Raw genomic sequence first — 130,854 nt, 5'->3', positions numbered from 1 at the left:
AATGATAGACAATGATAGACAATCTGACACTATCAAACACAAAAGGGAACATCTTGATTTGATCCGAAAGTGTAATTCATTCAACAAAGAAAAATGTGATTACTTTGAAGTATCTAAGATAAGATATCACATTAGTTTGTTTTTAGTTCTTTCTACATACAACAATTATTAGCTTATTTTGTCCTTGAATGGAGGAGAAAGGCTCAATGAATGCCTATGTCTGTGCCGAATCATTTCAACAATAGTAAATGCAACTTTATTAGTCATAATACATTTCAGGACATTTACTTTTGATACTTAAGTACATTTGAAGGCAAGTACTTTTGTACTTCCACTCAAGTGGAAATGTAAAAGGAGGACTTCTACTTTTACTGGAGTAACATTTGAACATGTTGAGAGAAAATGGAATTGAACATTATGTCCAATACTTTAATATGTTGGTTTAATGTGCAGCATTGGGCCCAATATTCAGTATGTGGTTTAATGTTCTGCATTTCTCACTAGGGGGTCACTTTGACACTAAAAGTATGATTCTACGTCTGCACCATGACCCTGTGTGATATCTGTTCTTTTAAACATGATAATGTAAGGCGCCAGAGTGGATATCACTTGCTGTTGTCTATTCTGCGTCAACAGTCATTTTCGTCATTGATTAAGGTAGACTGAATGTCTCCTGGCGTTGCCACAGTCACTGTATGATTATCTATTTCTTACTGTCGGGTACTTAAACCCTGGATGATTCTGTGTCAAGTCAGAGACGCATATTCTGGAGTACACTGTGCTACGGGTGTGCCTCTCTCCTGTATACAGCCTAATAAACCTTGCATCTTGATTTGTACTTTTTCGTGACTGGATCTCATATTTCACTTTGGTATATAATATTTTTACCAACAATGTGTATCTCTACTTTCACTCAAGTACAGGATTTGTGTAATTCATCCACCACTGTAGATGTGTCTGTGCTCCTTTCAAATGACCCCTCTTGGATTCTCTGGTCGTTGTGTTTCAAATGACACCTGTTGGATTCTCTGGTCGTTGCGATGTGTTTTAGTTCTAATGTCTGTATTGAAGATGGTCAATAAAGCTTGACGGCTGGTTCAGGATCAGTGATCAAATGATTTATTGTAGATGATAAAACAATAAATAACAGAACACAGGCTAAATCTCGAACAGTAAAACGGAGCAGTCTAACAGTCAAGGTTGTTATTAGAAGTGGGCTTCTCGAGCTTCCTGACAGAAGATGCTCCTTGAGTCGCTTTCTCAATACGTCTCAGAGTCAAAACCTAAGACAAAGCCTGTTATACTACATGAACGTAAATCATGCCAACGCAACGTGGTTGGTGCCAACTAGTGTACAAAACCGGCTCTGACCAGATGGAAATAACTAGCCCGAACAGAACAACGAGCTATCTCCCTCGGCCCTCGTACATCTGATATAATTATTCTCATAAGAGGAGAAAAAAAGAGTAGGAGATTTGTTCCAGTTAAGTCCCTTTCTCACAGATATGTGGACCTTAAGTCTGTTACAATCACTCACCCATTCATCATTTCATGCACACATTCATTCTTCTCAACATTCAATCCTTTTTTATAAATTTTCATCTAATTAATTTGCTTAATCATACAATACAATAGTGGATGGGCACCTCGCTCATCCTAATCCTATTATTAAGCCTCACTCCTATTCTTTAACACACAGAATCATTTAGAGCCATGCTCTATTAAATTGAGAAGGGAAAGGCGGCCGGAGGATTAACCACTGTAGCGTGTCTCCCTAGGCCCTGGAGTGGGGGAGCGGCCGGGGAATAGGGAATATCACACAACGCCTGCAGGCCATATCAAATGGAAGTTTAAAACTGGTAATATCCAATAGAACATAAGTTGATACAAAGGTCTATCAAATCACAACATTAGCAAGTCAGAAAGGGGAAGATATTGGGAAAAGGTTCCAGTAGGGGCTGGCATAGAAGCAAAGAGGGGGAGTGAGGGTGTGTTTGTGTTTGTGTGAGTGTTTAATGTATAGAAGCACATATACAGTCCATCTGATCAATAGGTTTGTGCCTGGACTCAATTTTATACACTGACCATTTTCTCACCCATTCATTTGTAATGGCCGGTCATTTTTGACCGGGAATACACGATTGTTATGAAAATGATAAAAAAAAAATGTTTTGTGTGTTCAGATGCCCTGTGTTAACAAAGTCATAGAGCCTCATGGCTGTCAGAATAAGTTAACAATATTTTTGAGAGAAAAGAATGGGGGGGGGGGGGGGGGGGGGCGCTGAGGAGGGTGGTTGCCCAGGGCATCATACAAGGTAGGACCGCCACTGAATACACAGATAAGTGTGTGCAATCACAATGAGCCCTTTGTGTTCAACACTGAGCACTCACAAGCAGATCACAAGGAACCCAGAGGATGACAGGGAGCACCCTGAGGCATAATATGGTTCACTTCTGTGTGTGAGACCTTCTCAGTAGCAAGCATAGGCGCTTGCAAAGTAGGCCTATAGAGGGCGCCCACTCCCCACATAGTGATTGATGTGCAAATGAGCGTTATAAAAATGATTATCGCAAGTGAAAGATTAAAAAAAAAACTCCCGAATTCTTTTTTTTTTTACGAGTGCTCGTGCCGCCCTCGGCAAGATGGGGCAGCCGAGGCCTACTGGTTAGGGGTTCGGGCTTGTAACTGAAGGGTTGCGGTTCGATCCTGACCAGTAGCAGTAGGAACAGCTGAAGGGCCCTTAAGCAAGGCACCTAACCCCTCACTGCTCCCCGAGCGCCGCTGTAGCAAGGCAGCTCACTGCTCTGGGTTAGTGTGTGCTTCACCTCACTGTGTGTTCACTAGTTCACGGATGGGATAAATGCAGAGACCAAATTCCTTGTATATGCAACTATTCTTGGCCTATAGACCTGGGGCCATATTCACAAAGCCTTTTATCTTACCACTAGGAGTACTCCTAAATCGCACTAAAAGATTTTAGCTAGGAGTTTTCTCTTAAAAGTTATTCACAAAGCCTTTCAGACCTACTCTTAGTAAGGAAAAATGACAACTCCTAAACTAAGAGTGAGTCTTCGTTGCTATGGATGACGTCATTACTCATGCACGAGCTTGACTGAAGTGACCACCTTGATTGGCTGATGATTGTAACGCGGGAATGATTCAAGGATACAAGGATACAAGGAAGTTTATTGTCACATGCATATAGTTACTGGAAGTAAGAAATGCAGTGAAACTATGTCTGGTGTCAGCCTATTTGTAAATTAATGGGGGGGGGATTCCAAACACCTCCCTTACGATGATGAGTGACAGGTGACAGGTCTGAGAATGCGTGCGCTACACAAGTAGTGCGAAGGACGGAAGATGATGAATAACTGAATAAAAAGGCCTAGCCTAAATGAATAAAGAGTAAGGCAAAACAAATAGCCTAGTAGCCTAATAAAACATAGGCCTACGGATTGATGCAGTAGGCTAGGCTATCTTTGCAACATTATTAAATTAATCTGTCACCATATGCCTACGTTTGCAAAGAGGAGAACATTTTAATTTGATTCACAATGAAACGTTACATTTAATTTACATGTTGACAATGAGTAGTTTTGGTTGTTGTTGGTGGCGTTATAGCATCCCTTTTATGCCTACAATGCAAAATTGTTCCCTCGCGATTGGAAGCTCCTGTTGCGCATACCCATTTCAAAACATCGCAACGTGAAATGACACAAAAAGCTGTTTGTGAATAGGTCTTAGTGAGTTAGGAGTCCTCTCGACTTCTTTTAGGCTGTCCCAGACTTAGGTGCTACTTTTAGGTCTAAAATGCTTCGTGAATTACTTTTAGTGAAAGAGTCCTAAAGTTAGGAGTGACACACCCATTATTTTTAGGAGTTGCTCCTAAATTCGCCACTTAGGAGCTATTTTTAGCCTTAAAATTCTTTGTGAATACGGCCCCTGATTTACATTTTTCATTTACAAGATGCCGCCAAAAACTGCTACTGTGTATATTTTTATTAAACAGATGTTATGTACAATTCCTGACATTATGTTATATTACCTAGATCACATACAACAAAATTAAATCCTAATTTATCAGATAGCTTCTGTCCCATAGGCTAAAGCCTATAAAACTACACTCCTACCTATCGATGATCGCATCAGTTCGATAGCCTATAAAAACTACACTTCTACTTTTATTGAAGATCGCATTCATTCGATAAAACCTTTTCTACTCTATTTACTTGTTGTCTAGTCAGTGAGATATCTGTTTACTTGTTGTCTAGTGAGATATCAGTGTTGTTGTCTAGTGAGATATCTGTTTACTTGTTGTCTAGTGAGATATCTGTGTTGTTGTCAAAGTCAAAGTCAAAGTCAGCTTTATTGTCAATTTCTTCACATGTTCCAGACATACAAAGAGATCGAAATTACGTTTCTCACTATCCCACGGTGAAGACAAGACATGTTTTACCAATTTAAGTCCACAGACAAACATAACATTCAAGTAAACAAAAAAGTAAGTAAATAAGTAAATAAGAGGGCACATATAATAATGAAAAAAAATAAGAGCAGCAAAATTTGGTTGAAATTGTGCATAGACAGTCAATAAAATACTAGTACAAAGTCAGGCCAATAAAAGGCTTGGGTAGTTCTGTTTGATCTAAGTAAGAAAGAAAGTGGCATAGTGGTGCAAGTTATGTAAGAGCAGCAGAAGTGTTGTGTTTTCAGGACAACAACACCAAGTTGTAAAGTGTGCAAGTGTGCAAGTGGAGTAGTGCAGGCGGCCATTGTGGGTCCAATGTCCAGGATGTTATGTAGCTGAGGGTGGAGGGGGGAGAGGAGGGAGAGAGTTCAGCATCCTTACAGCTTGGTGTATGAAGCTGTTGGTGAGTCTGGTAGTGCGGGAGCGCAGGCTTCTGTACCTCTTCCCAGAGGGCAGTAGATCAAACAGATTGTGAGCGGGGTGACTTGCATCACTCACAATTTTGGTCGCCTTGCGGGTGAGGTGGGTGGTGTCAATGTCCTTCAGGGAGGGGAGTGAAGCACCAATAATCCTTCCAGCTGTGTTCACTATGCGCTGCAGGGCTTTCCTGTTGTATTCAGTGCAGCTTCCGCCCCACACAGCGATACAGCTGGAGAGGATGCTCTCAATGGTGCCTCAGTAGAATGTGGTCATGATGGCTGGTGGAGCACTTGCTCGCCTGAGTTTCCGCAGGAAGTACAGGCGGCGCTGAGCTCTCTTCGCCAGTGATGCAGTGTTGGTGGTATCTGAGATATCTGGTGGTGATATATGAGATATCTGTTTACTTGTTGTCTAGTGAGATATCTGTGTTGTTGTCTAGTGTTGCTGTTTACTTGTTGTCTAGTGAGATATCTGTGTTGTTGCCTAGTGATATCTGTGTTGATGTCTAGTGAGATATCTGTTTACTTGTTGTCTAGTGAGATATCTGTGTTGTTGTCTAGTGATATCTGTGTTGATGTCTAATGAGATATCTGTTTACTTGTTGTCTAGTGAGATATCTGTGTTGTTGTCTAGTGATATCTGTGTTGTTGTCTAGTGAGATATCTGTGTTGTTGTCTAGTGATATCTGTGTTGTTGTCTAGTGAGATATCTGTTTACTTGTTGTCTAGTGAGATATCTGTTTACTTGTTGTGCAGTAGAAGCGGAAGAGTGAACTGAGGAAAGGGGCAAGGTGGCGGAGTTGCCATGACAACTGAGGAGGAACAAGGCACTGAGAGCGACAGAGAAACGGATTTGGCTTCACTTCCTGTGCAGAGATGCAGATGAGTTTCACTGTCTGAATTGTCAGTTGTGACGGTCAAAACAGTGAGAGACCATTTTTTATGGTCTTTGATAATGGTCGGAATCTTGCAAATGCATGTGATACAAAAAAGTCCAAAAGTACCTCACTCTTTTCAGCCACTGACTGACAGGCTCCAAATATCATGGCACTTGTGCTGCTACTGAGTGGGGCCATGCAGACCAACCAAAGTATTTTGCTTCATATTTGTAAAGAGAGAGTTTTAAACGAGTGTGCCGTCAATTAACTGTATATATATATATATATATATATATATATATAACTGTATATATAACTATATACAGTATACAGTCTAGGGTTCAGTCAATGCAGTATCTTACTCTTTTTCTGGTCACCGACATCTTGCAAGGGGAAATTCCCTACAAGCTTTTTAACCGAATGCTGTCATTGGATACAAAAGGAGAGATTGATGATCAACTTGAACAGACTTTTTCCTCGTAAGATAAACACTGGGTCATTCTGAGCTCAGGGCATGTAGCCTGATATTTAATAGGCTACTCATAGGCCATACATCAGCTGGAGGCAGAGAGTGAGGGAATGAATGAATGAGGGGGCTGATGCTGATAGTATAATAATGGGGGTGGGGGGGGCAGGCTGGTAATTTAGTACTGGGGTGGGGGGGCAGGCTGATAGTTTAGTAGTAGGGGGGGGGGGGGGGCTGACAGTTTAATAAGGGGGCTGATGAGGGGGGTAAGGCTGATAGTTTAATAATGGGGAGGGCATGCTGATAGTTTAATAATGGGGGGGGGGGGGGGGCAGGCTGGTAATTTAATAGTAATTTTTAGTCCCATGGGCCTCAGTGTCAGAGTGTGCTGACTCAGACTCCTCGAACATGTTGGGCACAATCGTCACTGTTGAGAGCAGGACGTCCTTATCTGGTCAGCTGAGAGCTCTAATCTGAGGCAGTAGATGTCCTCCCTACCGGCGCATCCTGTCTCGCCTGCTGGCACCACTCAAATGTAGCCGGGCGGGAGACCTTGAGCTTATCTCACTCAAGAGGCCCAAGAATGTGTGTTTGTGTCTCGTAATGTGTTTTTGTGTGCAGAATGTTCACTTTGTGTCTCGTAATGTTACACAGACTCCTCGATTACAGCAGGCCAGTTAATAAATGATGAGTATGAATAATGGTTGAGTTGGTTACATTGTTTGCAGCTTTCAATGAAACTTGTCATATACAGTACATGCAATTCTCAGTGCATGTATATTTTGCTTCAAACTAAATACAATTCATCAGCCTGTCAAGTCTCATATTTATGAGTTTATGATATTTATGATATGTGTGTGTGTGTTTATTCAGACATCATAACATAAACATAATGGAATTCTTCTTACATCCTATAATGGAGTTCTTCTTACATTCCATAATGGAGGGGAGTTCTTCTTACATTCCATAATGGAGTTCTTCTTTTACACTCCCAAACTTGTGTGTGAAGCCCTGCACCTGCACCTGGAAAGTAACCATGTCAGCATAAACCAGCTCCAGACAAAGAGCTAGTGTGCTGGGGAACCTCCTCAGCCCATTTCTCACAAGCAAAGATATTAAAGGTAGACTTGGCAGTTTCATGTATTTTGAAACTGTCCCCCCCCCCCAGAGTTGCAATATGTTATATATTTATATTTAAGGGTCCAAACTGTGAAACTGCGGGAATCCGTTTGTTTTTGTTCTTTTTTTTTTCTCCACCTAAATGTGTTTGTGCAGCAAAATCCGTAAGGCTCAGAAATGTGAAATGTGACACTCAGACCGACAGACAGACAGACACTCAGACAAACATTCCAACAGACTCTCACTCAGACAAATAGACACTGAGACATAGTGCACCTTTAAATGTGAGACCATCACTCATAAAGGGGAGGCGCGTGCTGACCATCTAAAAGATGATGCCGCTAATCAAAGCGTCAGGAACAGGGAGACCCTTTTTGGACATGGGTATCTGGAAGCCCAGAAAGGCTTTTCGTAAGAGTTAGTAAGGCAACACCTGTAGGTGGAGTCATTTGAGAGGTTCTAATGACAGTATATCTGTAGGTGAAGTCATTTGAGAGGTTCTAATGACAGTATATCTGTAGGTGGAGTCATTTGAGAGGTTCTAATGACAGTATATCTGTAGGTAGACTGGTAGGGGTCAAAGAGAGGCTGGGATGTGCTGCTGGACCAACCGCTCAAAGCACTTGGTGGTCTGGTGGAAGTGCCACAGGGTGATTGTGATCACTCATGTGAATAGTTGATAATGACCATCTGATCCTTCTAGAAGGTTCCGCAGGCCTCTGCTGTATCTAAGAGGCTGATAACCACTGATTACGCCCATACAATCGGGTGATAACCACTGATAACGCCCATAAAATTGGGTGATAAGGTTGGAAGCGAGCTATGCGACCCCAAGATACATTCTGGTTCATGCTGTTGGTGTTTTACTGGCAACAATAAAACAATTTTGCACCAAACTCCGCCTGTTTAAAGATTGGACTTTGTTCTCAACACAGTTTATTCACAGTGAGTTTTGTCAGAAGTCATGAACTCAATGTTTTATTTATCAACTAACCTTTGTGCTATTTTTACCCTGGCACTATAGCCAGTAGAGGCCAGGATAGCAATAATGTTCTATGGTGTGGGGTCGTCTACGCTCATTACACATCATGGGGAGAGACAGATGGTTATAGTAACACAATAGAGGAGAAAAGATGCCATGAGCTGAGAGGAGAGGAGAAAAGAAGAAAACAGAAGAGAAGAGAGAGGAGAAGAGGAGAGAGGAGAGAAGAGAGGAGAGAAGAGAAGAGAGAGGAGAGGAGAAGGCAGATGTTATAGTGACACAATAGAGGAATTAAATGTTAAATGAGAAGAATTTCGTTTGTGTTGTGATGCTTCCTCGTTATTATTCACCAAAATGTTTTAGAATAATAAAACTCTTACCGGCTAGCCTAGAAACATTCGGATGTTATTCACTACTACTAATTTACCAGTTGGAATAATAAAACGTTTATTTCCTACATACTGTATACACTGTACTATACCATATACTACTTTGATTTTGCAGCCAAAGGAGGGAGTTGGGTTAAGTTATCCAATTCGGGAGGGAAAAACGTCCTCTTTATCGAACGACCAGACAAGAAAAACCCTTTTAACACTTCCTTAGTGGAAGTAGTTTTTTTTACAAGAATAAAAAATAATACAAAAATATAAGATACAAAACACCATATGTGATTGAGAAAAATGAAAAATAAGAAATAAAAGTGAATTACAGGCAGGTTATAAGATAAAGTAAAAGAAAATGATCAAATATTCAAATTCACATGGGGAAAATCCCTATTCTGTCTCCCTATGTAGGTCTACACCCATATCTATAGATGCCACATGCTTATGTCTACACCCATATCTATATATGCCATGTTACCACATGCTTATGTCTACACCCATATCTATATATGCCACATGCTTATGTCTACACCCATATCTATATATGCCACATGCTTATGTCTACACCCATATCTATATATGCCATGTTACCACATGCTTATGTCTAATTGGCAGTTTTATTACCTTTTTTTCACACAGCTTTCAGACACAGCCAGGTGATCTGACCATGCTATGACCTCCATGTCTGCAACAGTAGCGCTTGTTTCCTGTGTATCGTTGCCCTAATAATGCGCATGCTTTCCTATCGTTGCCCTAATAATGCGCATGCTTTCCTATCGTTGCCCTAATAATGCTTTCCTATCGTTGCCCTAATAATGCGCATGCTTTCCTATCGTTGCCCTAATAATGCACATGCTTTCCTATCGTTGCCCTAATAATGCACATGCTTTCCTGTCGTTGCCCTAATAATGCTTTCCTATCGTTGCCCTAATAATGCTTTCCTATCGTTGCCCTAATAATGCTTTCCTATCGTTGCCCTAATAATGCGCATGCTTTCCTATCGTTGCCCTAATAATGCTTTCCTATCGTTGCCCTAATAATGCGCATGCTTTCCTATCGTTGCCCTAATAATGCTTTCCTATCGTTGCCCTAATAATGCGCATGCTTTCCTATCGTTGCCCTAATAATGCGCATGCTTTCCTATCGTTGCCCTAATAATGCTTTCCTATCGTTGCCCTAATAATGCGCATGCTTTCCTATCGTTGCCCTAATAATGCTTTCCTATCGTTGCCCTAATAATGCGCATGCTTTCCTATCGTTGCCCTAATAATGCGCATGCTTTCCTATCGTTGCCCTAATAATGCGCATGCTTTCCTATCGTTGCCCTAATAATGCACATGCTTTCCTGTCGTCCTGTAGCGACTACGCTAAGATAAAGCTAACCGGGCCGTTTCTAGATTAGGACAATGGCTGGGTCGGCTATAAAACACTTTGGCTCACTCATCCAACTCTAGGGACTGCGGCGAGTGACCCAATTTCACCTAGGGGTGGCGTATTCCTTTAAGCAGAGTTACACTTTAAGCATGATTACACTTTGCACAGAGTTACACTTTAAGCAGTTTACTGTTTGTGTATTACTGGTCAAATTGAGTTCTAAAAGGTACAAACTTTATTTCCTTCATAACTTTGCTATTATCCCTTTTACTTCAAATTGTTTATTTATTCATTCATTCAAACAAAGTATGGTATATAAAAACACAATCTTGTTTTCAAGGCCTCTTGTAGCGTTGGCAGATAAATTTTTCGCCAAATGCTTTAACAGTGATGGTAAGAATGCCAGGGTATATAAGAACTAGCAAGGGCCAAAGGCTGAAATTTAACCCAGCTACAATTTGTAAGGTATCAACAATATCAAGTTAATGGTACAGATGTATGGTCTACAATTAAATATTCATTAAAAATGTCTCAATAGAGGATGTTTTACAGCGTGATCTGCAGGCGACTTGTCCACCTCATAGGCATGCACCCTGCGGGCTCCGTGTTGAAGAGCCTGTCTTAGACTGATTCAAAAAAGTGATGTTGATTAGGCCTATTATGACATTGAATTAAAGCATTATGAACATGAGAAGAAAGCTGGCGACTACACCGCTCCGTCCGGCATCTTTTGTCCTGTGTTTGTTATTTTTTAAATGTATTTGTCATGTCTTGTTGTCACGGGTACGCTGGCGACTACGCCGCTCCGTCCGACATCTTTATTTTTTAAGCGACCTTGGGTGTCTTGAAAGGCGCTTTTTAAATAAAATGTATTATTATTATTATTATTATTAATTACAGAGTATTTTGGGCTGTGATGATTGCTATACACACCTACAGTATAGTAAAGTATAGTGTGGGAAGCATCCATGGTGGGGTGATCAATGTAAAGAGGCAGATAAGAATGTGGAAGAAATGTACCCACACCAATGAATGGGCCTAACTGGAGTCTGAGATAAAGTGTGTCTTTATAGTTTGTAGGTTTAATACATATCTGCAGAGAGGTCACATATGCATCAGAAAAAATTGTGCACCACAAGACAACCTTTCATTCACAGAGATATTTATATCAAAGAGAAGCAGAACAAAGTGGGGTGAGGATCTGATCACCTTAGTTTCAATTCTGTATGTCTGGAACATATGCAGATTTCTGAAAATAATTATCAGCAAACTGATTTGATGAAATATTATGAATATTTAAACCAATACAGGCTGTAGTGGGGAGTCATAGGACAGGTAGATACTGGAGGGAGGGGTTCCATCGGTAATATAACTTCTAGATGAAATAAGAGGATGATTAAAAGAGAGTGGAGTTGAAATAAGGGGATGATTAAAAGAGTGGAGTTGTCCAATGACAGTGGAGTTGTCCAATGAGAGTGGAGAGTGGAGTTGTCCAATGAGACTGGAGTTGTCCAATGAGAGTGGAGAGTGGAGTTGTCAAATACGTCGTCATATGTCAAATGTATTGAGATCAGAAATGGACATATTAGGTAAAAGTAGGCCTATGTTAGAAGTTGAGGTCAAGAGTAAGAGAAATGTTATCTTTAAAAAAAAAAGGATACCGATACCTGAAATATGTCAGCCTAATATTCATGATTTAGCCTAATACTAGTAGGCCTAATAAAGCGCTCCAGACGATGGCAGCATTGTAACCACAAGGATACCAACTGACTGCTACAAAACACCAGAAAAGAGGAAGTGCCTCACGTGTTAGGCATTCTTGACATCGGTGTATTTTTAGAGTCTACAAGGTTGATAGGTTTACATTTCCAGTTTATTGCAGTCTACTAGTTTAACGATATAGGCTACTACTAGTTTAATATTCTGCTGCTGATATGGCGTGATATTCGTATGATAACGTTAAAAACACGACTTTTAATCGTCGGCCCAGCCCACTTTGCCCCACTGATCTCAGCACCACCACCACTCGAGGGAGCAAAAGTTTGCTCTGTTTCCAGACCTGCTGACGAGCATGGCTGGTGAGCGCGGAGTCAACACTGGACAAACCGCGGAACGTGGATCTTTTGGACCTGTGCAACGGCTTAATTATGTCGAGCGTGATCTTTCCCAGGCAAGTAGATATTCTATTTAATTTGAATGTTAAAGTAATATCTTTTGGTGTCATAATAACTCGCTTTGGTTAAAAGCGTCTACCAAGAACCGACATAAACAGCCTAGGCTACTCGATCCTGAACCAGCATGAGTTTTCGACAGTCAGTAGTAGACAGGGGGGTCGGTTTGTTACACTTTAAATACTTGTAAAATAAAACTTTTGAAATACTGGTTCCAAAGATTTTGGGCAGACACACAAAAGGCCCAGTCTCTAAAGATCTTAAGTCTGGTGTCAGTCTCTAAAGATCTTAAGTCTACAGCCTCTGGTCCAGGTCATGACTCTGCAGAGAAGTTACCAGGATGTGATCTTTGTGCAAAAGGCATAGCCCACAGCACAGTCTTTTAGTGCAGGCCCATTGGGAGACACATGAGGCTCATAGTCTAAAACATGTGTTAGCTGTTAAACCAGGTAAATTTAAGGGTTTCCCCAGTGCCATTTATAGAGATGATGCAGATGGATACAACTGTAATTCAATACAATTATAATTATGTACAGCAGTGTTTCTAAACCTTTTTTTCTGTCGCGCCACCCTTTATCATTAGGCCTAGAATACACACACTGTCTCTGAAGACCAACAAATATAGACAGTACAGACAGTAGAAGACAAAAAAATACTAAATGCTAAATATACTAAATAAACTAAATCAAATATCCCCATAGTGTGCTTAAGGATGATCAAGCATGAGGCGCTTGCAGTGACAGCGCAGGGACTGAGCCTGTAGTTCCGTATGCATGGTAAGGTGCTCTATGAGAGTGTGCATGGTAAGGTGCTCTATGAGAGTGAGTGTCATGGTGATGGTGCATAATAAGTAAGTCAAACAGTGCAAGAATAAAGTTTAGAGACCACCATAAAATAAATATGGACATATTAGAGAATATTGTAGACAAAGTAATATAAAAAAAATGATGTTAGTGCAAGAATAGGTTAAGGTAATAGGGTTACAGCCACTGGTCAAGTATTAAGTATAAAGTATTAAGTACGGCCACAATCCAGGCTGTTGGAGGGAGGGAGGGAGGGAGGGGTTATGCATATGTGCTAATATAGCATGTAAACAGTGTAGCAGTAAAACAGTAGGGTAGTGGACAGTCAGTACACAAACATGGCGAAGGTGGAGAGGCAGACAGACTATGCAGAGAAGTCTCTCCTCTTCCCTTGGATGACACGGGTGACAGACACACACGTCGCTCCTGGTCCACAGCTCTCATATTGCAGTAGTAGTGTAGTAGGCTACAGCATGGTCAGACCAGTCATTACTTATAATCGCGGGGCAACGTAGCGATGCATTCTGAAGCCCTGTTTCTTTTCTCCTACACCACTGTGCATCGAGGGAGAGGTGCACTTTTCTCCTTCGAGATACTTTCTCCTCCGATAATAAACTTGTACTCGTGACGATAGGCAATTGAAAAGGTAGCAGAGTAAAGAGTAGATTACTTGCTCAAAAATGTACTTGAGTAAGAGTAGAGTTTTGAAAAAAGGAATATGGAAAGTTGCCGTTCCTCGAAAAAAATACTTTTTTACTCATGTGTGTTACTACCCACCCTTGGAAGATGAATCTGAATATGAGGTAATTGTCATCATACTATCGTTTCATTAATCCACAAAGAGGCGAAAAGTATCCCACAGGCAAGCCGACCATACAAAGCTTTATTCACGACGCCGGAGACAGGTTACAAACACACAAGCATGCCAGGCAAGCGTGAGAGCAACAAGTCTGTCATAGGCAAAGTCTTACCATTATTTATAGGACTAAACAGGGAATTCTTGATAGATTACGTAGAATAAAGAAAAAAGAGCTGTCATCATAAAGAAAGTTAATTAAAAGAAAGCTGGTATTACTCCAAATTCTCTAAGGCGGTTACAAGAGACAAGAGTATCACTCCAGACTCCCATGAGAGGTTGACCTTGGAGAACACAGCCAAGAGAAAACCAAAACAGCTGAGATCATCCTTGTAATGTCTCTATTTCTTTAAAGTGTAGCCAATTGGACAACAACCACCCCAGGAGACATTTAACAGCTAAAGCGTTAAGTCTAATTACTGGAAATTTCCCCACAGGGCTCAAAAATACAGCATTATAGAAATACAGAAAGGAAATAGAATGGAATGAGAGAGAGAGAGCACAGTGAGAGAACTAAACATGAGAGTAATATTCTTCCTGAATTGGCCACAATTTGGTGGGTTTTTTTTAGGTGGCTGTCATCTGAGTCATTCCGTGTCAAACCAGATAAAGTTGTTGCTGCACTGTCTTAGATTTTGTTTAAACCTTGTCTACATTATCAATGGGTCCTAAAACCAAGGCCTATCAAATATTTCTGTGCAAATCTTCTGTCTTCGTATCTTTTTAAGACCTTGACATTCTTTCATTTTTACAGCTTGAAAAACACGTGCCATGTTTTGGTATTAATATCTTGACAAATATTCAAAATGTAAGCAATTGTTGCAAGTGTAAGCAAAGTCTGTACTAAATGTATACTGGCTTTCAAAAGGGCGATAGATTTCGGAAAAATGTGTATTAAAGGGACACCAGGCAAGCCTGAGTGCTTTTTCTCCAGGAAGCTCCCCCTAGCGTCTGTACGTGTCGATACACGTGCGAGCCCTTGCTCGGTCTGAAGCTCTTTTCTTTTCTTTGCATCTCCTGTCAAGGGTTTTCTCTGCCGGCTCTGCCATTATACACACGTTTGCAATAATCGCTAGCCGGGTTTCGTTAGCCTGCTTCTGTGCTGGGGATGCAGGATGTCACCTGATCCTGCTTCTTGTGATGTCTGAGACTTTGTGAGACTGAAGGTTGCAGGTAGGATACACCGAACTTGCAAGCGGGATATTCTTTCTATAGGCAGTAGGGGCGGGCGAGAGAGTTTTCATTCGCCCTGTAATGAGTCATGAGTCATTTAACCATAACCACAACCAAACACGAAAACGTTGCCTGGTGTCCTTAAGTGTGATATTGAAGGTATTAAAATACAGTTTTTTTTGTATCAGTCACTATTTCCTCTTCAAATACATCAGTTTATTAATGTTTTCCAACAATTTGAAGTCTCCAAATGCTAATGACAATAATAAGGATGAAACAAGGAGTGTTTGTATTTTTGTGTGTCATTTTCAAGCAACTGAAATGGTATGTGGGGTAGCTAGTAGGACCATACAAATCTATGTTGAAATAGTTAAGTAGATGGACATTTAGTGTGTAAAGTACCAATATTGTACCAAGTCCCATTCACAGAATAAATGCATGTAGTTACAGATGTTTTGGGAACACCAAAATTTACCAGCATTTACAATAAACAATAGACTTTAGCGCCCCCTCAGGTGAAACACAGCATAGCATTTTGCTTTTATAATGGTGTTATGTTCCCAAACACCTGTAACTACATGCATTCATTCTGTGAATGGGACTACTGGATATTATAGTTGTATCTTGTAGGAACAGAAATTGTCTAGGGATTGTTCCAGAAATGAGGTCTCAGTCAGCCAGGAGTGAAGTCAGAAATCTCAGAGAGCTTTATTCACGAATCCGGAGACTTGCGTTGTGTTGCTACATGTTACAAACAAGGAAACACTTTTTATACCCTACTGACAGTTCAGACAAGACATGACATCTCCATTAATGGTACGCAAACGTGTTTACGACATAGTTACCCCAGAGTCAACCATATCTTTAAGGCTGTATCCCATAACAACCATGGCCCATGGAATCCAGTCAAGATTGACCCCAAGGCAGTAAATAAGGTCTTAGGGGCGCCAGCCCGTCGAACTGGGCCTACCCAGCCTCCTTGGACACATACAGTATGGCACACACACACAGCATGGCTGCGCAAACACCTTGAACATGGAATTCCACAGTTGTTACCTCATAAATCTCTCCTTCACGTTCTTCTTACAGCAGCGTATCTTTCTTTAACATGAGCACAGACCAGACCAAAAGGGTACATGGTTGAATATAGCTCACACTTATATGGTGAGACACCTTTAAGGCCAAAATTTCTTACTATAATCTAAATACTTCTTATGTGTCTTGCACCATTTTACCAAGTCAAATTCCTTGTCTCTTCTTTTTCCCTGTGGAAAAGAAAAAAACCTGTCAATAAAATTATTCTTATTCTGATTCTTAAACCTTGTGCTGTCCAGGTACTCCAGGAGCGGGAGAAACTGAGGAAGGATCGAGGTGTTTACCTGCAGAGGATCCAGTACCTGGCCAAGGAGCAGATGTGCTTCCAGCAGGAGCTGCGTAGGTTTCTTGTAGTGTTGATTACGGGAAGATCAGGATCATTTAAAATGACTGGTTGACGAGAATACCATTTGCCCTGTTTGTCTGACCCTCTGTCTGTCCCTGTCTGTCTGCCTGCGTGCCTCTCTTTTTTTCTTCCAGGAGAGCTGACCTCTCCATACAGAGTCACGTTTGACCAGGAGGAGACCCAGCGACAAGTGGAACAGTTCCTGGAGCACATTAATATCCACATGTTGTCCTTGCGGCAGGCTGACGACGCAGCCAGGTACCACCTCCTCAGGCTGCAGCAGGAGGCTGTACTCCTGGGCCTTCCTCCTCCAGCCCACCCCTGGTCCTCAGACGCAGATATTCTGCTGCCAGACGAGGAGGACGAGAGCCAACAGCAGGTGAATTTCCCCCTCTGCTCTTCTGGAGCATTCAGGGCTGGATACACAATAGTACACAAAGCTCTGTATCATGCATACTCAGTAAGTCATGTGGAGCATTCAGGGCTGGATATAAAATAGTGCACATAGCTCTGTTTCATACTCTACATTCCTGTTTCATGTACAGTGCTTAGTATAAGTGAATACATCCATGCTAAAGTTGACCAAAAAGAGGAATTAAAAAAGGTGGAGGTGCTCTGCACTTCATTGGTGCTAAAAGTCTCAGATAGTAAAACACTGACTGTCTCTCGAAGGTCTTGGGCTAGTAAAAAGATGGCTACTGGCAGCAGTCTCTGCATTCTTGCAGGGAACATCATGTGCTTGGGTGTGGATGGTTTTCAGGGGATCCTGGGGAGTTTGATTGGGTGGTGGTGGGGTCATAGGGTGGGGATGGTGATGGGGAAATTAGGGGGGTTTGGGTTTATTATTGGTCCAGAGTAGAGCCCTGCGCGGGACTGTTTTCTTCATCCTGCTCCTGCTGAATTTCTGACCATTACCGCCCGCTCCCGCAATGTGTATGTCCGCTCAATAATAGAGATGCATTGATTTTGTGTCTTCTCCCGTCCCGCAGGAGAAAACATGTCATTATTAATAAAGAGATTCATGGGGATGTTTGTTTCTCTATCCTGTCGCTCGTGTTAACCTTTCCTGATTGCTCCCCAAACCAGGGGAGACTCGTTACCTCCAGGGCCGACGTTATAAAATAAATAACGTTGGGGTAAAATCCCGTTTCTGGTGAGCAAATGAATGAGCTTGATTTTTAGCCTGGGGTTTACTTTGGACACTGCACACACTGTAGCCTACTTAAAGCGATAGTTCGGAGTAAATTTTACTCTAGGGTCCTTTGCACCATGACCCCGAGCCAAACACCCTCCCAGAACCCGTTTTCCCTTGGTCGAACTCTGGTCGAGTAGCGCTGTCAGAAACTAATGACTTTCCATCGCTTTAAGACTTAAACTTATTCCACTAACTCTGCTCCGGTCACATACACACGTCTGCTTCCTCTTCTCTCTATTTTTTTTTTTTAGCCGCCCGTTCTCGCCTGCAGCAAAGTTGAAACCACTCGGTCCCGAGAGATTTGCGTTGGGTCCCGCGGGATTTGCGTTGCCCAATCCCAATGCAGTCCTTTAGTCCAGAGTCTCTATCTGACTGCTGAGCTTCTGGGCAGTTGTTCCAGTAGTGTTCAAGTTGTGTCTTTGTGGCGGCAAGGAGTCGGCGGAGGTGGGGAGGGGTATTGGTAACGGATCAGGCACTGCTGTTGCAACAGGACTCTGATTTCTGATAGCCTCTCAGCCTTGATAGGTGCTGCTGTTGCAACGGGACTCTGATTTCTGATAGCCTCTCAGCCTTGATAGGTGCTGCTGTTGCAACAGGACTCTGATTTCTGATAGCCTCTCAGCCTTGATAGGTGCTGTCTCCTCATGGCCATGACAGCCATTTGTTTGCTGAGATTCCGGGGGGTTTGACACCAGTGATTGGTTTTGAGTAATTTCAGCAGCATCCTTCTTATCGTGTCCAGTGGACGTTGAGCAGGTTGTTTATGTGTGTGTGTGTGTGTGTGTGTGTGGGGGGGGGGGGGGGGGGGGGGTGCTTTGGTTTAGCTGAGTTGTTGTCAACTTGTTTCGTCTGTATGGCTACTGAGCGCTTATCAGAGGCTCGGCTGAAGGTTGACAGAAAAAATGTTGGGTGCAAGAGAGAGGCGATAGTTTTCAGTTATGATCTTGACCCTAGTCCAACTCAGTTCTGTGCTGTTTGGTCTGAAATATTCCCTGCAATTCCAAAAAAGATTAAAATTGTCAATAAAATTTATCCCAACTGAAATCTTTTTGGACATGCAGCTTGTTCTTTGTAAATGTAATTTGCTCCAACATGCACAATGATGCGTTTGATAGTTGCATATTTTGACACTATTTCTGCAAGTTTGTTTTTTGTGTCAGACACTGAAACATTTGGGAGACAGCATACAATCATCCTTTCCCCATTTAAAAGTCTCACAGCAGAGTTGCCTAGAACGAGTGTTGTGAGATGAACAGGTGCCGAGTGCTGCTTCTTGTCTGTGCCCATCTTTCTATTGTTGTGGTTTGATCGCTGCCTGCTTTGGGTCTGTTCCCTGGGAAATTCCTCTCTTACGTCCCGGAGGCATTCAAATCTGTTCCATAGTGTTTGGGGCTGTGGGTTTCCCTGAGGACCACAAGCTCTGTAGTAGCTGATCTGTCTGCATTTCCTCCCTCAGCCAAGCCCACCGGAGCCCCCCCACCATGACACCCCCAGACCACAGCCAAGCCCACTGGAGCCCCCCCACCATGACACCCCCAGACCACTGACGGCCACAGTAAGGTAAGATAAGATAAGCCTTTATTGTGTCTGAATGGTTTGAAATTGTCTGAATGGAGAAATTGCCATTGAGATACAGACACTACAGTGGATGTACGAATTAGTGTCTACAATCACACATAGTCACAGTAAAACATGTAAACACACACTTACACGATAAAACATGTAAAAATATAAGTCCCTAAAGACATTTCTAACAACACGGCCTTCATGTACAAATAATGTTACAAAACAAAAATATCTTATCAAATGTGGTACTTAACAGGCTGATAGCATTGTGTGCCGACGTTGCATATGCTGCAAGAGCTGACAGTAGCATTGTGGAGGAGCCGATGTTGCATGTACAGTATGCTGCAAGAGCTGACAGTAGCGTTTAGGACTGGGCGATATGGCTGAAAACTGTATCACGATATAAGTATTTCATGTCAGTCGATATCGATAATCATTTATTTATTATTATTTTTTTTAAATCTATTTCAGATAAGGACCAGAAGGATAAAAAAGTTCAATTTAAACACTTTTATTTTAAACTTAACCTTCCTCTGATTTTTTTTTTGAATCTATTTCAGATAAGGACCAGAAGGATAAAAAAGTTCAATTTAAACACTTTTATTTTAAACTTAACCTTCCTCTGATTTTAATCACCTCAGTTATCAATAAAAGCAACAGGGAAAAGAAATAGCAACACAATCATGAAAAACACTCAAATAAATAAATGTGCACACAAGTCTGAATGAAAAGCAGCACTGGTTGAAGCCTGGACATATTGTAAACAAAGCAGCTTAATTTGCTAGTATATCATAGTCTACTGGTTAGACTGTTCAGTTTCCCCACGTGTGTTTAAGTTTCAAATGAATACCTTTTCTTCTTGGGACAGGCCCGTTTGAGTCTTGGAAAGTAGCCTACTTTTCCATTTGCATCGGGATTGAGATGATTAGAACTTAGCAGTCAATTTGAATGCAACAGTTTTGAACAAATTCGTGCAGCTTGCTAATAATGCTAACCAGATTTAATAGCAATTTAGCCAGTCGTCTTGCACGATTGTGAATGTTTGGATTACGTGCATGCTAAGGAGGGATGCGCCTGTTGGGAGAGGGGGAGAGTGAGTGAGAGAGAGAGAGAGAGAGAACGGAGCAACGACTCATTGAGAGTCTGTGTTGAGGTAGGCCTACTTCTATCGCCTACTCTGGTAGAGTTGCAGCTACAATGCAAGATATATTTAGCCTATTTATTTATGGACAACTTAAGGAGGTGTGTGTTGCTTTAATTATCGAATGTTCTATCGAACGTATTTTTTTTCTTGATATCGATTACATTTATCACCCAGCCCTAGTAGCGTTGTTAGCTGCAGCTAATGGCCAGTACTCCCAGTCCGCTACAATGCTAGGTCTGGGGGCATCATATAAACGTTCCTTTTTTGCCTCTTAATAGACTCAAAATGTCCTTAAAAGGTCATAAAGAGCCAAGTACTACACACTGGAGTCTGTACTATATGCACAGAGTCCTTACGTGACAAAACGATGCATTTTCTACTCATTAGCTGTGAAGGCATCAGGAGGGAGGTTTAGCTAAAGTACTCATTAGCTGTGAAGGCATCGGGTTTAACTAAAGTACTCACTGCACAACTACATATCCAGCTGGCTACTGTTACACGTGTAGTTCACATTACTTTTGTTTTCAAAATCAGAGTGGTTTGTGTTGGAATTAAATGACATTCATAAAGGTTAATGAGAGAATCCATGTTCATAGTGACGATTCGAGGAAGGCTCTAGCCGACAGCTTGATCCAGGCCACAGGAGGTGGACGGAGAGAGCCGATGGAGATCTGTTTAAGGGAAGAGCTGTGTGAGATGCTTCTGCTTCGTGCCCATCACAGTGGTCTTACGCAGGAGGCAACACCTCAATGCTTGAGCCAGGCCAAGGTAAGTGAGGGGCCAATGCAGTTCATGAAAACATAGTGAGCTACATCTTGGGCGTTTCGCCTCCATTATGCTGCCAACATCCTAGCCTTGAGGTAACACACCTTTTAGCGATTTTTCAACATACTAGGTACTCATTTAGTGCTAAGTGGGGAACCCAATGCATTGAGAACATCCTGGGTACTCATTTAGTGCCAAGTGGGGAACCCAATGCATTGAGAACATCCTGGGTACTCATTTAGTGCCAAGTGGGGAACCCAATGCATTGAAAACTGACAAATAGAGTCTGAGAGCAAGGTTCTAGAGTCTGAGCGCAAGGTTCTAGATTCATTGCCACACACACAAGTGGGGGCAGAGTTGGAAATGTGTCATAGAGAGACTGCATTGGTTGATTTGGTTAAAAAGTCACAGGTTAGATTATTGGTTATTATTGTAAATGATGCTATTGATAAATAATGAGCTGTAAAGTAACTCAGACTTTTACAAACAATTTTTTAAAGGTGCCATGTGTAAGAATTGAGGTAAAAATATCCCAAAAATGAGCTACACGCATCAAAAGAATGAGAAGAAATAAGGGCGATGATGTCATTAAAAAAATGACAAGGTATAGTGCTGCAGAGAGATCAACCTAAATTAGCATGCTAAATTACTAGCCACAGCCCGACAGGTGTCATAATACCAGTTTCGGCCATGGGAGGCGGTATGCGGGCAACATAACCGCCAGCCAAACTGCAATACACGTGTCTCAGTTGTTACTCTAGCCCAACTCACTTTCTGAAGGTATACTGCCCCCATCTTTTATGGAATGTGGATTGCGGTGGAATGTGGTTGATTTTTTTGCCGGACATTATACATGGCACCTTTAAAGGATATCGACTAATTATAGTTATCGTCAAAATCACAAAAATATTGATATTATTTTTTGTCTATATCACCCACCCCTAGTGTCTAGATTAATGTATCCATTCCTTTGACTTTATTTACTACAAGATTAATTTATCCATTCCTTTGACTTTATTTACTACAAGATTACTTTATCCATTCATTTGACTTTATTTACTACATTGGTTTTGCATTAGTGTTTTTGCCAGCCCTGATACTATTAATACTACTACTGTACCTGATACTACAGATACTGAAGACTGAGACTTTATTATAAGGTAACTAAGCCAAGTCCATGACAAACTTTGCAGGAAGAGGAACTTCTTAACCAACGACCATCTTGTGCTTAGACTTTGACCTAGATAATTACATTGTTTCAACAGCAAATCCAAAGTTCTCTGGGCCAAGGCCCCATCTTATGCTGAATCAAGTACACAATTACATTGTGTCTAGACAAACACATTACATACAGACATATGACAAAACCTGGGCTCAATGACCATCATGTTGAGACAACAGACCATTCAGGATAATAGACAACCCATATGCATCCCCCAGTCCTCCCTGCTATTGGCTGCTACCTCACATGATATTAATTATGTCAGCGCTAGTCTGTGTGCAGAAGCATAGGCAATGCACGTCATAAAGCCACTGGTCTTCCTCAGGGAAAGCCCACATTATCCTGACAATGGAGGTCACATAGCCACTGGTCTGTGTGGTGACTTTATCTAGACATGATAATAATAATACTTGTGTGTGTACGGGCCTATTAAGGGGACCTTCCATTTAATATGAAAACATTGTTTGTGCAGCTGTTATGCAAACATTTACTGGAAGTCATAAGACTGTGCTTGTGCAGCTGTTATGCAAACATTTACTGGAAGTCATGAGACTGGACGGTCAAAGGCTAAGAGTGGAAATAAACAAAACAGGGCCTGGGGGAGAAAGGTGCTTACCAGAAGGGCAGAAATAGAAGGGGCTAGCAGAAAAGGAGAAGCAGGGACTTCCAGAGAGAGGAAGTGAAACCAAAGTTGAAGTGACACATAGAACCAAATCAAAACGTACCCTGCCTGGCAACAGATTACACATAGAACCTGGACACATGTATTCTGCCTAGCAACACACATTTTTTAATGTTTATATGAGGAGGAGTTTCCACCAATATCTCAAATCCCAAAACGCTCTGATTGGCTAAAAGGGGCCTGGTGACGTTCCTGGGGATAGGAACGCCTCTCAGGTCCCCGAGAGTATAAAGGAGAGAGCTCAGGCACATTCAGATCAGATCTCATCGGGGTAGCAGCTGCCACTCACCACTCTATTGCCTGACGGTCCAGTCCTGACGCTGTTTGGATTGTATTATCACTGCAATACGGTGAATAAAGGATCAACAGTCTTCAGCTTCTCTCGTCTTGGTGTTCTCCTTCGGGTCTTTGACATCAGAGTGCTAGTTGGATTGGAGGTTTTTGGAAGTGGATGATTTCCACGACATCTGCCTCAGGGAAAGCCCACATTATCCTCACAATGGATGTCATAGGACCTTTATTAGAGAGACATTCATGCACAGAGCAAGTTGGATGTACTAAAATGTATGTTGCATTAGTGAGACTCGTATAGTGAAAAGCAAAAATATCAGTTCTTCCCTAAGTTAACATATTGTACGTAAGTCATACAAAAATGTATGGAGAGTCTCAAAATATTTCCCACAGCAGCGTAGATGAAGTTGTGAGTATAACATCTTTCTCAAAGGACTCTAGAGGCTCCAGGGGCCACCACTTTAGCTGATCAACTTCTCTGGTCTCAGGTCTTTAATTATTCACATAATTACTTTGGTAGATGCCAATTATTTTTCTTTGAAAGTTTTTTTTTTTTTTTTGCAGGACCATCATCCCGGCAGTTTAAAGACCACTGTGGAGGGAACGGAGACAATGTCGAGGTTCAGTGTAGACAATATGCTGAGGAAGGCCACCATGCTGGTGGGGGATAAAGTTCAGTATGAAACATCCACCAACCCAAACACACAGGCAAGGGCCGTCACCATGGAGATCCTGGCCGACACCCTCAGGGCCACGGACACAGAGGAGCACCGAAGAACAGTAAGTCTCCATGTTAATATATGTCAGGGCCCATTCAGTTGCTTAATGTACTGTACGCAACTATGGATGTGGCTAGTCTCCACAGTAACGCTTAGAACTCCAGCTATGTCTTGCAGGTTTTTGCATTACTATGTTTTAACGACTTTATAGCTTTCTCAGGAATGTGCTACGAAAAAGTTTTAGGAACATTTCCCTCAGAAATTAAAAGACAGTTTAGAGTTCCTTTTTGTGTTTTTGCCTCCCCTGTGTTGCTGAGAACATCGAACACCTTGTTTGCATTTTTAAAGGTGACTCCATTTTGGTAAGTTGTCCGTTTGAGGGCTTACTTTCTAAGACACTAGTAGCGAACTCAGCTAAGCATTTAAGAAGGAAAGTCTTATGCTCTGGAGCAGACAAAAAACGCAGCTGAACTCTGTTGTCAAATGTATTGTTTGTTTAACAAAGTTTCTAGGCCTGTGCTGGCCTGATGGCACTTAGTGCACACGAGGATACGGAAATCTGTTTAGAGATATAAATCTCTTTAGAGGCCGGACTCATTGGTCCGTGGTCTAACCTCCAAAGGATGAAACATCTCTCTTCAAAACGCTGGTAACAATCAGGAGTCCGCACACCGGACCTCTTGACCTCTTTACAACCTTTAGAAAAGGAGTGACCTGTGCAAATGAGGTTGAGAATTGTCGTGGAAAATTAACCACTTTCTCGAACCTCCAATCTCAATAAGCACTCTGATGTCAGAGGACCCGAAGGAGAACACCAAGACGAGAGATGCTGAAGACTGTTGATTCTTTATTTGCCGTCTTGCAGTGAAGATACAATTCTAACAGCGTCAGGACTGGACCGTCAGGCAAGAGAGCGATGGGTAACAGCTGCTTCCCCGATGAGATCTGATCTGAATGTGCCTGCGCTCTACCTTTTATGCTTCTAGGGGCCTGGGAGATGTCTCTTTCTCCTAAGGCCCCTTTTAGCCAATCAGAACGTTTCTCGAACTTGGGATATTGGTGGAAACTCCTCCTCATTTAGACATTAAAAATATGTATTGGACAGGTTCTATGTGTAATTACTTGTTGCTAGGTAGGGCCTGTATTCGTTTTGGCTTTGTGTGTCACTGTCACCTAATTTTACTTCCTCTTTTTACCTGCCTTGACATCAAGTCAATCTTATGACTTCCAGACAGTCCAGTCTTATGACTTAGTCTCATCAATCTTCAGCAAATGTTGCATGACATTGTACAAACAGTATTACATCAATTTTCTGGTAAATCAAATCAGCATACACACACATGTATATGATCAAATAAAATCACCACACATTGCACAGACAGTATTACATCAATTTTCTGGTGAATCAATCAGCATACACACACATGTATATGATCAAATAAAATCACCACACATTGCACAAACAGTATTACATCAATTTTCTGGTAAATCAATCAGTATACACACACATGTATTTATGATCAAATAAAATCAGCAGAATGCACTTAGCCAGGTTCTATTGTGTAATTACTTGTTGCTAGGTAGGGCCTGTATTCGTTTTGGCTCTGTGTGTCACTTTCACCTAATTTTACTTCCTCTTTTTACCTGCCTTGACATTTCAATCTTATGACTTAATCTCATGATTTCCAGACAGTCCAGCCTTTTGGAACTTGAGATATTGGTGGAAACTCCTCCTTATTTAGACATTAAAAATATGTATTGGCCAGGTTCTATGTGTAATTACTTGTTGCTAGGTAGGGCCTGTATTCGTTTTGGCTCTATGAAGCACTGTCACCTAATTTTACTTCCTCTTTTTACCTGCCTTGACATTTCAATCTTATGACTTCCAGACAGTCCAGTCTTATGACTTAGTCTCATAATCTTCAGCAAATGTTCCCCATGAGCAAGGTCACAATTACATAAAGAAGAAATAAGTAAACATTTAGTCTACTTTCACCATCTCTAAACTCCAGTTCATGTATTTGGGGCAGCTGTGGCCCATGGAGCAGCCGTGGCCCACTGGTTAGCACTCTGGACTTGTAACCGGAGGGTTGCCGGTTCGAGCCCCGACCAGTGGGCCACGGCTGAAGTGCCCTTGAGCAAGGCACCTAATCACTGTGTGCTGTGTGTGTTTCACTAATTCACGGATTGGGATAAATGCAGAGACCAAATTTCCCTCACGGGATCAAAAGAGTATATATACTATATACTATATATATTTCAGTCTACAGAGATTCTCTCTGCCAAATAAACCCTCTTGTATAACAAGGGCACTCACACTAAATACTTATACTGACAAGGTGTTTCCTTTTTGTGTACGGTGAGAGCCTCACGGTCATAAATCAAACATCCCCACACTCACACACACACACACGATCTCAACTGTGTTACGGGAGCCCTGTTTGACACCAGAGTGGACAAAAAATGCAACACGTCTTTGTGTAAATCAAGTTTGAACGGAGAGAATAGAAAAAGTTACGATTGTGCCAGTTCTGCTATACTCTCGCTTAGTAAACAAATGGAATGTTGGAACATTGCGCTCCCCAACACAAAAGCTCGGGTTTGCTTGATCTTTTGATGATAAGTTTTGAAGCTTTGTTTTGATAACCTTGAATCAGATGTCATAAGATGGTTCATAACATTACACATCAGCATAACATTACACACTACGTGCACACGTGTGCAGGCCAATAGCAATAGGGAGATTCGACTTTATGTAGCTGCCTGCAGACATCTTAAGTTAACTGCATAACGTGATTATTTCTGATTCTGATACGTTTTCAACCCGGAATTGTGCATAATATGATTGTTGAAAACGTAGAATCAGAACCTCAGCAATAATCACGTTATGCAGTCAACTTAAGACCTCTTCGGGCGGCTACATGAAGTCGAATCCCCCAAATGTTTGTTTAATGGATTTTTTTTTTTTTTTGCGGTGATGATGGTGACAAGCTCAGACCCACGGTAGGTGTCACGTGACCGCGGTAATGCGATTATCGTCCCAGCCCTACCAGTGTGTAGTACTTGGGTCTTAATGGTCCAGTGTGTAGTACTTGGGTCTTTAATGGTCCTGTGTGTAGTACTTGGGTCTTTAATGGTCCAGTGTGTAGTACAGTGTGTAGTACTTGGGTCTTTAATGGTCCATTGTGTAGTACTTGGGTCTTTAATGGTCCAGTGTGTAATACTTGGGTCTTTAATGGTCCAGTGTGTAGTACTTGGGTCTTTAATGGTCCATTGTGTAGTACTTGGGTCTTTAATGGTCCAGTGTGTAGTACAGTGTGTAGTACTTGGGTCTTTAATGGTCCATTGTGTAGTACTTGGGTCTTTAATGGTCCAGTGTGTAATACTTGGGTCTTTAATGGTCCAGTGTGTAGTACTTGGGTCTTTAATGGTCCTGTGTGTAGTACTTGGGTCTTTAATGGTCCAGTGTGTAGTACTTGGGTCTTTAATGGTCCAGTGTGTAGTACAGTGTGTAGTACTTGGGTCTTTAATGCTCCAGTGTGTAGTACTTGGGTCTTTAATGCTCCAGTGTGTTGTACTTGGGTCTTTAATGGTCCATTGTGTAGTACTTGGGTCTTTAATGGTCCAGTGTGTAGTACAGTGTGTAGTACTTGGGTCTTTAATGCTCCAGTGTGTAGTACTTGGGTCTTTAATGCTCCAGTGTGTAGTACTTGGGTCTTTAACGGTCCAGTGTGTAGTACTTGGGTCTTTAATGCTCCAGTGTGTAGTACTTGGGTCTTTAATGGTCCAGTGTGTAGTACTTGAGTCCATTTAAGCTTAGACAGTAAACAGTAGTAGAGTACCCGAGTGGTGGAGGAGAAGTTAGGCCGGAGAAATCCACTCTGTCGCACCCTACGTAAGGGAAACGAAAATGACAAGCAAACATTTCACATTAAGCTCACAACAGCCCCTCACCGCATCACGAACCTTTGAATCGCCCGCATAGAGAAAAGCCGACGTTTAAATGGTTAATTAACTAATTACCATTGACATCAAACTTAACATACAGTAGAACACCCCCAAAACACACATGATCACATCAGGGTTTCCGCTGTCCGGTAATTACCGGACATTGGCCGGAAAAAAAATGAAATGTCCGAAAAAATTAAATCCGATTGTCCGGTCAAATTGTCCGATTGAAATTGGCTAATAATCCCGTCCCCCTAACGCAATCTGAATTAGAGATTAAGACTTAATATGTAAGCCTATGTCCTCTGGCTATGTTTTTAAATGAATAGGCTCTACCGTTTGAAAAGTAAGCTATTAAACAACACGCATAGCCTATGCTGCATTTCAAATAGGAAGCGCACGCTTAAAACGTCCATGTTAAACAACGAACAAATGAGTGAGGCGGTTCAAACATGGCCAGGCCCAGGCAGACTAGCCTTAAAAGTTTTTTCAGAGGCCAGACGCGATGGATGATAAATTGGTAACGTCTGAAGCCTCAGATGTAAGAAGCGATAATAGGATATTTGACCGTCATATCATCAAAATGTCCGGAAAACGAAACCTCTGCTGGTCACTTTGACCGGCACCATTTTTTTCTAGCGGAAACTCTGGATCACATATTAAGCAACATTCCTCACACTTAAAAGGAACGTGCCCAACACAATGAACACGCACAAATAATAATTCAGGAATTGACATGACCTACATTAGTAATATCATAGAGTCTTAGTATAGTAGATGTGCTGCTGAGGCGCCACATCGTCACACAGGTAACAAACATGCACCACAGCAACAATCACCAAAGTATTCATTTAAAGGTCCCCTGTGTAAAGTTTTCAGTTGTTTGTTAACAAAATCAACATTTCCCATTCATAAATGTTGCCCAATTCATGTTTAATTACCACCACCACCAAATCGAAGCATACCTATTGGCTTAGAAATCCTCATTTTCATTTACATAGCGCAGTGTCGACTCGCCGTGTACGTACAGTACGCCATTTCGAAATAACGGTGGCCTGCAAGGGACATATGCAAAATACAGCTCAGTCTTTGCCGTCTGCATGCATAGAAAAAACATTAGCTTGGATTCATCTGCAGAACTTTCCTACATTCAGCAATGTAAGTTACGAGCCCATTTTCTACAAGTCATATGTCTTCCTAACAATCCGACATTGAAATCGTATTTTCCAACAAAATAAATAAAGAGAAAAATAACTTTGTTCGTGATCTGTCACAGGCTCACTTGATCTCTAGTTTCTAAACCCAGAGACAGTTGACAACCTAACCTAACATAGTTTTGCTAGGACGATTAGACTACCACAAAGTTGCTGATTGTGTGTTATTTCAGGTTATTTTGCAACAATATACAAGTTTAACCAAAGTCCTTAGCTGCTACCTGCAAACATAACTAGCCGTTACCATTCACTTTCCGTTTACTGTGCTAACATAGCTAGCTAGCTCGGTTAACAGGCTAAATGAAACTATTTATTCCGTCTCCGAAAGAGTGTTTCATTGGCATCACACACAAGCAATGACAATAAAATAGTACACAACAGTTTATTAATATGTAGCTATTGCTTATTCAGAGACAAGTTTATGCTTCGATGTGCCTAAAAGTCCATAACTAGTGCCAGTTTTGATGTGTGACGGCCCCCGTAGTTCTAAACGAGGCAGCGCTTGAGACGTTGGTTGCTATATAACTCCTAACCACTAGATGGGAGACTTTCTTTCACAGGGGGGCTTTAAACAAATCTTTACAAAAGTTATTTTTTTAATGTCAATGAACACATCAGACAAGAAAGGAACTCATTGTATGATGTTAATGTCATGTACGTGATGAGTTGCCCTTGCCCTGTGCTTGGTTAAACATTTTCCTTTGGTTATTTCTTCCCTCTAGTGGAGACCGATAGGTGGTGCAGAGCCATCTCTTGAAGAGCCAGACGGGCCTGTGGTTGTAAGGACTGAACACACAAAGGGAACTGTGCTGAGAGTCCCTCCAAAACAGAACACACTCGTCAGTAATCTACCAATTAAGGCAAGTTATATATGGACTTTAATGGACACAGTTTAAGTTCAAGTGTGTATGTTGGTTGTGGGCATAAACACAATCAAACGATGGGTGTTCATATTGTTGGCTCAGTAAATGGAAGGCAAAGGGAAAGCTATGCTTTGCTGGTTTTTAATCATTTATTTTCTCTCATGGGTTTTTGGTTATCACACATTTAATGGACCACTCTGGTCTAAGAACAACCAAGGGTCTATTTATGGATGATAACGAGTGTCTATTTATGGATGATAACGAGTATCTATTTATGGATCTTAACGAGTGTCTATGGATCTTAACGAGTGTAAACTTTTGTTGGGTACCAGAAAAATCTACTGTCAAGGCTTCAAATATCATTACACTTCTGTGGTACTGCAGAGTCTCTTCGTGTAACAGCCAAATATCATAACAGTACCACAGAAGTGTAGAGTCTCTTCGTGTAACGCCATTGTTGGAAGATGTCCGCACCTGTAGTAAATGGGGTAGCAAGTCTGATGTTGGCTGTAGTCATAAACAGTTGGCTATCATTGCTGTTTTGCCTTGTATACTCTCTAATTCCATTTTCATTATTCTTGCCTTTGTTGATATGGTTGACATTACATTTTTGTTCTCTTTTATATATGTAAAGTACTTTTTACTTTGTTTAGAAAACCACTCTATAAATAAAGGTTATTGGGCAATTCCACGCAAAACTGTCACATCCATAACGCCAACACAATGACATAGTATTCAGATGGCGTTATGGACGTGACAGTGTTGCGTGGAGTTGCCCTATTATTATTATTATTATTATTATTATTATTGTTGTTATTATCTGTTTGGTAGAGAACTGGGTAAAGAGAAGACTCCTTTGCACCGAGTGAGCTAATCCAGTTGTTCAGGTACTCCGTAGTTATTGCTGTTGTATTTGTTGCAGGACCTTCCTCTTGGTAGTTTGAAGGCCGTTGTGGAGGGAGTGGAGAAGAAGCTGAGCTTCAGTGCAGACGATGTGCTAACGAAGGCCACCATGCTAGTTGGGGATAAAGTTCAGTTTGAAATATCCACCAACCTCAAGACCAAGGCAGAGAGGGCCGTCAACGTGGAGATCCTGGCCGACACCTTTGAGTGCGATCACACAGAGGCGCAACGCAAAATAGTGAGTCTGGTGAATGCTCAGTTGTCAGCAAAGAGTGTGCCAGAGAAGACTCTTTTTGTGTTAATTAATATTTGGAGAAGTTTAGTGTAGTTACGGATATGTTATTGTGGTTCGTAATGCCAAGTCATTATCAGTATAAAATCATTTGCTTGACGGAGTGCATTCCTTTATCAGGGGGTGGTTCTTGGCTTGAGCAACTCATTTGGATACATCAAGTGCTCTCAGGACCCCAAACTGGTCTTTGACTTCTGTGAGGTCTTGGAAGACAAGAAGCTCTCCCACTCAGAGAATGTGGAGTTCACTATAGTGCCAGTATGTAGCCTTTCACTTAGTGACAAAAATTTCAAAAAGGATTTTTTAGGATAATTCAGAATAATCTTACCTGGTGTCTAGATAGCTTTATATTCAGATACGTTCATATTCCTCTTGATCTGTCCAGAACACGGTGGCTGGAACTGGCTACCAAGCCATCAGGATCAGGAGACAGAAAATGTTCACTCCTGTGCCAACACTGGACAGCCCCACTACAACACATTCAGAGAAGGTGTTCATCTCTGTGCCGCCATTAGAGGGCCCCACTACAACACATTCAGAGAAAGTGTTCACCTCTGTGCCACCATTAGAGGGCCCCACTACAACACAGACACAAAAGGTGCAGTAATTGGTTTTCCACATTTAACCCTCTAGGCGCTACTGTCGAGTTTACTCGACAAGATGCGGTACTGAATAAAACGGCCGATTTAGTCAAATAGGGTGTCATATTTCGTTCGACATCCACTCCACTAGGTGGCAGACATGTCATACGTCATCCCCGAGTCCGAAAAAGGTCATGGTTTAAACAAAAGTTTTGAGCTACAGCGCATTGAATCAGTGCGTGCAATACCGGAGCTAGTGTGCGTGTGAGCCACTTAGTCAGAGCGATATTGTCAACGTTAGCGAGTATTTGCATTAGATTATCGTCTAATGGCATCAAAAAAGTTTACCTGAAATGAAGTGTTGGGTCTTCTATTCGCGGACCCTGATTCTGAAGGGGAATATCTGCCTTCAGGAAATGACGGTGATTTGTTTACTGAGGCTTCAGATGCGTCCCTGCCTTCAATGATGCAGCTGGACAAAGTGAGAGTTTACTCCATAGTTTAGCTTACACCAAGCACAAACGTTGAATCGTTTGCCCAATGTCACTGGTGGGAATAATGTTTCACGGGTTCGGAGTGTTCATCGGGAAGTTAGCAGGGTGTTAGTGGTGTGGCGAACAAGGCTGGAGGTAGCCTAATAGCGCTAGCTTCTGTCTTTTGCCTCTCCACAATCGCGGCGACAGTAACGTGGTGGAGCCTTTGTCTAATGCGACTGGGTATGTTAGACGAGGTCGAAGTGCTCATAGGAGAGTTAGGGGGAAACGTAGTGGCAGTGTGGGGAGTCGCAATGAGAATGACAGTAGGCCTAGTCCGAGCTGCGCAAATTCTCTCCACTCGACGCGCGCGAGGCAGATCTGGCCATGCTGCTCGCATGGTGGAGGTGGTGACACGCTCTCTCCCTCTCCCCCCCACACACACACACACACACATTAGGTCATGCATAGTCTATCACAAGATGATGGGAATGCCGGCCCTGTATGGATAGGGATAGGAAGTCATTATCTCTACAACAAAAGGCCTGCTACATAAAAAAAAAAAAAATGTCAGCCATTTATTAGTAATGATTTACACTGTTGATTTGCTATCTATTTCCCTGATCATTTAGGACATACACTATGTGTTCCTTTTTGTGTGTTCATGTCCTTGTGATGTGTGTGTCTTTGTCAGCTAAGAAAAAAAAACATCAACAAAAAGAAAAAAAATACTAACATTGTCTCTTGTCTTGTCTCGTCATCTCACTCGCAAATGAGCTTTTGAACTAAACAGGTCTTGTCTACTTGTGTTTGTGTGTCATCTGAATAATCTATATGTGCCCCATACATGGAATCAGAGTGCCTACTGTATGTAGTAAATGGAAAATCTCTACAGCAAAAGGCCAGTCTACTGCTACATGCATTTGGTTTGTTTCGGCCATTTATTAGTAATGATTTACACAGTTTGTTCACTACTTACTATTTACCTGAGCATTCAGTATTGTGCAATATAGCATACAGAAGGTGAGGGACATTTTGGGGGGAAAGAAATGGTGCATTTTATCATTCAAACATGCGACTTTTCATGAAAATTCTATAATCCAAGATGGCCGCCACCATATGACGTCATAATATGCAAATTAGATATAAACATTTAATCTCTACATAAACTTTGGGTCATCCTTAATATTTCTCTAATTTACAGAAAGTCTCTATCTCTTATCACTTTTAAGATATAGCCTTTTGAAATGAAGATGTCAAAATTGATCGTTTCGGAAAAAAACCTCTGGCGCCTAAAGGGTTAACTCCCATTTCTAATTTTGTAGTTCTGTTCCTATTTGGAGAATGTTTTTATATCTACTTCATAAGGATGAAACTTATATCTACAGCAATCACGTTTATAACCTCAGTTGACCTGAGTTGACAAAAAAAAATTAAAATGATAAATACCATGTATTTGTTGATAATCCTTGTCTTGTGCACTTCCTGTACACAGAAGATTACCATCCAACCAACAAACACCAAGGAAAGGATGCAGAAAGACACAGGAATCAATACTGATGGCCCCAAAACAGGGTACGTTTTTGGTTCTCTGGGTCCAATGCACAGTAAAAGCACAGGTACCAGTAGAACATTTACAAAAGTTTCACTATGAATAGACATTACAATTGATTTGTTTTTGCCACAGAAAGCATGTCCAAGTTCTGCCCAGCTCAGTCAGTGCAGTAAAACTTGCAATGAAAGAGAATACAGAGGACCCCAACACAAAGACAACAGAAGCATCTGGAAGGAGAAGCAGCATCCACCCAAACTGTGACCATGGCAATCAAAGCAGGAACAGAATCCCAGATAAGGGTGGCAGGATTGATCGACCTCAGAGTTACCGTAGCTCGAGCAGAGAAAGGAGACAAGTAGGAGTAAGCAAAGACGAGAGCGATAGAGAGAGAAGTCGCAGCAGGAGCAGAGAGCGGTCTACCGGGAACAAGCGGAGCAGGAGCAGTGACAGGGTTAGGGACCAAGGCAGAGATCGGAGTCACCGTAGCTCAAGCAGGGAAAGGAGGCGAGAGAGAAGCAAGGAGAGGTGGAACAGAAACAATAGTCGCAGCAGGAGCAGAGATCACTCCCATAGGAGTCACAGTCGGAGTCACAGCAGCAGTCGCAGCAGAAGTAGAAGCCGGGAAAGAGGTGGCAAAATTGGTCAATTTGAGAGGCACCATACAGCAACCAGAGAATGGATAAGAAAAGAAACGAGCAGGGAGAGGGGCAGTAGATATAGGAGGAGTCGCAGCAGGAGCAAAGAACTTTTCCCCAGAAACAGACGTAGCAGGAGCAGGGAAAGAAGCAGAGAACTTTCCCACAGGAATAGACATGGCAGTAGCAGGAGGAGGAGCAAAGAACTTTCCCCCAGGAATAGACGTAGCAGTAGCAGGAAGAGAAGCAGAGAACTTTCCCCCAGGAATAGACGTAGCAGTAGCAGGGAGAGGAGTAGAGATGGGAACAGGGACAGGGGCAGAGACCAGGATAGGAGCAGCAATCAGGGCAGGAACCGAAGCCCTGAGTGTAGAGATGAGAAGCGCAAGAGACAAAGCAACAGTGGTGAGGGTTCCTCCAGGAAACGCAGGCGGAGCAGGAGTCCCAGGATAGACCATGTGACCGCAAAGGTTGAAAAGGACCTGTCCAGTTCTAAGGCCTCTGGTACTACCACCTACGGATCATCCAATCCTGATGCAGTTGAGGATGAGGAGAGTGAGGATTTGGCCAGGAAGAAAATGGAGCTGGAAGAGTTGGAAGCTTTGATTGCTGAAAAGTTGGCTGAAAATGCTGCCTTGGAACTAGAGATGACATCATTACCTTGCCAAACCTCTCTTTCTCCACAACATCAGAGAACTATGCCTCCTCTCAGACAAGCCCACAAAGACAACCCCTTCCAGATGGATGAGGAATATAAAAAACAGCTAAAAGAAGTACGTCTGGGAAGTGCCAATGAAGTACAAAGAGATAACTTGCGACATTATGACCGCGCTGCGAGGTTCAGGAGGGATAGTTTATGTGGTGATGGCGTGGAACCAGTGCTGTGTGTAGAAGTGCAGTTCCTCAGACAGGCTGAGGAGAATGGCGAGGACCGCTGTGTTCATGAAAGAGAGGCCAATGACTGTTTTGAGCACCACATGGAACGGGACAAGAGTATAGTGCCACATGATCAGAAGAGAGAAGACCAAACACCGAGCCTGAGCCAGCATGAACAGAAGATGCATAGGCGGTCAGATGAGGGTAGGCGTTTTCCTGAAGGAGCAACCCTTGGCAAGTCTATTGATCCAGTGGGGACCAAACATGTGCAGCCTCGACATGGTACGTTCTTCCTCGTTTAGTCAGACAAATGTACCCTACTGCTCTAACAATCAGTGTGAATTATTTACTAGCAATCCCAGCTCTTAGTTTCTTTCCCTAGTAAGCACATGAGGTAATTCTGTTCTACTCAGTTCCAAACAAAACTACTTGAATAACCAGAAGGGCCCTTGGCAAGGCCAAATCGTAATGTAAACAAAAGGAAAATTATCTTGGCACCCAATTTAATGAGATCTTCCTTGGTCGATGATTAACTTTTCCACCAAGTTTCATGAAATTTTGGCCCATAGTTTTTGCTTAATTCTGCTAACAAACAACCCAAACAACAACAAACCATTGAGAGAAAACATAATCTCTTTGGTGAATGTAATGAGAACAACACGATCTACAGGTCTGCACTACAGTTGTACTAGAATACATGTTTGTGAGTTGCCCCTCTAACTGCGTTCCTTAGTGCACCACATGATTCTTTATGATATGATAAAGAATGTGAAAAAGGGATTTAAAAAATATGCCTAAAAGTTAAAAAATGTAGGGAAAGAAAAAGTCTTTCATTCTTTCAATTGTCTTTTGGGTCAAAGATGAATGAAAGACTAAGAGCTAGATGTACATTATTTCCTTATAATCAGTGTGATTATACAAATGATCTGTGTCTGTATATTTCCATGATTTGTTACTCAAGAATAACTAAACACCAAACTTATCAAATAACAATTTATTATGTCAGAGAGCCATTTAATAACCAGACAGAAACACTCAAGCAGTGCTTGACTGAAGTACTGTTTTTTCCCCTTTCTTTCAGGTCATGGTACCAACAGAAATGATAAAACGGTCTGGATTTGTGGCCATGGTCTTGTAGCTGTGGCCAGAAGGATGAGCATGTGGCCAGAGTGTGGCGTTCAGCTGGGTAAAATGAAAGGGTTATGGAGTGGAACGCAAGGAATGACCTGGAAAGAGCTTGTGGCCCATTTAAACAGACTCAGAAACAAGTGGCCCCTCCCACACATGCTCATCATCCACCTGGGCGATGACAACCTCAACATGAGGAACACAGAGGACCTGCTGATCACCATCAGGGAGGAACTAACCCACGTACGCAACCTATTCCCCCAGTGCCTGATTGTGTGGTCTGACATCCTACCCACATGCTTCTGGAAACAGTGCATGACTCCTGATGTGGAGGTGGATGAGGCAGCAGGCAGAATTCATGACATGATCAATTGCAGAGCACATGCTATAGTAACTGAATTGGGGGGAAGAGTCATAACCCATGACAACATTGGCCCTGAACATTATTACCCCAATGACATTTGCCTTTCAGACCAAGGCATTCAAAAGTTCAACCAAAACCTCCAACAGTTTGTGGAAAACTGGGAGAAGGAGTTAATCACAACATCAGAACATTTAGAAATCACCTCAAATTCCCCAGAGCCCACTAACAACATCCTAGAACCTGTTGATTCGTTCCACGATTCCCTCTCTCATTCTGTTGACGATTTGGACGTGACTCGAGAAGACTCAGGAAACACCATTATCTCCCTCCAACAGCCCCAGAAGGATGAGAACGCCCCAAAGAACACATCTCTACCCCGAAGCGCTCCAGCCACTTCCACTGCTCCTGATGTTTCGTCCAGCTCATCTCCTGCGGTTTCATCCTCTGGAACACTCAGACCAGAAAACAGCGGTGGTCTACCTCCAGATGCGGATTTGGACATGACTCCAAAAGACTCAGGAAACACCATCATCTCCCTCCAACAGTCACAGAAGGATGTGAACTGCACAAAGAACACAGCTCAGCCCCATAGCTCTCCATCCACCTCAACTCAAAAACGCATGAAACCTGAAACATATAAAACAGTCTGGATGTGTGGATATGCTCTTTCAGGTTTGGCCAGAAGGATGGCAACAGCACAAAAACATGCCAGTAAACTGGGGAATAATAGTCCTAGCATTAGGGTGCACCACTTGGGAGGTCCTGGAATGACCTGGACTAACCTTATGCTCCAGATGCACGAGGTGAAAAGCAACCAACCATATCCGGACATGGTCATCATCCATCTTGGAAGCAATAACATCAACATGACAAAAAAGGAAGACTTGCTGAACACAATCAAGAAAGACTTGACTCTCACACACAACATCTTCCCCCAGTGCCAGATTGTGTGGTCTGACATGCTGTTAATGCGTTTCTACAAACAAGGCATGACCCCTAGTAACAAGGCTGATGAGGCAGGTGACAGAATTCATGAAGTGATCAATCGTACAGCGCATGCTATAGTTAATGACCTGGGGGGAAGAGTCATCACCCATGACAACATTGGCCCTGAACTCTATAGCCCCAGGGGCAATGAAATGGTCATCTCAAACCAAGGCATTAAAAGGTTCAACCTGAATATTCAGCAGTTTGTGGATGAGTGGAAGAGGCAGGTCAACTTTGTGTCGGCGCACACAGAAACTATTCCGAAATCCCCAGAGCCCACTAACAACAACCTAGAACCTGTTGATCCGTTCCACGATTCTCTCTCTCATTCTGTTGACAATTTGGATGTGACTCGAGAAGACTCAGGAAACACCATCATCTCCCCCCAACAGCCCCAGAAGGATGAGAACTCCCCAAAGAACTTATCGCAACCCCATACCCTTCCCCCCACTTCCTTTGTTCCTGACATTTCATCAAGCTCATCTCCTGCAGCGGGTGATGACATGGATGTGACTCCACTAGACACAGCCACCATTTCCCCACAACAGGAGTTAAACCAGAAGGTAAACAGGCCTCTGACTTGTTCATCACCAAATGAATCACATTTAAAATGTTGTTCCATATTAGTGTTCGGACCAATCCCATTTCACCCCTTGCCCTTACTTTGTAGCCTTCTATCCCTATACATTATTATACAGAGCCCATTCTGAGTTATGCACATTGACTGCCCTAGTGTGTACTAGTTTTGAAATAAGTGCTAAAAAGAAAAATAAATATATTTGCCATATGGGATTCATAAGGAAATGTCTATCAATGTCCGTTGCATCAGTTCTGGTAAAAGCCATTCATGAGATGAGGTGTCAGGTTCTTGAAGGGTTGTGCGATTTCATAGGGGAAGATTTGAGCCACTCTCCCTTGTAGCTCAATTGCTAGGAGTAAGAGGGGACATGGTTTTTTGTCTGTTGAGAGGGTCAAAAGTACGGTTGCCTCCATCAATGTGGTTAATCCTGTGGCACAGGGGCAATAGGACCCTGGGAGACCTGCACTGTATAACGACCCAGTGCCCATGGAGAGCCAGGTTCAAGTCCGGCCAAAGGCCACTTCCTGGAACCATCACCCCATCTTTAGAGGCAGTGTAGAGAAAGAATTCTCTGATAGCCGAGGCACTCCTTAATTAAAATGTCTTTATTACAAAAATGACATGTCCTAAAAGGACAACTTTAAAATGCCCACGCGTAGCGGCACATCCCATCAGTGCAGAAGAGACATTGGGTAGGAATTACTACTACATCTGCCAATACTATTACTAGAGGATAGGAATGCTGACATTTTATGTCTTGGCAAATTGTTCCTCAATAAGGGGACTACAAATGAAGATGGCTTGGATTGCCTTGGGTGAAGGGCGGCAGTGCCATTCCTTGGAGGAGCGCAGCGGGCGAGTGCTAACGAGCCTTTACGAGAGCGTCAGTCTGATTACTGATGGCTGCAACTTTATCAGTGAAGCAGTGAGGTTGGTAGCTGGTGGAAGAGGTGGAGGATTGAGTAGAGTTTTGAGGGTGGAAAAGAGTTTCCGGGTGTCAGTGGCACTGTGGATCTTCGAGAAGGAGCGACTGGTAGCTTGAGAGATCGTTGTAATAGTTTTGTGCCATTTCCCCTCAGCAGGAAATGGCACAAAACTATCATTCAATCATCGGTGTGATTGTTTTAGTCGACTGGGTCTGGTGGATAGGGCAGAGTGTAGAGAGCAGAGCAGAGAGTGTCATCGCTCTCCTATTTTATTCCTATCTGCTACCAGCAAATTCTGGAAACGTGGAAAGAACATGCTTAAAAATGGCAGTCGAATCCAATACACACTGCTGTGGACTCTGTAGGAGTAGTAAACTACTTCACTGGTCTGCGTGAGAATGGCTTATAGTAAATGGGGAAATGTCAATGGCAAAAATCTCATTGCATCTGTTTAAAGAAAAGTCCCTGATATGAGGTATTGGTTTCTTGAAGGGTTTTGGCATTTCATATCTTTCGTAACTTTCATATTTTTTGGGTTAAGAAAAAAAAAATGGGATTGGTCCTTTGTGTGGATGTAGCTGAAATATTGTAATGCATTTTATTGAACAATATTTGATGGTATAGTATTGTTTTGCATCATATTGTGTTGTATTTTGTCCATGTTTGTTCCTCTACTGGTTTTTGGGGGTAGTATAATTTGGCTGAATCTCTCTGGGACCCCTAAGGGACTAACGTCCTGAACCCTCACAGACGTAACTGACATCATATGTGAGTGATTCAGTGCAAGAGAATGCTAACCCCATATTTCACATCACATCAATTGTGGGAAATAATCCTTATGCACACAATGCTCTTCAGCTAGCTCATTTATTTCTGGTGGTGTCAGCTGTGTTCTGCTTCTTACATCAGGGCTTAAACTTCATTTTTCAAAATGGGGGGGATTCCTTCCTCACTGCTTCACATGAGGGGGGGGGGGGTGCATACATTTTACAAATTGAAATCGATTAAGAACAAAGTCCACGACGTTCAGCATTTTCCTTATTACAGGCGTCAATGAGAACAATACTTAACATAGTCCTCACTTACATGATTTCGGTTTGGATTTTCTAATAGGAGTAAGTAGCCCCCTTCAGACCGTCGAGCCAAAGCTGAGCTAGCCAGGCCGTGTCGGGGCTAATTGCTTTCACAGCTTCAGCTGCGGGTGCCCTCTGGTGCCACCTGGGGGCTGTCTTGGTGCTACTGACCCCTGATTTCTGGCCCAACCCAAACGTTCAGCCAGTTGGTGCTAGAGAGGGGCTAGAGGTGGTGTCAAGGTGAAGGCGGGGTCAACTCGTTGTTGTCTAAACGTTCGGCCAGTTGGTGCTAGAGTCGCCTATACCGCGAAACCGCGGTAATTTCTTGCTTACCGACCGCGGTAAGAAAACATCCATACCGTCCCAGCCCTAGGAGCATCTACTGCCTTCAAAATCCTATTTTCTTTACTGTACGCTCTGTTTGGTGCTGGGCTGGTGGGTGCACTCACGCAGCATCGTCGTGAAATAAAAATTCCACTGGAGCTCCAAGCAGACTTGACACAGCCTTACAACACTGTTTACAGCTCTTCGAGTCACGGTAAAATGTCATTTATGGTACATAGCTCATTTAGACACGCGTATGTTGTGTTTGCTTGCGTTTCTTTAGCAGTATTGGCTTGTATAGAAATTAATATTAAGTGACATACATGTAAAAGGACAGAAATAAGTGACTGACTTCGATAGCATACAGGATAGGAAAGAGATACGTGACTTTCTGCTTATCCTGTGAGAAGCGAGAACGAGTGAGAAACACAAAATGCTTAACATTCTCTGGACAATCACCAAGGGGGCAGGCGAACGTTTGGAGAGCGTAGACACTATGGCGGATCTGAGGCTAAATAGTAGACCAGTTCACCTAGCCAACCAATTGAAGCCCATTCAATTTTGGCGCCACTTTGACATCAAATAACGTTACAGCTGAAGCGTTTTAAGCCTTTATATGAACTTTTTCTATTTTCGGAGTAATACAACATTGTGTGATTAACGTCATAACCTCATAACTGACTTACAGACTGAGTAATAAACTTTTTTCCGAAATCAATGCTAAAGTAACGTAATAAGCATACAGCCAGAGCGGGTGAAGGGGTCGCACAGGAGCAAAATAACCGCATTCTCTGGATAAGAACGAAAGCATCGGAGCACAACATTTCAGCGAAGTTTTGATGGATTGACAGTAGCCTAGGCTATGAATGTGCCGAGTGCTGTTTATATTAAATCACATTTATCTACGAACAACTAGGACATTTAGAACAGTAATGTAGACATGGTGGTAACGAAGTAAGTGGCTACATACCCAATCTCTCGGTGCAGCTATCACAAGAGTTACACAAGTCAGACTACGTGCCTACGTTACATTTACGTCCCCTGACCCTGCGCAGAAAGCCTCGTCGACCAACAGGAAACGGTTGAAATTTGCTTCACCTGCCTCGATTGACGTCTACGTGATGACTCTGTCCATATCTTTTACTGTCTATGACATTCACACGCCCCTCTCAAGCACCGATTAGCCATGCTGGCTAGCTCAAGCACCGGTTTGCTATGCCGGCTAGCTCAAGCACCGATTAGCCATGCTGGCTTGGCGGCTTTATTTTTTAGATGTTCATCATGGCAGAGCCAGCGAAAAGACACTGACACATACAGTATGCACTCCAAAGCTGTAGAGGGACCTCGTAGAGAAAAATGTGACAACAAAAGTGAGAATTCGGCAAAGAAATAACTGGAGTTACAGAAGGGCCCTTTAAACTCACATTTAGTTGCAAAAAGGACACAGACAACATATCAAATGTTGAAAATGGCAAATTTGATTATGCTGGAAAAGTTGTGTAATGATAAAGAAAACAAAAGGAAGAATGTTTCACAACTAATTAGGGTAACTGACAATTCGATTGGGTATGAAAAAGAGCATCCCAGAGAGGCAGGGTCTCTTAGAAGTAAAGATGTAAGGGTATTCTTCACTCTCTGTAAACCTGTGTGCACAAATGATGAAACTGTAATTGTAATGCTTCTTAACATGAAATTGTGAAGTATTTGGGGAGTTCATCATCTACAGGACGTAATATTATTAAAACATTCAGAGAATCCAGAGAAATCTTTGCAAACAAGGGAAAGAGCTGAAAAACAATATTAGATGGCCGTGGTCTTTTGGACCTCAGATGGCACTGCATCAAAACCAAACCTGTTTCCAGACCTGTCATTTTACAGTTCTGCAAGCAGAGACTAGGATTGCCACTGATGTGAATGATCACACAGTATTCAATGTTACTGATGGCATCAAGGTGGTGGGGGCCCCAAATCAAATCAATACTGTCATTCCCGGTCCATGCTCTGACAACAGCTTAGACACAGAATGTATATAGAGTGATAAAAGGGTGACCTTGAAATTGTGGCGTTAAAGGCGGCGCAATGAAAAATTTGGGTGTACCTACATTTTGTGCTGGTGCACCTTTAATAAAACAGTTAGTGCAACCAATGCAAAACGGAGTCTGGAGCCCTGACTGTGGCTGGAATGACTGGGGTCCACAAGAATCTGCTTGGCCTTTCTCCTGCAGCACTGGCTGTGGCTGGGATGACTGGGGTCCGCAAGAATCTGCTTGGCCTTTCTCCTGCAGCACTGGCTGTGGCTGGGATGACTGGGGTCCGCAAGAATCTGCTTGGCCTTTCTCCTGCAGCACTGGCTGTGGCTGGGATGACTGGGTTCCCAGGAACGCCTCCTCCTTGGGACATCACCAAAACGCTGCTCAGCCAATCACCGTTTTACAATGGTGGAAACCATGTCCCCTTTCTGCATTAAAATTTGTGCTCAGCATGTACATCAACAAGCCTTCATCAAAACCCATCATGGACAGAGGAACAACATAAAAAGATGAAGAACATGTTTTAATCGAAACCCCTGAAAGGAGAAAGAACATGGATAGAGGAAGAACATGGACAGAGGAACAGCATAAAAAGAGGAAGAACATGTTTTTATCGAAACTCATGAACGAGAAAGAACATGAAAAGAGAAACATTATGAAGAGAGAAACATTATGAAAATATCTCAAGCAAGGAAACACTTCATAGGAAAAAAAAACCACATGAGCACACCTGGTGCACAAGATGCACAGCACCCCTGACTGACTATGAAGCTCACCAATCAGATTTGCTGTGCCCCTCACACACTACGAACACTCACCAACCAGCAGTAGCATAGTCAAGGAATTGAAATTGACATAAAAGTCAGAATTTCTGCTCCTTACATGTTCACTCTGATACAGACTTTTCCCTTCAACATCGATGGCTACAACGTCACCGCCTCCACCCACATCCGCAACCTTGGAACCGTCATCGACCTTCGACCCCACCCTCTCCTTTGTACCACATGTCAACCATGTCACCTAAACCGCCTTCTTTCACCTCCGTAACATTGCACGCCTCCGCCCCTCTCTGTCCACCACCACAGCTGAAACACTCATCCATGCCCTCATCACCTCCAGACTGGACTACTGCAACAGCATTCTTTATGGACTACCAAAGAAAATCACCAACAAACTCCAATGCGTCCAGAACTCAGCTGCCCGTTTTCTTACCTCCACCCGCCACCGTGACCACATCACCCCTGTCCTCCACAACCTCCACTGGCTCCCAGTCAAACACAGGATCATCTTCAAAATACTTCTCCTCACATACAAAGCACTTAATAACCTTGCCCCTCCATACCTCTCCGGCCTCCTCATCCACCACACTCTTGCCTGCCGCCTCAGTTTCATCGATGCAAACACACACTCAAGACCATCATGAGCTCCGGACCTGGGGCGACCTGACCTTCTCAGCTACTGCACCCTCCCTCTGGAAAGCCCTTCCCGACCACATCAAACAGTCAAGCACCTTACCATCCTTCAACCAGGCCATCAAAACTCACCTCTTCCAACTTGCTCTTCATTGTTAACAGACTTTCCCAGTTTTCCCACCTAGCTTCACCTTTGCTTTCCATGCACCTATGTGTTTTTTCTTTTGTCTGTTATGTAACCTATGTACCTTGTCGTACTATTACTATTAGAAATGTGATAAAAACAGAGCTGTGCTGTGCAAAACTGTGCAACGATCATTTGAGCTTTTGCGATCAGATAATTGCATTGGTTCATATTGCGATTGTGATAATTGTGTTGGTTCAAATTGCAATTAGGTAATTGCGTTGGCTCATATTGTGGTTGTGATAATTGTGTTGGTTCAAATTGCAATTAGGTAATTACATTGGTTCATATTGCGATTGTGATAATTGTGTTGGTTCAAATTGCAATTAGGTAATTGCGTTGGCTCATATTGTGGTTGCGATTACGATAATTATGCAGCCCTATAACTCAGTCCTTGTGATGCGCTGACTTGACCAACCTTTGCAGAGTAGAAATCATGGGCGGTGCTGTTGCTAAACCATGCTGTGATGCTAGTCATGATACCCTCAATAGTACAGTGGTAGAAGTTGGTCAGTACTTCACCGTCCATATCAAACTTTCGCAGCCACTGAAGAAAGATGAGTCAGCCAGACCAATGGATACCCTATCTTAGCTGAATTACTGAAGCTAAGCAGGTGTGGGCTTGTTTAGTACTTGGATGGGAGACCACCATGGAAAACTAGGTTGCTGCTGGAAGTGGTGTTGGTGGGTGGCCAGTAGGGTGGCACTCTTCCCTCAGGGCAAAAAGATCAATCCCAACGCCCCAGTGCAGTGACGGGGACACTGTACTGTAGGAGATGCCGTCCTTCGGATGAGACGTTAAACCAAGGTCCTGACTCACTGTGGTCATTAAAGTTCCCATGGCACTTATTGTGAGGGGGGGAGTAGGGGGTTCCCCGGTGTCCTGGTTAAATTCCCAACCTGGCTCATTCAATCTGGCCCCCTAATCATCCCGCAGTGTAATTGGCTCTCCATTTCAGGCGAGCGTGGTGAGCGTTCTGGTGTATAATGGCTGCCGTGCCTCACCCAGATGGGGGCTCCACATTGGTGGTGGTTAGTGAGGTCACCCAGATGGGTGCTCCACATTGGTGGTGGTGGTTAGTGAGGTTCTCACTTCCCTGTATATGGTGTGACCAGCTCAGATCCTAGCTGATGTTAGTTCCAAGGAATCTGAAGCAACTGACTCTCTCCTCTGCTGTGCCCCAATGTAGATGGGTGTGTGCTCCTCTTCCTGCAGCCTCCTGTAGTCCGCTATCAGCACCTTGGTTTTGCTGACGTTGAGCAGCAGGTTGTTGTCCTGGCACCAAGATGTCAGGGTTGCCGCCTCTGCTCTGTAAGCAGAGTCATGATCACTTGTGATATAGCCGATTAAGCTGGTGTCAGAAGCAAACTTAATTGTGCTGAGTGTTAGAGTGGAGGAGATGATGTTACCCACCATATTACCTGTGTCCTGTCAGTCAGGAAGTCAAGGATCCAACTGCAAGGGAAGAACTGAGGTTCAGGTCCCTCAGTTGAACCCAGGCTTATCATTGAAACTATGTTGTTAAAAGCGGAGCTGTAGTCAATGAAGAGCATCCGTATATAGGAGTTTTTCTTATCCAGGTGAGAGAGAACAGTGTTCAAAGCAAATGCTATTGCATAATCCGTGGACTTGTCTGGCCTATAGGCAAACTGGGTCTAACGTAGAAGACAGGGAGGATGTAATATGATCTTTAACTAACCGCTCAGAGCACTTCATGACAACAGAGCAAGTTGAGAGCAACAGGTCGGTAATCATTAAGGCAGCTCACTGTTGATGTCTTAGGGACTGGTGTTGGTCCTCTTGAAACATGTGGGTATAACATGAAGCAGGGAGAGATTAAAGATGTCCATGAAAACCTCTGCCAGTTCAGATGCACAAGCCTTGAGAACACAACCTGGGATGTTGTCAGGTCCTGGAGATGTATGTGTATTCACCCTCCTAAAGGATTTATACACATCTCTTACATGAATTGGCAGAGAAGTTGAGAAAACAAAATGACGGGGACAGGGAAAGATCTGTAGTTCTCATGAATACGTTTTTTTTTTTAAATGTGGGTTCTCTTGAGTATGCATATATTCTGTTCTGTTTTAGGCTAAGAGCAAATCCCATGTTAGAAAAACATTGGAGATTGGCTGAGTCTTTTGTGAAAATTGCGTAAGGGAGAGAATAAACATCTTAGGAAATGTGTAGGAACCTTTGGTAAATGATGTCCACAAAACACTTCAGGAATTGAGTAAAAAACTGGATAAACTGTGATGTGTTTCATGCTATGTGCTTGCTCCACTGCATTTTCCTCAAGCAGTGCTGAAGTCTATAGCAGGCCCAGATTTGATCTGCATAGATCTGTCAAATAGGCCCAGACACAGCTCAGCCTGAAGCAGGAGGGTCACTACAACACTGTGGACTCTTGTTACATGTGGTACAGCTGGCAAACTGTAGACTTAGCGATGGAGGACTGCCACAACCGCCCAAGCTACAGTGTCACATGTGCTGATGTAACGGATGCCAGCTAGCTTAGCTGTGCATGTGGAACATTAGTAAACCTCACTCCCCGACGCCTCATGAGTGCTGCTGGCATGCGAGCTAGTAGCCTGGGCTTGTAGCTCAACTGTCAGCACGCTCGCCTCCTGATCCGAGTTGCTGCTGTTCGCGGGTTCGAGTCCGGGCGTGTGCAGGGCTGAATCGTGCAGGTTCATCGCAATGCAGGTTACACTGAATGAGTTCTACGCCTGCTATGAGGACCTCAATACCACCCAAGCTACACTGTCAGATGTGCTGAATGACTTCTACGCCTGCTATGAGGACCTCAATACCACCAATACTTAGTACCAGTTCCAAACCGACAGATAGGTGGCTTGGCCAAAGTGAGCACAAAGAGCACGTAGACGTGTTCACTGTGCCACGGTGTATGTGCGGCAGGGCTCATTTGTAGTCCAGACAACGGATGTTGCGCAACAAAAAAGCATGTAAAGAGACAAAATCTGGATAACTAGCTGTACATAGAAAATTATATAAAAAGAATTGTTAGCGGTGTAGTGGGAGAGGAGGTCAGAAATTCTTACATTTACAGAGATACTTACATTTACATTTATTTATTTAGCAGATGCTTCCAAAGTGACTTACAGCAAGAGAATAACATTTAATCTACAGTGCATGTTAGGTGTACTAGGTTGTTAGGAGAGGATGTACCCTTGGAAAAGTTTGGTCTTCAAGAGTTTTGGTAGTAGTCTGGATTGCCATGGGTGTAGGGACACAGCAGCCAACGGGTTAATAAGAGTACTTAAGTAAGTGGGTGCAGACCCAGCAATCACTTCATACGCAAGCGTTAGTGACTTGAATTTGATGTGGGTGGCTAGGTGGCGCTCTCGTGAGGACAGCACTGTGCAGCTAGGTGGCGTTCTCATGCCTTACGAATTTGATGTGGGTGGCTAGCGGTGCTTACATACTGTTGCGTTTCGTCACCGCATGCCAGTGGGTGTTTCCGACAGTCGAGGGTGTGTAGCCTACTATGCAAATGCCCAGAAGTAGGCCTACAACCGTAATTTGATTGGCTGGTGCCTTCCGTTGCTCACCATTGGTGCAGCAAAAGTTGAACTTGTCAAGCAACGTGACGCAACGGACCCACAATTCAGTTCGGCAACGAATGACTTAAGCCCATGTAAAGTGAACGTAAGGGTAGCCAGTTGGAGCTCAAAGAACAGTGGGGTAACGTGGCCTTTTTCGTTTGTAGGTTCCAGAGAGGTAGATAGGTTCAAGAGAGAGGGTGTCAGTTTTGATGTTGAGATATATGTGGTATAGTTTGTTTGACTGGGAAGACTAGTAGTTCAGTCTTCGAGAGATTTAGTTGGAGGTGGTGTTCCTTCATCCAAGCGGACATGTCAGAGAGACAGTCCGAGATCTGCGCTGAGACCCTGGCATTATCAGGCAGGAAAGATAGATAAAGTTGGGTATTTAAATTGAAGTCAGAACTTAAGCTTATTTTTTCAATTTTTGGTCAAAAAATGGATCTTTTTTAAAGTAAAGGTTGCCGACCCCTGCTATAGCCTTAGAGAGGAATGGAAGGAGTGAAATTGTGCGATAGTTCTCCAGGTGGGAGCAAGGGGAGGCCTCTGAAGCAGCAGAGTGACACGAGGCAGTTGGAAATGTACCAGAAGCCAGTGAAGAATCAATTACATGTGATTGTTCTGTTGTGACAGTAGGAGATATGACTTGGGGGAGGTTGATAGGAATAGGGTCCAGTGGGCATGTAGTGGGGCGGCTACATGTTAGAAGTTTAGACACCTCCCTCTCAGTGAGAGGTCTGGATAAAGGAGATGATTCACCATAATCCAGAGACGCCTGATCGTGTGCAGTCCGATTGCTGCATGTAGGTTTTTTATTGGGGGCTGTGGACCCATTGTAGGACAGAAATATATGAGGGACAAGAAGCACACGGAGTTTGGATTTTCTAAGTGGATGTCCATGTCACCGAGGACAAGCATGGGACAGTCATGCTCAGGGATGGAAGAGAGCAGGGTGTCGAGCTCATCAAGGAAGTCGTCCAGTTGTCCTGGTGGAAAGTATGATAATCACATAGATTTTGACCGAAGCGGTCACAATGATAGCTTTGAGTCTTTGAGAGTGCTAGGCCAATCTTATAACTGATAAGGAGAAAAAAGGCAGCACTTTGCACACAAAAGTGTTATAAGCTGCTTATAAACACTTATAAAGTGATTATAAACATGTATAAACTGCTTATAAACACTAATAAAGTGTTTAAACACTTATAAACTGCTAATAAACATTTTTGTCTGCCTTTTTTGTCCTTGACAAAATTATATTTGAATTAGTCACATTTGCTTGATGGTATTTGAAGTAGTCACATTTGCTTGATGGTAGCAGTGGAGTATATTTTGTTTGTTGGAAATTAATAGATCTTATTCGATGCCTGTACTCAGTGGACATCAGAGCTAGTGAGTCCCTCCAGGAATTTGCGATGCTGCGATTGCAACAATGAACAAATTCAGCAAATCCCCTCCAATTCTGGGAGACCTCGCAATTTTGTCCAAACACCACAACTTTTTCGCAAATTTGACCAATCATCGTAGTTTCCCCGTGAAATTTTACCTACCACAACAGTCCCTTGCGCAGAATATTAAGATGCCACACTCACTTCTGCAGACACCAGAGACTGCCCTTTAACCCTCTAGGTGCCACTGTCGAGTTTACTTGACAAGATGCGGTACTGAATAAAACGGCCGATTTAGTCAAATAGGGTGTCATATTTCGTTCATGTCATACGTCATCCCCGAGTCCGAAAAAGGTCATGGTTTAAACAAAACTTTTGAGCTACAGCGCATTGAATCAGTGCGTGCAATACCGGAGCTAGTGTGCGTGTGAGCCACTTAGTCAGAGCGATATTGTCAACGTTAGCGAGTATTTGCATTAGATTATCGTCTAATGGCATCAAAAAAGTTTACCTGAAATGAAGTGTTGGGTCTTCTACTCGCGGACCCTGATTCTGAAGGGGAATATCTGCCTTCAGGAAATGACGGTGATTCGTTTAGTGAGGCTTCAGATGCGTCCCTGCCTTCAATGATGCAGCTGGACAAAGTGAGAGTTTACTCCATAGTTTAGCTTACACCAAGCACAAACGTTGAATCGTTTGCCCAATGTCACTGGTGGGAATAATGTTTCACGGGTTCGGAGTGTTCATCGGGAAGTTAGCAGGGTGTTAGTGGTGTGGCGAACAAGGCTGGAGGTAGCCTAATGTCCATAGCGCTAGCTTCTGTCTTGTGCCTCTCCACAATCGCGGCGACAGTAACGTGGTGGAGCCTTTGTCTAATGCGACTGGGTATGTTAGACGAGGTCGAAGTGCTCATAAGAGAGTTAGGGGGAAACGTAGTGGCAGTGTGGGGAGTCGCAATGAGAATGACAGTAGGCCTAGTCCGAGCTGCGCAAATTCTCTCCACTCGGCGCGCGCGAGGCAGATCTGGCCATGCTGCTCGCATGGTGGAGGTGGTGACACGCTCTCTCCCTCTCCCTCTCCCACACACACACACACACATTAGGTCATGCATAGTCTATCACAAGATGATGGGAATGCCGGCCCTGTATGGATAGGGATAGGGAGTCATTATCTCTATAGCCTGCTACATAAAAAAAAAAAAATGTCAGCCATTTATTAGTAATGATTTACACTGTTGATTTGCTATCTATTTCCCTGATCATTTAGGACATACACTATGTGTTCCTTTTTGTGTGTTCATGTCCTTGTGATGTGTGTGTCTTTGTCAGCTAAGAAAAAAAACATCAACAAAAACAACAAAAAGAAAAAAAATACTAACATTGTCTCTTGTCTTGTCTCGTCATCTCACTCCTGATCTGTGCCTTGCCGTGGCAAATGAGCTTTTGAACTAAACAGGTCTTGTCTACTTGTGTTTGTGTGTCATCTGAATAATCTATATGTGCCCCATACATGGAATCAGAGTGCCTACTGTATGTAGTAAATGGAAAATCTCTACAGCAAAAGGCCAGTCTACCGCTACATGCATTTGGTTTGTTTCGGCCATTTATTAGTAATGATTTACACAGTTTGTTCACTACTTACTATTTACCTGAGTATTCAGTATTGTGCAATATAGCATACAGAAGGTGAGGGACATTTTGGGGGGAAAGAAGTGGTGCATTTTATCATTCAAACATGCGACTTCATGAAAATTCTATAATCCAAGATGGCCGCCACCATATGACGTCATAATATGCAAATTAGATATAAACATTTAATCTCTACATAAACTTTGGGTCATCCTTAATATTTCTCTAATTTACAGAAAGTCTCTATCTCTTATCACTTTTAAGATATAGCCTTTTGAAATGAAGATGTCAAAATTGATCGTTTCGGAAAAAAACCTCTGGCGCCTAAAGGGTTAACTTGTTCGTTCCTCTGCAGTTTTGATGACAATAAGGCTAACATTAATGATAATCTCTCAACCTCGTGGTAACTCAATTAACTTACTTTCATCAGGTTGAGAGATGCTTACTCTCAACCTGATGAAAGTAAGTTAATTAAGGCCTACTTGGTTTACTGACATTTGAGTAGGCTATGCAACCCATTGGCAAATGTTTACATTTGGAGATGTCCTTTTAGCTCGTTTCATGTTTGCTAGCTTGTGGGCTTAGTTTGTGAAGTACTACCAAAATCATAGAAATTAATAACATTGCAAGACATTTACCTCTTCTGTGATCCAAGAATGATTTCATTCAAGTTATTTTTAAAATGTATTAATGACAAAGAAAATCCCGAATTGCATCCACATATCGTAATACATTATTTCCGCTCATAGCCGAACACAGTGAGATGGAAGCCTTCCAATCCACTCAGAAATGTAAATAGGCTACTCTCATGTCCTTAAAGTGGCAGGCAGTCAATTAGACTTACACACCACCAATGTAATGACAAAGAAAAGTGTAGTCTAATAGTTTAAATCAATAGGAAATTACTAGATGCTTAACTAGTAGTTATTATGCAGGTCACCGAATATGAATTATTAAAAATATATGAACTTAATATGAATTACAAAATATATGAATATTGAAATATATGACATGATGCCATGTCTGTAGGGGGCTGTCTTTTTTGGACAGTTCTACGAAAGTTGATACTGCTTTGTGAATTACCCCAGTCAAAGCATTTACACAAATAAAGTAGGCCACTTTGATTTTCTGTAATCCTTACTATTTATCTTTACTTGTCCTTTTTAATAAGCATTATGATGATCAGTGTGATTTTGGTCTTACTAACCTTAATTGCCCTCAATTTAAAAAAAAAAGAAAGAAAATCGCAATTATTTTTGCAATTTTCACTTCCTCCTACAATTTCAAACAAACAACTAAAAACAGCGCAACTTACATCGCAATTTTTTTAGAAAAGTTGTCGCGAAATCAGGTATTTTAGGTCGCAACAATCTCAAAAAATCCTCACGAAATCCTGGAGAGACTGGCTAGTGAGCGGAGCTGAGCAGTGCGGCCGCTCCTCCGCTCAAATCTGCGTCTGGTCGCTCTGCTCAATTTCGCTCCACGCTCCTCTTAAAAATCCTCCCACTCCAGTAAAATCGCTCCACGCTCGCTCCAGTTTAAAATTTAAAATTGTCACCTGAAACAGAAAACTTAAATCCTAAACAACTAAGATAAAAATGGCAATATATTTCACTCCTAGAACAGTTATTTTAAAACATAGACAAGGATAACAACGTACAAAGTTTTTCTTTGCTCTGCATGTGTTCCCGTAGCAGACTCATGTTTCTGCGAAATGTCTTTAGATTACAAAATTAATCTTTACTCACTGAAACTGTGTCAGCAGTCGTTCTTGCTCTACATTGTTAGTATCTACCGTAAAAATTATGGCCTCAGACTCGTAGTGTGAGTGGTATCGGAGCGGAACAGAGTGGCCGCCGTCCTCTAAATTAACAAGCTCTCCACTCACTAGCTCTGGTGGACAGAGGTCTTCACATTTGAAAAGCTGAACAGAAGGGCTGCTGCTACAGCATATCCTTTGCTGTTGTAGTGTTGAGGTCGTTTTCAGATATCATACCATAAGTCAGTAATGTAATTATTGTGCCAGGCCTACTCATATTGCTACACCAATTTGAAATGTTAATCAGCTTTTGATGATTCCTGTGTTTTCCTTCTCCCCTTCAGCGGAAGCCCTTTGGATCAGAGAAAACAGTGGAAAAGGAAATCGTGGAGGATGTCTGCAGTGACTTCTTCAAGGGAACAGTGCTTCGACTCCCAGCAAAGGACAAACAGGCGGTCAACAATATGCTGTTTAATAGGAACAAGGCAAGTAGTTCAAGGACAGCAACTTTGGAAAGCTGTGAGAAATGTTTGAGTTTAAAATTCAGTCACAGAATTGTTTAAATATAAAGGCATCCTATGCAAGTTGTTTGTACCTTACAGGAGAACTCTGGTAATAACTCTAGCTAGCTCTTTGTTTCTCAAAGTCACGAGTATTGCCGGTATGGAAAAAAACTATGCAGGGTTACCTAGGTCGAGTTATTGCAGTCAATAGCTAGAACATTTTTAAAATCATGCCCCCAGAGTGTAGCACTGTAACTGCCTGGTTTGTAAACAAATCCACTTGTACCATTTTACAGTTTTGTAGAATACAAATCATTTAATTTCACTTATAGAGCACCGAAACATTACACGTCGCATGGCGCTTTACAGAGTGTTAAAACATTCAGAGAGCCCATGAGTAACAGGGGCGAGGAAAAACTCCTTAGAATTGGAGATACACACAGGAAGAAACCTTGAGCAGATCCACGACTCAAGGGCCTGACCGATCTGCCTAGGGTCAGTTACAGAGCAGTAAGGTCTGTATACATGATAAGTGAGAAGTTAGTTAGGTGTAGAGAATAGAACATGGAACTCACCTGAGGTATATGTTACAAAGAGGTAGGATGGTTACATAACCAGTATGATAATAGAATAGAATCCTATTTAGTGTCAGAAAGTTCAAATAGTCCAGAGTATGGAATGAATTGTCCATAGGGATTAGGAGTTGTCGTGGGTCACTAGGCTGTGTAGGCCAGGGGTCCGGGTAAGGGGACAGCAACAGGCGATGGGACTTCAACAACAGCAACAGGCGATGGTAGGGCAGTCATAGGGATTTCCAGTTCCAACACTGTGGAAGACATCATGTCTCACCCCTGTCCCTAAGAAGCCACACCCTAGTGAGCTTAATGACTACGGACCTGTCGCTCTTACATCACATGTGATGAAGACAATGGAGCGATTGGTCTTAGGCATGCTCAGACCCCAGGTACGCCATGCACTAGACCCGTTACAGTTTGCTTACCAGGAGAAAGTGGGCGTGGACAATGCCATCACTTATCTTCTACACAGGACACATTCCCACCTGGACAAGGGGAAAAGTGCTGTGAGAATCATGTTCTTTGATTTCTCAAGTGCTTTTAACACCATCCAGCCCCTCAGATTGGGAGATGAGCTCTTGCAGATGGGTGTGGACGCTCACCTGGTAACCTGGATTACAGATTACCTGACCGAGCGACCACAGTTTGTCAGACTGAAGAACTGTCTCTCTGACACTGTGATCTGCAGCACCGGAGCGCCACAGGGAACTGTGCTCTCTCCAGTCCTGTTCACCCTGTACACATCTGACTTCTGCTACAACACCGAGTCATGCCACATGCAGAAGTTTTCTGATGATACTGCAATTGTGGGGTGTATCAGGAACGGGCAGGAGGAGGAGTACAGGAGCCCGGTGGAGGACTTTGTGCAATGGTGCAAACTCAATCATCTTCAACTTAACACTTCAAAGACCAAGGAGATGGTGGTGGATTTCCGCAGGTCTAAGCCCACTCTGCTACCAGTCCACATTGATGGGGTCAATGTGGAAGTGGTTAGCACCTACAAGTATCTGGGTCTCCACCTGGACAATAAACTGGACTGGTCAGCCAACACTGATGCACTCTACAAGAAAGGGCAGAGCAGGCTGTACTTCCTGAGGAGGCTGCGGTCCTTCAATGTGTGCAGTAAGCTCCTCAGGATGTTCTACCAGTCTGTTGTTGCCAGCGTCCTCTTCTATGCAGTAGTATGCTGGGGAGGAAGCACAAGGAAGAAGGATGTGGGGCGAATTGACAGGCTGGTAAGGAAAGCTGGCTCTGTGGTGGGAGCTGAACTGGAGTGCATCACTTCACTATCTGACAAAAGGACCCTGAACAAACTGATCAACATCTTGGACAATGAGTGTCACCCACTCCACAGCACTATTGTTAAGCAGAAGAGCCTGATCAGCTGGAGACTTCGCTCACTGCCTTGGACAACTGACAGACTGAGAAAGTCATTTGTCCCCAGGGCCATTGAACTGTTCAATGCCTCACTTAAGGGAAGAGGAGAGATAGACTTCTCTGCATAGTCTGTCTGCCTCTTCACCCCCTCCATGTTTGGTACTGTCTGTCCACTAGCCACTTGTACCACTGTCTTTATGCCTCACTGTTTGCGTGCTATATTAGCACATATGCATAACCCCCCCCCCCCCCCCCTCCATGCCACAGCCGAACTGTGGCCACACTTATAAATTTTCTTAAATAGTTAAATATATAGATATATAGACTTTACTTTATTTCTGCATTGTTGCACTGTTGACTTACTCATTTGCACTATCACCATGGCCACTATCACCATTGCACTACCACCATGACACTCATTCACACAGAGCACCTTAGAGAACCTTACCATACCTTACTATGCACAGAGAATCACAGGCTCAGTCCCTGCCTCAGTCATTGCAAGCGCCTCTGATTTATTAATCACCACTATGTGGATACTGTTTTTAGAATTGATTTAGATTAAGTGTTAGTATAATTTGTATTTTTGTAATTTGTATTTTAGTATAATTTATATATTGTATTAAGTGTTAGTATAATTTGTATTTTAGTATATTTAGCATATTCTTTATCTTCTATTGTCCTTACTGCTTAGTTGTGTTTTTATATTATATACTTTAATTACTCTTTCTGCTGTTAAAGAATGTGTTTGTGTTATATGTATGCTGCTGCTGAGACCTTGAATTTCCCCTGGGGATCAATAAAGTATCTATCTATCTATATGACTTCAACAACAGCAACAGGCAATGATAGGGCAGTCATAGGGATGGGACTTCAACAACAGCAACAGGCGATGATGGGGCAGTAGGGATTGGTCTTCAGGTGAGATGAGGGCCAAACACAAGGATGGCTGATGACTGGTGATGGTTTAGCTCACAAGTGAGGTAAGGGGGAAGAAAGAGAGATATAGAGTGGGTTAGTATTATTATAAATCATGATGGTTAGTATTGATAAGTATATCAATAGTACTATATACTATATATAGAGAGCGGGGAAGAAGAGGGAGTTGAACGGCAAGAGAGAGAGAGAGGGAGGAGAGGGGTTGTACGGCAAGAGAGAGAGAGAGAGGGAGGAGAGGGGTTGTACGGCAAGAGAGAGAGAGAGGGAGGAGAGGGGTTGTACGGCAAGAGAGAGAGAGAGAGGGAGGAGAGGGGTTGTACGGCAAGAGAGAGAGAGAGGGAGGAGGGGGTTGTACGGCATCGGCGTGACACATGAAAAGTCCAGTTAGTTGGTCATATGTACGGTCAAATGCGATTAATCAGCGCTAATTTGTTTAACATGTTATTCTCTCTGTAATTAATTAATCAAAATTAATGCATTATTTTGACAGCCCTAATAATTATTGTATTATTAAATTACTAAGGTTTTTATAGACATCGCTAATTTATACTGTTTTACAATGGTACTGCAGGAGCTTCTGCTGGGGACTTTGCAGGCGTTTGTGGAGGGAGTGGAGAAGAAGCTGAGCTTCAGTGCAGACGATGTGCTAACGAAGGCCACCATGCTGGTTGGGGATAAAGTTCAGTTTAAAATATCCACCAACCTCAAGACCAAGGCAGAGAGGGCCGTCAACGTGGAGATCCTGGCCGACACCTTTGAGTGCGATCACACAGAGGAGCAACGCAAAATAGTGAGTCTGGTGAATGCTCAGTTGTCAGCAATGAGTGTGCCAGAGAAGACTGTGTGTGTGTGTGTGTGTGTGTGTGTGTGTGTGTGTGTGTGCGTGTGTGTGTGTGTGATTTGAGGCACTTTGAAGGTCCAGAAGAAGCCCAGATCAGAAGGCACCGTCACAATCAAAGCCAGAAGGGTGATGTCATACCTTGCCTTAAAGGCAAATCGCAGTATTCTAACCTGGGCCAGAAGTGTGATGTCATACCTTGCCTTAAAGGGAAACTGCGGTATTCTAACCTGGGCCCTAGTTTCTATTTGTCTGTTGGTATCCAACTGTTTACTACGGACAAAACTATAGTAAAAAGGTAGTTTAACTGAGGTAAACAAACGATGAAAGCTAGTTCGATTTCGTCTTGTCCCTAGTAAAAAAAAATCAACAACCCCCCCCCCCCAAAAAAATGAGAAAATGTGGTCCAGGTTAAAAAGAATCCTGAAGTTTCACTTTAAGGGGTGTATTTATCTGCTTTCAGGGCGTTGTTGTTGGCCTTAGTAATATCTTTGAGTTTGGATACATCAAGTACCCGCAGGACCCTGAACTGTACTTTAAATTCTGTGAGGTGATGGAGGAGAAGGAGCTCTCCCTCTTAGAGAAGGTGGAGTTCACTGTTGTGCCGGTAAGTGTATGAGAGTGGGAGGGGTTTTACTTTTGGGATGTAACTGTGCTGCTCCCCAGTAGAGGTGGGAATCGGCACTGATCTCCCGATTCCATTCCATTACGATTATCATGTCTTCGATTCGATTCCTCGATGCATCACAATGTGTCAAATACATTTTTCTATCGAAGCCATATAGGATAACTATTTGGCTCCTTTGGCAAAATCCGTCTCCGATACAGAGTCCATACGGTCATTCTAACCCTAGCCCACCTTTGTCACCTCTTTCTTTCTAGAAAAGCACATCTGAAGCTGGCGATCAAGCCATCAGGGTCAGGAGGTTGACCGATCGCGTATTCATCCCTGCTCCAAAGCTAGAGGGTCTGGGGACTGCAGATAAAGAGAAGGTGCAGTAGACTGAGAAATTTGTTTTTATCATGGAGGCAATTTCTGGGTCAACGTCCCCCAAAATAGCAACGCTTCTCTGCTCTGCTATGTACAGACTATGTCATGGAATTTTAAAAAGTCAATTTCATAAAGGTGTATTAGGCTTAAAGGTATGTATATGTAAAGGTGTATGAGGCCTAGAGGTATGTGATCATAATTATGTGGTATGTTTCAAGCAATGCAAACTTTAAGTTGATGACTGAAAATGTCTCTCAAAGTGATGTGTTTAAGATGCTGTGGCTAACTGGTGTTTGCACAGAGCAAGTGATGTCTCAAATGTTGAATGGTAGTGAACCATGTTAACACAGTAGTGTTGTCACGATACCAAAATTATGACTTCGATACGATACCTACCATAAATATCACGATGCTTGATACTAAAACGATACTACAGGGAAATCCTAAGATATCTGGAGAAGAAAGGACTCATACCTCCTCCAAGTGTATGGAGTCATTCGTGTTGAATTCGGTGCACTTTTGTAGTGTGCAGGTCAATTCTGGGTTCTAAACTTCTAAACTTCCTACATAATTATTATTTTTTTTATAGTCAGTAAAATAGTAGGCCTACTTTGTGCGATTAAGTCCTTTATTGTTCATTTACATTGTATTGTGTTTTAGCAATAAAGTAGCTTTAAATAGCCAAATTAGGCTAGATCAAGGTCAGTGTTAAAATTACTGCATGCAAATCACTGAATGCTATGCAGAGGCCTAATCTTTAGGCCTTCTGATGTACAGTAGGCCAAATACAATGTAGCCTACAGGTGTAAGTGACCTTTCATCAATCCAGTTGCAATGGATGAACTGTGATGAACTGCTCTACTTGTGATTGTTTAGAGATTTTAAAGGTTTTATAACAATGCTACATCTTCTTTGGCTATTCTACAATCTATTCACCTTTTCAGCACCAGTAGGCTACTTTCTGTGCAGCCTCACACACACACTCAGACATGCCAAACAAGCATAGGCCTACACAAAAGTTTCAAGAGTGGGGGATGGAGTAAAATATGGAGAGAAATTGAAGTGTGATTTCTTTTCGCGGAACGGATGCACAGGACTGAGCGGTGGTCATATTTTGTACCGCTATGCGGTACATCTAGTTTTAATAAAGTATCGATTATAAAAACTGAAATCGTATCGTTTTTTGCGTGAAGGCATCGTGATACCTTTTTAGTATCGATACACCTTGCAACACTATAACACAGATATCTGATATAGGTCACTCTCAAACGTAAATTAATAGAATAGAATAGAAAGCCTTTATTGTCATTATGAGCATCTCCGTAAAAGTGCACACATAATTAGCACAATATAAAAGACTATACAATAAAAAATCTTAATACACAGTAAAAAACACAAACAGACAAACAGAATATAAGTACAGACTTGAGTCCAAAGAGCGACTGAATGAGAATTGACGATAGAGTTAGTTAGTGGTCAGTGCAAATATTGTCAGTGCAGTTTACATTAGTGCAAATTTGCGTTAAGTATGGTGACCGCTTTGGGGGAGAAGCTATCCCTGAATCTGTTTGTTCTGGCTCGTATGGACCTAAAGCGCCTGCCAGAGGGCAACAGGTTAAAGAGATGGAAGCCGGGGTGGGTGGTGTCCTTCAAGATGTTTCTGGCCCTGCTGAGACAACGAGAGTTATAAATGGCAGTCAAGGACGGCAGAGGGCAGCCGATGATCTTTTGTTCAGCCTCTGCAGTCTCTTCCTAAATGTAAACAGCAGCCCAAAAAATGCATCAAGGCCCACCGGTATAAATGTGAGTGGGAACCCTGTTTATGTGCTCCCTCCCTGTGTTAATGTGACTGGCAGTGGGTACCCTGTTTATGTGCTCCCTCCCTGTGTTAATGTGACTGGCAGTGTGCCCCTCTGCAGTCTCTTCCTAAATGTAAACAGGAGCCCAAAAAATCGGATATAGGCAGAAAATCAGAAGTGTGCATCAAAGCCCATCGGTGTAAACGTGAGTGGGGACCCTGTTTATGTATGTGTGCATAAAGGCCCATCGGTGTAAACGTGAGTGGGGACCCTGTTTATGTGCATAAAGGCCCACCGGACTCCCGGAAGAAGGCATGTAGCCAAAATGCGTTGGAGTTTTTTAGAAGGTTAACTTGACCAAGCCATAATAATAAAGGCTTTTTAACTTTTTCAATAGAGAGTGCCTTGGAATTTTTTGATTCTTGGCTGTTGAGCTTCTTGTTGAGGGATATGCAGTACAGCCAGACTGTTGAGTGTTGAGGGATATGCAGTACAGCCAGACTGCTGAGTGTTGAGGGATATGCAGTACAGCCAGACTGCTGAGTGTTGAGGGATATGCCAGACTGCTGGGTGTTGAGGGATATGCAGTACAGCCAGACTGCTGAGTGTTGAGCTGCTTTTTGCGCCCTTGTCCAGGGGAGACAGAGGAGAATGTGCAGTGGGACAGATGTTGGGTTGTTAGTTGTGTAACCCTTAAAGCTGCAGTTGGCAAGTCTGACAGATTGAGGGGACTTAGCCAAAGTTTTGAACTCTCATGCCCCTCCCCCACTACCACCAAGCACCCTCTCATCAAGTTTGTGCTCGTCAGTGTGCACCAGACTGCACCAGACTGTGACTGACAGTCAGATCTCACTCAGCCCTACTCTGGACCTACTACTTGCAAAGCAAATAACAAGCTCTAGGTGGAGGTAGAAGTGCATTTTTTTTTTTTTTCTAAAACCGGCTGATGTTCTGTCGGAGCATAGTGTCGGTTTCAGTGAATATGATAAAAAAAAATCTTGATTCAAACCCAGAGAAAATTCAGAGAGGCTGGAAATTCTGAACATTGAAAGCTTTATTTGAAGCCCGAACTGCATCTAAAGATTGGAGCAACTTGTTTTTGGCTGGTTGTGTTACGTAAGGAGTAACGGCCGCCGAGGTGTCCTGCTATACGGAATTAATGGACGAGGAAGAGAGGCTAAGAACAGGCAGCATGTAAATCCTGTCATGAGACCATGTTTCTCTGTTCAGCATTTCCGTTCTGTTCTGAAAACTAACGTCTCATCTACATACAGTTTTGTCTGTTAGAACTAACCTGACCCTAGCCAGATGAATTTCGCTCCGCCTAGCTCCACTCATCCATCTGGAACCGATCCATTGAAGTGTTGCTTCAGAAGGCTGGGCCTAATCAAAAAATGCTTGCATATGATTGAATAAAGCCACTTGTCCGTCATCTATTGACGTGCTACTTCAACCACTCACATCGAAGCCAACCCGTGACGCTAATAACAGTGTCACAGTCGCTTCTACGCTATGTCACATCTATGAAACTCCCGCCCTGCGTCCTGATTGGCTGAACCATAAAGTCGGTTGCAGAAATCACTCAATGGAAGAGGTCCTAGATGGATGTGAGTGAAGCTAGGCGGAGCTAAGCGGAGCTAGGCGGAGCTAAGCGGAACAAAATTCATCTGGCTAGGGTCAGGTTATGTTAGAACAGCTTTGCTTAAACTATTTAAACATATATTATCTAAACTAGTTCAACACATATCATCTAGTATTGCAGCATTTGCACATGTGTATTTGTTTTAGAGCAAGCTGCAAAATAGAGTTGAGATGGCTGCAGCAGATGTCATCTTCACTGTATTTTATCTTTGTCTTTATTCTGTTCTTTACTACAGTTGAGGATTAATATCAATGAATTTGTGTTCTTGACCTCCAGCAGCAGCAGGTCAGAGAGAGCAATGAGAGTTCTGTGGAGGTGAACCAGACACATGGGAGCAGTGAGCCCATCACAGGTACCACACACACTCTGAGTGCAGTTTACACACACACACACACACACACACACACACACACACACACACTGAGTGCAGTTTACACACACACTGATCACCAGGGGCCTGTACTACGAAGGGAGCTTAACCTACACAGATATAACCCAGGGTTACTTTGTTAAACCAGGGTTGACAAAACCTGGTTATCTTAAGTGGTGTTAATCGGTACTACGACGCTGATTATGAAGTTGATTTGTTGAGCCGGGGTTAACCTAATTGGAGTTTGTGCGCGTTCACATAAAAGGGGCGTGTTGCAGCGCAAGTCACCACTTTCAATGATGACGCGATCACCTTTTACGAGGAATGCACAATTATTATGCCAAGTTATGAGGAATTAAAACCCACTCTACGACAAAAATCAAATACGTCGGCAGTGAACAAAGCAAGGCTGTTGGCAACGTATTGCAGATCGGGTAGCCTTAATGCCTAAAAGTAAAGTTTTATTTCCACATGTTCTTCAAATATGTGTTACGGAGGATTAATAGCTTGCGGAATGTCTGAAATGAGTTGAAATAATTAAATTGCTTATTTTGAGTTCATAGAAATGCCTACAGATGCAACACAATTTAGAAGTGGGCATATAGATTACAGTAATAGGATATTGAATATTTAAGTAGCCCCCATTGACTGATTTAGTGTATGCCTAATCCAGTGAACATTTCAGATGCAACACCATTGCCAAATGCACATGGCAGCAGGTGAAAATGAAACACAAACACATTATTCAGAATAGTAGGTTTATATAGTTATAGCTTGCATTAATATTTCCTAATTATGGAAACATGTAGGCCTAGTAGGCTATAGCCTTCATTTGGCCTCTGTTTTACAGCTAACAAGAAAAAGGAGTCTTTGAACACTACTGTAAGGCACCAGAGTGTTTTACAGTAGCAGAGGAGTTGGCCATCGTAAATAATAGTGGAAGGCCGATTATGGAGGGGCTTGAGGGAGGTATGCATTCGGTTGGATTCTGGTGCTGTGGAAATGCGTTGCCTTTATGTGCAGGGTACAGTAATATGACATTCAATTCAACAAGTTTGTTAAAATGGTTATTTAAATTTATTAGGCCTACTGTAGGCTATGTCCGATTTATTTCAGGCTATTCTTGCTCAGATGTTCAGCATCACTGATTAGATGGAATACATGAATGTCCACGTAAGGGCATTGCTATGACGGGTGACATTAGAGACTTCTGCCTAGATCATCTGACAAAGATAACGAATTCCCTCGGCTGACAATATCTTCATAGAGAATATCGTCCGGATATATATATAAGGGGCCAGCTAGCACATCAGAAAAACAAACACAATTTTATACCACTGACAATTTTGACAATTACTTGTACAGATAATTTTTACAGTTTCAAAACGTGATACACACAAAACTTTTGAGTCTAATATTCTTCCATACACTTCCAAGTTATCCACTTAAACTTGCCTACTTGCAAGATTTGACCAATCTCCCATAGCCTACCACAAGTAGTTTGAGTAGAACTACTGCTTTTCAATATCTCCCTGCTTGTTGACATCTTATCATGTATTGAATTATTTCGTGATCGCTAAACGTTTGATTTGTTTTAATGCCGTCATCAGCAAACTTCATTCAACTGTGCTTGTGATTGAAGTATGCCGTTCAGTTGTAGACGTCGGTAAATTGTGGTAGAGGGTGGAGAAAGGTTGGTTACACGATATGCTGCTGGTTTGATAAATACTTTGCACAATGAGGAAGCACAGCGCGCACTATTACCGAACTCGCATAAACAGACGCAGCGTAAACTGCGCTAATGTCAGTAAATCTACCCCAGAGAGCGCTGTCAGTTGAGCAGATGGCAGTTGGAACAGGTGCAACTCAGTTTAATTGGCTCTACGATGGCATAATGTCCAATGTAAAGTCTATGTGGGAAAATTAGATTGTTTTTTATTAGTATCTCAAAAACTACAAAGTTTACAAAAATAAAAATGTATTGCTGCCCAGTCCTTTAGAAGACCTACACAACAAAGTTTGAACAAAGTTTCAAAGTTAAATGGTTCAACCTGAATTAGACACAGAAAAATGGTTGAAGGAATAAGAAGTCATTATCCAGCGATAACAGTACAACGGTGACTAAACGCTAATGTAACGCACTGTGTTTTTTCTATCTTGCAGGCCCTGTTACCAAAACATGTGGTGTGAAAGGTCCACCCAAAGTGGTCTGGATGTGTGGTTTTGCTCTTTCAAATTTAGCCAAAAGGATAACATCAGCACAAAATCAGGCTGCTAAACTAGGGAATACATGCGCGAGTATGAGGGTTTACCAGTGGGGGACTCCTCAGATGACCTGGGCGCAACTGGTAATCGAGATGTGCCGGTTCAAAGAGAAGCAGCCCCGCCCAGACATGCTCCTAATTCATTTGGGAGGGAGGAACGTTGACCTGAGAAATCCACACTGTAGTCTGAAAAGCATCAGGAAGGATTTGGGTAAAACGCACAGAATCTTCCCCCAGTGCCTGATTGTGTGGTCCGACATGCTGCCAGGAGGCTCCTGGAAATTCAAAAGCATGACAGTCAAAGCCAAAACAAAAGCCATTAATGTAATCAATCACAGAGCACGTTCTTTAATAACTGACCTGGGGGGGAGAGTTATCACTCACCAGGACATTGGGCCTGAACGCTATCTCTCCAATGGCCTCTCAAAGCAAGTCGTTGTAATGTTTAAAGAGAACATACACAGATTTTTGGATAAGTGGGAGATGGGGGTCAATCCTGAATCGGAGCTCACAGACACCATAGCGCCCCCTGCTGACAGTACAGGGCCTACTTCAGACAGATCACATCTCAGCCAGAACGCATCTGAGCCCCACAGCCTTCCGGCCACCTCCACTGCTCCTGCTGTGTCATCAAGCTCACCTCCTGCAGCCACCTCCACTGCTCCTGCTGTGTCATCAAGCTCACCTCCTGCAGCCACCTCCACTGCTCCTGCTGTGTCATCAAGCTCACCTCCTGCAGCCACCTCCACTGCTCCTGCTGTGTCATCAAGCTCACCTCCTGCAGCCACCTCAACTGCTCCTGCTGTGTCATCAAGCTCACCTCCTGCAGCCACCTCCACTGCTCCTGCTGTGTCATCAAGCGCACCTCCTGCAGCCACCTCCACTGCTCCTGCTGTGTCATCAAGCGCACCTCCTGCAGCCACCTCCACTGCTCCTGCTGTTTCATCAAGCGCACCTTCTGCAGCCACCTCCACTGCTCCTGCTGTTTCATCAACCGCACCTCCTGCAGCAGGTGATGATGTGGATATGACTCCCGAAGACTCGGGAAACACCACCATCTCTCACCAGCTCTCCCAGAAGGTAAACCAGGTCACTTACTTAATCATTATCTCATTAAGGTCATTAATGAAAACCTGTAGATCTAGAGAGCTTCTTGGAATTGGTGATATTGAAACCAAGAAGTCACTTACTTAATCATTATCTCATTAAAGGTGCTCTAAGTGATATTGGGTTATGTCACTTCTGTTGACGTTCAAACAAAACAGAGCTAGCTCGCTACTCCCCCTCCCTCCCATGCAATTGAAACTCTCCTAAATGCGCGTCTCGTCGGTGGTTGGCTAGAACAGTTTATGTTTTTATGGTTCAAAAAAGGTTCAAATGCCTTTGTCATTCAAATCATTTTGATGGCACATAAACTCTTAATAAGACTAACGACACTTCTGCAGCACTCTAAGTGGGGTTGCATCGCTTGCAATAGGACTAAGCAAGTTGCTAGTTCGGGTCAAAAAAGCCGTATTTTTTCTACTTGTTCAGGGTAGCAGAAATGATGTCTGATATCAAGATGTATTTTCTCCTCATTAATGTGAGTATGGGCTTAGCAAACAGATTTGTTGTCGATTTTATAGCCATTTGAGAGTTGCTCGAGTGCTGTTGGTTGGAGAATGAGGTGATGCAGGTGTTATTTCGGTGTGTAGAATTTCTCAGATTACCTAACAGTCTGTCTCAAGTCAGAGATTTCATTTTTATTTTGGCGTTTGGGGGGTAATAATAACAGCTCAACTTGTGAAAAGATTCTTTTGATTCAACACTCTGCAATAGTTTTGACTGATCTTGTGTGTTCTTGACCTCCAGCAGCAGCAGGTCAGAGAGAGCAATGAGAGTTCTGTGGAGGTGAACCTGACACATGGGAGCAGTGAGCCCATCACAGGTACCACACACATGCTGAGTACAGTTTACACACACACACACACACACACACACACACACACACACACACACACTGAGTGCAGTTTACACACAAACACATACACACACACTCTGAGTGCAAAATCAGTTGTAGGATAACGTTATGGGGTCTACTGCAATGCTGCAATCTGAAGAAACATAAATTAAGATCTCTGTTTCAATATTATTTTTTTCCAATTTCTTATTTTGCTTGCCACTTATGAAAAGTACATGATACAACTGATGTGTAGTTTTTGGGGGGAAATAGCTCTAAACTAATACTGCAACATTTCTATCATGTTTTTTTTTTTTCTGAAATCAAAGTGTTGGCAGCCAAGAGTGGATGTGATCTTGTGACAGGAAAAATATCACTCATGCTGGAGCTAGCTTAATTTAGTCTACATCCAGAATTTACTTTGGGTCTCCAACATTGTGTCTAATCTGCTACTTAACATATCCCTCTAGCCCTAACCTAAGTGTGTCGCATCATATGGCCAACTATAAAGATGCAATCTGTCTGTTCCCAGCATTAACACAACACTTTGCAATGGTTAGCTTGTTACCTGTGACGATACATGCTAAGTTTAACGTCCCTTTCACAGTAGTAAGTGACTGACCTATCTGGGTGCGTTTTGAGATGCCTGATGAAATTAAAGGTTGTTGAACCGGCATAATTTATCCTGGTGCCATACACCTTGCATGTAGCTGTTCCACTGTGCACAACTTTATTTAGTCTGGCTTTCACCAGACTAAGCTCAGTCTTTTAAGATTGAACATTACTCTGGGGAGTCCGCTATGTATTTTCTACTGCACAAGAGGCTTGATCAACGGGCATAGTTCAAATGACTCTGTACGCTATTGGATTGTCATTCACCAATCTGATCAAAGAACCGGGTGACGTTTACAGAGCGACGCAAAAACTCCAGGCTCTCCCGCTATCGTCATTGTTTTAAACCTGCCAATAGCGCGCCAGGTGGATAAGCCAGTTTGTGATTGGTCCCCGCAAAAGTGTAACAGAAGCAGCAGAAAGAGATGTACAGGTTTCCAGCCTGAGCTGCAGGGCGGAATAGAAACGGCCGTCAGATCAGCCTAGAAGTTATTGTAGCTGAAAGTAATGATAAAAGGCACAACTCCAGGAAGACATGTACCATGGTAAATGCATTTCTTGATCGGTGAGTGAATAAATTTAGATTTTAGAAGCAATAACTGCATGTTCACTAGTCTCAAAGCTCGAGTCCGAGTCAAGTGTGAAGTCTTTTGAGGTGGAGTCGCAAGTCAGGTCTGAAGTCACTGTTTTTGCGACTTAAGTGTGAGCAGAATAAGTACTGATGACTAGGGATCGACCGATATGTTTTTTTCAGGGCGGATACCGATATCAATTATTACCAAAACAGGAGGCCGATAACCGATATGTAAAACCGATATGTCAGTTGTCAAAAAGGGGGGTAGATAGTAAAGGCTATATGCTGCAAAAATGTAATTAAAAATCATTTAATTATGCAAACTTTTCTTTCTTCTTTTGATACACAATTGTCTATCAACTTGCATCACTTTGTAAGTGTAAATCCTGTGTATCATGTTAATCCAAGAGCTGAGTGATAGCAATTATTTTCATAGAGTAGGCCTGCACAATGGGCTATGTGCTTGTTAAGGGACCTGACCTGTCACAAAGAGGATGCTTTGCCATCGTGTGTGTGAGTGCACGAGAGAGGGAGAGGAAGAGGTGCATGCGTGATGGCAAGTGTTACGGTTGAATAGTTTAACAAAACAGTTTTAAAATAGTTCTTAGGCTATTTAAGCATGCAATTTGTGTCCATGTGTAGGATAAGCTACACTTTTGAGAGCCTAAAAGGCACGTTAATAGCCAGCTCATGACGCGGTTTTGTTCAGGTCGGATTAAATTAAGGTTGGCCCTGGGTGCATGTAGTCTTTTCTGACAGTCCGTTTAAAAAAGGAGCAATTAGACTTTTTGACGTTCGCTATCGCATAATTTAGGACTTGTCTGTACTATGTATGATTTGGATCCAGAAGGTTGTTCTGTGAAAGGAAGTCAGAGACCTCGTTCAAAGCCTTTGGATAGGAAAGGCAGGAGTGAGACAGGGCGGTAGTTCTCGACTTGAGCAGGGTTGAGAGAAGTTTTCTTAAGTAACGGTGTTACCCGGGCCATTTTGAACGCTGTTGGAAATGTACCGGAGGTTAGCGAGGCATTGATGACATGTGTGATAGCTGGTGCGATGGTCGGGCTGATGGACTGAACCAACAGTGATTGACTAAACGCTAATGCAATGCACTGTGTTTTTTCTGTCTTGCAGGCCCTGTTACCAAAAAATGTGATGTGAAAGGTCCACCCAAAGTGGTGTGGATGTGTGGTTTTGCTCTTTCAGGTTTGGCCAAAAGGATAACATCAGCACAAAATCAGGCTGCTAAACTAGGGAATACATGCGCGAGCATGAGGGTTCACCAGTGGGGGACTCCTCAGATGACCTGGATGGAACTGGTAATCGAGATGTGCCGGTTCAAACGGCAACAGCCCCGCCCAGACATGCTCCTCATTCATCTGGGAGGGAAGAACGTTGACCTGAGAAATCCACACTTTAGTCTGAAAAGCATCAGGAAGGATTTGGGTAAAACGCACAGAATCTTCCCCCAGTGCCTGATTGTGTGGTCCGACATGCTGCCAGGAGGCTCCTGGAAATTTAAAAGCATGACTGACGAAGCCACAGAAAAAGCCATTGATGTAATCAATCACAGAGCACGTTCTTTAATAACTGACCTGGGGGGGAGAGTCATCACTCACCAGAACATTGGGCCTGAACTCTGTCTTTCCAATGACCATGAAAAGGGCCTCTCAAAGCAATTCATTGAAATGTTTAAAGAGAACATACACAAATTTTTAGATGAGTGGGAGATGGGGGTCAATCCTGATTCAGACCTCACAGACACCACCTCATCAACCATAGCGCCTGCTGCTGACAGTACAGGGCCTACTTCAGACAGGTCACATCTCAGCCAGAACGCATCTGAGCCCCACAGCCTTCTGGCCACCTCCACTGCTCCTGCTGTGTCATCAAGCTCACCTCCTGCAGCCACCTCCACTGCTCCTGCTGTTTCACCAAGCTCACCTCCTGCAGCCACCTCCACTGCTCCTGCGGTTTCATCAAGCTCACCTCCTGCAGCCACCTCCACTGCTCCTGCTGTGTCATCAAGCGCACCTCTTGCAGAAGTTGATGATGTGGATATGACTTCCGAAGACTCAGGAAACACCACTGTCTCTCACCAGCTGTCCCAGAAGGTAAACCTTATTAAGGTCATTAATGAAAACTTGTAGGTCTAGAGAGATTCTTGGAATTGGTGATATTGAAACCAAGAAGGTGCGCTTTGGTGTAGGGGCATGAACAATTTAGCAAAAAAACCAAGGCACTGGTCTGTTGAAGAAAAGATTGAAATGCCTGCCTTTATTTTAATAGGCAAATCTACATGATTAAAAAATTATACTTTGGTGGTTTGCGGCGTCTAGCCTTCTTCGGGAAGTTTCTGATTGTAGATTGTTTAAATAAAGGTTTGTAAAAGTGAGAAAGTATTTTTCCTTCCTTCCTTCACAGACTCCCCACGTACCTCAGTCTAAAGATATATCAAGCATCACTGTCAAGCAAAGTCTCTCTGCGGAGAAATCCTCCAACACACTGAAACCTCAGAAGGAGGATGTCTGCAAACAGGAAGTCCGACCGATATCTGCAGCTGGTTGGTCATCTTCCTGTTTATAAACTTACATTTGCATTAAGTAATGTTACTGCTTCTTGTAGTGAATCAAAGGCTTGGCTCGAAGAGCTGCATAGCCCTTTTAAACAGATCCTTTCCAGTGCCTGCACTGCAAAAACTGCTTAATCAAGATCAAAAAATCTAGTTGCCATTGCTTTCAGTATAAAGACACTTACCTAGCACTTTCTCATAACTTCCTTTGACTTAATTTAAGTCTTCTCATCCTGAAAACAAAACAAATTTGTCTGCCAGTGAGTTAAGCAAATGTATCTTGAGAAGACTCCTTAAAATAAGTCAACGTCTTCTTAAATTAAGTAAAAATTATCTTTCGAAAGAGCGCTAGGTAAGTCTCTTCATATTAAAAACAATACCAAATAGTTTTTTTGATCTTAAAGGGGAAATCCGTTGTTGAATGGGTTTTAAATATGACCATAAGATAGTCATTGAAGAGGGGTGACCCTATCCAGACCCGAAGCATTCCGAAGTTAGACATTTTACCAATTCTTCCATAGTGCTAATAACATTAGCAAACACGACATTGGTTCTACTGCACATAAATCGCTTCTTTTAACCCATCTACAAGGCTAACAAGAGCTCCACACTTCGTCGACGGTGTAATTAGGTCCTTAACATTTAAAACGAGGCATTGTCTACATTGTATGTGTGCTGAAAGTTTATTTAGAAGACAGTTTATACACACACTACCTGGAGCCATAGACCGTTTCTCAAAGTCAAGGATGGGTCCTTTAAAGCCGCTCTTTCAAGGACGTTACGCTATCGAATCTCGCCAAGCACTGTTCCAATGTCAAGGGTGCTTTAAAATTCTATCAAGCACTGAGTCCTTCGTTCTGAGATTTTCGAGGATGCATGCGTGTATCCTCTCCGTGCTTGGAACACCCACAATCCTGTGCGCACATGATTTTTAATAATGCACCTGCAGCTTCCTGCACACTCGCTAGTTAGTCTGTTCCATTGTGTGTTTTCCGTATGCTAAGAAGAAGCTTTGCCTTGTCTTTGAAGGATTCGACTCGGCAGGACTCCAAGCACGAATCCTTGACTTGAAAAGCCCATAGAGTCTTCCGCTTGATTTCCAGGCGACACCATTTTGAATTTAGAACGAACGAGAATCTTGTGTTGTTGACAGAAGGAGGACCTCTTCTTGTTCTTGTTGTTGTTCTTCTTTTTCTTTAAATGGCAACTATTTGGTGTATTAGCTCCACCGCTGGACTAGAGTGTGGCGCAAGAGTCGAATTAATCTTTTACAACTCATGCGTTAAACCCGCTCCCCCCCCCCCCCCCCCCCCCCCCCCCCCCCGGGTGACACACCCCCTCCTTCCGCACAGTCCTCCTTCCATCAACAACATGAGATTCTCGTTCGTTCTAAATTCAAAATGGCGTCGCCCGGAAACCAAGCTCAAGACTATGACTCCAGGTAGTGTGTGTATAAACTATCTTGTAAATAAACTTTCAGGTGGTTAGAAGTAAAAGAACTTTGTGGATGGGTTAAAAGAAGCGATTTATGTGCAGTAGAACTGCCCTGTTTGCTAACGCTATTAGCACTATGAAAGAATCTGTAAAAAACTTCTGAATGCTTCGGGTCTAGATAGGGTCACCCCTCGTCCATGACTCTATCTTATGGTCATACTTAACATATTTAAAACCCACTGGATTTCCCCTTTAATATAACATTAATAAGACTTAGATTGTATTTCCTGCAGTGTGAATGCTGTTTGTTCTGCTGATTTAAGAGCATGGATTGCCAGTGAATTCTACGTGATGCGGGTACTTGTGAGGCTGTTTTGGTCATAATATCATTCTTTATCTCTCACAACAGTGACGGACATTAAGGCCATTTCAACTGAATCAAAGACCAGAGAGGAGTTCTTAAAATGTGAGACAAAGACACACACACACACACACACACACACACATAATGTCAACATTGACATATGGACAATATGTATTAACACACATACACATAAGGGTCTGTCTTCCTTGCATTTCCTTGCATTAAGCCAAGACTAAAAGAGAGCATCTCTGTGGAGATCTCTGCTGAAAAACAAACTTTTGTGTCTAGAATTAGATTTAAAGGAGAATTCTGGCGTTTTTTCACATGGATCTCCATTTTATCAAGGTCACCGAGTACTGCTGGTACGAAAAAACCTGAAACCAATCGGTTTTACCTATTTGAAGTTGCTGCAGCCAACAGCTAATGCAGCCAGACAGTGCTATGGGGCCATGAACATGGGGGCTCATGAACATGCCCCCAGAGAGTGGCACTGTAGCTACTCATGAACATGCCCCCAGAGAGTGGCACTGTAGCTGCTCATGAACGTTACGAACGGTTCCACGGGATGCAAGGGGAAAAAGTAACATTGCCAGAGTGTTTCGCAGAGACAATTCCATTGTGCTCTTGCGAGAACTCTGGATTTCCAGGGTACTCAGTGACCTCGAGAAACGGAGATCCATGTGAAAAATTCTCCTTTAATCCATGTGCAAGCTAATGTCCCATGTTTGTACTTTTAGAGATTTAAACCCCTGAAACATGTTCTCCTCCAAGGTTATCGGCTCTTCACTCTGAATCCAAACACGGCACACAAGAAGCTCTATTTGATGGAGAACAACAGGAAGGTGGAATGGAGTGACCAAGACCAGCCATATCCACATAACCCACGAAGATTTGTTGAGAAATGTTTCCAGGTGCTGTGTTGGGAGAGCATTTCCGAACGCCGCTACTTTGAGGTTGAGTGGAGTGGAAGTGTTTGTATATCACTCTCATTTGACAACCAAGGCTGGAAAAAACGGGTTGATGTTAAGTTTGGGTCAAATATTCTGTCCTGGGCGCTGAAACTCTCCCGCACTAGCTGTTGTGTCTATCACAATGATGAGAAGATCAAAGTTCCTCAAGTGACGAGCTCCAGAATAGGAGTGTGTGTGGACTACAGGGCTGGCACTCTGGCCTTCTATAGTGTCACTGACACAGTCACCCTCATCTGGAAAGTCCAGAACAAATTCAGTTTTCCACTCTTTCCTGGATTTGGTTTAGGTCGTGGATCATCAGTGAAGCTCCTGTGATTCCAATATGGATAAAGGTTGTCGCAATATGCACATCTTATTGCCCACACACATTAATATAGACATATTTTGTTATATTATAAGTTATACATATTGTATTGCTGTTCACACCATGTCTTCTGTTCCCTATGTTCTGTGTTGAATATTTGATTGGTGAACAGTGTGTTCTATGTTTGTGAATTTGCTTGTATATTGGCCTTGGATTTTTTTTTTATTTTACAGTGTCCTTGGGCAACATGAAATGTGCTTATAAATAAAATGTATTATAATAGTATTATTGTTGTTGTTGTTATATAAATCGCCTTATCATTATTATTATTATTATTATTATTATTATAAACCCATATCCAATCTGCCTGTTTGTATACATGGATTTCTATGCAACGTCACGAAAACATGCGTGCGCAACTAAGAGGCAGAAAGCACCATAGAACAGCGTAGAGCAGTGCTGTCCATGAAAAGAATAAAATGAGTTTTTGTGCTGAAAACTGCACCAATTCCAAATCACGATGGTTAGAGAATGTTAAATATGTTCAATATCCCTAACGGAATGCATGTATTTGCCAAAAATGACAAAATACGATGTTATATTAATAATGCAAATGAACGGCAAACTTTGAAATATAGTCTGAAATGAGATGTTATTATCATTGAGACAACAGGGGTATACAAAAAAATCCGATTGTAGCTTACAGCAGCCGACTATTTAGGTTGTGGACGGCCACCGAGCGTCTTCTGCCCCACGGCTGCGCGCGCATCTAGTTTTGTTGGTAAACGGGAAACCTGTCTATAGAGTCCTTGAGAGGGCAGTGGCAGCTTAACTCCAGGACCACCTTAAAGACAGTGATCATTTTGAGGCATTTCAATCTGAGTTTCGATATCTTAAACACAGCACAGAAACTGCTTTGGATAGGATAACCAATGTGCAATAAACACGTTAGATGTGGGCATGATCATTACATTACATTACATTACATTACATTTGGCTGACGCTTTTTTAACCAAAGCGACTAACAACATGGTAAACAGTAAGTGTTAGAACAATTCTCACAATTTTAGGACAGTTAAAAAAAAAAAAAAAACAGAGTACAGTAAGAATAAGTGCGTCGGTGAGTGCTGTTTTTAACAGCTGTTTTTAACAGCTTTTGATCAGCTGTATGTCATTTCACATTTTACTCGCCAAGGTCATGTGAGCATCCCCCGCTGTAAAATGGTGTCTCTGGGTGCTTTGTTGTGCTGTTCAAATGCAAATGGTTGGTTTTAATAACTTACTTAAATGCAGCTCTTCTCTCTGATCTACTCTAAATATCTACACCACTACTGTAACGATCTACAACACTACTCTAAAGATCTACTCTAAAGATCTACAACACTACTGTAAAGATCTACACCACTACTCCAAAGATCTACTGTAAAGATCTACTCTAAATATCTACACCACCACTATAAATATCTACAACACTACTCTAAAGATCTACTCTAAAGATCTACAACACTACTCTAAAGATCTACTCTAAAGATCTACAACATTACTGTAAAGAGCTACTCTAAAGATCTACAACACTACTGTAAAGATCTACTCTAAAGATCTACAACACTACTCTAAAGATCTACTCTAAAGATCTACAACACTACTGTAAAGATCTACAACACTACTCTAAAAATCTACTCTAAATATCTACACCACTACTCTAAAGATCTACACTACTCTAAAGATCTACTCTAAATATCTACACCACTACTCTAAAGATCTACTCTAAATATCTACACCACCACTATAAATATCTACAACACTACTCTAAAGATCTACTCTAAAGATCTACAACACTACTGTAAAGAGCTACTCTAAAGATCTACAACACTACTGTAAAGATCTACAACACTACTCTAAAAATCTACTCTAAATATCTACACCACTACTCTAAAGATCTACACTACTCTAAAGATCTACTTTAAATATCTACACCACTACTCTAAAGATCTACACTACTCTAAAGATCTACTCTAAATATCTACACCACCACTATAAATATCTACAACACTACTCTAAAGATCTACTCTAAAGATCTACAACACTACTGTAAAGAGCTACTCTAAAGATCTACAACACTACTGTAAAGATCTACAACACTACTCTAAAGATCTACTCTAAATATCTACACCACCACTATAAATATCTACAACACTACTCTAAAGATCTACTCTAAAGATCTACAACACTACTGTAAAGAGCTACTCTAAAGATCTACAACACTACTGTGAAGATCTACAACACTACTCTAAAAATCTACTCTAAATATCTACACCACTACTCTAAAGATCTACACTACTCTAAAGATCTACTCTAAATATCTACACCACTACTCTAAAGATCTACTCTAAATATCTACACCACCACTATAAATATCTACAACACTACTGTAAAGATCTACTCTAAAGATCTACAACACTACTCTAAAGATCTACTCTAAAGATCTACAACATTACTGTAAAGAGCTACTCTAAAGATCTACAACACTACTGTAAAGATCTACAACACTACTCTAAAAATCTACTCTAAATATCTACACCACTACTCTAAAGATCTACACCACCACTATAAATATCTACAATACTACTCTAAAGATCTACTCTAAAGATCTACAACACTACTGTAAAGATCTACAACACTACTCTAAAGATCTACTGTAAAGATCTACTCTAAATATCTACACCACTACTCTAAAGATCTACATCACCACTATAAATATCTACAATACTACTCTAAAGATCTACTCTAAAGATCTACAACACCACTGTAAAGATCTACAACACTGCTCTAAATATCTACACCACCACTATAAATATCTACAATACTACTCTAAAGATCTACTGTAAAGATCTACAACACTACTGTAAAGATCTACAACACTACTCTAAAGATCTACTCTAAAGATCTACAATACTACTCTAAAGATCTACTGTAAAGATCTACAACACTACTGTAAAGATCTATACCACTACTCTAAAGATCTACTCTAAAGATCTACAACACTACTCTAAAGATCTACACCACTACTCTAAAGATCTACTGTAAAGATCTACATCACTACTCTAAAGATCTACTCTAAAGATCTACAACACTACTCTAAATATCTACTCTAAAGATCTACAACACTACTCTAAATATCTACTCTAAAGATCTACAACACTACTCTAAAGATCTACACCACTACTCTAAAGCTCTACTGTAAAGATCTGCAACACTACTGTAAAGATCTAGAACACTACTGTAAAGATCTACAACACTACTCTAAAGATCTACTGTAAAGATCTACTCTAAATATCTACACCACTACTCTAAAGATCTACTATAAATATCTACAATACTACTCTAAAGATCTACAACACTACTGTAAAGATCTACTCTAAAGATCTACAACACCACTGTAAAGATCTACAACACTGCTCTAAATATCTACACCACTACTCTAAAGATCTACACCACCACTATAAATATCTACAATACTACTCTAAAGATCTACTCTAAAGATCTACAATACTACTCTAAAGATCTACTGTAAAGATCTACAACACTACTGTAAAGATCTATACCACTACTCTAAAGATCTACTGTAAAGATCTACATCACTACTCTAAAGATCTACAACACTACTCTAAAGATCTACTCTAAAGATCTACAACACTACTCTAAAGATCTACACCACTACTCTAAAGATCTACTGTAAAGATCTGCAACACTACTGTAAAGATCTAGAACACTACTGTAAAGATCTACTCTAAAGATCTACAACACTACTGTAAAGATCTACACTACTCTAAAGATCTACTGTAAAGATCTACACTCAAAATATCAACACCACTACTCTAAAGATCTACACTACTCTAAAGATCTACTCTAAAGATCCACAACACTACTCTAAAGATCTACACCACCACTATAAATATCTACAATACTACTCTAAAGATCTACAACACTACTGTAAAGATCTACAACACTACTCTAAAGATCTACTCTAAAAATCTACACCACTACTCTAAAGATCTACACCACCACTATAAATATCTACAATACTACTCTAAAGATCTACAACACTACTGTAAAGATCTACAACACTACTCTAAAGATCTACACCACTACTGTAACGATCCACAACACTACTCTAAAGATCTACACCACTACTCTAAAGATCTACTCTAAAGATATACATCACTACTCTAAAGATCTACAACACTACTATAAAGATCTACAGCACTACTCGAAAGATCCCTTTATAATTATAAAGACCTAAGGCAGATGCTGTACGAGTCTCCCCTTTATAAAGACCTGAGGGAGATGCTGTATGGGTCTCCCCTTTATAAAGACCTGAGGGAGATGCTGTACGAGTCTCCTCTTTGTAAAGGCTTCTACACACAGTTGCGTTCCGTCAACGCATGCCAGTGGGTGTTCCCGACGGTAGCTATGCAGATGACTTAAGGTATAACCGTAATTTGATTAGCTGGTGCCGTCTGTTGTTCGCTTAATTTGATTGGCTGGTGTATAATTATAAAGACCTGAGGGAGATGCTGTACGGGTCTCCTCTTTATAATTATAAAGACCTGAGGCAGATGTTGTAGTAATAATAATAATAATAATAACTTGGACTTATATAGCGCCTTTCATGGTACCCAAGGTCGCTTAACAATGAGGGGATGAGGGGGGGGGGGGGTGTTAAGGGTCAAAGGACTTGGTGAAAAGAAATGTTTTGAGGTGCTTTTTGAACATGGGCAGGGACCGGGCAGAGCGGACATGGAGTGGTAGACTGTTCCAGAGTGTGGGAGCGTTGGCAGAGAAAGCCCTGCCCCCAAAAGTCCGCAACCTGGTGTGGGGGGTGGCCAGCAGGTCCTTGTCAGAGGACCGCAGGAAGCGTGACCTGAGTATAGGGGTGGAGGAGATCTGTGAGGTATTGTGGTGAGAGTCCATGGAGAGATTTGTAGGTGAGCAGGAGGATCTTGTAGGCGATGCGTGACTTGACTGGCAACCAGTGGAGCTGTTGGAGAATGGGAGTGATATGCTGCCAGGGCTTTGTGTGGGTTAAAACCCTGGCAGCTGAGTTCTGGACATACTGGAGTCTGCTAAGAGCCTTGGTGGGCAGTCCAGACAGGACACCATTGCAGTAGTCCAAACGGGAGGTGATGAAGGCGTGGATGAGTGTCTCAGTTACTGAAGGTGTGAGTGTAGGCCGGAGTCGTGAGATGCTTCTGAGGTGGTAGAAGGCAGACTTGGTGACATTGTTGATGTGAGACCGGAAAGAGAGAGTGTAGTCCAGAATAACACCCAGGTTGCGCACCTCAGTAAATGGGGAAATGGCGCAGCCATCCATAACCATGTACAAGTCTTCCCTTTATAATTATAAAGACCTGAGGCAGATGTTGTATGGGTCTCCCCTTTATAATTATAAAGACCTGAGGCAGATGTTGTATGGGTCTCCCCTTTATAATTATAAAGACCTGAGGCAGATGTTGTACAGAGCCCGTGGCTGAGTGACTCCACCTGTTCAAAGACAAGGATGTAGAAGGGCCGAGTGGATATGGAAGGAGGTCAGACTCCTGTGTCCTACTGAGTTAATATGGAAGAAGGACAGACTCCTGTGTCCTAATGTCGTGTGACATTGTTCTGTTCCATAGCACAAGTAAATTCTCTGAACGGATAGAAAGTCGGAAATGTCCATATCTAAATGTGGATATCTTACAGGCCAGATCTACATGCCAATTGTCGGTGGGAGTGTGTATGTTTGTAGGGGTTTGTCATTAGTGTATATGGCAGCTTAGTGGTACAAATGAACAGTCATGTTGGCTTTCATGTTCCCAAACTCCCCTTTTATTCAGGGTATTATGTACACAACACAATTTGTTGACTACAGAAATAAGACAATTATCAAGGAACGAGAAAAACGTAAACTCAGGACCTTCCGTTACATATACACATATATAAAAATAACAGAAATAAATCAGAAAGCTTGAACAGCTAGTGTTGAGGTCAGAACAGCTAGTGTTGAGGTCAGAACAGTTCTCAGTGCTGCAGCCTATAGCACCTTTAAACAGGCAATACTGCATCATCATCAACTTGATGTTTATTACATAGACACCACAGGTGGGGAATATCAAGTCTGAATATGAAGTATATCATGGTGAAGTACACCGACTGGGCTGTGTGTGTGTGGGTGTGTGTGTGTCTGTGGTGAAGTACACGGACCGTGGGCAGAGTGTGTGTGTGTGTGTGTGTGTGTGTGTGTGTGTGTGTGTGTGTGTGTGTGTGTGTGTGTGTGTGTGTGTGTGTGTACTTGGTGAAGTACACCATCCGTGGTGTGAGCAGGTGAACTAGGGTAGAGTAGTGAGTGAAGGTGGGGTGGTGGGGTCGTATTTAAGGGCTGAAGTGTGTGTTTGTGTGTGTATGATATGTTTGGGGTGTGTGTGAGATGTGTGGTGTGTTTTGGGTTTGAGCAGTGTGTGTGTGTGATGTGTGTGTGTGAGGTGTGGTTTGAGGGGTGGTCATGGATGATGTATGGGGATGTGGGGGGCGGAGTTCAGTGAGGTGGCGATGTGTTCTCTGTAGAATTATTTGAATGTGACAGTCCATCGTGGGATTGATTAGCAGGTCTCTAGGCAGGTTTCTGTTCATGACCCTCCTGCTCCCACTCTTGCAGAAACTGCCGGAAGTTCAGCTTCAACCTCTCAGTGCCTTGGTCTGACAGGAAGTTGCCATCAGGGCCGTAGAGTTCACGCCCAATGTTCTCATGGGAGAGAACCCTTCCCCCCAGTTCAGTTACTATAGTGAGCGCACCGCGATTGATCACGTTATTGATTCTGCCCGCTGCCACAGGCCTCACGCCCGCTTTGGGCACGCTCACGGGCAGCATGTTGGACCAGACGATCAGGCACTGGGGGTAGTCGCTGTGCAGGCGGGTCAGGTCCTTTCTGATGGTGTTCAGCAGATGCGTCGGGTTAGTCACGTTGTTGTTCACTCCCAGGTGGACCAGCAGCAGATCTGGACGGCGCCACTTGCGTCTATTTTCGCTGGTCATCTCGACCACGAGTGCACTCCAGGTGGTGACCTGGAACACCTGTGTGCTATTGGAACTCGTCTTAACGCCGTGCGGCGGCTCGGTCGTCATCCATCGGGCCAGATCGGACAGAGCATCGCCACACATCCACACCGTTTTGGGTGGACATTTTACAGTAGCAGGCACTGAAAGATAGAGAAGAAAGACAATCAATTCAGACTAAAAAAAGAAGAAAAAAAAACAAAAAAACAATATGTACTATTATTATCATTATACGGCTTGTCAGAGTGCTGCAGATAATTTTACTGAATGGTCTATGCCCATGGTCATTACCCATTCTAAATGTGTTGGTAGTGTAACTGAATAGTAATTTTATTCTAAAACTGAAGTCATTATATTCTAAATGTGTTGGTAGTGTAACTGAATAGTAATTTTATTCTAAAACTGAATAGTCATTATATTCTAAATGTGTTGGTAGTGTAACTGAATAGTAATTTTATTCTAAAACTGAATAGTCATTATATTCTAAATGTGTTGGTAGTGTAACTGAATAGTCATTATATTCTAAATGTGTTGGTAGTGTAACTGAATGGTCATTATATTCTAAATGTGTTGGTAGTGTAACTGAATAGTAATTTTATTCTAAAACTGAATAGTCATTATATTCTAAATGTGTTGGTAGTGTAACTGAATAGTAATTTTATTCTAAAACTGAATAGTCATTATATTCTAAATGTGTTGGTAGTGTAACTGAATAGTAATTTTATTCTAAAACTGAATAGTCATTATATTCTAAATGTGTTGGTAGTGTAACTGAATGGTGTGGTAAGTAGTGTAACGCTCCTCACTCTACATGCTGTTGTTTTCCTTGTAGGTAAACAAGACACACTGTAACATTGTCAGTGTCAGAGCATTAGTCATCCAAGTATTTAAGAATAAAAGTAAGAGAATTTATCCAAAGAAGTAATTAGAATAGGCTAGGTTAAGTAAGTCATGCTCCATTTAGTTACTCATATAGGCCATCAATAGGCCCATCCATGGGCAGTGTTTGTAATAACCCTGTTTAAAAGAACGGCGTTAGGTAACAACATTATTTTTTCACTAAAGGGGTAATCTAACTAATTACTTTTCCCGTCGTTACAACGCCGTTAACGTTACTGGACGTTAAATGCGGTGCGTTACTATGCATTGATTGAATAAACTGTGTAATCCGAACGCACCCTGGCTCACAGCTAGTGAGGAGGTGGGTTAATAACGACGTAAGCGATTATGATTGGCTAAGGCAGAGTCATGTTTCATGATGGCCAATCAGAGCCAGTGTTTTTACACACTTGCCAGCACACGTGCCACACACACACACACACACACACACACAACAGCTAAAATAGAGATTCAACGAAACAGCAGAGGTCAGGAGCAATCCGAAAAGTTGGCATTTTCAATGTGGAGAATAAGCACAACTTCAAATTCATCAAGGCAAGAACGTGCATGTAATGTGTACATTATATCCAGGAGCGAAGACTTTGTCGACATCCGAGACATCTCACACACACATCTAAGGGCCCGTCCACACAGAGACGCTTTTTAGGTTAAACGCAGAGGTTTTGCTTCGTCTTGGCCGAGCGTCCAAACGAATCCTGTAAACGCACTGCCCAAAACCGCACTTTTCTGAAACCTGGTCCCAGAGTGGAGAAATCTGAAACCGTAGCCCGTTTGAATTCGTTTAGACAGCGAAACCGCCCATCCTGCTTGCGTATCGATGATGTCATCGCCACACCTCAGCTGCCCTGGACTTGCACTTATAGTATTGCCTAACAATACTAGTTTTCATACATGACATTACCTACGATTACACTCCGTAAGATAAATATCACAACTGGTGCTGCGCAGCGCCGATAGCTTATGACTTGGTGGACTGAACACTGTTTTTCCCCGGTGTTTTTTAATGCATTCTAGCTACTGTCAGTGACGCGAGAGAACTTAAGTTATTAGGAAAGTGCGGTGTAAGTTTAGGCTACATTATTTTTGTGCGTAGTGCCAGTGTCATTCATTTATTTTACATGTCTTACAACATATATACATGCATTCACAGTCGAGTGAAATCAGATATAAGCATACCAAAGACGCTTAGAACTCACGTTAAGCTGGTAGCACACTGAATGCAAATGCGCGATTTGATTTGATGCAGGCAAACGTATTGACTGTTACTAACGAAGGTTTTATAGCAATATTATAAATGTGGCGACAGAATACCCTAGAACTTGGGTAAGCCTTGCGTTTAGTAGCCTAATTGCGGTGATAGCCAAAACTAATGTGAATCACGGACTATCCTACAACCAAAGAAAGTAAAGGTGATTAGTAGGCCTACCTGCGTTAGCCAAATAAAGGACGGGACTGCACCCTTCACAAACCGTAAAATAAAGTTTATTAGTTTTCCAGTTGACTACAGTTGACAGTTCACCATCAGTCCACACAAACAATTCTGGTTTCCTTGCACTAGCCATTTTGTCATAGCCTATTCTGTCTGTTTGTAAAGCACACAAACTTTGGTCAATTTCTGTAAAGAAACAGTGCCACCTATAGGCCTGGGGTATGAAGTAACGTGTTGAGTCCTGTTGAGATGGATCCGTTTGGACGCAAATATTCTTGATAAGGTTTCAGGGAAGACGGAGGAAAAAAAGATCGGTTTCGTACGTGTGGACTAGCCCTAAAGCTAGTGACCAAAAACACAGATACCTCCACCACAAATGATAGCTCGCCATCCACTAGCAAAGAAGGACTCGGAGCAAAGTCCTCCAAGCAGCAAAAGCGAGATCTTTTTGCCTCACAACAAAAACCTATGACACAGGCTGAAGTCAACCGTAGGTCTGTCGATGTGCAATATCTTGAATTTCCTCTTGGGGATCAATAAAGTATTTATATATCTATATCTATCTAATAAATATCGAAAGTTGTAGCCTGCAAACACCTCTCGCAGTTTAACCGTAAACAGCAATCAGAGTAGTTTTATTCCATAAATATATTGTTTTTATACACGTTAGTTGCACGAGCTACCAAGAGCTTCCATTTACTGCACCATGTAGGCTACTGTAGTGCGGTTCTGTCAACATAAACATTGTTTCCCACAGAATTGAATTCCATTTGTGGTGGTTGGTTTGCAGAATTTACTCGAATGCAACAGTTTACAACAAATTAACAAATTAGCACAGCGTGGGTATGATGCTAACCAGATTTAAGCATGGAAAATCATTGTGTGGTGGTCAATGTTGATATTGTGGTGGGCCGCCACAAATAAATGTATGCAAATAAATGTTTGAATTTCCCCTGGGGATCAATAAAGTATCTATCTATCTATCTATCTATAAGTCAATGTATGGGAAACACTGATAAAGAAACTACGGGTAGCCTACAATTTTCGCACATCTTGGTGGAAAAGTCTAGCACAGGTTAAAGAAAACCCATTCATTTTTGGAGCTGATCCTACTCAAAAGGAACTTCAAAGTATTTCCCATATAGTAGGCATAGCCTAACTTTTAGCTCACAATGACAGTGAAAGTGAAACTTGGAAAGTGGAAGTCTCTCCACCGAGTGTTACATTAGATGCACAATCAATCGCGAGTTGATGCAGGTAAAAAGTATCGTAGGTTAGTAACGAAGGTAGCCTAATTTTGCAAAATGTGATGACGGCACACAAACTTGGGCAAAAATGTTTAGTATATATACTTGTGGTAACCTAGCCTACAGTTAATGTGAATCGCGGACTATAACCAAAGGAAAGGAGCACCAAATAAAGGCTGTGGTTGTTGGCACAAAACGTCATTTCTGTCAACTATGACGATGTCCATGTTCAGTAGCCTATATTTTTAATTTAGTCAAGCAGTGTCATGTGGTTTAATGCATGCGGTAACATGACGTGAGACAGACAGAAGATGAGCCTGTCTTTAGTAGCCTATCCCTGAATCCTGTCCCTCTCAAATCATTTTAAAATGGTGTGATTAGCAACCAGAATAAAAAAAAAAAATTCCCAAAGAGACACCCCCGGACCCCTGTGTTGTTGTGATTAGGCTATAGGTCCAAATCTAAATGTTTGGGTTCAGTTTATGAAGTGTTGCTACAGCATAATACTGTGTGTTTGTTATTTATGGAAGGAATCGGGGGGGATTTTCTTTTTTTTTTTTTGGGGGGGGGGGGGGGGGTCGGTCCATGAGAAATTTGCCAGCGTGGCATTGCCAGGGCCTAATTTTGTTCCCAGTCCGACCCTGTGTGTGTGTGTGTGTGTGTGTAAACTGCACTCAGAGTGTGTGTGTGTGGTACCTGTGATGGGCTCACTGCTCCCATGTGTCAGGTTCACCTCCACAGAACTCTCATTGCTCTCTCTGACCTGCTGCTGCTGGAGGTCAAGAACACACAAGATCAGTCAAAACTATTGCAGACTGCAGACATCTTTTCACAAGTTGAGCTGTTATTATTAACCCCAAAACGCCAAAATAAAAATGATATCTCTGACTTGAGACAGACTGTTAGGTAATCTGAGAAATTCTACACACCGAAATAACACCTGCATCCTCCAACCAACAGCACTCGAGCAACTCTCAAATGACTAGTGTGTGTGTGTACTCAAGCAACGCTAAAATGACTACCTGTGTGTGTGTGTGTGTACTCGAGCAACTCTAAAATGACTATCTTTTTGGCAAATCTGTTTGCTCCACACTCACATTAAAGAGGAGAAAATACACCTTGACATCATATATTTTTTTTTATTTGCTCATGGTAGCAGAACTCATGACACCGGAGGCAATGAAAAAGTCATTAGTTAGTTTACCTTCTTTGTACTACAGGAGGGATGAGGGTTTTAGTTTACCTTCTTTGTACTACAGGAGGGATGAGGGTTTTAGTTTACCTTCTTTGTACTATAGGAGGGATGAGGGTTTTAGTTTACCTTCTTTGTACTACAGGAGGGATGAGGGTTTTAGTTTACCTTCTTTGTACTACAGGAGGGATGAGGGTTTTAGTTTACCTTCTTTGTACTATAGGAGGGATGTGGGTTTTAGTTTACCTTCTTTGTACTACAGGAGGGATGAGGGTTTTAGTTTACCTTCTTTGTACTATAGGAGGGATGAGGGTTTTAGTTTACCTTATTTGTACTATAGGAGGGATGTGGGTTTTAGTTATAGGAGGGATGTGTTTGTACTATAGGAGGGATGTGGGTTTTAGTTATAGGAGGGATGTGTTTGTACTATAGGAGGGATGTGGGTTTTAGTTTACCTTCTTTGTACTATAGGAGGGATGTGGGTTTTAGTTTACCTTCTTTGTACTATAGGAGGGATGTGTTTGTACTATAGGAGGGATGTGGGTTTTAGTTTACCTTCTTTGTACTATAGGAGGGATGTGGGTTTTAGTTTACCTTCTTTGTGCTATAGGAGGGATGTGTTTGTGCTATAGGAGGGATGTGTTTGTGCTATAGGAGGGATGTGGGTTTTAGTTTACCTTCTTTGTGCTATAGGAGGGATGTGTTTGTGCTATAGGAGGGATGTGGGTTTTAGTTTACCTTCTTTGTACTATAGGAGGGATGTGGGTTTTAGTTTACCTTCTTTGGAGGGATGTGGGTTTTAGTTTACCTTCTTTGTACTATAGGAGGGATGTGGGTTTTAGTTTACCTTCTTTGTGCTATAGGAGGGATGTGTTTGTACTATAGGAGGGATGTGGGTTTTAGTTTACCTTCTTTGTGCTATAGGAGGGATGTGGGTTTTAGTTTACCTTCTTTGTGCTATAGGAGGGATGTGTTTGTACTATAGGAGGGATGTGGGTTTTAGTTTACCTTCTTTGTGCTATAGGAGGAGGGATGTGGGTTTTAGTTTACCTTCTTTGTGCTATAGGAGGAGGGATGTGGGTTTTAGTTTACCTTCTTTGTACTATAGGAGGGATGTGGGTTTTTTGATGCAGGTGTGGCCTCCATCGCCCACTCATTCACAAAATCTTGGATGTTGGTTTTGAACACGTTTACTCCGTTGCATGTGAGGCTACTGCCCTTCCGCCGATAGTGATCGCTCCCGATGTTCTTATGCATGACAAAGGCCCCGCCCAGTTTAGCAACAATGGCATGGGCTCGGTCGTTGATCACACCGTGATGTGTGTTCAGCATCTCCACGGGCTTGGCGCCTTGCTTCTTGGAGTATCTCGGCAGGATGTCAGACCACACGATCAGGCACTGGGGGAAGGTGTTGCAAATGGAGATCAGGTCCCTCCTGATGATGCTCAGCATGTCCTCGAAGTCTCGTGTGTGTATGAAGTCGTCCTTCATGTGGATGATGAGCACATCTGGAGGGGGCCAGTTCTGCTTAAGAGTGCTTAGCTGAGGGAGCAGCATCTTCCATTTCTGGACCTGCTCTCCACTCCAATAGAACCGCACCCTGGGGCTATTCGGACCCAGTTTACTGCTATACGTAGGCAACGGAGTCTTTTTAGAGACTGTAGCCACAAGACTGTCACCACAAATCCAGACGGTTTTAACAAGTTTACTGGTAGCACCGCCTGAAAGGTAAAACAACACAGTACAGATAGTTGTAAGCAGACTGTTGACACAATGTATATTGCTCAAATTGATGACAAACTAGATGGTTGTTGTGCTTTTTTCCGATGACCGAGATAAAGTAACCCCTGTATGAGAACAACAGGGGAAGCTGTGGGACAGTCAGGGACCCGAGTTCAAATCCGACCTGCAACCAGTCAGGGCCGCGAGTTCAAATCCGACCTGCGACCAGTTAGGGAGCCGAGTTCAAATCCGACCTGCGACCAGTCAGGGAGCCGAGTTCAAATCCGACCTGCGACCATTTCCCACAGCTCTTAACAACTGTTCTCAAGCGTTTTGGTCAAACCACCCAATATTGCACACACACACACACACACACGCATATCTCTCAAACAGTTAGTCCGTTCGTTTTCAAACCGTTAGTCCGGTGTTTTGCTACCGTCATGAGCTGTTGTTTGGATAAGAAAAGCGAAAAATATTGCTAAATATATCAGTAAAAGGAGCACACGTTGGCTTTCTCCGCTCTACTGTAGCCACTCCCCCTCTCACACAGCACAGCGCAGGACCAGAGACAGAGAGGGTTGGCGGAGTTTTGGCAGGACTGAATCACTGGTTAAGACGCAAGATGTTTGCATGATTATCATGTCTGACCTCAACAATAAAGACTCCCTGTATGCAGTTTGCTTGCACACAATGATTCCGCAGATTTTGCAACAACACGCCAAACACTGATATGTAGTGGCTATTCAAATTACATATAAAGTATGTGCAATAAACTGACACTTCGAATAGCCCTGGCTATTTTGGACTCGAGACTCTGAATAAAGAAACGACAATCCCGACTGCAAGGTCCCAAATTGAAACATGCAATAGGCTGGTCCCGAATTCAACGACGTTTCAAAAGACGTGCCACCCAACTAGATAACCAGTGGCAGATAGAGTGACATCACTTATGCTACCAAAGACTGTTTTTGAGTCACATCGTTGCAAATCTCATGTGATGGTGCATCTTTTTACAAAATGGTTTGTCTTCTATATTGTTAAGCTATTAGGCTAAGCTTTAGGCTTATGCAATTTCGATCAGCTGACAACGAGTGGCAGACAAACGAGTGTGATGTCACTTAGGCCTAGGCTAGCCTACCAGAGTCACATTGTTGCAAATTTCAAACGATGATGCATCATTCCACAAAATGGTTTATCTTCAGTATCAGGAAGTTATTCAATAAGCTTAACAATAATATAGAGTTCACTTAAAACAGCTGTTAGGCTTATGTCATTCTGATCTGTAGAAATGTAACATGCAGCCATGCTAAATTCTGCTTACTGCAAATAAATAATTATAGCTTAATATATTTTAATATAATATTCAGTATTCATTATTGAATGCTTAGTTGGAGTGATGTTTTCTGTACCATGCTATTTTTAAAGCAGACATACCTGCGGGCATGTAATTGGGCTACGGGTTTTCTACAGGAATGGCATGCTTGAACGGGCACTGCACTAGTCGTTAAAACCAACAACTAGTTGTTAAAAACAAGCCTTTCTTGAAGCACACCCCTGATGAAAGACTATTGTTTCCTGTAGCTAATGTCACTTCCTATCAGAGGGACCCTAAGGCTCAATCCCATTTCTCATTCTTCTCCTTCCCCTTCTCCCTCGAAACAGAGAGGCATAGGGGTGAGAATATTCTCCGTGGATATGAGACACCACTAGCCTATAGGGGACAGCTGGGACGATTGAAACACTTTTTAATTAAACATTGTAAAGAGATCATACCACACTGAAAGTTAATATTTTATAAGTATAAGTATATATACTATTTTGATGAATAGTATATATACTTATATGAGGGAAATTGTGTCTGCATTTCACCCAATCCGTGAATTAGTGAAACACACAGTAAACACACAGTGAGGTGAAGCACACACTTATCCCGGCGCAGTGAGATGCCTTCAACAGCGGCGCTCGGGGAGCAGTGAGGGGTTAGGTCCTTGCTCAAGGGCACTTCAGCCGTGCCAACTGGTCGGGGTTCGAACCGGCAACCCTCCGGTAACAAGTCCGAAGCGCTAACCAGTAGCCCACAGCTGCCCTATTTTGTCAGTAGCAATAACCTATATCTGTCTTTTGTCAAATACAGTTGCATGTTCAGCTCTGAACAAAACCGTTCAGGAATTATTTCAGCAAAAAATTATTTTCATGTTCGGGACGAATAAAACAGGCATGGGGGACGAAAGAACCATTTTAGCTTGGGCTATGCAAACTTCCCACAATTTCAATATTTTACAACAAATGCTTGACTGGTTGAATGGTCATACCTACTGAATGGTCATACCTACTACCTGTAGTAGATGCGAAGATTGCTATAGAGTGAGCTTGATGAACCATAAATATAAAGTTGTCTTATGCAAAGTTAATTCATGTTTTGAAATGGAATTTGTTGTATGATGTATATGTAACCTGCGTTGTGTTGAACCTGCGCGATTCAGCCCTGCACACGCCCGGAATCGAATCCACGGACAGCAGCAGCTCGGATCGGGAGGCGAGCGCACTAACAATTGAGCCAATAGCCCAGGCTACTGGCTCGCATGCCAGCAACACTCTTGAGGCGTCGGGGAGTGAGGTTTATCAACGTTCCACAAGCACAGATAAGCTAGCTGGCATCTGTTACATATAATCATATCGGCAATGATGCAGGTGACTGTAAGGACCAGGTGCAGAACACAATGTTCATGCAACCACACGAGGATAGGCTGTTTGCAAAGCCTACACTAGACAAACCACAAAAGAACACCGGGTGCTCAGCGATGTCTGAGGGGAACAGTACCCAGAAAAGTAATTGTAAATGTTGCAGACATGAGTATCCTGTTTGGGGGGTCGTAGCACGGTAAATCACTCGACTGTCAGAAAACCTGCTCGAACCAGAATTGGGTGAAATGATCAACGTACCAGTCAGACCACAGAGTATAAAAACAGAGAGAAAAGTTTGCAGAGTTTTGAGAATTGGGGACTTTGAGAGTTTAAAAGGTGCCATGTGTAAGAATTGAGGTAAAAATATCCAAAAGATGAGCTACATGCATCAAAAGAATGAGAAGAAATAAGGGCGATGTCATTAAAAAAATAACAAGGTATAGTGCTGCAGAGATATCAACCTGAATTAGCATGCTAAATTACTAGCCACAGCCCGACAGGTGTCATAATACCAGTTTCGGCCATGGGAGGCAGTATGCGGACAACATAAACATAGCCAAACTGCAATACACGTGTCTCGGTTGTTACTCTAGGCTAAACCAGCTCACTTTCTGGAGGTATACTGCCCCCATCTTTTATGGAATGTGGAGTATGAATTGATTTTTAGCGGACATTACACATGGCACCTTTAAAGCGGAGCATTGAGACAACGCAGGGCCGCTTCTTAATTTCCAAGGGAAGAACTAAGAAATACTTTTATTTTTAATTCTTATTTTATTTGGGGTACAGTATTTTAATATTTTTGATTGTTGTACTTTTTAGCATGACTTTTTAGTCTTGTATAGTAAACGTCTTCTAGTAAGAGAAAAAAAAGCTATTTTATATACTTCAAAGTTATATCACTGGCAAAAACTCTTTGACCATTCCTTGCGCTTGGGTGTCTCTCACATTTTATTCACACAAGGTTTGGTTCACAAATCTCATTTGAATTTTGTTTCCAAAGTCTCTTGGCAGCATGTTTCAGTCCAAATTTATTTATCACTTAACATTACATTAGGACAGTATTGTCATTAAACACTTTTACAATATAGGCCTAGCCTACAGTTATGACCTAGCAAATGTCGGCTGGGTAGGCTAGGTAAAATAGGCAGGTAGAAAAATTAGCCTACATCACGTGATTCAACAGACGCGACTGGCAGCTGCGAGAGGTAAATAGATATTTTTGCGTGTTAGCACAAGCAGTAGCCTGTAGGCCTACTGTAAATTCACATGCTAAAACAATAAGCGATGTAGCCTATAATGGCAAGTGTGTTTGCCACTTACATTTCTGACACTTCATAGAAATGTCCCGCCATAATCACCGATTGTAAACTAGGGGGCTAGGGCTCACAGGTGGGACTGGAAAGTTAGCCCATAGCTATCATGATGCTTTATATTTCTAGATCTTCTGACTAAGTTTACCCGGTAGCCTACTTATCTGAACTAACGACATGATCACTATCACTAGATATAAAGAAAATGTTGACTTTCACTCGGTGCTGTTCAGTAGGCTAAACAAAAAAAAAAGTGTTGTATAAGGAATGCATTGAACTGAATAGGCGCATTATGTAGCCTCATAACGAGACTTCTCAAATTCAGAAAATTGCATTAAACTAAAATCGGAAGACGTTGTTATCTTTGTTAGACCATAGGGTAGTTGTGATATAAATGCTGTAACGAAATTCTAAGTGTAAATATAAAAACTTATGTTGAAAGTGTTACGTCATCGCCGAATTGCGTTAAAAAACCTGTGAATACCAAAAATGACAAAAACTGGCATTTAACACCATTTGGAGACATTTTAAAAATGATATACATATCTTGAGTGCTTTATGTACCCATTAATCGACAGTAGTGGTTAACCTGCAACACGGGCTTTAACGCTGAAGTCAGAGTCAAGTCTCAAGTCGAAGTCAAGTCTTACCAAGGCCAAGTCCAAATCCAAGTGTTTATTGTTTTCGAGTCCTAAACAAGTCAGTGTCGTATTATGCAACTGCATATATATGTGTATCATACTTTACATATCGAAAAGTTTTAAAAAACGTATTATCAATATAACGTGTGTGTAAACTGCAATCAGAGTGTGTGTAAACTGCACTCAGAGTGTGTGTGTGTGTGTGTGTGTGTGTGTGTGTGTAAACTGCACTCAGAGTGTGTGTGGTACCTGTGATGGGCTCACTGCTCCCATGTGTCTGGTTCACCTCCACAGAACTCTCATTGCTCTCTTTGACCCGCTGCTGTTGGAGGTCAAGAACACATCAGTCAAGATCAGTCAGATCAGTCAAAACTATTGCACTTACCTCCTAGATTAGAAAAGTTGACACATAGAGAAGCCAATAGTCTTGTTTTAAAGGAGCCCTATGGTATTATTTACTGTTTATTATTTAATTTATTGGGTCTAATAGAATTGATTTAGGTCGTCAACTTTACCTTGGTCGTGGAACATGAGACGGATTCTGATGTGGGTTTAACCTTCCACCCCCTCTCAAAAACGTGACGCTGCGCTTTAGGTGTAACGTTAGATGAACTTGTGCCTGCTGAAGTTGGTATGGGCAGGAAATAGTTATATTTTGATATGATACAAATAATTTTACCCATGCCACAAGTCATTACAAGTCAAAGGGGCAAAGTCCGAGTCAATTGTATGGAAGCCCTAGTCGAGCTGCAAGTCATATCCAGTTTTGTCAAGTCGAGTCTGAAGTCATCAAAATCGTGACTCGAGTCGAACTCAAGTCCAAGTTATGTGACTCAAGTCCACACCTCTGCTTCCTGTACCTAATGTCACTTTGCTTTGCACTTTTGCACAATCTACACAAAGACAACATCTGCATGCGATGGCACTGATAACACTATGTTCGCAAATGTACGTTCATCTGGCCCAGAGTGTGTGTGTAAACTGCATTCAGAGTGTGTGTGTGTAAACTGCACTCAGAGTATGTATAAGCAGCATTTAGAGTGTATGTAAGCTGCACTCAGAGAGTGTGTGTGTGTGTGTGTGTGTGTGTGTAAAATGCATTCAGTGCATGTGTGTAAACTGCACTCAGAGTGTGTATAAACAGCATTCAGAGTGTGTGTGTAATCTGCACTTAGTATGTGTGTGTAAACCGCACTCAGAGTGTGTGTGTAAACCGCACTCAGAGTGTGTGTGTAAACTGTACTCAAGAGTGTGTGTGTGTGTGTGTAAACTGCACTCAGAGTGTGTGTGTAAACTGTACTCAAGAGTGTGTGAGTGTGGTACCTGTGATGGGCTCACTGCTCCCATGTGTCAGGTTCACCTCCACAGGACTCTCATTGCTCTCTCTGACCTGCTGCTGCTGGAAAACAAAGATCAGTCAAAACAACTGCAGACTTACCTCCTAGATTAGAAACACCTAGAGAAGCCAATAGTCTTGTTTTAAGCCTGAGAAACTCAATGGATCAAAAGATTACCCAACTCTCAAATGTGGAGAGTTGTGCATCCAAAACAGTACAAAACAATCAGGTTTACAAGGCCCTCTCCGGCAGTAGGTGAGGATCACATTGACCAGTGGCAACCAGCAGATTATGTTTGCAGCGGAACAGTTAGAGCAGCAGTGTTACAGTATGATAGCATCAAACAATTTGAGCGTCAAACTTGGTGTAACGCAAGGCTCATCACTTGTCAATTTTGATAACAGAACATAAACCGCTTGTGTAACTTAGGAACGAGATCTTATAATGGTGTGAGCGTCATGTTACACTTAACGCTGCTGCTTCATTATTTCCAATGTGATTCGCGACTTAAAGTTTCACATATAATTTTTGTTGCCTTGAATAAGTCAAGGAATAGGATATGGTTTCTCTTCTGAGAACTGAGACAAGGAAAAGGTTGTCAACGTCACCTTGGTCGTGGAACATGAGACGGGTTCTGAAGTGGGGTTAACCGTCCACTCCCACTCAAAGATGAAGTCGTTGATGTTGTTTTTGAATATTTTCACACCACCGCATTCGAGACGTTGACCATTCCGATGACAGAGATTAGGATTATAATGTTTAGGCCCAATGTTGTCATGGCTTATAGCTGCTCCCCCTAGTTCAGCCATCATGGCACGCACTCTGCGGTTAATCACGTCATAAAATCCGTCCACTGCATTGTCAACATTTCCCACGTTGCCTTTTTTCTTGGGGGGTTCTTGCAGGAAGTCAGACCACACAATCAGGCACTGGGGGAAGATGTCGCGTATGGCGGTCAGACTCCTCTTGATGGTGATCAACAGTTCCTCTGTGCTTTTTGGGTTCATTTCCCTTATTTGCAGGTGGATGATGAGCATATCTGGATTGGGCAATGACAATTTGACCTGTTTCAGCTTGGGTACAAGCTTGTACCAGCTTGGTATGTATCCCTTCCAATATGTGTTAACTCTAGTGCCATTTTTGCTCAGCTGGGCTATTGGATCTCCCGTGCGAGAGGCCAAAGCTACAAGACCATCACCACAAATCCAGACTCTCTTAACACTGTCGCTGGTCACCATGCCTGAAAAATAAAAATATACATGGTAAATACACATAAACACACACACACACACGCACACACACACACACACACACACACAGACATCCTTAACAGTTATTATCCTTCATTGGGCTGACATCAGAAGCCATGGATGAACAGTGAGGTCTGACATCACTTTCAGATCAGGTGAGTCTCAGGCCTATAGCTCATCCAGGGCTAACCTAAAGAGGGGTATCAAAAAGGCCAACCACAACCACAAGCTAAGGATTGAGGATCACATCAAGAACAACTCTGACCCCTACACATATGGCAAGACATCCAGGCCATCACAGACTACAAACCTACGAACACAAACCCCCTACCGTCGACGCCTCCTTGCCTGATGAGCTGAACAACTTCTATGTCCGGTCCGCTTTGACAGGGACAACAAGGAGGTGGCCATCAAAGCTGTCTCTGCAGAGCATCAGCCCTACACATTCTCCCCCACTGATGTGTGTATGGCACTGAGGAGGACTAATGCACGTTAGGCTGCTGGTCCTGATGGCATTCCCAGATGCGTCCTCAGAGCCTGTGCTGTGCAGTTGAGGTGGGGTTTGGACTGACATATTGGACTGAAAACCTGTCACTAGCCCAAGCAGCTGTCCACGTGCATGCTTTAAAACCACCTCCAACATGCCGGTGCCAAAACACTCCACTGCAACGAACCTTAATGACTTCCCTCCAGTCGCATTCAACCCCATAATCACAAAGTACTTCGAGAGGCTGGTCCTGGCCCACCTCAAGACCTGCTTATTACCCTCACTGGACCCCTTCCAAGTCGCCTACCACCAGAACAGGAGTATGGAGGATGCCATCTCAACTTAACTCTGCCCTCCTCCACAAAAGCAACACAAATGTGAGAATGCTTCAGTTGAGCATTCAACACCATCCTCCCCTCCAAACTCAGTAAAGTGGGTATCAATACCTTCCTCTGTAACTGGATTCTGGACTTCCTAACCAACAGATTGCAGTCTGTCGGTTAGATACAAACACACCTCCTCAACCCTGACCCTGAACACTGGCGTACCACAGGGCTGTGTGCTGAGCCCCCTCCTTTACTCCCTCTTCACCTGTGACTGAACACCTGTACATGGCTCTAACACCATTGTCAAATTTTCAGACGACACAACAGTGATTGGTCTTATCAGCAACAATGATGAGACGGTCTACAGGGAGGAGGTCCAGCACCTAACAATGTGGTACACTGACAACAACCTGCTTGCTTGAGATACACAAGACACATTACAATACCTGCACAACACAGGTACTTTCATTGTTAATGTAATCAATGCATTCAAACTAATTCTATTTACTTTATGAATATTGTCCATCAGGCATACTATTATCGTTTCTCCTATTCTACAAGTGTCTCTCTTCATAATGATACTCTTTTCATGATATTTCTTTCTTCATGTTGTTCCTCTTTTTCTATTGATCTGAGGGCCATATCCAGGTCATAAGTCTTCTATCTTTTTTTATTTTATTTTATTTAGCACTTGTATAAAGGCAGAATCAGAGAAGAAACAAAGAAAATAAATCAGTGCAGGAAGAGGCAGTAAGCCCAGACAGGCTTATATGATGCCTCCACCTAAAAAAGTAACATAACAACAAGATCCACAAAAAGTATCTAAACAATATAAATTAAAAGGAATTTAAAATAAAAAAAAAATAAAAAGAAAGAAAAAGTATGAACAAACAGTGTAAGCAATTCGAAGAAACTACAATGACAGAAGTCTTCAGGAGAACCAGCTTTAGACCAGCAATTAAATTAGCCTTTAGGCATCTTTTAAAATGATAAGTAGTAAAAAATGTCAAGGCCAGATGTGAATTTTTTTTCCATATTTTAGCACCCCTATAACGTATGGAAAATTGAGCTTGACATGTTTTAAGTTGAGGAGGGTGAAAATCATTAGCTTGCCTCGTTCCATATGAGTGAACCTATGAATTAGTTTTAAAATAGCACTTAAAGTGCTCAGGAATCTTTCCATTACAATTATATATTTCATAAATAAAAACACAGGTTTGAAGTACATTAATATCATTCACAGCAAGGATTTTCAATTCTTTAAATAACGGAATAGATGCAGCACACCATTCAGAACAGGTTGCAATTCTAACAAAACGCTTTTGAAGGACCAGTAATTTGTGAATAGTGGAAGTAAAAGTACTTGCCCACACTAAATTACAATATGAAAGGTATGGATAAATTAAACTATAATAAAGAGTGAGGAGGCAATTTCTAGAGACAAGATGACTAACCCTCCTAATTATCCCAATTGATTTATTTACTTTTTTGCTAACACAGTCTACTTGATCCTTCCATTTTAAGGTTTCATTAACAATAACTCCCAAGAATCTGGTTGATGAAACTTGCGGTATCTCTGTAGACTCAATTTTATTTTTACATACGTCATTAGGGTATAATTTTTTACCTCCAAAAATGATGAAATTAGATTTTTTAAGATTTAAAGATAGTTTATTTAATTTGAACCAAGTGGCATATGCAGATAAGCCAGCATTTGCCTCTTTCATTAAAACACTGAAATTTGAATGTGAAAGAATCAAGGTAGTGTCATCTGCAAACATAATAGGAGAAAGAAGGTTAGAAACATTGGCCAAATCATTAATATAAAGAAGAAATAATAAAGGTCCCAGGATAGAACCCTGTGGAACACCACAGGGTAATCCAGCCATGTTGGAATTGCAACCCTTTACACAGACAAACTGTTTTCGATCAGATAAATAGTTACTTATTTAGTTACATATTTATGCAGTTTTTCCAATAAAATAGAATGATTAACAGTATCAAATGCCTTTGACAAGTCTATAAAAATACTACAAATGTATTCGTTTTTGGTTTGAGCCAAGGTAACCTTGTCTATCAAGTGAAGAAGTGCCATATAAGTTGAATGATTTTTTCGAAAACCATATTGGTGTTTATACAGAATTTCATTAGAATCTAAATGGAGGCTAATCCTCCTGTAAATCAGTTTTTCCAGTACTTTTGAGAAACAAGGCAGAATTGATATTGGTCTATAGTTATTAAAGCAACATGGATCATCTGTTTTATACAAGGGAATAACCTTGGAGAAAATGTGGACAAGTGGTTGTAGTATGTTTTGTTTCACCTCCTTGACCTGCTTGTCTTAGTTAGCTGTTAGCTTGTCAATTATTTCACTGATTTCCTCAAGGTCAGGGGGCTTAAAAGAAGAAATCCTTTGATAAGTCCAAGGGACTCCCGTTGCAGTCAGAGATTTTATTTGCCAGTTCCTGCCCAATATTGACAAAAGAAAATCATTGAATTTTTCAGATTTCAGATTTTTTGGATTTGCTACAAAGTCCAAGAGTGGAATTTTCCACGACAAAGTCTAAAGCTGGCACTCACACCCCCATCCTTATGAACTGGACTGAGGTGGAGTGTGTTGTTAACTTATATTTTCCCTCCTTACGTTTGACCTTTGACCCGGGGAGCGGATGCGCTGTGTGTTTGTGGGATATGAGGTAGTTGGACCAGTCGCAGGTGAAATGGTAGCTACGGAGTTGCTCTGTACTGAACTGGAATAAAGTCGTTAAAGTTATATAAATGTAGTGTTTATTGGGTCTAACATGTGTCACCAGCTTTATGTTTCTGGGTGTCCACATCTCTTGGACCCTCAACAATTCTACTCTGATAAAGAAGGCTCACCAGCTACTCTTCTTCCTAAGGAGACTAAAGAAGGTCCACCTGTCTGCTCAGATCTGGTTAACTTCTACTGCTGCACCATTGAGAACATCCTCATGAACTGTGTCATAGTATGGTATGGCAACTGCTCTGCCACTGACCGGAAAGCACTGCAGAGGGTGGTGAAAACTGATGTGTGAAAACACATCACAGGTTCCTCACTCTGCTCCATCGAGGCCGTCCAGGGAAAGCGATGCTTGCGTAAGGCACATCAAAGACTCTGTTCTCACTCCAACCACAAACTGTTCATCCCACTCTCCTCCGGGAAGCATTACAGGTCTCTCCACACCCGGATGTAAATGGTAAACTGCACTCAGAGTGTGTGTGTAAACTGTACTCAAGAGTGTGTGTGTGGTACCTGTGATGGGCTCACTGCTCCCATGTGTCTGGGTCGTCTCCACAGGACTCTCATTGCTCTCTCTGATCTGCTGCTGGTGGACAAGAAAACAAATGAATCAAAACCCATACTAACAAAAAGCAGGTAGGACAGAAAAGACAATGCAAGACAATTCGAAAAGATTGAGTGAGTTTTCGTAAATCCACCCATACACTTAGTGAGTTTGATGACAAAAAGCTAGCTCAGCTTTGGCACCATGTTCCACATGACTCCAAGATCTAATCAAACTTTATCGTGCCCATTTTGAAAACAGTGTTGGCAACTCCAATAATGCTAAAGCAGCATGGAGCAACGCAGAGCATTTTATTATTATACAACCATCACAATACCAGCAGCAGCTGTCAAATGTGCAATATAATACTGTACTATCCAACACCACACATGCTACAGTTCAGTAGCATACTACAAAACTAATGTGGATCAAAGTTTTAGATGAGATGCATGTCATGATCAACTAGTACCTTCTGGGACTGTTGGAAGGAAATGACGGTGTTTCCAGAGTCTTCTGGAGTCACGTCAATGTCATCATCTGCCGGAATGTTAGCGGGGTTCTGGAACGTTGGGGTAGGTGCGGTGAGTTCTGATACAGCAGGAATGTTAGCGGGGCTCTGGAACGTTGGGGTGGGTGCAGAGTGTTCTGATGCAGCATTGACCTCCCTCTCCCACTGATCCAGAAACCTCCTGATGTTCAGGTTGAACTTTTGAACGCCTTGGTCTGAGAGCAGCTGGCCCTTGCGGCGAAATAATCCAGGTTCCATGTTCTCATGGGTGAGAACTTGTCCTCCCAGTTCAGTCACTACAGCATGCGCCAGGCGATTAATGACATCATGAGGCCGGACGACAGGCGAGTCCTCCACCTCCTCACCAGCAGACACATGTAGCTTCCTGGGGACCCTTCTGATGATGTCAGACCACACCATCAGGCTCTGAGGGAACATCTTGTGTACAGCGGTCAGGTTTTTCTTGATGATGATCTGCTGGTTGTGGGGTCTGACGGGGATGCGGATGCTGTCGCCCCCGAGGTGAATAAGGAGCATGTCTGGGAGTGGCCACTTCTTTTCAAGATTGACCAGATGGGGTACGAGCTGCTTCCATTTCATGCCCTCCGTTCCGCTCCAATACACCCTCATCCTTGGGCTGCCCATATCCATGCCCCACTGTGGTGAGACTAACTGTCTTTTGCCCAAAGCTACAAGACTGTCACCACAAATCCAGATCGTTTTTACTTTTTCAGTTGGTATGGTAACATTACCTGAAAGAAGAAAAAGAAATAAAGAAGAGAAACATTTTGACATGTAGAGTAGTATACAGATAAATGACATGAAAATATATAGAAGTGTAAGAGGCTATAGAACATAAATATATATAAAAACAGGTAGTTATAAATGTAAGTGCACTGTGAATTGTTAAGCAATATTACATGAGATAGAGTATGGACAGAGTGTAGAACAGGGACGGGCTACTGGAAAAGGTGACTCGGCGTATAACAGGGACGGGCTACTGGAAAAGGTGACTTAGTGATCAGGAGTTGTTCAGCCATAGGCACAAAGTTGCCTGCCTTCTCTAGGTTCTACAGCCTAGGCTGCGGAATCGTCACCCAGATGGGGGCCACTCAAAGGAAGTGAATAGGTCATGTGAGGGTTTGCATAAAATCCTGCCAGCCAGCCTGCTGCTCGCATAAAGAAGAAAGACTCTGAGCGGAAGTCCAATAATCTTAGAGCAGACATGAAATACATTTTGCAATTGCCTGAGATCTGAAAGGCTGATAGAATGAAACCAGCAGGTCAAGGAGAATTTGATGATTCTATCAATAAAATAATAGGAAAACATTGTGAGTACACTTTTCTTGACCTCAAACGAGTTTAGCATCCTGGAGAGGTATTGCCACTGCTGACCTTTCTTGAGGATTAACTCAGTGAAGTGTCAAAGGTTGTGCCCAGATACTTATATTCGTCCACTGTCTCTATAGGGTCCCCATGGATGGCAGTAGTAACCGCCTCAGCCACCATTCCTACGCAACATATGACTAATATGTGCACTGTTTAGCCTGTTGTGTGCACATTGATTTGGGTACAATGGCAACAGGGGAACAATATTAATCCAGTTTGTCATCATTAACCACACAGATCATTTTGAGATTCTTCCTTGCCAAGCCCGGTGACAAATAGCCTGGAAAATCCAGACCCTGATAATCTAGAAAGATTAAGGGTCTGGCAAAGAACAATGTAATGGCCCAACTCGAGGGGCGGCAACAAGCATGAATTTAAAAATCTCACTGCACGCAATTAGATAACACTAGACCATGTTACCTCTGAATAATTTCGGATTTTGACACAATCGGATAACACTACGACCAATGTGTACTGTCCTCCAACGTTGCAGCGCTGTCTTCATCAGTTTAGCTGGTTCCCCGGAATCCAAGGGAAAAAAAGTAACATGCATCATTGCTCTTTGCCAGAGTGTCTCGCAGAGACAATTCCATTGTGCTCTCGCGAGATCTCTGGATTTCCAGGGTAGGTGACTAAGGGGGTATTCACAAACCTGCCTTGTTTAGTTCACTTGAAACAAATTAAAATCGTAGTGCGGACCTTTTGAGCAGGTGTGACGTCTGTAACTGTATAAACTGAATCAATACCAGGACAATGAGAGCAGCATGTAAGATCTCCATTATTGTTCACTTTCACTTTGGAATTCCCGCCTTAACTAAGGACTTTCCTGGTGTGAATACCCCAACAAGTATGCTTGCACATATGCGGCTGTATGGTCATCCGGAGTTTCAGACTACATATACGGCTATGCTGTATGGTCATACGGATGCTGTATGGTCATCCGGAGTTTCAGACTACAATCTACTGGATCTGTGTTGTCTTAAACATCCAGTTTTGCATAGGCAATATGCAAGATCCGTGTGGACACAAAATTTGCCTTCAGACAAGACCGGTATCCGTTCAGTTGGTAGACCGCATGCATACAAGTATACTCAGGACTGTATCGCCATCCGTTCAGTGTGCAGACTGCATTTGTACAAGTTTGCTTGTGACCCGTTCAGTGCGTAGACCGCATGCGTACAAGTATACTCGACAGTAACACCACCCGTTCAGTGCGTAGACCGCATGCGTACAAGTATACTCGACAGTAACACCACCCGTTCAGTGCGTAGACCGCATGCGTACAAGTATACTCGACAGTAACACCACCGTTTCAGTACGCAGACGGCATGCGCACAAGCATACTCGGGACCGTAACACCACCCGTTTATCGCGTAGACCACATGCGCACAAGCATACATCGTGTCGGGACCGTGACGCCATCCGTTCAGTGCGTAGATCGAATGCGTACAAGTATCCTCGGGCCTCAATGCACACAGGGAAAACAACCGCATGGTCTACAAGTATCCTCGGGCCTCAATGCACACAGGGAAAACAACCGCATGGTCTACAAGTATCCTCGGGCCTCAATGCACACAGGGAAAACAACCGCATGGTCTACATTTGCCATTTGTGTGTGACGGCATGTGGTACCTGACGTCTGGTTGACCTCCTGCTCCCACTGATCCACAGAGACTTTAATGTCCAGGTTGAACTTATGAATGCCAATCTGCGAGAGGAACATTCCGTCAGGGCCATATAACAGAGGTCCGATCTGATGGGTGATTGCTGTGCCACCCAACTCTGCAACAAAGGCATGAACCTTGACATTGATCAAGTCAATAATGCCTTTGTTACTGTACATCCCATATCTTGGCAGCATGTCTGACCACACAATCAGGCACTGGGGAAAGATGTTGTGTATGGAGGTCAGGTCCTTCCTAATGGTGCTCAGCAAGTCTTCCATGTCTCTTCTATCAATATCACTGTGTCCCAGGTGAATGATAAGCATGTCTGGACTGGGCCATCCCATCTTAAGGTAGCGTAGCAGGGGCACAAGCTGGTCCCATAACATGCCCTGCAGTCCTTTCCAGTAGACGCGTACTCCAGTGCCACTCTGACCCAGCCTAATGCCATGCAGTGGTGACTGGGCCAATTGTGAAGCCACAGCTACAAGGCCATCACCACAAATCCAGACCGTTTTCACAATGTCACGAGTAACCTGGCCTGAAAGATAAAAAATAAAAAACATAGTATTAGCAGTTGTCAACAATAATTTAGTTTTGTTAGACAACCCTATATGTGTGCTAGGCTTAACACTCAACTATGGAAGAGCAAAGAAAATATTCTTCAGCGAGTTTTTAAACCATTTCTATAGCAACAACATGGTCTTCCTACTGACTTTTCCCCTCACTGATGGGTAAGACAGCAGGGTGAAGTTTGGGACTGAAGCTGAAGAAACTCACCGTGTGGAGGCTGTGGATGGTTGGCCACATCTGTGACTGTGTCTGAGGAAGAGCCCTGACTGTGCTGTTGACCTGATGAATGCTCGGGTTGTGAGGGCATTGGCTTTGCTGTCGTTGGATTTGTGACGGACAGCTGGTTTGCATTGCATGTGTTCAGGGTTATGCCAGTGGACTTGGGGTGGGTCTTACTGTTAACCTGTCTATAGGTATCAGTTATCTCCTGTTCATGTTGGTTCAGGCTTGGTGTTTGGACTTTTCTCTTCTGATTATGTGCCACTAGGCTCTGGTCCTGTTGGTGTTGGGCCAGGATAGGTGTTTGGTTTTCTCTCTTCTGATCATATGGAACTAGGCTCTTGTCCTGTTCCATGTGGTGCTCGTAACAGTCATCAGCCTCGTCTCCATGTCCACAGGACTCCCCCTTGTCCACCTCAGCCTGTCTGGGCGCCAGCTCCTCCACGCGCAGCCCTGGCTCCATATCACCGCCACATGAAATATCCCTTCCGTTTCTCAGAGCTCCATCATCACCTCGCCAGTCAGCTCTTGGTCCCTCTATGATTTCTCCTTCCTCCTCCTCGTCCACCTGGAAGGGGTCATACAGTTCATCTCTGTCTGCTTCTCTGAGTGGGGGTGTAGTTCTGTGATGTTGAGGGGAAAGAGGGGTTTGACTAGGTAGCACAGAGACCTCCTTATCTGTAAGTGATGGCTCAAGTACTACAGTGTTCTCAAGTGAATTCTGAGTTTCTACAGTAGTCTCCCTATCTGCAAGTGAATTCTCAGGTACTACAGTGGTCTCCTTATCTGCAAGTGATGGCTCAGGACTCAAGTCAGTTTTGTTTATAGGATCAAAGACAGTGGATGTCATCTGTAGCTCCAAGGCATCATTTTCTGCCAATTTTTTAGCAATCAGAGCTTCCAACTCTTCCAGCTCCATTTCCTTCCTGACCAAATCCTCACCCTCATCTGCATCAGATTTAGGTGATCTGTAAGTGGTAGTAACAGAGGCCTTAGAACTGGACAGGTCCTTAGGAATCTTTGCGGTCACAGTCTCTATCTTGGGTCTCCTGGTCCGCTTGTGTTTCCTAGAGGAACCCTCAACACTGCTGCTTTGTCTCTTGCGTTTCTCATCTTTACACTCAGGGCTTCGGTTCCTGCCCTGATTGCTATTCTGGTCTCTGCCCCCGTCCCTGTTCCCATCTCTGCTCCTCTTCCTGCTACTGCTACGTCTGTTCCTGGGGGAAAGTCCTCTGCTCCTCTCCCTGGTACTGCCACGTCTGTTCCTGGGGGAAAGTTCTCTACTCCCCTCCCTGCTACTGCTACGTCTGTTCCTGTGGGAATGTTCTTTGCTCCTCTTCCTGCTACTGCTATGTCTCTTCCTGGGGGAAAGTTCTTTACTCCCCTCCCTGCTACTGCTACGTCTGTTCCTGGGGGAAAGTTCTCTACTCCCCTCCCTGCTACTGCTACGTCTGTTCCTGTGGAAATGTTCTTTGCTCCTCTTCCTGCTACTGCTACGTCTGTTTCTGTGGGAAACTTCTCTGCTCCTCTTCTTGCTACTGCTACGTTTGTTCCTGTGGGAATGTTCTTTGCTCCTCTTCCTGCTACTGCTACGTCTGTTCCTGGGGGAAAGTTCTCTGCTCTTCTCCCTGCTACTGCTATGTCTGTTCCTGTGGGAAAGTTCTCTGCTTCTGCTGCGACTCCACCTATCTCTACTGCCCCTCTCCCTGCTCCTCCCTCTTCGTCTCCATTCTCTGCTTGAGCTACGGTGATTCTGATATCGACCAGTCCTGCCACCTCTGTCCCAGCTTCTACTTCTGCTGCTGCTGCTGCTGCGACTCCGACTGTAACTCCGACTGTGTCTCCAGTACCAATCAACTCCCCTGTCCCTGCTCCGGCTCCTGTCCCTGCTCCGGCTCCTGTTTCTGCTGTGGCTTCGGCTCCTGTTGCAACTGACGGGGCCAAGTAGATGTTGCAAAGTCAGATATGCATGAGGCTCGCTGTAACACAACAAACCAATAGTATCAATCAAAAGGAAGGAAATAAGCAGTTACTCAACTGCGACACTTAAAGGATAATTCCGGTATTTAGCACTTTGAGTCTCTTTTCTGGTTTGTTTTGGATGAACTACAGTGGTGGACACCAAAATTTTATATTATATATAATATATTATATATATACTATATTTTACTACGCTACTTTTTTGGAACATCAACGAACATCACTAACCACTCTGTGAGTTGCACAGTTTAAAAAACGAACGTTAAGGGTTGTTTTAAGGACATGTTTGTGCATGCCCATAGCCAGCCACTCTGAAACAGTCAAAGGCGATTCGAAACGAGTCAGAAAGTCAAGACAGGACCCATTGTCAAAATTTCGGTGTCCACCCCTCTACTGTAGTTCATCCAAAACAAACCAGAAAAGGGACTCAAAATATACCGGAAATATCCTTTAAGGAATACTCTGAGGTACATACACTTAACTTGATGGATGTCATACAGTATATGACAATATCTGTCAGAGGGACTGGGCCAAAACATTTTTGTAATAATAACAGACTTACATTTTTCATGCAAGATTAGTCATGGGTTGGGTTTTACTAGGCTCTATTGGTACCTTTACTAAGGTAAGGGGTCCAAATACTAACCATGCTTTGGAACTGTTCCAAAGGGCCCAGAAAGCTTATTAAAACACACATATATCCAAGGGCCCAGAAAGCTTATTAAAACACACATATATCCAAGGGCCCAGAAAGCTTACTAAAACACATATATCCAAGGGCCCAGAAAGCTTATTAAAACACATATATCAAAGGGCCCAGAAAGCTTATTAAAACACATATATCAAAGGGCCCAGAAAGCTTATTAAAACACATATATAAAACACTTATATCAAAGGGCCCAGAAAGCTTACTAAAACACATATATCAAAGGGCCCAGAAAGCTTATTAAAACACATATATCAAAGGGCCCAGAAAGCTTATTAAAACACATATATCAAAGGGCCCAGAAAGCTTATTAAAACACATATATCAAAGGTTCACAAACTCACACTTTAATGGGGTAATCAGAATGAGTTCTTGCATCATTCTGAATCACTTGTTTGCGAACAATTCCATTCCAACTGTAGTCATTTGAGCTGGTGTACTGATTTGTGAGTTGATTTAGATAACTTTGGCCACCAGACAAAGTGTAATTTGGTAAGGCCATCCACATCTGAGAAAAAGAGATTATGAACATGTAAGCAAGCATATTCTCCCACTAGCAGCAGAACTACGAAATTAGAAACAGGAGTTAGATGTATAGAAAATATCAGTCGCACCTTCTCTGTCTGTGTTATAGTGGAGCTGTCCAGTGTTGGTATGAAGGTAAACATTTTCTGTGCCTGTGTTGTAGTGGGGCCTTCTAATGTTGGCACAGGGGTGAACACTCTCTGTGCCTGTGTTGTAGTGGGGCCTTCTAATGTTGGCACAGGGGTGAACACTCTCTGTGCCTGTCTTGTAGTGGGGCCATCTAATGTTGGCACAGGGGTGAACCCTTTCTGTGTCTGTGTTGTAGTGGAGCCCTCTAATGTTGGCACAGGGGTGAACCCTTTCTGTGCCTGTCTTGTAGTGGGGCCATCTAATGTTGGCACAGGGGTGAACCCTTTCGATCTCCGGATCCTGATGGCTTGGTAGCCTGTTCCAGCCGCCGTGTTCTAGGCAGATGAAGAGGAATGCATTAGTCCAGGTTAAGGGAAGTTTTTCAGAAGGACAAATCCCAAAAAGACTAAACGATTTTATCACTCAACATACCAGCACTATGGTAAACTCCACTTTCTCGGAGATGGAGAGCATCTCATCCTCCATGACCTCGCAGAGGTCAAAGACCAGCTCTGGGCCCTTAGAGCACTTGATGTATCCAAATGAGTGGCTCAAGCCAAGAACCACACCCTGATAAAGGAAGGCACTCTGTAAATCAACCACGCATACATTTCTGGGGCCGTATTCACAAAGAATTTTAAGGCTAAAAGTAGCTCCTAAGTGGCGAATTTAGGAGTAACTCCTAAAAATAATGGGCGTGTCACTCCTAACTTTAGGACTCTAAATTTTTTTTAAACTCTAGGAATTTTTTTCACTAAAAGTAATTCACAAAGCATTTTAGACCTAAAAGTAGCACCTAAGTCTGGGACAGCTTAAAAGAAGTCGAGAGGACTCCTAACTCAGTAAGACCTATTTACAAACAGCTTTTTGTGGCATTTCACGTTGCAATGTTTTGAAATGCGTAGCCTATGCAGCAACAGGGGCTTCCAATCGCGAGGGAACAATTTGGCATTCATAAAAGGGATGCAATAACGCCACCAACAACAACTAAAACTACTCATTGTTAACATGTAAATTAAACGTAACCAGGGTAGGAATTTCACGGCTGCCACGATGGCCATGGCCGTCGTTGCCCCTTGCGTTGGCCGTGATGCCCCTTTGAAAATCAAAGGTTAACAGGCCACTGTGGCCTTGGTGCCCCCTTCTTTCAATAGTCTGCTTTGCGACCGTTTAATAGCATCACAGCGCAAATTAATTCAGTCTTAAGCAGTGGAGAAAATGACAGCGCATGGCAAGAAAGAAAGTGCGTCCAAATTCACCCATTATTCTCAGTTGAAATACTCGCGATCGCTAAGTAACCTACTCATCACACAGATACATGTATCACATCACATGAAAGAGCTTTTTCTCAGCTTTTAAACAATGTTAGCGGCTAATTGCTGTGGTGAACGGTTCGCGAGAAAAGTAAACATACGTCTACATAAGGTTCTACGCCCATCTCCCTACCACCTCGCTGGAATACTTCACGAACCCTTCGTTCAACACATGACAAACTATATATCAGAATAAACAGCAGACCTTACCAAACACAAAGGTGTAAAGCAATCCCCTATACAGTAAGCTGTTCCAGCGTATTCCGGTTAAATTAAAAATGTAATTTGCAGCAAGGTCTACATTCATGTCTCCAACTTTGGTCTTTAGGTTTCAAAATCTGTTTAAATCGTTCTACATGATTTCATAACAGGCCAAATACAAAATAAATGTTACAAATATTGCCTAGATATAGGTAGATATTAAAATCAGAGGATATACAGCTGACTAAGAGTTTGTGAAAGGAGCCTTAATGATCAAAAAATGCTATAGCATGCATCTAGGCTATTTGAGTTTCTTAAAGCTGAGCTGAGCTGTGCTGTTCAATACATGATTTCATAACAGGCCAAATATAATATATGAATATTAAATATAGCCTAGATATCTGTAAATATTAGATGATCAGATGATTTACAGTTCTATGTAATACGTCATGTTTTTGTAATGTTTCATACAGTGATGCAGGTCTACTGCTGTGAATAGGCTAAATACAACTTTGATCATTTTTATAGCTGTAAAATTAACTTTGGCCTTGGTGCCCTGACATGTGGCCTTTGTGCCCCCCACCAAATATGCCCAACTGAAGGCCAAGTGGCCTTGCCCCTAAAATGGTGAAATTCCAAGCCTGAATGTAACTTTTCATTGTGAATCAAATTAAAATGTTCTCCTCTTTGCAAACGTAGGCATATGGTGACATTAATTTAATAATGTTGTAAAGATGGCCTGTTTCATTAGGCTACTTGTTTTGCCTTAGTCTTTATTCATTTAGGCTAGGTTTTTTTACTCAGTTATTCATCATCTTCTGTCCTTCGCACTACTTGTGTAGCGCACGCATTCTCAGACCTGTCACCTGTAAGGGAGGTGTTTGGAATCATTCCCGCGTTACAATCATCAGCCAATCAAGGTGGTCACTTCAGTCAAGCTTGTGCATGAGTAATGACGTAATCCATAGCAACGAAGACTCACTCTTAGTTTAGGAGTTGTCATTTTCCCTTACTAAGAGTAGGTCTGAAAGGCTTTGTAAATAACTTAAGAGAAAACTCCTAGCTAAAATCTTTTAGTGCGATTTAGGAGTACTCCTAGTGGTAAGATAAAAGGCTTTGTGAATACAGCCCCTGAATGGCACTGAAATGTTATTACTAAAGTTAACATATTCACACAGCAATTTGTGGTGGATCTGTACAAACCAACGAATTACAAAATGCCATTAAAACCATAAAATGTCTGTTTACTGTGCACATTAGCTAAACAGCCATACATATGTGTGTTAAGTACAATCCCATCTGTGCAAAATGTAAATAAAAACAAAATGTGACATTCTGCTAATCTCGTAAACCCATATTTAGTTGCAAAAAGCAGAACATTGTGATTTTATTTACTTTTCACAGTGTCCCAACTAGTTTTTAACGGGGATGTAATACAATGGACTTGTAGCATATTACCATGGAGACTTACTGTTCTTCAGGGATGTAATAGAATGGACTTGTAGCAGATATTACCATGGAGACTTACTGTTCTTCAGGGATGTAATAGAATGGTATCATGCCATATATTACCATGGAGACTTACTGTTCTTCGCAGCTCCTCTGTGTCCGTGCACTGGAAGGTGTCGGCCAGGATCTCCACGTTGACGGCCCTCTCTTCCTTGGTCTTGAGGTTGGTGGATATTTTAAACTGAACTTTATCCCCAACCAGCATGGTGGCCTTCGTTAGCACATCGTCTGCACTGAAGCTCAGCTTCTTCTCCACTCCCCTTACAAAAGTCTTCAAACTGCCAAGATGAAAGTCCTGACAAAATACACCACAGCAGGAAAATGACTGAGTGCCTCTACTTGAGACCCTGCAAAGGGACATGCCAAGACACCTACACAGCACCATTCTCTTTAGAAAGTTTCCCCCTAAAAGATAGCCAGATGTTTATGACTCTGGCCAGCATCAGATCTCATTACTACAGTTGCTGACGCCCTCAAACTATATGTGTTTAAGGAAGAGACTTGACCTAAGACTCATTATGACAGCCACACAACAGGAAAAACAGGGTTCCCATGGTAACAATAGCCTAAAGCCCAAAGGTAATTTTGTCACAACTAAAATCCTCTTAGAGTAAAAGAGTGTCTTAGAGCATAGCACCACACAGTAGCCAGTACAGCGGTAACTTTGTCTTCCGTCAACTGTGCAAATAATATGGGTCCAACTGAGACAGAGTTTGGACCATTACCATCAGTAGAGAACTTGCCTTGTTGTCATGAACTGCCAGATTACTGACGGGTGTGTTCTCCTTTGGAGGGACTCTCAGCACAGTTCCCTCACTGTGTTTAGCACTTACAACCTCAGTGGTGTTTGCCGCTTGAGGAGATGGCTCTGCACCACCTATCGGTCTCCACTAGGAAATAAAAATACCCAAAGGAAACTGTTTTAGCAGACACAGGACAATAGCTGGTGGCAATGACATTATGTCATACAATAACTTTATTTATTGTGTGATGCATTCATTGACCTTCACAGATAACTTTTTCTTATATCAATATATTGGTGATTGTTACAGTCCTGTTTGTGAGCCATCTTTTCCTCAATGTTCTCTGCTGCTCCCAAACTTAGTGTAGCTCCCCAAACTGAGCTTAAATGGCACAGGTTTGCATTCTCACAAACTTCCCAACAGCTTGAGCATTTCTGAGGTAAGGATGAGTACTGTGAAGGCCAACCTATAGTCCAGACGACAGGCGTCTCTCCACAACATCTGACGTAAAAGCGACACAATTTCTGTCTGCTGGGGTGTTGCGGAGCTTGCAGCGAAATGGTGCACACACTGTCGCACACTCTGATTGGATATCACACTGTCGCACACTCTGATTGGATATCACATTGTCGCACACTCTGATTGGATATCACACTGTCGCACACTCTGATTGGATATCAACTCAAAGGAGTTTGAGTTCTATTGTGTGTTGCCGTGTGGTCACAGTGTGTCTGTTGATTTTCTTGTGACAGTGACGTTAATGTCCAAACTGTTATAAAAACCTTAGTAGACCTTCTTTTCAATTTGTCACTCTTTGCAACATCACTTGGCAGCAATTCGTTTTTGCCGAGATACACTAGTCGCATGGAGTATATATAGGCCTTAGAGGTGCTTGCACATTACCCAAACAAGATGGGTCACAAACACACTCAACCCCCCCCCCCCAGAAGCTTTTTGGTTGAACATTGGTCGAGTTAGCACCATCAAGTGAATGGCTTAGTGCAGGCGCTAATGGAACCAACAGTGTACCTCGTCAATTACCCCACTAATAATGCCCGGAATGGTACCAAACTTCTAGCCTGGAAAATTCAGACCCTGATAATCTAGAAAGATTAAGGGTCTGGCAAAGAGCAATGTAATGGCCCAACTCGAGGGGCGGCAACAAGCATGCATTTAAAAATCTCACTGCACGCAATTGGATAACACTAGACCATGTTTACTCTGAATGATTTCGGACTTTGACGCAATCGGATAACACTACGACCAATGTGTACTGTCCTCCAATGTTGCAGCGCTGTCTTCATCAGTTTAGTTGGTTCCCCGGAATGCAAGGGGAAAAAGTAACGTGCATCATTGCTCTTTGCCAGAGTGTCTCGCAGAGACAATTTCATTGTGCTCTCGCGAGAACTCTGGATTTCCAGGGTACCAAACTTCTACTGTAGTACAAATATGTTCTGTGCTCATAAACCGAGGCATTGGAAGTACACCAGGAGTTTATGTAAATAACAATTGCCTGATGAATTGACTCTCTGCTGCTCCCGCTGCGTTGACATTACTTCCGTGTTCTGGGAAAAGCCTGTAAAAGTCCTGGCAGAAAGCGATGCATTAGGATGTAGTCTAACAACGCCCAGTTCCAGGAATGTACTAATTTGTTCGTAGTACCAGTTCGCAACAAAAAAAAATTAAAAACTTTGGATATACCAAAAAACTTTTACTGACTTTTCCCAAAACACTGAAGTAACGTCAATGCAGTGGTCAAAGCCGCTCCCTTCTGGTCGTAGACATAGATACCCTAACGTCAGAACCAACCGAGCAAAAAACGTATTTATTCCCATGGCAATAACCCAATTAAATAACATGTGGGGAGGGGTATGACTGGAGGAATATACGTGGAGTAGTACTGTGCAGTAGTTCTACTTATTTATGACCAATGAGCCTGGTCTTTGTCGTTGCATTCAGGGTGAAGGTACGGTACCCTGTAGGCGAGGGTTTTAGCCCAGGAGGGTTGACTGTACTCTCCTATTCACTACAGATGATGTGAGGAAGGGGGCTGGCTTGCTGTGAGGCCATCAGAGACTTGCCTTGCCAGAGTCTGACCCCTGACCCCTGTGTGATGGACCCTAGTGATGAGTGTGTGGGGCACCCTAGGATGGCAGAAGTACAGAGAGATGCTTAAATAGATAATTATATTTGTCAATACACTTTCAACAAATGCATTATCAATTGCATAAGCAAATGGGGTCATTAGTTTGCTAAATCAAGCTTTTAATCAATTACACATTGTACGTTTGTGTGAATGTAAATTAACCTAAAAGGTTCTCGTTTCCCAATAAACCTTGAGTCTGACTAAGTCACATCGCACCTTTAAGATTGACTACCCTTTATTATTTATGAGAAATTATGAGAAAACCCCTCTCAGCCTCACTCAGCCCCTCTACCTTCTGAAGCATGGAAATGGGTTAAAATCAAGAGGTAGTAAGACTCTACGGTCTTCCTCCTCTGCAGTTGAGTTAAAAATACAGCTAGACCGTCACAAAGTGAACAGTCACAGCTGAAACAGAGATCATAAGTATTCCTACTGGGGTACGGAGATCTTGTCAGTCACCACAGTCACCACCCTGTCATTCCTACCTTATTCCTGGCGTAGACCTTCCTAATTTCATTCCCCTCCTCTTTATTTTTGTTGTTGCTTAATCCGAGGGTCGCTGTGCGGTGTGGAAACTCCGGCAAGAGGATGGTCTTCTTTTCCCCATCAACCTGAAAAATTATCAAGACTTGATTCAGTGTGTCATCACAACCTGACTTGATTCAGTGTGTCATCACAACCTGACTTGATTCAGTGTGCTCCCTCATCACAACCTGACTTGATTCAGTGTGCTCCCTCATCACAACCTGACTTGATTCAGTGCGTCATCACAACCTGACTTGATTCAGTGCGTCATCACAAACTGACTTGATTCAGTGCGTCATCACAACCTGACTTGATTCAGTGTGTCATCACAACCTGACTTGATTCAGTGTGCTCCCTCATCACAACCTGACTTGATTCAGTGTGTCATCACAACCTGACTTGATTCAGTGTGCTCCCTCATCACAACCTGACTTGATTCAGTGCGTCATCACAACCTGACTTGATTCAGTGTGTCATCACAACCTGACTTGATTCAGTGTGTCAGCACAACCTGACTTGATTCAGTGTGCTCCCTCATCACAACCTGACATTGAAAAAGAAAGACTGAGGGACGCGTATGGTGCCTTGTGCTCGAGTTGTCTATTGTCTCTCTGCCGAAACTACTCTGTGAAGAGGATATATATGTTTATCCATGAAGTGTTCCTGTGTTGTCATATGTCTGTATGTAATGGTTGGAGAGTGATCTAGAAACAACCTAATTGTGTGTAATGAACTGACATAAGAGGGAGACTCCGATTTGCTGATGAAAACTTGTGTTGCGTTAATAATCAAGTTTAGCCTCAGTCTGTCAGGTGTCAATCTGTCAGGTGTAGCATCTAATTAAGCATCTAATGTCAATCTGTCAGGTGTAGCATCTAATTAAGAGGAGTGTCCGAGAGCTCTTGACCCTCTGTGTAGAAGGGCCTCTGTGTACTTGTAGGCAGTGTATGTGTGTGAGAGAGAGAGAGTGTGAGAGTGAGTGAGTGAGTGAGTGAGTGAGTGAGTCACTCGGACCTGGACCGTCAGGCTTGTGCAGCTGAATTTGCTGTTGAGGTGCTCTTGCTGCATCTGCTCCTTCTTATACTCTCCCTGCTCCTCAATCCTCTCCTTTCTGCATACAAAACACACACACACACACACACACACACACACACACACACACACACACACACACACACACACACACACACAGTCAGTTCCAGTACAGAGCAGTAACCTAACAAGGTATGGAACATACTACTCTGGTTACAGCGATGCAGGTCTGAACAGCAACCACCTCCAATTCTTATTAACGTTCCCTCCAATAGCCTGACAAGCCAGACCCACATCAAGATGTAGGTTTTGGGGACTCACCATTGGCAGAGGTCAGTCCGAGGGGCGGGATAAACGCTTGTCTATCAAATTCCCTCTGCACACAATAGGATAGCGCTACAACTCATGAGTCCCATGCGTTTTCCCACCAGCGGAGCTAGTTGGCTAGTTGTTCAAACTTAGCCCGCCTACCGACTCTATACACGATGTGATTGGCCTGATCGAAGTTTAATTTTTCCAGCTCACAAACCAATGGAGAGTTGCTAGACTACCTTTTTTCCGTACCAACAATACTCAGTGACCTCAAGAAATGGAGATCGATGTGAAAAAAAACAAACAAAACAAAACAAAAAAAAAAAAATCACCAGATTTCTTATTTAAGTTACCTCCAATTCTAGCCATATACACTGTTTAAGTCAGGGGTCCCCAACCTTTTATGTAACATGGACCCGTTTGATTCCTATTTTTTTTCCACGGACCGGCGGGGGGGGTTCCATGTTCCATATGTGTTGTGCATGCATTACTTGAAAAGAACTAGCTCCAGTTATGTATGAACAGTGAAGGTAACGATCTCTTAAACATGTGAAAAACGTGAACTTGAAGAAGTGAAAATTGAACAATATGAACTATGAATATTGAACAACTTGAAGCTACATCTATAGCCTACGTGTGAACATGCTTAACAAAATATGGGAACAAAACATGGGAACTAAACGTGCATTACGAATATAATCAGTGGGAGCCCTGCTTATGGAATGATGGAAGACAGTGACACCCTCAGTGTGTTTGAAATGTCCAGTCGATTGCGCAATTTGGTCTTAGTTGCAGTCATTGCCGAAAACCCGGCCTCGTGGTGGGAAATGGTAGCAAAGTCTTCAGCGCTTTTACGGCTATCTCGGGATATTCTGCTTTGGTTTTGATCCAAAAACCCGCCAGAGAGGTTTCCTTATAGAAACTCTTAAGACCACCGTCATATGCAATTTCGATCAACTGCTCTTCCTCCTGCGCTGACAAGTTAGGACTATTTGGGATATTGACAAATGGGTTGCGGACCCACTCATTGGTTTGCCGTGGATCTTTGGAGGATGGGAAGTAACGCTCAAACTCATTTGAAAGCGCAACAAGGTGATCGCGCACCAGCTGTGAGAGAAAGGGCCCTGCCTCAGTCTCTCCCAAAACCCCCACTACTGTTTGGAACATATCAAATACACCCCGGTCCACTCGTCGTCCCCACAAATCAAGCTTGGCTTTAAATGCAGCGACTTTATCTGCCAGTTTAAAGACAGTCGTCATTCTCCCCCGGAGTGACCGGTTGAGGTCATTAAGCTATCCGAATATGTCACACAGGTAAGCGAGTTTTGACACCCAGTCCTCATCACTAAAATGTGCAGCTTTTTTTCTGTAAGAAATCTCTGCGGTGGCTCTCTCAACTCAAACACTCTGGCCAGTGACCTGCTAAAGATGCTTGTTTTTTGTTGCTCATTTTAGCAGTTTAGCTAACTTCGTGTGACATACCGTTCGCCAAGAACTGATCAAGTGAAGTGAGCTGACCTGAGGCTGCGCAGCGCTGAAGGCAATATGTAAAAGTGTTGAAGGCGGGACAGACAGACGTAAGAAAATAGACCTTGCAAAATGCAAACATGCGTGCAATCAAACAACTGCATATAGGCCTATGCCATGTAAAAACGTGACATTATTGCGAAATAAATTTAGTTTAGTTTGCATGCATTTTTTTTTAAACTCATGTCGTAGGCTACGGCCCGGTTAGGAATGTCCCGCGGGCCGGTGGTTGGGGACCGCTGGTTTAAGTTACACTGCAAAAAATGAATTCTAACCAAGTGTTATATTAAGATTAAAAGATTAAGATTAAAAAATCTATTTGGTATTGTTTTCAGTATGAAAAGACTTACCTAGCGCCCTCTCAAAAGATCATTTTGACTTAAAATAAGTTAAAGTCTTCTTAAATTAAGTTTTAACTTATCAAGACAAATTTGCTCAACGCACTGGCAGACAAATTTGCTTGTTTTTAGGACAAATTTGCTTAACGCACTGGCAGACAAATTTGCTTGTTTTCAAGATGAGATGTCTTAAAATAAGTCAATTTTTTTTTAATTAAGTCAAATGATTTCACAAGAAAGCGCTAGGTAAGTCACTTTAAGATTAATAACACTTGGTTAGATTTTGTTAGATAAGCAGTTTTTGCAGTGCACACACACTCTTTCTCTCTCACACACACACACACATTCTCACCGTCCATCCTGGCTCCACGCTGCCATACACTTGTCCCCCGCGCTGACAGAGTGCGTGTCTGCATTAGAGCTGGGAGTGCTGGAGGCTCCTTCAGCTGGCTGGGAGATCATGGGCTCTTTAGTCAGCTCAATCATCTTCTTATTGTTGATCACACAAACACAAACACAAACACACACACACACACAAACACAAACATACACAGGTCAACATTTCACCGATAACAATCATACCGGAACTGGGTATGATTGCCAGGTGAAAGTATGCATCGGTCAGATCTAGTTTCAATAACCAATCTCCTTGTCTTACTTCTTCCAGAATCTTTTCTTAGCATATGGAATTTGTATGCATGTCCGCAGCATGCAGATTATCGCCTTGGGCCTAATATTGGCCTGAAACCCCCGTCTTTCTTGGGAGTGAGGAAGTAGCGGCTCCATGGCAACCTTTTGGACGGACAAGCCTAATGCCGAATCCATTATGCCCTTGAATCGCGGGGGGCGCCGTGCGAACTGCAGAGCGTAACCATACTCCACGATTCTCAGGACCCAGGGAGACACTTCCACTACTGTTCGCCAATAATTTAAATGTTGATAAAGGGAAGACATGTTCGCATTTACATTTGGATTCAAATGTTGATAAAGGGGAGACATATTCGCATTTACATTTGGATTTAAATGTTGATAAAGGGGAGACATATTCGCATTTACATTTGGATTTAAATGTTGATAAAGGGGAGACGTATTTGCACCTACATTTGGATTACATTCACCCTGAAAGAGCTTATTCCCATAGTGTCATAGAAGCAGCGTCTTGTGACCGATATGAAGGGGTTACCCGAGTTATGGAAAATAAAGAGCTGATGGACAGGATGAATTTGCTAGCAAAGTCAAAAGGTTATATAGGGGTCCAAGAAGATAATATCTATGTATAATTTGAAATTAGTAGCAAAAGTCAGATGGCGCAATCAGGTAAAATACTCATTTAAACCAAGAAATAGTGGATTAAAGAAATGTCAATTAAATGTCTGAATTAATAAAATGCTTAAAAAACGTTTTACATTTGTTTAGTATTTATTCACATTTTAAATGTAAAGTTGGATGTTTTATTTTGAAAACACATTTTTTAAAAGCCTTATTTTTCAATGATCCATGTACCAACATTCACACACTACATGCTCAGTGTCTATTCCACAATGGCTTCTGCTGCTCAGTAGTACATAGGCCTTTTTGGATATTTACACACACACACACACACACACACACACACACACACACACACACACTTTTATGCTTTTATCAGCTATTCCTGTTTATTCCTGCACTATATAAAAGTTGACTTGACTTGAAATAAATTACAATTTTTACATTACCTTTGCAGATTTGACAATTCCTACGTGGCTCGATGGTAAAGGCCTAAAAACAGTCAAACATATTTACATTCAAATATGATATTTACCCCTCAAAATCCACTTTTCTTGGGATATACATTTTTGTCTAGTAATTTGAATGTACAGAAAATACACACTGCTGAGTAAAGATTTCAAAATCACTTAAAATCAAAGATGTTTGATTCAAAAATGTCAATGACGTAATTGATTGGCAGAATGCTATCTTAGTGTCTTAGTGTCCGGCTGCGCCCCCACTAGGTTAGCTTAGCATAGTGCGGCCCCACTAGGTTAGCTTAGCATGGTGTCCGGCTGCGCCCCCACTAGGTTAGCTTAGCATAGTGTCCAGCTGCGCCCCCACTAGGTTAGCTTAGCATAGTGCGGCCCCACTAGGTTAGCTTAGCATAGTGCGGCCCCACTAGGTTAGCTTAGCATAGTGCGGCCCCACTAGGTTAGCTTAGCATAGTGCGGCCCCACTAGGTTAGCTTAGCATGGTGTCCGGCTGCGCCCCCACTAGGTTAGCTTAGCATAGTGTCCAGCTGCGCCCCCACTAGGTTAGCTTAGCATAGTGCGGCTGCGCTAGGTTAGCTTAGCATAGTGCGCCCCCACTAGGTTAGCTTAGCATAGTGCGGCTGCGCTAGGTTAGCTTAGCATAGTGAATGGACTCTTCTCCGTATTCACAACCAGCACAAATGGCAATGCAGATTAAGACGCGATTTCCTGGGCAGCTATTGACTTGGGACTATATTGGGGCGAAGGACTGCTGCATGGGCACAGAGACTGTCCGTGCTGTGGCGAGTGAGAAAAGGTACTCATGTGTTGCGTGATATCTCTACCCAAGTAGCAGTGCTTCGCCTCACTTTTACTCATGACATGTGTAACGGAGGCAGACTGAGCTAGCATGCTAGTTGCACGTGTAAATCCTCACAGCCCTGACCTTAAGAACGCTTCTAATCGCTGAGTTGGTAGCCTGGGCTTTTAGCTCAGTGGTTAGAGCATTCGTCTCCGATGCCGGTGTGTGTCAAGGTGGTGGGTTCGAGGCCCGTGAACAGCGAATGAACCGACCTTGTGACACATGCTATCACAAGAGATTATGCTCACTATGCTAAGCTAAGATAGCGGGGGCTCTGCCGGACTAAGACAATGCAAGCACAGAGACAAAAATAAAACTTAATGATGCAATACTTTTTCAAGTGAATCAGCAACATACTAAAACAGAAATATGAAATTAAGTCCCAATATATTACATTGCTTTGTACTAAACAATGAGGAGGCCAACAACATCTAAACGAGAACGCTAATTCCACTAATATTTACTGTGAACTGCATGATGTATGCAACACGAGAACGCTAATTCCACTAATATTTACTGTGAACTGCATGATGTATGCAACACAATGCATACAAAATGTGTGCCCATTATTACAGCAAGATCTTGTCCTCACCTTACTGTGGCCGTCAGGGGCTGTGGTCTGGGGGTGTCATGGTGGGGGGGCTCCGGTGGGCTTGGCTGTGTTCTGGGGGTGTCATGGTGGGGGGGCTCCGGTGGGCTTGGCTGTGTTCTGGGGGTGTGGTGGTGGGGGGGCTCCGGTGGGCTTGGCTGTGTTCTGGGGGTGTGGTGGGGGGAGGGCTCCGGTGGGCTTGGCTGTGGTCTGGGGGTGTGGTGGTGGGGGGGCTCCGGTGGGCTTGGCTGTGGGAGGGGAGCGCAGCTGGGAGGGACGATCTCCTTATCAAGAACAAGACAAAAAATAAAATTGTTGATATGACCAAAATATTATATGTCTAGATGAAGGACAAAATTACTGAATATCACCATACAGTGAACATACAGTTTTGATTGTGTATTTGGTTTATTGCCTATTCGTACTGATTGTTCCTCATATTCTGTTAATCAATAGATGCAGTCTATGTGTAAATCAATGACATCCATGCGGATATGTAGTTTTCACTCTACAGTAATTTCCTGTGTATTAGCCGCATTGTGTATAAGCCGCAGGACAGTGTTTTATGCAAGTTAAAAAGAAACAAAACCATATTAATACCATATGTAGGAACAGAAATTTGTCTAGAGATTGTTTGAGAAATGAAGTCTCAGCCAGCCAGGAGTAGAGTCAGAAATCTCAGAGAGCTTTATTCACGAATATCCGGAGACCTACGTCATGTTGCTAACAGACGTCATGTTGCTCCCGTTCACTTTCTGCTTACAGCAGTGTCTCTTTCTTTAACATGAGCACAGACCATACCAAAAGAGCAAATGGTTGAATATAGCACACACATATATGGTGAACACCTTTAAGGCCAACATTTCTTACTACATGGCCCAAATCTCTTACTACACATATTAACTGCCCCCATGTATTAACCTCATAGCTGAAAAAATGTTGCAAAATTTCTTCAGCTATGCAAAAATGCTATTTGCAAAAATGTATAAGGCGCGGCTAATAGTTGGGAAATTACGGTACCAGACGTGTATTTAGAAAGTTTCAGGCCTTAAATCCATGACCTGCACTAGTACCTCTAGCAGCAGGGTTTGTGAAAGAGAATTGAGTCACTGCCAAAACTTTTGGTCACGACTGTATGTACAGTATATATATATATATATATATATATATATATATGAGTATATATACTCTTTTGATCCTGTGAGGGAAATTTGGTCTCTGCATTTATACCAATTTGTGAATTAGTGAAACACACTCAGCACACAGTGAACATAGGGTCATTCCGTGTCAAATCACCTAGTGGCTGGCAGGTCACCCTCTCCCAAAAAATCTGAAAAAAATCACAGGTGTTTGTAGACCAAACCTATGCATAAATCTTAAATAGTATATCTGTATCACTAATGGTTCCAAAACTACAGCCCTTTGAAGTTTCAAGTCATTTTAAGCATTGTGGTGAACAATCCTTTTTGTTCAACTTCCAACATTATTGGCTCTTTTGGTATTGCACACACATTAGTGAAACTATGTGAATAGAAGTAGATTTTCCTGTTGAATTAAACAATCCAATCAAATCAGGTGTATCTTGTGTAATTCCCCCTCTGCATAGCTCTGAAAATGGCTATAAAGTCATTATGTGAAAAAACATCACCACCTTTGAGGGCTTGTCATTCAAAAAGTATGTGACACAAATTCATCAGATTTTTTTCCCTCTCATGTATGGATTATAAGGTCATGTCCATGCATTAAATTTGGTTGTTAACATTATCATATTGTCAGAGCATTTTTATTAAATTGGGCTTGATTTTCAAAAAGCCTTCATCTTCTCATTTCACCACGTGGGCAGTTAACAGGATTTTTTAAAATTTTACCATATATCATTCTGTATGTGAGGACCATCTGCCCAAAATTTGGGCTTGTTGCCGAGTTTCTTCATTGAGATAAGATTTTTTACAAATATTGTCTATAAATCCACTGAATTTGTACTTTATCTGCAGTACCACTTTGCACCACATGTGGTGCTCTTTTAATACAATGGAAGTCAATGGAAGAGTAAGAGAGTCACTTGTTTGCTGCACATATCCAATCTAAACACACAGTTTATGGTTCATATGGTTCAAGTAAAAAGGGGTTTCTAAAATTCAGTGCATTGTCAGATGCAGAAAAATCAATACTAAAGATGTATCATCTTTTTACAAATGCCTCTTGAATCCATGAGTCCTCAAACCTTGTTAGGAATACTTGTGATGGAAACACACATGGTCATCTTCATCAAGTGAAATACCTTGATGAACTGAATTTTATAAACCCATTGTTTCTTGAATATGTTCCAACTTCTTTCCCAGATCACATGGAGACAAAGCACTGATCTCCATCTTGATGCTCTTTGTCTATGTATCACAGAGGACTGCATCCCAAGCATATGACGATGGATATAGACTTTGCCTAACCAGCTGGCTAGAAATTATTAAAGTGCTCACATAGGCACTGATAGGTTGAAGCTGGTGTAGAAAACTCATTACAAAGATGGTAATTATGCTAAATCCTCTTGCTGCATCTATGATGACCAGTCAGTCTTATGTGTGTATATAATTTACTTGATCAGTTTATTTTCTCTAAATAAGATTTATGTATCAGTATTATGTTGTTCATGTTGCAATAATTATTTGGACCAATTCAACTATGAACCATAAACTGTGTGTTTAGATTGGATATGTGCAGCAAACAAGTGACTCTCTTACTCTTCCATTGACTTCCATTACATTAAAAGAGCACCACATGTGGTGCAAAGTGGTACTGCAGATCCAATACAGATTCAGTGGATTTATAGACAATATTTTTAAAAAATCTTATCTCAATGAAGAAACTCAGCAACAAGCCCAACTTTTGGGCAGATGATCCTCACATACAGAATGATATATGGTAAAATTAAAAAAAAATCCTGTTAACTGTCCACGTGGTGAAATGAGAAGATGAAAACAGGCTTTTTGAAAATCAAGCCCAATTTTAAAAAAATGGTCTGAAAATATTAAAATTATAACAACCAAAGTTAATGCATGGACAGGACCTTATAATACATACATGAGTAGGAAATAAATCTGATGAATTTGTGTCACATACTTTTTGAATGAGAAGCCCTCAAAGGTGATGATGTCTTTTCACATTATGAATTTATAGCCATTTTCAGAGCTTTCCAGAGGGGAAAGTACACAAGATACGTCTGATCCGATTGGATTTTTTAATTCAACAGGAAAATGTACTTCTATTCACATAGTTTCACTAATGTGTGTGAAATACCAAAAGAGCCAATAATGCTGGAAGTTGAACAAAAAGGATTGTTCACCACAATGCTTAAAATTACTTGAAGTTTCAAAGGGCTGTAGTTTTGCAACGATTAGTTATACAGATATACTATTTAAGATCTATGCATGGATTTGGTCTACAAACACCTGTGATTTTTTTCAGATTTTTTCGGAGAGGGTCACCTGCCAAATTGCGCTGAAATTGGGTGATTTCACACGGAATGACCCCACACAGTGAGGTGAAGCACACACTAATCCCGGCGCAGTGAGCTGCCTGCAACAACAGCGGAGCTCGGGGAGCAGATAGGGGTTAGGTGCCTTGCTCAAGGGCACTTCAGCCGTGCCTACTGGTCGGGGTTCGAACACAACCCTCCGGTTACAAGTCCAAAGCGCTAACCAGAAGGCCACGGCTGCCCACCTACTCCTAGCAACAAGCTAGACAAGAAACCAAGTGACCTCTGCGACCTTTTTTGCAAATGTCTGTGTAGACCAGAACAGAATGGTTTTTAGCCTGATGACAGATTTCTGACAGAAGGGTTTTAAACTGATTTTATTAGACTGTTGCTCACCTGATTTCTTTTTAGACCACAAGCAATACGTTCTTTATAAATAACGTCAAAGAGCACCACAAGCATGCATCGTTTACTACATCCAGTTAATGTATGAAACAGAGCAACGTGCACAATTTTATATCCAGCCCTGAATGCTCCACATGACTTACTGAGTATGCATGATACAGAGCTATGTGGGCTATTTTATATCCAGCCCTGAATGCTCCAGAAGAGCAGAGGGGGAAATTCACCTGCTGTTGGCTCTCGTCCTCCTCGTCTGGCAGCAGAATATCTGCGTCTGAGGACCAGGGGTGGGCTGGAGGAGGAAGGCCCAGGAGTACGGCCTCCTGCTGCAGCCTGAGGAGGTGGTACTTGGTGGATTCGTCAGCCTTCCGCAATGACAGGAGGTGGGTATTAATGTGCTGCAAAAACTCAGTCATCGCACGCCGCTGGGGGTCATCAGGGTCCAACGTGACGCCAAGATGATACTCTTCTAGAGGACACAGACAGACAGGCAGAGGAAGACAGATAGACAAATAGACAGACAGACAGACAGGGAGAGGGAGACAGATAACCAGAGGAAGAGGGAGGTAGATAAGACAGGCAGGCAGTAGGCAGAGGAAGACAGACAGACAGACAAATAGAGCATTTTCATTCTCCAGTCATGACATAATACATGGCCCCCCCCCTCAGACACACACACACACACACACCACCACCACCACCACCACCACACACACACACACACACACTGAAAGAGACGTACTCAGCTCCTGCTGGAAGTACAGCTGCTCCTTGGCCAGGTACTGCATCTTCTGCAGGTAAACACCTCGATCCTTCCTCAGATTCTCCCGCTCCTGGAGGATCTGAACGGTACAAGGTTTGAGGGACTATTTAACAGCAGTGCTGCAATAAAATTATTTAAATTATGAGTTTTTAAAGGACCAAAATTAGAAACTGCTATGCCAGAGTACCCCACTGTATTCCTAATACACATGGCAATAAACTGGAACTTGACATTTTAATGTGTGAAATGCACTGACTTTAGTGAAGAGTAAAGTAAACGTGAGCTAAACAAAAACTGTAAAAAAAATGGAAAAGTTATGGTGGTATTCACTGCCAGGAGAACTCGCCTCGGTAAACTCACGTACAACGTGAGTTGTAAGGGGACCTGGTTGCACTGGTTCGTGAGGTCCACGTTTTGGCCCAAAAGCAACCTCACGTCGAACCCCCGTCCTCGTTTGGACGCCTGGAGCCTTCCGAGAAAGCTCATGTTTCGACGGCGGATCGTGTACACTCTGTCCTGGAGAAGGAGTGTACCCGCTTGCGCCTGGTCGTTCCTCTTTCCCATCGACAGGACAATAACCTGCATCCATGGCATAACCTGACTGCAGTCCAGATTAGGTTGACGGAGACACGAGTCCTTTTGGCAGTAGTAACATTACCTGCAAAACATGGATGTTTTAGTTGCGAAGAAGGACAAGTGGTATTAGAAAGTGGGCTGGTCCAAGGTCTGTCCTATGGAATTTAGCCGCTCTCATACGAACGACATTTCACCATAGAGTGCGAATGCAAACAAGTTAGCTAAATCCGCAATTAACCAAGAACATGTGAAGTAAGTAATCCATAACAAAGTTGATGTACCATACTTCAAGCCCCATGCTTGTTTGAACAAACAAAGACTTTTAATTTGACTGATGTAGCAGCACGGTTCTAAATACTTCCGGGTCGAATTTTTGGACTCTCAAGAAAGCAAAGCATAATTTTGCACATTTTGATTCCGAAGTGGCTTTCTAATAATGTGATGTCAAAAACAAATTCACCAGATTAAATTTGAAATTATTTGCGCGCACATCTTCATTATCAATAGAAGTTCAAATAACACTCGTATTCTATTTTCAACTGTTGATAATTTAACAAATCCCCCCTCACAATTAGCGCCTGAACTTCTCTCAACTAATAAATGCAATGAGTTTTCATCTTTTTTTAAAGGTAAAATTGACAAAATCAGACTCAACATATCTGCTCAATTACAAATTCAACAACCTGAACTTCCAGCAACAAACAGAGGGAAACTAAACTTGATGTCAGAGTTCAGCTTGATAGACTATGAAACACTTGAAAAAACGGTACAGAATCTCAGCCCTTCCACATGTGTCTTAGACACTCTGCCTACCAATTTCTTCAAAACTGTTTTTCACCTCATAGCGGCGGATGTCCTTCAAATTGTAAATGTATCATTGCTGTCTGGCACTTTTCCTAAGTCACTGAAAACAGCTGTTGTAAAGCCACTTCTCAAGAAGAATAACCTGGATGCCTCCATGCTAAACAATTACAGGCCCATATCCAATCTACCTTTTATTGGCAAAATTATTGAAAAAGTAGTCTTTAATCAATTAACCACCTTCCTAACATCAAATGGGTATTTTGATTACTTTCAGTCTGGTTTTCGGGCAAATCACAGCACTGAAACAGCTCTCATTAAAGTTTCCAATGACATACGCCTCAACACAGATTCAGGTAAAACATCAGTCCTAGTGCTACTGGACCTTAGTGCAGCATTTGACACTGTTGATCACAATATTTTATTACACAGACTAGAACACTGGGTTGGATTTACAGGCATAGTTATCAGCTGGCTAAAATCATATCTACAAGAAAGGAGCTTCTTTGTTGCCATCGGAAACTGTACCTCAACACCAACGTCCTTGACCTGTGGTGTTCCCCAGGGGTCGATCTTGGGGCCACTATTATTCAACCTCTATATGCTCCCACTTGGACAAATCATTCAAAATAATTTGATTTCATATCATAGCTATGCAGATGACACACAAATTTACTTAGCTCTATCACCAAACAACTATGGTCCTCTTGAATCTATGTGTCAGTGTATAGAACAAATCAACACCTGGATGTCTCAAAATTTTCTTCAGCTGAACAAAGAAAAAACTGAAGTAATTATATTTGGTAAAAATGAGGAAAGACTTAGGGTTGCCACTCTCCTTGACACAAAAGGGTTGAAGGCAAAGGATACTGTTAAAAATCTTGGTGTATTAATTGACAGTGATCTAAATTTCAACAGCCACATGAAAGCGATAACTAAATCAGCTTTTTACCACCTCAAAAATATTGTCAAACTCAGAGGGCTGATGTCAAAACATGACTTAGAAAAACTCATTCATGCATTTATCTCCAGCAGGGTTGATTACTGCAATGGACTGTTCACAGGCCTTCCTAAAAAGACTATTAAACAGCTTCAGGTGATACAAAATGCAGCAGCTAGGACTCTAACAAAAACTAAAAGAACTGACCACATTACTCCAATTCTTAAAGGAGAATTCCGGTGTGATATTGACCTAAAGTGTATTGAAACATGATACCGAGTGTGAACGTATGTCTCATAGCCCATCTCGACTTGTCCCCTGCACTCCAAAATCTGGCGCTAGTTAGCCGATGCTACCAACAACTTTTTCAGTAGTGGTGCTTCGGCATCGGGCTAGCCATGCAAATAAATCACTGTTTTACACCCATTTACGAGGCTCAATGTATCTCCACACTTCATTGGTAGACTTCCTAGGGCCCTGACATTTAAAACGAGACATTGAGAACTTTGAAAAAGCAGTTGCTGCTGGAATCCATGCATTTCCACTGAATTATTTTTGGAATCTGATCCCTTATCATAGCTGTTCATTCTTACTCGTTGCTCGACTTATCGTGACTAAATTCAAGATGGCTGCAAACGTTAAACTTCGTGAAGATACTGTCTGTATAAATGGTCTTGTAAGTAAACTACCAGTGCTTTTTCAAAGTTCTCAATGTCTCGTTTTAAATGTCAGGGCCCTAGGAAGTCTACCAATGAAGTGTGGAGATACATTGAGCCTCGTAAATGGGTGTAAAACAGTGATTTATTTGCATGGCTAGCCCGATGCCGAAGCACCACTATTGAAAAAAATGTTGGTAGCATCGGCTAACTAGCGCCAGATTTTGGAGTGCAGGGGACAAGCCGAGATGGGCTATGAGACATACGTTCACACTCGGTATCATGTTTCGATACACTTTAGGTCAATATCACACCGGAATTCTCCTTTAAGTCCTTGCACTGGCTTCCAGTAAGTCACAGAATTGACTTTAAAGCACTATTGCTTGTTTATAAATCAGTAAATGGAGCAGGACCTAAATACTTGTCAGACATGCTTCAGCAGTACACACCTTCTCGTCCTCTCAGGTCCCAGGTGAAAAACCTGCTAGTAAAACCTACAGTTAGAACTAAACATGGTGAAGCAGCTTTTAGCTGCTATGCGGCTCAGCTGTGGAACCAACTTTCGGATGACATTAAAAAGGCCCCAAGTGTAGCCAGTTTTAAATCTAGACTTAAGACCAAACTGTTCTCAGACGCTTTCTGCTAACTGTGCCGAGTTACAAATTCTGAATCTGCCTCGATAATTATTCTACTTTGTCTTTTATTACTTTTTTTACTACTTTTGCCTTTGTTTTTGCTTAGTAATTATTCTTTATTTTTAAATGATTTTACCTTGTGTTTTATGTTTTCTTTTTATTATGATCTTTACCTTTTAACTATTCTTTGACTATATTGCCCTTCTATGCTTTTATTTGTTATTATCGTTTGGTTTTGTTTATGTAAAGCACATTGAATGACCTCTGTGTATGAAATGTGCTATATAAATAGACTTGACTTGACTTGACTTGACTTGACTAGTCTGGAAGTCAACACGAATTTACCACGCCCCCCAAAAAAATGATTTGGGGGGAAACTGAGAGTGATTTCTTGAGAACTTTTCACTGTAATAAAAATTACCTCCAACAGCAGGACAGATGCATATGTGGTATTGTGCTTGAGTTGTCTGTTGTCTCTGTTGAAGCTACAGCATGCCAGTCATGGGTTTTGTTATATAATGGTTTTGCCTGGAAACAATTTTGGGCCAACAGGTGAATGTGGATCTCTTGGACCCATGGCATGTCACCGTAATCTAAATGTGGATCTCTTGGAGACATGGGGCCATGTCATCGTAATCTAGAGGCTAGTGTCGTGGAAAAACTATCCACTTTCCTGAACCTCCAATCCAACTAGCACTCTGATGTCAAAGACCCGAAGGAGAACACCAAGACGAGAGATGCCGAATACTGTTGATCCTTTATTCACCGTATTGCAGTGAGAATACAATCCAAACAGCGTCAGGACTGGACCATCAGGCAATAGAGTGATGAGTGGCAGCTGCTACCCCGATGAGATCTGATCTGAATGTGCCTGAGCTCTCTCTTTTATGCTCTCGGGGGCCTGAGAGGCGTTCCTATCCCCAGGAACGTCACCAGGCCCCTTTTAGCCAATCAGAACGTTTTGGGACTTGAGATATTGGTGGAAACTCCTTCTCATATAAACATTAAAAAATGTGTGTTGCTAGGCAGAATACATGTGTCCAGGTTCTATGTGTAATCTGTTGCCAGGCAGGGTACGTTTTGATTTGGTTCTATGTGTCACTTCAACTTTGGTTTCACTTCCTCTCTCTGGAAGGTCCCTGCCTCTCCTCTTCTGCTAGCCCCTTCTACTTATGCCCTTCTGGTAAGCACCTTTCTCTCCCAGGCCCTGTCTTGTTTACTTCCACTCTTAGCCTTTGACAGTCCAGTCTCATGACTTCCAGTAAATGTTGCATAACAGCTGCACAAACAATGTTCTCAGTAAATGGAAGGTCTCCTTAATAAACCAGTACACACACAAGTATTATTATTATCATGTCTAGATAAAATCACCACACTAGTGCTCCTGCAGTGGACTGAACTCAACTCTTCAATATTAGACAGATGGATTTTAATCAGATTCCAACCAAGAGTTGTAAAGGTATTATAGATGCACTGTAATCCCTGATATGGTTGAGGTCGTGATATATTGATCTTTTGAACCCAGCGCTCCTGCACATTCACACTTACACACACACATTTACTACCACCCCTTTCTTGTGGAGTGACCTTGAGTATTTAGAAAAGCGCTATATAAAACAAATGTATTATTATTATTATTATCATTAATATTAATATTATTATTAATAATAATACATATCCTTGTCTATTTTAAGTGGGTATTTGAGATGGTGATGCTTTTTAAGTGGGTATACGGCATAGTCCTGCGCATCATGTAGACCACCACTTCCACAACTCCACTGAGTTGTGTGTGTTAAAGGACCTTGTACAGAATCAGTTTGGTTTCGAGGTAGTTAGCTGTTTGGTTGAGTAAAAATTGAAAATAGTTCAACATTCTCAGAAAGAAGACACACCATCATAATCATGAACTGTGTGGTTTAGACATGGCTCTCGATTATTCATCTGGGTAATTCACACAACATAACATCCCTGTGCCACATTGACATACACATGGAGTATTTTTTATTAGGGCTGTCAATCAATTAAAAAAAATAATCTAATTAATTGCATACTCTATGATTAATTCATCTAAATTAATCCCATATATAATATTTGCTGTGAAAGTATTTTAAATATTTAAATTCAAATGAATCATTGAATAATCAGCATTAGTGACATTAAAGTTCAAAAACTCTTTTATTATTATTTTATTAATGGCAATAATAATCTATGATATGACCTAATATGCTGAGGATTTGAATAAATTCAAAAGTGCTTCGGGAAGAAGTTGTTTTTTTTCATATACAAGGTATTTCAGGCCACAGATATAACCTAGGGGACACAATGAAAATAAATTAACATTCCCCTCAATGTCAACACTATTTCTTTGCATTGATGTGCGACTATAGAGTTGATGAACTCCGGCTCAGCTATGCATCTCTCTCAGGTAGACCATACCTTGGTTTTGTTTGTTTAAGTGAAGTAACACAAATATTTAATTCATGCTTATTTTTTGTTTCAGGTTGGTGGGAGGAAGAAAGCCTGTGTACACTTGTTTGTTCAAACCAAAACAAAGAAGTGGAGGAAAGGAGGAAGTTAGCAGCGCCACCGTGCAGTAGGAACTTCAGAGCTTTAGCATAATGTAATTATGAAGGTAAGACGTGAGAGTGTTCGGCTTTAGCATAATGTAATTATGAAGGTAAGATGTGAGAGTGTTCTAGCTTGATTTAGTTCAGTTCCATTTGAATGTTATTTCTCTGTATTGAAATTAACTTCTGTTGAACAAGTTTACAACTGAAGCGTGAGATGTCTTTGTATGATGTTAAAGTCATGGATCTCTCCACCAGCCCTGCAACTGAGAGAACATTTTCCCTTGGGTATTGCTGCCCACTAGTGGATGCCGAGTGGTGGTGCAGAGTCATCTCCTGAAGAGGTCTGTTAACACAAACATTAGTTATTCCTTCCTTTCCAATAATAAAAAAATACTTTAGTGCCATTCTCAGATTAATGTCACTTGTCAGACGACTCATCCACTGGTACCAGCTTACACCCCAGACTGTTTTAACATTTTCACTGGTACCCTGTGGTACCAACTTACGGCCTGCACTAACTCAGACGGGACTGGCCCGATCCAGACATGCTAATATCATCCACATGCAAAGAAGTGACATATACACACAAACCCAGAAGAGCTTCTGAGCACCATCAAAAGAAATCTGACTGCATACACATCATCTTCCCCAGTGCGATTCCTGTTAAGATTCTTCAAGAGGCAATTAAGGCAAATGATAACATGACATGATAACTAAGTGACAGATAACTGCAAAGCACATGGAAATATGAATAGGAGACATCTCAGTTCATGGTTATAATAATAATAATAATAATCTCAGTTCATGGTGCACACCAGAGTCTTTGTTTGGGTATGTTCCCTTCGAGGGAACAAACAAAAAAGCAACAGCAGGAATTAATATTTTTCTTTAATGCCATATCAACAAGCAAAAAGCGTAACCTAGGCCTACTCAATATTTCGTGAGAGAGAATTTTGAAGGCCTGAAGGACATGGACATGAAAACTGGCTCTGCTTGAACACTCTCTGATTTACATTTCAAAACATGTTGTGAAAATATATTTCAAATTTATATATATATATATATATATATTCTTGGTGTTATTTTTTTGTCCCGTAACTGAAGTTATTTTTTGTAGCCTACGGGTGTAACTATATCTAACTGTAGGCTACTGCAGAACGAGTGCAGAACGCACAATGCAGATCGAAACCAATCTGTGTGGTAGTTGTATTTTCATCAAAAGTGTACTTTTTTTCAAACGAATAAAAGTGAACCATTGAGAGTCCATTTCAGTAAATGGAAAGGTCCGGATAAGCCCCCACATAAGATGAAGATCGGAAGATTAATGGAACGGACCTTGCGGGAAAACGTCATTTCCGACTAGACGGAGTTCAGCGGATATCCTCATAGACCAATCATAATACAAAATCCACACGGTAAAATTCTTCGTGATGTAGGCCTATTACAGCCTAGAACGCGAATATTGCAATAGATAATTTTGCAAAAGTCAGAAGAATACACGTAAAGTTGCAAGTTCCTGTGCTAATGCTGAGCAGTTAACAGGAAGGTACAAACAACTTTTTGATACGGTGAGTCAGGATGTATCGTGGCAGACCTCCATTCCGAGGTCCACCGCCGTCTCATGGCCCGGATCCCCGAGGTGCGCATCCAAGTCATGGGCACCCTGGACCAGACCGACCCTACTCCCGCCCGTCCTATCGAGACGACAGAGACAGAGGTCGGAACGGA

The 130,854-nt window shown here is 42.3% G+C and overlaps 3 protein-coding genes and 2 long non-coding RNA genes across 25 annotated transcripts in view; 4 read left to right on the top strand and 1 right to left on the bottom strand.

Moving 5' to 3' along the window:
- Positions 1-7,541: 7,541 nt before the first annotated feature.
- Positions 7,542-8,247, top strand: LOC121685780. Its single transcript, XR_006023442.1, has 2 exons — positions 7,542-7,790; positions 7,832-8,247. It is a non-coding gene; the product is annotated as an uncharacterized LOC121685780 (long non-coding RNA).
- Positions 8,248-11,859: 3,612 nt separating this feature from the next.
- Positions 11,860-73,152, top strand: LOC121685730. Of its 10 annotated transcripts, XM_042066436.1 has the most exons (25): positions 11,862-12,260; positions 16,428-16,527; positions 16,669-16,913; positions 19,186-19,289; positions 21,036-21,207; positions 23,964-24,179; positions 30,003-30,140; positions 31,066-31,284; positions 31,459-31,596; positions 31,724-31,817; positions 31,872-31,936; positions 33,888-33,967; positions 34,080-35,740; positions 36,540-38,500; positions 53,147-53,287; positions 56,768-56,986; positions 57,498-57,641; positions 57,917-58,027; positions 61,743-61,818; positions 64,000-65,180; positions 65,952-66,027; positions 68,357-69,336; positions 69,647-69,785; positions 71,638-71,694; positions 72,364-73,152. In XM_042066436.1, exons 1-25 carry the CDS (start codon positions 12,162-12,164, stop codon positions 72,876-72,878), a joined length of 8,931 nt encoding a protein of 2,976 aa, XP_041922370.1. In that variant the 5' UTR covers positions 11,862-12,161; the 3' UTR covers positions 72,879-73,152. The 10 variants fall into 10 exon arrangements, with proteins under 10 accessions (XP_041922372.1, XP_041922371.1, XP_041922375.1 ...); XM_042066434.1 differs by having other exon boundaries at positions 11,861-12,260; positions 31,724-31,936; positions 65,955-66,027; XM_042066435.1 differs by having other exon boundaries at positions 19,231-19,289; positions 31,724-31,936.
- Positions 73,153-79,153: 6,001 nt separating this feature from the next.
- On the bottom strand, positions 79,154-123,867 carry LOC121685735. Of its 12 annotated transcripts, none has more exons than XM_042066457.1 (25): positions 123,806-123,867; positions 123,295-123,606; positions 122,928-123,027; positions 122,413-122,654; positions 118,315-118,379; positions 116,855-116,897; positions 115,489-115,625; positions 112,942-113,038; positions 111,888-112,013; positions 109,257-109,403; positions 108,590-108,808; positions 105,923-106,060; positions 105,451-105,825; positions 105,181-105,344; positions 102,139-104,129; positions 101,327-101,899; positions 98,267-99,057; positions 97,767-97,839; positions 93,038-93,669; positions 92,416-92,491; positions 91,608-91,714; positions 91,342-91,414; positions 85,824-86,452; positions 84,236-84,311; positions 79,154-80,106 (listed from the first exon to the last, which is right to left on the bottom strand). In XM_042066457.1, the coding sequence occupies exons 2-25, from the start codon at positions 123,535-123,537 to the stop codon at positions 79,520-79,522; spliced, it is 7,704 nt and encodes a 2,567-aa protein (XP_041922391.1). In that variant the 5' UTR covers positions 123,538-123,606; positions 123,806-123,867; the 3' UTR covers positions 79,154-79,519. The 12 variants fall into 12 exon arrangements, with proteins under 12 accessions (XP_041922391.1, XP_041922402.1, XP_041922396.1 ...); XM_042066468.1 differs by lacking the exon at positions 123,806-123,867 and having other exon boundaries at positions 102,139-103,377; positions 103,714-104,129; positions 123,295-123,795; XM_042066462.1 differs by lacking the exon at positions 123,806-123,867 and having other exon boundaries at positions 84,236-84,308; positions 123,295-123,795.
- On the top strand, positions 109,081-119,843 carry LOC121685778. Its single transcript, XR_006023440.1, has 3 exons — positions 109,081-109,092; positions 117,170-117,173; positions 119,587-119,843. It is a non-coding gene; the product is annotated as an uncharacterized LOC121685778 (long non-coding RNA).
- A 6,622-nt stretch (positions 123,868-130,489) lies between the features above and the next one.
- znf318 (zinc finger protein 318) overlaps positions 130,490-130,854 on the top strand; it is a 14,527-nt gene continuing 14,162 nt past the window's right edge. Inside the window, 1 exon segment of the mRNA XM_042066473.1 lies at positions 130,490-130,854. This exon segment is cut by the window's right edge and continues 132 nt beyond it. Within this exon segment, the coding sequence (XP_041922407.1) occupies positions 130,705-130,854 (150 nt within the window). The 5' untranslated portion in view covers positions 130,490-130,704.

Source organism: Alosa sapidissima, chromosome 16 (assembly GCF_018492685.1).
Source record: "Alosa sapidissima isolate fAloSap1 chromosome 16, fAloSap1.pri, whole genome shotgun sequence".
In the NCBI taxonomy this organism is placed as follows: domain Eukaryota; kingdom Metazoa; phylum Chordata; class Actinopteri; order Clupeiformes; family Clupeidae; genus Alosa; species Alosa sapidissima.
The sequence above is the reverse complement of the archived record's forward strand: the minus strand, read 5'-3'. Positions and strand labels throughout refer to the sequence as shown.

What these genes read in the sequence shown, in the direction of transcription:
- LOC121685730 (XM_042066432.1), top strand. Translation starts at nt 12,162, where the DNA reads ATGGCTGGTGAGCGCGGAGTCAACACTGGACAAACCGCGGAACGTGGA. An exon ending in GTGCTTCCAGCAGGAGCTGC is followed by an intron (nt 16,528 to 16,668) that starts GTAGGTTTCTTG and finishes TTTTTCTTCCAG; the next exon opens with GAGAGCTGACCTCTCCATAC. An exon ending in AGGACGAGAGCCAACAGCAG is followed by an intron (nt 16,914 to 19,185) that starts GTGAATTTCCCC and finishes TTCCTCCCTCAG; the next exon opens with CCAAGCCCACCGGAGCCCCC.
- LOC121685735 (XM_042066457.1), bottom strand. Translation starts at nt 123,537, where the DNA reads ATGGATGCAGGTTATTGTCCTGTCGATGGGAAAGAGGAACGACCAGGC. An exon ending in TTGTACGTGAGTTTACCGAG is followed by an intron (nt 123,028 to 123,294) that starts GCGAGTTCTCCT and finishes TGTACCGTTCAG; the next exon opens with ATCCTCCAGGAGCGGGAGAA. An exon ending in GAATTGTCAAATCTGCAAAG is followed by an intron (nt 115,626 to 116,854) that starts GTAATGTAAAAA and finishes ATCAACAATAAG; the next exon opens with AAGATGATTGAGCTGACTAA.